Below are 104,172 nucleotides of genomic sequence, written 5' to 3'. Positions count from 1 at the left end.
GCACAATGCGCTTGTCTGGTACTTCTCATCTCATATTGCCCCAAACCAAAAACTTAAGAACTTCCTCACCCCAGGTTTTTTTTTCATTCCTTCTTTACAAAGTCTGGTAATTTGTAAAAAGCATTTTCATAACATCATCTCTCTATTGTTCAGTGACTCTCCTGTAAACCAACTCATAGAAGGTGGCCTATCAGATTACTTGTAATTAACGCAACAACAGTCTCTCCTCACATTCTCCAGGGCTAGATGTTCCTATCAGCAATGAGTTGAATAAGAATCTGCTATTTTACCTACAACCTGTTCAATCTTTATCTGTTGCAACACTTCACTGTGGCTGAACGGAAGGTCTGGGGATCAGCACTGGGCACCTAAAAGCAGAGCAGAACTATTTCCCTGGAAGGCAGAACACTAAATTCTGATAAAATATTTTTGCAGCACAGCCTATGTAGGCAGCAGAAAATAAAATTTTCTTGCCAGAGCAGGATGTGGGGATAGGCCGTTTTTTCTTTCAGATCTCCATACTTTTTAAGTCACTCTCTCTTCCATTTAGAAACAAGGCTTTGCATGACAATAGAGAACTGTGGGCTTTTCAATTTGGTTTTAAATGAATTCCAAATAGCCTGGATCTGGCATTCAGTGCATTACCCCCTCTGGCTTCTGTGAAAGGTCTTCCCAAAAAAGGTCTTCATCCCAGCAGAGAGGACTGTCCTACATGGAGTGCACCCATATCCATTCTTGTTACCACCACTGCTGTAATTTAAAACAAAAAAACCCCCTTTTCCCTGCACTGCTGCAAAGTGACAGTTATCTGACACCTGCATAATATTACTGAGTGCAGTAAGAAATCTGGTTTAGATTCTACAAAGAACTGACACTGAAGTAATTTTCCTATTTCATACATGTTTGTAAAGCATTTTATGTGTAAAATGTTCCGCACAGGGCTGACAATGATAGACTGGGCAGACACATACTCTCAGTCCACATTTCCCAGAGCAACAGTCCCCCCTGTGATGAGCCATTCCTCCTCACCAGGAGGGTTACAGAGATCATGTAAGGGCACATGGCTGTGCGGGGGCTTGGTGGGGCAGGGAGGGCAACATTATTTAGGTTATGGTATCAGATACTACTTGGCAGCAAACACGCAGCTCAAGACCTTGCTTGAATCCGCATTACAAGACTGTTCTAGAGGGAAAGCTCAGGAGGAGCTGCGGTGACCCTGTAGGAAGGAAAACAGGTTACATCTTGCAATACAACTTCTTTGGGATGTGAGGACAAACCAACCCCAAATATGGGAACACCTGTAAAGTGCACCCTGCAAGAAATTTCTTATTAATAATTACATTTTACTGTTTCCTAATCTTTTTCTGCAGAAAAGTATTTCTAGTTAAGCTGTCTCCCCTAGCCTTTCACCGACAGACCCTTGTCACACAGCAGTGACACTGGCATCTGCAAGACTTGAACCTGACGACATAGACCACTGCTACTTTACTAATACATTTGCTAGTACTCTATGTCGGACCAGATCAGGAACAGAGCATGAAACAGTTTTTAAAAACACAGTTCTACCCTGGTAAGTAATAGCAATTTGTTACTCATAAGGCTTTTGGTTTCTGTGTTTTGAGGTTTTTCTTTTATTTTATAGTCTATTGTATTTTTTCTTTACTAATGAAAGTCTATCTTTTGAGTCCTCTTGCTGTAGCACAAACCATAGCCATATGAAAAAGTATAATCAGTTTTAACTAATACGAAAACAGATTATTAAATTCCAATTGTAGAATCTCTGCTGTTGCCATTAAGTCTAAAAAATTTCTTAATAGCTTTTTGCCCCCAAAATCTCGATATTTTTAGGGCTGGCAAACCAACTGCACGTTTCATTTGGAAAGCAGCCAAGCATGCAATGCTTTACAATGATACAAGGATTACTTCTAGTTAACATCAACATAATCCTATTTCTGCAGATGGAAAATAATGGAAGCGGAAATACTCTACTGGCAGAAAAACCTGCAACATCTCATCTTTGTAAGAGGGGCTTACTGCACTTTTTCTTTCAATACCGAGCTGTTCTACAGATGCAGGATAAAACGTGCGTTAGAGCCCCGTGCGGTAGCTCTGCAGGCCAGGTGCATCACAGCTTCCTGAGACCTTGGGTCACGCGGTAGGAGAGATTATCAGTCAGCCTTTTAAAAGCTTACAGTCACTCTCTGAATTCAAGTACAGTAGTAAGTTTTCATCCTCAAACAGTTTATGGACTCCCAACTCTTTCTCTATTGGAGATGCAAATCTTAGAAACATTACATTGACAGATGATCACAGTGACTTCTTTCTATTTTGCCAGGCTTTGTGGATCCCTTGGAAGTAATTCAGGGACCACAAAGAGGGCTACAGACTTCAGATTGAAAAACGCTCTACTTAAGTGACTACTAGTCACTTAATACCATCTAGTGGTATTGACATTTTAAATGGATTTTAGAAGGAATAAAAAAAAAAACTGAAACAGAATTACCAGTATCTATACCTTCGTGCATTTTAATATCCCCATTGATTTTACTATGCCATATTGCCCCTGATTTATGCTGTTCTCTCAAAAAATGTATCTCCCTGAGATACATGCTAACATACAAACTTGATGGAATTTTCTGGCCAGAGCCTTCTCAGGGTTGTTTTTGCTTTTCCCCCCCAAAGATGTAATCACTCTGCCATCACAGGAAGCAGGAAGGAAAATATATAAAATATATTTAGCAAAACCAGTAAAATTAAAGTGAAACAGAAATGCAGTCAAGTAGCAAACATTATGTACAGCAGCAGATTTTACAGTTTTTCCTACACATACCTCTACACTTATTTCACACACTCTTTTTAAGGAGGAGGAAGAAAATAGAAATAAGCTAGTGTTAAGAAAGAAAACATTTTTTTTCCTGAACAGTAAATGGGGTTTATCAGTTTTTTGCTTTTGAAACTCCAATTCAGACTATATATACCTCTACGAAAAATAAGAGAAGGACACAATTTTCTCAGTGAAATTATACAGTCCTCCTTTTACAGACTATACTGGTATCTTCAATAGTTACACTCACAGGATCTAGACATTATCTGGCCATCTTACGGGATGTAGGTAACAAACATTTTAACCAAGATACAAAACAGGTATCTGATTTTTCCAGCTTTCCTGAGGCTGAGTGAATTGTTTAAATACATGTGCGCTTATCAAAATCCATGTTACAGTACATTTTTAACAGTAGTTTATTAAGAAATCATGAAAGTGCATAACAGCCTAAAAGCAGGCAAAAAGTACTTCAGAAGAACAGTCTCTCCTTAAAGTGGCAGAAGAATGTTAAGCCTTCCCCAAAGTAGTGTTGATCTTGTGTGAGGACATCAGTGATCTTCCTAAAGACTCCACAGTGTGGTGGTGGGGTTTTGGCTTTGGGATTTTTTTTGAGTTACAATAATCATTTGAATGAACAAAAGACCATTAGCAGTATTGGTGCAGTTCTAAAATTAAAGCAAATGTCCTGACAACTTAGAAACCAAGTTATGAATGAGGCTTTCAAATCAATACTTGTGTTGGAGTCTAGTGATGACTTTCATTCAGTAAACAAACACAGAGATTGGAAGCAGTTTGAATATGCCACAAACCCAGACTGCATCATCCAAAACAATAAGTTAAAGCAAATCAAACATACGTGCCTTCACAACCATGAACAGTAGGCCAGATACAGAGGGGAAGAAAAAGGGAAGTACACCACACCCTAAGCTCTGCCTTACTCTACCTTGCAAAGGCAACACAGTGTCAGAAAAATCAAATCTGATGACATCTGATGTTAAGGTGAAAACAGTTGTTCCATGAGATTCAAATATAGATGGGAGAAAAAACAGTAATAAGTTACACATCAGTCACAGTGGGTAACTGCAGTGTTCTCTTCAGAGATGTAGATTTGTCTGGAATGTTTCCCAAAATAAAGAAGATTTTATTATTTAATTAACAAGACTCACACCAGTTGTATCGCATTTCATACTATTCCAAAATAGCGCTTTCTCTTTTCCCCCAAAATGTGTTGATGAAATGGCAGGCTTTTACTTATCCTTGTCAGGATGACACGGGTTACCAAGTTATGGGATAACTCCTGCATTATGAATTTCTTTTTCTTCTTACACATCAGCTTTATTTATTTTTTTCTCCACATAAGGTTGCTAACTTTTTACTATCTTCTCCTCCTCCTCTCCTTCCAGTTCATGTATGACCTCCTCCTTAGCTGACCTGCCAGACAACCTCCTTAGTTGACCTGCCAGACAAATTCCACTTGGAAGCTGGAGCTTTCCTACCTTTCTGCTGATACATGGCAAATCAGTGAAGGAAAAAAACCACCACCAACTCCACCACTCGCGACTGAAGCAAATGTAAGTTTCATAAAGGCAAAATTGATGGGTTTTGCGTACACTTACACAAACAAGTGTGAATAAAGGCTTTGTAGCCAAATCATTCAAGTTTATTCCAGACCTCATATTTAAGGTAAAGCAGAATAGTTCAATTTTCTACATGAAAGGCTCTTGGATACGCTGCTGCTGTTAATCTTACCGGCTGCTTTCAGGGATTTACTCAAAATTACCTTAAATGTTTCTGTCCTTCACCAAAACGCTCACTGAACTAAACCAGGCCAATATAAATATATAATTACAATAATTTTGCTTCTGAAACCAGTAAAATTCTAGTGATACATACAGCCAAGATGTATAGCAAGCTGTCCCCACCATAGTTGTCGCGTAGTTTTACTTTCAGGATTTGTGAAGCTTTTTTTTTTTTAAAGATGTGAGTGCATGAAAGTAAGAGGGGAACAATAGAAAATAGCTGTAGTTTATCCAAATGTCATTGTATTATAGCACATTAGGAACTGCTGCCTTTAACTGAACTTTTCTGATATACGTGAAGTAACACACTGTTGGATGCCCCTTACATGGGAATGGATTACAAGCTTGGAGAACATTTCTGTGCCAGATATCATCAGAAACTGTTTAGATTAAATCTACCCCCAAAAAATTTCAAGACCCAGAAACCAATGTTCCTTCTGGGTAGACAAACACCACCAATAACAGTGACCCGAAAAGTCACCATTACACTTTTCTTTGGAGGACAGGGGAAAAGATTAATTTGAGTATGTATTCACAGCCACTTCTGGTAGTCCAGTGAGAGATACTCGGGTCACACACCTAAACACATTTTTTTTCCTGTTGATGGACAAACTCATGCCTTAAGTGCTGATGTAAATTAAAGTTACCCCATCAACTTTAACTGAATTACTGTGCATTTACAGTAGCCAAAGAGCACAACATGTAGCCTGAGGTTTCATAACATTCCTATTTTTGTTTCTACTGTAAGGAGGTATAACAAATGCTATTTCAGGGATTCAACACAGGTGAGATTTTAGAAAAATATTAAACAAGAATACACACAAATCACACACTGCCAAAACAAAATAATAAAAGTCTTTAGTGGAAAACAATTTTATCCTCCTCCTGCTTATGGATCTTAAAAATACAGAAAGTGTTCATTTCAAAATTGAAAATTCAGTTGTGATAAGGCTTGATTACACAGCCATTTCCCAAGTCTTATTGCAACAAATTGTGAAATATTTCTATGCAACTTCATATCTTCAACTGTACAGGTAAAACAATACTTGAAATCAACTAGCACTTCAATCCCTGCGTTTTTAATATATAAACTCAACATAGTACTGAATTATACATTTAAAATATTTACACACTTGACCAACAGCAGTACTAGCATTTATTGCCTTAAAACTGCATGTTCACTGCATGGAGGTTCCTTATTTTGCACAAAGGGAACAAATAAAAGAGGATAATATTTTTTTTCCTAATTATAAACTCTAGAATGGTTCAATGGGAGATTGAAATGTGCTGGGGAATGCTATCAGAAAGGATTTTATCAATTTCAAGTATCAAGCTGTTAAGAGATTGGAAAAATCACACAGGTGGTAATTTTCCCTTGAGATTGGAAGGGTCTTCCAAATCTTTTATAAGAACAGCTTAAAAGGACAGGAGAAGCAGGATAGGGAAAGGGAAGAAAAGGAAAAGCAGAATCTACTTGAATTCACTGAGGAGAAGGGAAAGGCAGTGATATCTTATTTCTCAGTTGCTAGGGCCCCAAGAAATCTCATATTGAAAAAAGGGTTTTGTAAGACAGCCGAGAGCTTAAGGCTCTAGAGCAAATTACACATCATGATTTGCTTCATGATTAGTGCTAGAAAGCATTCATCTCATTTACTGCAAAGAGGGCACAATCTACTCATATTAAAAGCAAATTTAGGGGGGCGGGGGATGGGTGGGTGGGGGCAGGGCTGGCTCTTTAAATTTTAATTGATATTATTAGGCTTTGGTTATACTGAGTAACAGAAGAGATATGGGAGAAATAAGTGGTGTTTGTTCCTTGCAGAAAACTGTAAAAAACCCAAACCAAATTGAACAAAAACCCCTACCACCACAAGTGGCACTTGTCACAAGTAGAGGCACCAAAGCCTGAATAACTAGCAACTGTCCTCTCACTATTTAGACCAGAACCGAGGCACACTGGTGGGGAATCTTATCTTATTTAAGAAGCAGCCACCATTTCAATTGGCTGCAACTGAAATAACTACAATTTACAGCAAGCATTACTGTACTGCAGTAGACCAGTCTTGGGGAATACTGCACCACTGCTGCCTCTACTGGGCTTTATAATTATGAAAATCTTCTGTTTGCATTACAGTAAATCTTACACCTCACAAAACTAAAATTAAAATATTTAATATTTACATAGCATCTCAGATCCTCAATGCATAAGCTAATCCTCACAACATCCCTGTGAGGTAGGTAGGTATTATCGCTATTTTAACAACACAGTTCTAGCGACTTGCCAATGGCCACAGAGGATCCAGTGGAAAAACTGATACAAAATTAGAGGAGCCTGGCTCCTACTCCTGCGCTTATATTCATCAAGCTACTTCCATAAAAAACACCACTTCTTATGTAATTATTTAACCAAAACTGAAATTACTTGAAGTGTTTTACAAGAGAAATGCTGCAATTTGTATTTTTGAATAGTTTTACAGATCACAAATTAGAATTTCCTTTACCTGTTAAAGAATTAGATTTTAAATGAACAACTGACTGCTCTGAGCAAGCTTATTTTCTAGAACTACATGGCTTAGATATAAAGGGATTTGCCCAGGTAAACACTGGGGCTTTAGTGAGTGCTATGCACTAACAAAGAGATGACTCTCATTCAAACCCCTGTCTTTCAACTAGTAGGATTTGGACACGCTGAGAAAACAAGTTTCTCATTCCTGAGGAAAACAGTGAGCCCTTTATCACTAAACAGTGAAACACAAACCTCTGGGCAATAAGTAGCAGATTCCAGCAGTAATTCAGTGAAGATAATTAAGGCATAAATGCACATGTGGAAGTTTCATGTAGTAGTAGTCCACTTCTCCCTGTCCATGTGTATCTGTGCTTTCAAGAAGGTCTTGAATTTCATGACCCAACTCAATGGTCATGCTTGCCAGCATCAAAAATTATAGGTTGAACAACAGAAAATTATTATGCCAGCATTAGAACTAGCTATTATAATGGGGAAGGAGCTGGCAAAATGGGAAAGAAGCTACTTGATTTCTAGTCTGAGAATGAAAACACTGGAGCAATAATCCTTTTTAGCAAAAAAACTCTAGACAAATATATTTGTTACAATTTTATCATGCAGCATTTATAATTCAGTTTGGGTTGCCTTTTTTTTTCCTTCAAAAACAGGTGCATCTTTAGGACCATTATTCACTTTGCACAGCGAATGGAAAATCAATGCAGTGATGCTATAAAAATTTCGGAACACTTATGTGGAGCCAACTCTCAATGTTCACTAAAAACAGTCTACAAGTCTTTCCTATGGACTTGAATGAGCTTTTGCATCTAGATTTACAGCAACTGGATGTGTAGAAGATCACTGAAGGGTTTTTTTTTTTTCCCCTCCTTTTTTTTGGAAGGGATATAGAAGCCAAATAGTTAGGTAGAAACAGCCACCTAGCCAGCAGGAGTATGAGTTAATAAAACTTATTCCCAGAATCTTTTGCAACAATTTCATGGATGTCACTAAGCAGAGACAACTTAGCATTTGCTCTAAAAGAAACAAAATGGCATGGAAAAATCCCTGTTGAATATACAAGAATGGAAGAAAAATTAAGCAGCAAGAAAGGAAAATGTTGTCTAGCATAACATCAAGCAGGAAAATTACAAAAAACCTTACTAGGACAGTTTCCCTTTAACATATAATATTAATTTTAAACAAAGGGCAAAGGAAAGTTTTAAGCAACCTTCAAAACTAGTCTTTGAAAGAAAGCGTTCATACTTTAGCAAATCTTGATAGTCAGAAGGTGCTGTGCGTCTCTGCTTGTTACAACACAATGGGCCTGATCAGAAAAGTAATGGGTATGCACATTACTTTGTCCTGAACACTAACTCAATTTGTGCTCCCATTCATCAATCACAATATGCAAGAGGATTTCAAAATTTTAAAGTTAATAAATATTTTTAAATAGTGAGCCAGCTTTAGAATTAAAAAAAATGATAGTGACAGAGCTAGTTATAAAAGAAATGATGACTTAGAATATCAGTTATTCAGTCAGATCCAAAAAAAACCCTTGAAGGTATTTGCTATGATCTCTCTGAAGACTTTGGCCTAGATATTTGACATCGAGCACATTGTGACAAACTAGCAGCTCCTACTGCCTCTTACGTTCCCAGGCTTTAATGCCCTTCATCTGAAAAAAGTGAGGTTTCAGAACTGCTGCTCTATCCAATGTACAAACTCAGACAAGCTCCAGAAGCAGTTTCAAAAACATAGCAAAACCCAGACAAATTTAAAAAATCAGCCATCAGAACAGTTCAAAAACAGAAGGATCTGCCAGGATCGTTACCTTTTGTGCAAGTGCACAGTCAAGAAATCTTTTAAAGAAAAGCACTAGAGTTTCAGGAAAAAATTGAAAGCAATACCCCTGTTCTAAAATACTATGCAAATTATCTTAGAAATAAAATACTAGCAGGGAAGGTATGTTATCCAAGAAGTTTTATGGTCACTTTTTAATGTGTAAATCTGCCCTAGCCCAGTTTTCACATAAATTAAAAGAGAAAAGTATAATGAAGAGATGGCATTTTTGGCCTTGTGGATCCATGCTTGAGACAGGTATGGATTTAACTAAAAAATAAAAAAGCCTTAGATCACTTATAGCACAGTATTACACATTTATGTCTTAAAAATTCTGGCTATTGTGACTAATTTTGAGATGAATAGCTGAAGAATGGCACAGAGTTGCAAACATGATGCTATAACATCGCCATGTAAAGGTGTATACTGTACATTTTATATAAATTTTAAAAACACATGGGAAATATTCAACAGCATAATCCAGCAGAGGTCTTAAACAAAAGGACCCACTTCTGCCTCCATGTATTTCCACAAAAATCAATTTTACTAGACATGCAGCATTTGTGTTTGCTTCAGTTTTCTCTGGCTCATGACTTGAGACAAAGCAGGCCTTACTTTTGAATTCGTGTGCTGCTCTCCCTTGTTGGTCCACTATACTCAGGGCACTATATTCTGCTGTCGTAATAGCTAAAGTGCTGATATAAAAAACTGAGCAAGAGCAGAGCCGCTGTGAGGGCTCTGCAGAAGCGGAGCTAGATTCAGCAAAACCAAAAATCCCCCACAGCACTACACATCCCAATTACCTGTCTTGACTTGAGTCAAACAAATATGGCCCTTGAATAAAAGGGTTTGATGCCCCTGTTCTAGCATAATTGTTTTAGCTAATGCCCCGACTTTAAAAAGTTTGCCAGTAATTTACACCTTTTGAGTTGTTATTGCTTAAGCAAACAGTTCAGTGTAGAAATACATTGCAGTTGCATGCAACCCGGGTATGAATCAAAACAGATACTGAAAGTAAAACTACACATGAACCTTGCATTAGACACTCATTCCAAAATGACACATCAACACGAAGGGCTGCAACAGGTACACAGCAGCTTAATGCCAACATCCTAAACCAACTCTGAAGAGTCAAATCTTGCCTTAAATTTCTTATCTAAAGTATATGAGCTTTTTTTTTTTCCTTTTAAATTAAGGCAATGAAATGGCTACAGTTCCTAAAGTTCATTTTAGGGGAACAAAAATATACACCTTTTTTCTTCTGAACTTTAGGCAGCAGAACATAATGTAAAAACCTGCATTGCATTAAACATGTAATGTCAGGTTGATGTAGAAAACCAGAACTAAACACAAGTTAAAATACCATTTGGTTTTTCTTCCCCATTGGAACACAAACTCAAACTTTAAGAGAGGAAAAATAAAGCTTAAAATCAGCTAAACTGTTTAGAGCTTTGTATGTATCTGCATCACACTCTAACATGATTTTGGGTAGAAAAGAACTCTGTATGTTTATCTGGCCACGCATATTTTAAACCAGTGGGGGGGAAAAGGCACTGAATTTATTTTTCATTGTGCCCATATCTGTTTGCACATATATGGAAAAAATTTAAATTCAAATTTTCTGTTCATTCTCTCCCACACACAAGTATGACAGATTGCGGCTAACATGTAATAGCAGAAGCTGATTCAAAGTTGACCTCTCCTATTCCATTGTGTTATGTTCAAACTTCCAGGCTCTCTAGAATCTGAGATGGCTGCAAAGAACCCAGAGACAGGTACAAGATTTAGTCAGCATTCAGCATTTCTCAGTGCATTTTGCAGAAAGGGTCTAAATTAGGCATAGAGTTTTGTTGTTTATTTTACACAGAGAAGTCCACCAACATTTGCCATAAATTCTTCTAAACTCTTTAAGAAGGCCATCTTCTGCTTACGGTCCAGTGTAGGAGGAGTGCTGCTTGCAGTAAGCTTGTTGAAGGCATCTGCTAACCGCTGGTAAATTACTGGATCTTGTTGAGTTGATAGCAATGTTTCAACTAGCTCTGAATATTCAGCCTGTTAAATAAACAAGAATCTTATTAACTTAAAAAAAAAGATACAATATATAAAACTTCTCTCATCAGGACAAAATCCAGAATCAAGGCTGTGACATTAAACTATCAGTACCTCTCCACCTGTTATCCAGTTTCACTGACTAGGGTACCAGAAGCGACTATGGACCTGCAGCCTTTCACCTACCCCTAAACCAGATAAAGCCCTTCAATCAGACCAGGTTTTTCAGTAAGGCTAAAGAAGCCTTTAGAGCCAAGTACAGTGCTTTGCAGTGCAGAGTAAGAAGAAAACTTTAAGGCACACCCTTCAAAGTGCCTTCTGGCTCTTACTTAGCGTAGGCTTACTTCTACAAACTGCACTTCTCTTTCTTCACGCCTGCCCCACATTCGGCATGTCGTACCAACCATCTCCTCCCACAGGCTTCCCCTTCTCTAGATTCCCTTCCCTGGGATAAAGAGCTTAGATTCCTTTCTAAGAGTTTCCCACTTATTCTCATGCTTACTTGGACAGAAACAGAAGACAAAGAAACACGTTAAACATGACTAAAAGGACAGCAAAAGAACCATTGAGAGTTTTGAGAAAAGCAGCAAACTGACTGTAACAGGCACCTGGCTCAGCTGCTGGGGGGAACAACTGGCTACCTGGTACGCAGCAGCACAGCTCCTGGAGGGCACTTAGCAGATGCTGACCATGGAAGCTTCTGCAGCAGGGGATGAGACATGGACCTAAAAACTCTGCTGGGGGCCAGGATCTGGGCTGTTATTATGGACAGACTGCTGAGGATCATCCTCGGCCCTCAGTCTATCACTGCTTGTTGTTCAGCCACATGGCCACCAATGACACTGCCAAGGGGCACCTGGAGCAAGGTCTAGAGTGACTACCGAGCTCTGGGAGCAAGTGTGAAGGACACAGGAGCCAGAATGGCAGTCCTCTCAATTCTACTGGTGAAGGGCTTGGGTGGGGATAGACACAGCATGAAGTTGCCACCTGTGGCTGGTGTCAGGGTCTTTTTGTCTTACATGATCATGAGTCCCTCTGAGAGATGAGGGCCGCTAACAAGAAAGAGGATCCATATGACAAAATGGCTTAGGAACATCTTTGCCAAAGGCTTGCCAACCTGGCAGGAAGGGCTTTAAAAGGCACGTTGGGGGATGGTGGTAACAGCTTGTAGATAGGAGACAGAGACCACGAGTAGGAAGAACGCAAGGAAGTGTGATGGGTTTGAGTGCTCATCAGGAAGGATGAAACAGGTTGAAAGGAGGCTAGCCTCCAATGCCTGTGCAGAAATGCATTCAGCTTTGGAAACAAACAGGAAGAGCTAGAGCTCCCTGTGCAGATGCAGAACTGCAACATCACTGCAGGCACTGAGATGTGGTGGGACAGGTAGCATGACTGGAGTGCTCCAATGGGCAGCTCTTTTTAGGGAAGCTCTTTAGGGAAGAAGAGCACAGGAGATTGCCATTTATGTGAAAGGGCAGCTCAAATTAAGAATGCTTTTCTATGGACTGGGAAACAATCTGGTTGAGCGCTTATGGGCCATGATCAGAGGAGAGGTGGTAAAGATGACATTATGGTGAGAGCTTGTTACAAATCACCAAAACACGGTGAGTAGTGGACCAAGTCATCTTCAAGCAACTTGAGGAAGTTTCCAGATCAGACTTAGGAGAGATTATCTCCCTGACATTTGCTTGAATGCCAGATGGGCCACCCAGGTGTGACTTTGCATGTGCTCCTCACAGCTAGGAAGAGCTGGTCAGGGGTGTGGTAATTAATGGCAGCCTTGGCTACAGTGATCATGAAATAGTGGAGTTCAGGATCCTTAGGAGAGCAAGGAAAGAGGGCAGCCAAGTACAGACCCTGGACATCACAAGAGCAGATTCAGCTTATTCAGGCGACTGGTGGGAGGGATCCTGCAGGAGAGAGCTCTGAAGACGAAAGGAGCTCAGGAGAGCTGACAGGTCTTTAAGGACAACCTCTTCCAAGTACAAGAATGGCCTGTCCAGATACTGAGGAAAATAATATAAACACATCAGGACACCAACACAGCTAAGCAGGGAGTTCATGACTGAACTCTAGTGCAAGGAGGACACGTGCAGGAGACAGAAGCAGGGACAGCTACAAAGGAGGAAGAGAAACATGGTCTGGACAAGAACAATGACAGAAAAGCGAAGTTCAGCTAAAGCTGAATTTGGCAAGGGACATCAGGGACAACAAGAGCAGCTTCTACCAGTACATTAACAGTAAAAGAAGGAACAGGGAACATGTGGGTCCTGCTGCTGAATGGAGCAGGTGATTTAGTGATGACAAAAGATAAGGCTGAAATACTCAATGCTTGCTTTGCCTTGGTCTTCACTGACAGGTATTCCCAGACCTTTATGACTAGAGACAGGGTTCAAGAAGAGAGGAACTACCAGTAGTAAAGAGGATCAACTCAGGGATCTCTTGAGAAATCTTGATGCATTAGAGCTCATGAGACCTGACAGAATCCATCCAAGAGTTCAGAAAGCTGGCTCATGTCATTACAAGGCTGCTCTCTGTCATCTTTGAACGACTAAGAAAATAATGAAGCAAGTACTCCTGGAAGCTATCTCTGGGCACATGAAAGAGAAGGGGATTGAGAACAGCCAGCATGGATTTACCAAGGGTAAATCATGCTTTACCAACCTGTCTTCTGTGGTGAAATGACTACATCTGTGGATGACAGGACAGCAGTGGATGCCTTAGCAAGCCTTTAGCTGTCTTGCACAGCATCCTTGTAACCAAGCTGGGATTTCATTGCCTAGATGGGTGGACTACTGCATGGGTGAAAACACACCTGTATCATCAGCCTCTAAAGGATTGTGGTTAATGGGTCATATTTTACCTGGGAGCTGGTTACAAGTGGCACTGAGAGCTCTCATATGGGCCTTGTCCTGTTAAATATTTTAGTCAGTGACCTGGAGGAGGAGAGGAAATGCACTCTCCTCAAGTCTGTGGATGAAACCAAACTGGGGAGTGCAGCCAGTGCATTCAAGGGCAGGACTGACATTCAGAGACACCTAGTCAGGCTGGAGGAATGAACTGACAGAAACCTCATGAAATTAAAAGACAAATGCAAAGTCCTGCAGCTGAAACAGACTAACCCTGTGCAATTATACAGACTGGGAACTAACAGGCTGGGGAGCAGTTCTGCTGAATAAAGGACCTGAAGGTCCTGGTGGACAGCAGGCTAAGCAAGTCAGCAGTGTGCCTTGTCAGCAATGAACACTAGCAGCACACTGGGCTGTATTTATTATTTGTCTTTACACAGCACTTGTTAGATTAGATGTGGAATACCATGTCCAGTTTTGGACTCCTTAACACACAAAGGATATTGATGAACTTGTATGAGTCCAGTGATGGGCCACCAAGACTGTCTGGCAGGTGCTGAAAGCACATGAATTATAAGGATAATAGAACACTCAACAGGCCGCTCAGAGATGCTTTGGAATATCCATCTTGGAGGTTTTCAAGACACAGTTGGAAAAAGTCCTGAGCAACCTGATCTGACTTCCGTGTTGACCCCACTTTGAGCAAGAGGTTGGACTACAGACCTCCTGAGGGTCCCTTCCAACCTGAACGATTCTGTGATTTGCCAAATGCACAGGAACTAACCACTCTCCTTTAACAAATGACTGGTTTTCAGGATGTAAGTGTCTAAATGGCATACCTGATGCAAACACACTAATGTGTAGAATGCTTCACCTGCTGCAGTTGTCATTTCTGTATTGTGCTTCTGAAGTACCAGCATATCAAAGACCATCTGAAATCACAAAACAGAAGTAGTTATGGAAGTGTAAACTTAACTTTCTACTTTACCAACATTTGCTGCTGAACCTCATCTTCACTTCTGATAATAATAATGAAAATAATAATGAACATGTATTTTAAAACATCCAAGGTTCGTTGTTTGTTTGGGTTTTTTTGTTTTTGGGTTTTTTTTTGGTTTTTTTTTTAGATTTAGGTATCAGTAATGGGAAAGCCAAGTTCTTTTAGAAGTCGAGTCTTGGCTTAACAGCACAAATTCGCATCTCAAAGCACGGAAACCTGTTGTCGATTTATATGTGTTCTTCAGAGAGAAATGGCATCTCCTGTATTTTTCTTCAAAAGCTGCAGATATGCCAGAGAAATAATGAAAAAAGCCTTTGCTCTTCCAGAATAAAACACAGAATTTCTTCCTCAAGTTTTGGAGACTCCTACAGCTCACAGAAAGCCAAACAGGGAACAGATGAGTAAGAACAGTATTATAATTTTAAGTGGAAATTTAGAGAAAAGGCAGAAAGCCATGGTAACTTAGAAGACGACAAATAAAATTATTTAAGGTGTTTCTCAGCTTGGCTGATGCATGCTTTTAATGAGCAATCCCCAGAAGTTTGAATCTCAGTTTGGTAAGAAAAGATGTCTTAAGGAAAACCGAAATCTTTACAAAATCAGAAGCACACAAGTTCCCCAATTACTTTGTTCCCAGTTAGCAGGAACCTGGTTGCTACCATGTCACTCAAATTCGATGAGATAGAGTGGATGGTCCTAAAAGGAAAGTACTAAATATGATACTGGATTAAGAAAACGCATAATTCATTGGATACATTGAATAAATTACAGTGCTGTTTTAGTACTCTACCCAGCCTCCAGTTCACACAATTCTGGAAGCTTTCTATTCCACAGTAAACATAACTGCTAAAATTGTCAATCAGGTTCATTCTAGAGCTCGTGTGCAGAGCATGGATAAATATAAATTGTATTCTGAGAGGCTCATGTCTTTTTTTTTTGACTGGCAATAAGTAATTTCCTCCCTCTATGCCTCCATCCTCCTTTGTATTCTAGTCCAGTGTCTCCGGTCCTTCATGCTCTCTTTCTTCTTAAACTGCCAGTTTTTTAGGTAACAGGCTGTTTCTTGCTATATGTGTGATCCTGATTAACCCGGTCAGAAATGATCACTGTTTGGCCTCTTGATGCTACCTGTATGCAAAAAAACAAAGTAACACAAAACACAGGTGCCTTACCTTAAGAAAGTGCCTTGTTGCTAGAAAAAGGGTTGAATCTGTTTCTTGTGCTTTTGCACACTGTTCTGCCAATGGTGTTACAGCCTCCAGACAGAGCTGGCAAACTTCTGAACTCATTCTGATAACGGGCATTAAAGAATCAAAGTCAGATTTCAATTAAATTGTGGTAAAACTTCCCAGTGGTGTCACTAGAAAATATTTCAAATGCTTGTATGTTTCAAGATTTCTTTTTAATATAAAGCTGTTAATAAAAAAATTAAATTAAAAAAATAGAAAAAGGGAAAAAAAGAATTCCAACTTTGTTGCGTTTTATTAGCTACATGCCCTAAGGTAACATAACCCTCTCTGACATAACATTTTCAGAAAGAGTCCCTTATGGTCAAGCTCATCTGTTTCTGACACGTGCCACAGATTACTGAAAATGGTACTCCATTAAGAGAGGGAGAGCCCATTGGCACCCTGACAGGAAATGCTCTGGAGCCAGCCCAGTAGAACAGCAGCAGTGTTTTGTATTACCAGCTGAGAAACTAATTCAGGAATGGCTTTGGGATACCAGCTGAAGGCTTATGAAGTTACACACTCTGAAGTGAAGTAATGGAGGAGGCAGGAATGGCTGCCAGAAAAAACTTACATACTAAACCACTTAAAGGCTGCATTCAAGCAACATGAGTCAGAGGAAATTCAGCTAATACTAGAATCTCAATAGACACTACAGTGAAACTCTCAATCACCAGAGAGTAAGAGTGATTAAGGATGTATAATTATAGATACAGAGATTGACAGAAAAGGAAAAAAATGCAAAGAAAAATTAAATCAGATTTTTAACAGGTCCTTATAAAAGCAACTCAGATTTTTAAACACTCCCAGGCTCTATAAAGGATACGATGACATCCCTAACTCCAGTGAGTACATTAGGCTCTTAAAGAGGTCCTCTGGAAGTTGTGGAATTTTCTCAGGGAATATCTCACAGATGAAAGTGATTAATTTGTAATATTGATTACACAGGGATGGAAACTGTGAAAAGAAAAACATGGTAATTTTAGAATCAATCACATAACTTTATTCTGACATAATTTCCATCTGTACAAAGAGACAGGACCGATGCTTTCCACTGAAGAAAAGAATTATAGTAGACAACTTCAGAGTCCTTAGAATGGCTACAACTTTATTAGCAAACACTGTGGTACAATAAAAAAATTGCTAAAGCTTAACAGCTGATGGTGGGAGTTTGGTATCTGGTCTGTACAAATTCAAGGAGTTTTACTTCAGACATGAGCAAGTCTAGTCCTGTGGGGTAAGCCTTAGACACAATAGAGGAGCTCCTAGGGTACATCCTTTGACTCAGTTTCATCTAAAATGGATGCAGCTCTCATGCTCAGCAAGCGCTACCAGATGAGAAGGCATGTTAAGAGGGGACAACTGAGATATGCTTCAAGCGTTCCCCTGATTCAAAGTAAAACATTAACACAGTGCAACCCAATGAAACTGCTATTCCATTGTTTCATATTTTACTGTTCTACTGACAAGCTGCTGATGTCTATATGAAAGCCAGCTGTATTGTGAAAATAATTAAAGAGTTATTACTTACTCCCAGATTTTATTTTATTTTTTTTTTAAACTAATATCACTGTTTGTGTTTCCTATCACATTTCTGACACTATCAGAAAAAGGATTCCACAAGCCATATTTCAGGTTCGGCTAATTGTTGACCTGCACAGACTCACTTTCAGAAGAAAAAGGTTTTGTTTAGGCCCTTCAAATATACCTTTTCTCAGCTTACAATATTTCTTTTGAAACAGTATCTTGAACTACGGAACAGTTATTTGCATTTTTAAAAGCCTAGAAACTCAACTTATGGAGGTGGAATGCATATAGGAATGAATTCTGGGAATTCATTACTATAAAGCTTCCATATTCTAGCAACTATGTGTAAAAATAGACTTACCTTCAGCAGATCCTGGGACATTAGAGGCAGAACTAGATTAACCCCATATAAGACAACATCTGCTGCTGATACAGACCTATTTGTAGCTTGCCCAGGCTCATGTCCTCTAAATACTTCATCTGTAGAAAAGACAAAAAATGTTTTGTATAAAGGGAGGATTAAACATATTGAAGGAAGTGTCCCATTTCTTTATAATAAAGACACTTTTAAAAATAGGACTATTCCCCTCTCCCCAAACAAAAACATGAGGCACTGTATTAAAATAGAAACTTAGTGAGTGGAGGCTGCTACATCACTCTATATTTATATTCATTAGGACTAAGCATTTCATAATCAAGTGTACCAGATGGCATGCTAAAACTGAACACTTCAGATACTCTGAGGGCTCCCTTTCATCACAGAACATTGCATTTGTTTCTGGTGATAGCTGCTTCATGCCTGCACACATAAACAGATAGCGAACACAATATTACTGCATTTTTATACTTTATATATATACTTACATATGTTTATATATATATTATAAACGCAAGGAGGAAAAAAAAATGGGAGAGTTAATGCAGAAAATTCTGTAGTTTAGACATTGCCAAGTTTTCTCGAGTTACAGGTAAGATCTACGTTTCCCATCAACTCGCAGTGACCTTACTTTTATAATTCCTGCATTGAGTCAGCAACAGTATGCAGACAACTTTCAATACATTTGATCTCTGGGCATTACATTTAGGTAGCATTCACAGTCCTTGTTTCATGGTAAGTATTTTACAGTGTTTTCCATGCAACTAACTTCCAATGTCTGACCTCAAAGACAGTATGTTACATGGCGTTGAGTTGTCCATTCAGTGGACAAAGTCAAAATCTGGTTCTGTATTTGTGTTGTGCATGCATGACAAAAAACTAGACTGATGCACTGAATTTTGGAGTACAAGGTTCCCTCTTTCAAGATGTACCTCAGAAAAGCAATGAACAACATCAAAACAACCTAGGCAGATTTGTTTTGTTACTGAGCATGTTTTCTGTGCAAACTGTATAGGACATGGTAAGATCTGAATCATGCAAATGTGTTTCAACTTACTGAAAAGCAATGCAGCACAGCTAAGCTAGAACTGGCAGATGATATTCAGGACTACTGCAGTTTTAAGTGGCAAATATATGGAAGAAAGTAAAAGGCTGGGATACAAAAAAGAACCCTTAACTACACCCACATACCATAAAGCATGTTCTGTGAATGAGGAATATAGAAAACCCTCAAACGTGATGGAATTTTAATGAGCTCAGCATTTCACAAAAGTTGGATCTTGCACTAAGATGATAATCCATCTGCCCTCTTGTGGTAATTTACCATTCTGATTTCTCTATGGGTTTTTTGTTATAAAACTGCTGCTACTACATGTTCAGACTTGCAACATTCAGATTTCAAGCTATTTCATACATGCCCTATTCATTTTATGAGAGCAATAATAATTTCAGATGCTAGAATACTGTGACAAGTCCTTCCTTTGCTACTGGCACATTCAATAGTAACTTCCACATCCTGATCTAATCAAGCCTAAACTTCAGCTTTCACTTTATCTGGATTGAACACATGCCCCACAATGGTTTTTACAGTTTAGAACACAAGTTATGGTTCAGCAATTACCAATTCCTTCATACCTGTATCACTGAAATCTATGAATTCTTTTGATAGAAGATTAGTGAGAAGCTCCATAATAAGAAGGAGATCCTGGTACTGGTCTTCTTCTGCTGTAACATCTATCCGCTGTCGACCTAGATTATTCTTGGAATACACCTGGAGCAGAGTTAGGCAGGCCTCATACAAGTTCATGGCTTTGGCCTATAAAACAATGTTAGATAATAAGAAAAGTTCCATATGCTAAAAGTGACACACTTTGTTTTACAATGGCATTACTTGGTTGATGATACCTCAAGATTTCAATTTCAGTTATATAACCACTTTTTGTAACAACTGTGCAGAAAATCATCAAGGAAACAGCCACCTTAAACAACAAGAACACTTACAGCCATATATTGATGTGCCACCCATTGAATCAGCAGAACATTACTTTTATCAATTCCCCCATTTATTTTTTTTTTTGTGAAGAGTGGCTTGGGACAGGCTGACACATCTCACTAATCTCACAAACTAGATTGCCAACAAAATCCCTTGGGGACTCACTTCAGGTGAAGTTTGGAGCTGTAATACACTGTTTGTGCATACCCAGTTTGGAATAGGCAGGATGCCTTCTAGATGCAAAACCAAAATTAGCCAACAGTGCAAAGATGTAAGTGTACTGCACTGACTAGTTTTACCAGGTGCTATCTTGGTATCCATTATGCCTTGTTTAGAACCAAGGCAGTGTCTCTGTGGTATGCATTTATCACATAACAGTGCTACAGTTCTCCTAGACAAGCCTTCAGAGAAGTTTGATATGGTTAAAAAATGTACTCAACATGGTCTGCACTCTTTTGCCACCCATGCATAGAGTTAGATTAGTGATGAATTATGGTTAAGTCTATTGGTATAAGAACAGTCTAGATGTCTTGCTTTTAATTTTTGCAAGCGTATGTTTTTAAACAAAGGAATTCCTCTGATAGATGTGACCACATAGCATTTCTTTTTCTATAGAGTCTAAAAATCAGTATCCTTCATTTTGTTTAAAGGGTAGCACTGTATACACACGTACACGCATGCACACAGACACACTCTTCCCATCCTTCCCCTTTTGGTTGTATTTACCTCTCCAAGATAGCAAATTTGTTTATGTGCAACTTCAACAAAGACTTCTATTATGAGATTAACAGTCTCTGGTGTGTTTTTGTATACTTCCATCAATCCAATGCAATTATTAAGGAAGTCCATTAGGAAATTGAAGAGAATTGCTACGTTATCAATCTGGGTAGCCTCAGCAATGCCACAGAGTGCTTCTAATGTAGCAGTGATTTCCTGTTTCACTTCCTCCTCCTGACAGATCTGCTGAAAGTTTTCTTGGTTTATCACATTCAAGAATCGCTGCTGAAGTGGCTGAAGAACCTTAAAATTTTTTAGAGAAGTCACAATAAGATAAGAATATTATTACATGAGATGCAAGGTATAAGTGATTTAGCAAACTCATGGGTTGGTTGCTTTTGGCACGGCAGTACAAGAATCAATCACTTCCAGTTTCCACCGGCTCAATTACTTTATTATCTGTCACATTATTGTAAGCTGAAGTGGTAGTGATTAGTGATTCTCATCCCTCATCACCTACAGGCTGGCTTCAAAACGAGCACCTCCATAAATATTTTATGTTATTTTGTAATCTTTAACAAATGACAATGACTTTCTCTGGCTCACAGTAAGTCATTCTCTTCCAAATTCAGTATTAGGGGAAAAAATTGTTACAGTTCATCAATGAAAGCATTAATTAAGATTCATGTTCACAATTATCTTTGTCATATTATGATTCTCAATAGTGCAATCTCTTTTGTAATTAGCTGTGTGGAACCAATTTAGAAACTTCCATAAAAATAGTTAAATGTTTGTCCCAATTACTTCCAGTGCATTACAGTCTTACCTTTAATCACTAATTTCATAGCTTTGCTAATAAAAGCAAGTGTCTTTCAGAAGGCCAATGCTTTACAAACTCCTGCGGTGCTCACTGATCACATTTCAGCTACTTTTTAGCACCAATCTTTCTGGTATTAAATATCTGAACTTCAATGGAGCCAAGGCACAAAAAGCTGGTCAAGGCTCTTCATTATGTTACACATTAGCTTTTTACTTACTGTCATTATCATTAAGTGAATAACTGAATAATTCATAACACCACTGAATTAAAATAAAAGGAAGAAATCACACAGTTCCAAGGGAAATTCTTAACTTTTTATAGTAGTCTCTTTCAAGTGTACTGCTATACTGGCTGTTTCACGAATCCTCCAGGTAATTATTAGTTGTTTCTGTTTAGGCTGTGATGTTTTAGATATAATTTTTGGCAGCTCCTGGGTGCCATACAACTATTGACCTTCAAAGAGAGAATAATTTTAAAAATTATCAATATTAGATGTTCAAAATTGAAAGATTCTGTACGAGTTCTGTCATGATAAAATTCCCTAAACTATTTGTACTACTTGCTAAAATGAAGGTAACACAAGCATCAAAATAGCTTACCTCTGTCCAGTATTGTTGCTTTGTTTCTGTATCCATATGAGCAAAACCTCCTAAAACTAAAGCTTTCATTAGTGTTCTCTGCACAGAGCTGGACAAATAGTGAAGAGGAGGGCTTCGCCTTGCAAATTGTTTAGCTAAATTCCACCAGTTTTCACATTGAATAACTAAGTTTGCCCTAAAGAGGGAAAAAACAGTTTAATTAAAGAAAAGACTTCACAAAATTGTATGAACAGAGCGCATCAGGTTGCTAGCAGTTGTCAGAAGATTTTTTTTTTTTTTTAAATTCCTTTATTCTAGGGCTAAATTGCCTTTTGACTTTCATCTTATTAATGCCTCACCTCTAAGATTTCTAAAGTATATACTCTGAAAATAGTTCATTTCATATGGGAGAAAAGCAGGGAAGCGCTTTAGTTTTACACACATACACACACAGAGTTAATGGACATATTGCATGGATTAAAAGCTTAGTCTCATTATGTCATGATAAAATAAGCAGTTTATTCCAAAACTAGCTCCTGTGGGTTTTAATTTTTTTCAAAAAGGAAAATTCCTGAAGCGTTTAACTCCTTAAACTTCAGAACAGTCTTTCAGCAGACTGTTAATGTGTGATTGCATGTATAATTGCATGTCAATTCACAAAAGTAAAACATTCAAGAATTTCCTGCTTCGCAGTTTGTAATACCAAAGAACACTTTGAAATTTGTCTGAATCCACCAAATCCTGGATTTTTTTACAATTTTTTAAATACGTTTACAAAACACATTTTTTACTGACTTAGCCAGTATCTGAACTCTTAATCTGGAAGAACTTGTTGAACAAAAATAAACAACACAAAAATCCTTGCAATAAGAGTGGAGACCAGGAGAGTTTTCCTTTCTCACTGTTTAAGAGTGAGGCACAAAGGTAGGGGAAGGAGAGTGCACTTCTAAACAATAATAAAAAATTAGATTATGTTTTGTCAAATCTAGGTCTCACTCCTCACTTTGTCAGACATTTTTTTTTCCATTTATAGTATGTTACTAAAGTAATTTGACTTACAGAAACATGAAGTGCTGTATATCTGGATTACTTTGGCCAAAAAAATTTAAAGGAAGCAAAAGAAATGTTTTGACTTCCAGAGGTATAGCAACTTACCGCTCTCTCCTTTCCACTAATGTTACTAGCAGTTGTACAGTATCATTTGCAAGGTCCTGCTCTGAACTCCACACTGCCAGGTTACTGATCACTTTTTCTAAAAGGTAACCCACAATCCACTGGGAACCCTCTGTATCAGCACCAAATGCTGTACTAAATGGCAGACTTATCTATAAGAAAAGCATTAAAATGAGTGAGTTTTACAGAAGCCAGAACCCCAAAGTGTATGGTAATAATTGTCAGCAAATTCTTTTCAGGCTGTCACTTCTTCCCTGCTTAAAATACACAAATGTTACATAGACAAAGGCAAAGAATACCTGTAATAGAAAAATCTTTGCCAAATTTATCTTGCAATTTTAAGCACAACACCCAAAACAAAGAAAAGTTTCAACCTCATTACAAAACCAGGTTTGAGTATTTCTAGCTTTTAATGCCAAAGAAAGTTCAAAAGATTTAAAAATTAAAAGAAAGATCCCAAAATAATCTCCCAAAAGTGTTTCCATGAATTTATGATGAAATTCTTCAAAATTCAGTGATAAAAATTATTAGAAATAAACTTAGCTGTTGATCTAGATCTAATCTTGTAAAAACTTATTTTCATTGCAATTTTTCTGCACCTGCTTTCTGCAGATTCTTCCTTCATTCTATACATCTTTTAGGAAACATGTCACGTTCTGGTCCTGGCATATTAAAATATGCTTCCTTGAAATTGCCTGTTCTCCTATCTTTAAAAAAAGCTTCTCAAGAGTGAAATCCAAGGATTTTGTAATAATTGTACAGGGGCCTCCTATCAGCACATGACTAACATTTCTAACTTTAAAACTCATAATATATACGTGACTGAGCGTAAGTTTTAAACAGAAGTTTCAATCACTTTCACATGTCAACACAAACTAAACACGTGCATTTCCTACTCTCTCTTCACATTGTTTCTCATGTGGATCTCCTTCTTACATGCTCTCCAATTCTTCCCCAGCTGGTACCTTTACAAATTCTTAGCTCTGCTGTAAGTACAAGCTGAATAATACGATTCCAAGTATTTACAAGTCTTTGGTATACCTATTTTTGTTAAGGGAGGGGCCTCCTGAAGCGTTAGTATTCTTAGTTGCTTCAGTAGTGGAAATAAAGGGGATGAGGAGGAGGCTTCCTTCTCAAAAGTTACAGCCAATACGACCTCCTCAGGATGAGTGGCCTCCATCAGCTGGCTGGATTACAGTTAGTTCCATAAGCAAAACCAGGATCAAGGTCTAATAATGATTAGTGCCGTCCAAACATGATAAGAAGTTGCCCTTACAAAGAACGCACCATTGAAATAATGATATATACAATGAGAACATATGAGAATGGGGAGAGGAGATAAAGCAGCATGACATTGGCTAATGTATACTACCTTGTGATTGTGTTAAATATTTAATTCAGAATCATGACCAGGTTACTCACTAAATAATCCATCAAGGGCAACCACTGTATTAGAGATTAACTGTAAGATCTGATGGAGGGTAGGAAGTAGCTTATAAAATTGTCAGTGAGTTTCACCCACTATGCAGCTTAAGAACACGCTATGCTATTCTGCTATGGCAATGGCCACCAAAAAAAAAAAAGAAAAAAAAAAGAAAAAATCACATTTGCACCCAAAATGTGCAAGAACGGTCCTCTAACTACTTATATTTCTAATTAAAAAAACCTGAAGAACACATCAACTTTCAAACAAATTCCAAAATAAACCACAACCCATTTAACATTAAAAATGCTTTATCATTGCACTTTAAAATAGCTACACTGACATCTGCATTCACAGGATATTATTATTGCTAATACTCACCAATTAATTCATAAAAGTTATATCCTTACCTGATCATACAGCTTTTCATCTACTAGGAGGTAAGTCTTTGCCCAACGCTTGAGGAACCATACAATATCTTTGCCCATCTGGGGGCTCAGGAGGTGCGTGAGATTTGCTCTTATTGCTCTAGATTCTACTTCTGACACTCTTAAAATAGCAGATAACAACCTGCAGATTTAAAATACATTGAGGATGCTGAGGGTGGTTTTTGGAGAAGCAATGCGACTACCAAACACATTTATTTTTCATGAAATATGACAGAAGGAACAGGATAACATGAAATAGTTCATCTCTAATGAAGCAAAAAGCACCTGAATTTATTGTTTCTTTAAATCCAAGGAGAGACAGGACAGACTGGCAAATATCCTCCAAAGTCGGAATATGCATTAAAAGATAGGGTGGTTATCTTTGACATCAAAATTACTGCAACAAAGAATCTTCACAAGCATTCTGACATCAAGGGAACGAAGACAAACGGACTACTTGGAGTGCTTTAAAAGCTTTTTTGAAAAACTGATTCTCCCTTCCTTGCATTGTCAAGCTTAGTGACCAAGCGGGGCCTAATTGTGCAGCTTTTGCAGTGTGATGCATACTAAAGAGTATGCATTACTGCAGAGAAAGTCTGAAATAGCAGATCACCAGGTGACTGCATTAATACAATCAGTCCATAAAACTACATTAAATATTAGCTTTTGTAGTATATCAATTAAATTTGGTAAGAATGTGAGAGTGCACAAGGAATTTAGAAGTTGACAGTGGTCTATTTCTTGAAGACGTTTCAAAGCTACTGCCAGAGAGCCTCAAATCTCTCCTTATTTAGATCTGATTTTATTCCCATCACCACTAAGACTGCATCAAGAACTCCTGTTTGTTGGACACTTCTTGAAGCTGCCAACAGTATCAGTGAGCAGTATTCAAACTTCTTAACATTAGGCAAATCATTGCCAATGAAGATCCATTTTTCTAGCCTCTTCCAGAAGAAAATGTTAAGTACACAAAACAACTAATCTTGGGTGAAGAATCTCCATGTCAATTAAAACTGGAATGCAGTCTTCTAAAGTGTGAGGATTCAAATTGAGGAGTCCTTTGTGGGCATCAGCCTTCTTGCAAAAAGAGAACAGAAATCCCCTCTCCTGCTCCTTTTATAGGCTAATAGTGGTATATGTACATAAGTGACAATTCCTCCTGCACAGAGGACCAATTGAGCTGCTACTGCCAAGCTGAGGCAGTAACTCATGTTCAAAGTAGACAAGCTCAATGACGATCTGGAAAGCATTTGCTTAAGCTGTACATGTGCTGAATGAATTCTAGAGCATATAGTGTATTATCTAAAGATTTTGATCTACCAACTTTTTAGTAATTCCAGTCATTTTAAGGACTTTCTGTAACAAACAGATCAAAGATGGGTTTTCAGTAGAGATAAAAAAACATTTCTGTTTATTACCAAGACTTTGGCTCATGTCCTCTGTTAAGACTATCAGGCCACCAATCTAGTCATTTCAGCCTTCCCATCTTGACTCAGTTTTATCTGTTTTGGTGCCTTACTCTGATTTTTCTTCCCAGTCCTCCCTTGGATCACCTCAACTTGAAATATCATCTGTATTTATCCACCTTTCTTTACCCTAAAAAAAAAAATCACTTCATCTTTTCCGTCTTTTCTTAATCTCTTTTACAGCATTGCCTTAATATGTCTGTTATAAAACCATTCTTATAAATTATTTGCCCTTACTTTAATACTAGTTAAAAGGGACATTTCTAATGTTCAGTGTTTACATACTGCTTTTTTACTTTTCAAATTCACAGAAGTCCACTCACATTCTCACTTTTTTCCTCTGAAAAAGCATTTAACATAATAGCATGAGACACACCCTTACCTAATTACAGAATCAGTTCTGTTGTACCCTGGGATGGAAGAGGCCTTTTCTCCCGGAGATCCTAGAATCTGAAGTGTTGTATTGATGTCAACCTCAGCTGAATGTTTAATGGAATATTCCATTACTTCTGGAGGTATTAGCGGAGTCTCTCCCTGAGTATCATTAGCCAAGAGGTAGCCTTACATTAAAAAAAGAGAGAGTGATCACAACTTTCTACCCTAGGTTAACTTGCAGCTTTTTGATTAGAGAATCCACTGGCTTAACTGCACACATCACACCAGAATCAAATGTTTGTTCAAACCCTGACTAACACTGTTTAAATAAGTAAAAGTTAACTTTTGAATCCTTAAAGCCATTCAGTAGACAAGAACCTAAAGTGACAAGAAACCAAGACTGGAAAAGAAACGACCAAATTAAAAAACAAATAAAAAAGAGAAATAAGCTTTGCTTCATATAAAAGTATTACAGTCAATTCAACGGGGGGGGAGGGGGTGGCAGAACAAAAGCAACATTTTGTTGTCACTTTTTTTTCCTTCTGTTATGTGATAAAAAGTGCCTTGATTTTACAGCTTCCCCACTGAGTCCATCTCATTTGGCACTTCTGTTCTGCTAACATTTCTGGTCTGTCAGAGGCTTTCAGACACCAAGCACAGGTGCTATAATAAAGTTTTCCTTGCATAGCAACTGCAGATCAGGTGAAGCATGGGTTTTTATACAATACTCTGGTGTCCAGATAATTAGCGGTTTTCAACATCTGATCTCAAATCAGGTGTTTCAAATTGTAGTTTTCAACATCTGATCTCATAACCACCTGTGAGCTATAAACTCCATCCCACAGTGATACAAAAATATTATAAACATATTCATGTCAATATCTGAGAGCGACTAAAACATCAGATGTTCAAAAAGATCCCACAAAGTATTTCATAAAGTATACATTTCTCCTAACAAAGTACAGACACTGTCTTAGTTGTTACTGTGTTTTTCAAACAGATGTAAGATAGTTCCATCTAAAAATCAAAACCAAAAAGGTTCTAAATTCAAGTTCCCTGAAACATAAAAAGCCAGGACATGGATCATCAGCACTGAGATATTCTGGAACTTACTTGATTCTTTGCCACCGCTGAGTAATACTGTTACCCTGATCTCATGTTGATTCCCTTATAAAGTCACATGCCCCCAGACAATACAACTGATATAATGAACAGACTAATTTATTGAACAGGTTGACTGATAACACATCTCAAAAAATCTATAGCAAAATTAGTTGCAGGAATTTCCAAAGGACATACCTCATGTAAAGATCTCATAAATCTTTTAAAGATAATGTTCATGTTACTCAAAGCAGATGGAAGTAAAACAAAGACTTTGCAAGTAGCGTATGTAAGATGAAAGCATAAGGGACAAAATTTATAGTCAATTAAGAGTAGTTGATATACAGGGATTTTATTTTTTTCCTGAGGTGTTCCAGCTGCAATAAGAATACCAGAGCAAGTATTATTTAAAGCTGTTCACTAACCTGTGACTAAAATAAGCCAATGAATATCCTCATACAGGTCATCAAGCACTTTATTGTCAATTGAGCCTGATGCTGGTGAGGCAAGTAACTGCTGCTGATGTCTTTGCAACTGACCATGGAGCCTTGTCACTCGGTCTTCTAATAAACTGTGGACAAATAACAATAAAATAACTTCACTGTTTTTAAATTGTTTTGGCAAAGTCAGGCTTTTAATATTTGATGGCTTTATTGATTTGCATTCATGACTATTTTTTTTATACCTTGTAAGAAGAGGTATACAGTGTTCTGCAGCAATTCTCCCCAGCATGCCTACACTGGCCAACTGGTCACAGAACTGGTCTCTGTCATCTTCCTGCAGTTCACTTATTTCTTCTTCTTCCCGAGAGGCCACACCATTGGCAGTCTTTAGTTATTTCAACAAAATTAGAAGCAACCAGTTAGTGTTATACTTGTTAAACTTTACCATCACCACAATTTTCCACATTATTTTGGCTTTTTCCTTTCAAGGTGTTTTGCATGGATGAACAACAGACTCATACTAAATTAGACACAGAAGAGTTAAACAGAGGAGTAAACATGGCTTTGTATTGTTTTGAAATCAGCATTTCACAAACTCATTAGCAAAATGCCACATTCAGTTAATTGTGTATTTATCACCGTTTCCAACAGCGCTCTCAAGTCAGAAGATTCACTGTTTGTGAAAAGAGTCAAGGATAAGAGTTATGAAAATTGATACTTGTTATTAGTAGGATAAGATCATGCTGGACAATAGCGAAACAGCTTCTTTACACCACAGGGTATATAAATCAGCCCTGTTGAGCATCCACTGCTAGAGGTGCGATATAAGGTACTGAATGACTCTGGCTCACAGAGATGGTCTGCAAACCCAGTGGTCATAAGGTTGCTGAAGTACATTTGCATTTCAAATACATATATAGCAGACCAAGAACCATTTTAAACCCTGGAACTTCCATGCTTTCCCCTATTCATTAGTCAAAGACATTTTTCTCAGTTGTCTGAGATCTTACATAAATCACAGTATAGGTAGTATTTTTCATGATGAAATAAAATAATCTCTTTCATTAAAGGTTTTCCCATAACCCATTGTTCGAGGGGAAAAAGCTTTAAAAAGTAAATGCTATAACCTCAGGAAAACAGAAGACTGATAATTATCATCATCATCTCAGTTTTATTTCTTGCTGATGCAGAAGTTGCACTGTTTGATTTCTCAAAGCTTATCTTGGCTGCATTATAAAACTACATAAATAATAATCAGACCTTATTCCTTGAAGAGATGCACCATTATATGTAGAAACTAAGTATGAATGTTAAAATGTTAAAAAAAAAAATCTCTTAAAGAATCATAAAATTTACACAACTAACAAAGTAAAATACAAGTGACAGAGAAAGTTATCAGTCTACTTTGTTTCTGTAAAGGCTCTGGAAAACTGAATCCACACACAACTCCTTATCCAAAGTGCTTTTAACCCATCTCTTCTTTATGTAACCCAGCAAATCATTCTCTTTTGGCAACTTCAAAGTTGCAGCTGTTTACTTAAGAGTGAGCCTCTACTCTCAAAGCAGAGGCTGAAAGTTCCTGTTACTGCTTTGATATTGAACAAGAAGCATTCTAAAATGCCAGCTGTGGCTTTTAAAAGGTTACCCATGGGATAAATGACTTATCTCACAGAATGACATGAATTAACCTGTGTATACAAGTTATGTCAAGACCGCCTGATATGAATTCAAAGTTCCCTTGTGAAATACTTCTCTCTGTTTTGGCACTGTTATTACCATCTGTTACATATTGAGATAGCAGAATTAAGTTTTATATGGTGCTTTTCAGAAGGAGGTATCTTGGAGATCTTTGCACAGCATCAAATTAAAGAGATATTTTATACAGTATTGAATTGAATCTATGAAATAATTAATTCATCCAACATCTACATCCAGCTTTCCATATGAGAATCTCTTTTAGCAAGATCCAGAATCCTGGCAAAGAGACTAATCTGCTTTCTTTCTCAATGGTTCAAAAGATACTTGAAGTACTTTTAGGTTTTCTCTAGAACAGTCACCTCAAAAATTCAATTGGGAATTCATGTACCATTTTATCCAAAAGAACCACATAATATTGCAAGTTTCTTCTAGTCTGAGCATACTCACTCTACGTTTTTTAAGATATTTATGCATGTCAATCATATTTCAAAAGTATACTTTGAAGATAATGTATGGGAAGTAACAAACATAAAAGGCTTCCAACTTCATTGGGGATTTTAACTAGGACCCTAGTCCAGGGAAGGATGGTCAAAAGTTTAGTCATTGCATCTGTAGGAAAAACAGTAAGATGCATGTTGATTTGAGTACCAGATTTACTTTTTTCTTTTTTTTTTTTTTTTTAAAGTGATTTCCAACTTTGTATTCCTTTATTTCCTCTTCAGAATGAGAGAAACAGACTGGAAAATTACCACTGAACAACAAATTCAGCAAATTTTTCATTTCCAAAGTCACAAATAGTAATTCTATACTAGCTCCCTTGAGCTACATAATGTAGTACACACCAAAAGACATGGGCTAGTTACTATATATCATCATCAAGAACTACTAGAATGAGGGCTTACCAAATTCCTTGTACCATCAGGAGCAGCTAGATGGCACTGAATGTAGGAATTAAAGACCTGAACAGCATGTTGGGTAAAGAAACCTTTATGGAAATGTTTGTCATCTTGTACCAAAGTAAGCCAAGATTCCAGCAACTTATCATATGCTTCCATATATACCATGTCATCTTTGTCAAGCTGTAAGAGATGAAAGAAACAAAACAAAAATCTTATTCCTAAACTAAACCAGAGGAACACACTTATATTCATTACTATTTAACAGATCTTCTTCTAATGTTGAAACAATTTAAAAAAAAAACCAAACCACAAAAAAACCAGTCACAAAACACATCTAAGGATAGCCAAGAAAAATATCAGAATGAACTGAAGCAATATATCGAAAAGGTCAGTGCAGCTTTCATGCTTGCTAGGCTTTAAAAAACTGTCAAAGTGTTTAGTTATTTCTCTTCATCTGATGTTCAAAACCCAAAACCAAAATAGTCTTAAATTGCCTTTAATGCATAATTACCTAAATACAGGAGCTACTGAGCTTTTACCCCAAAGACATCAAGCAGCTCAGCTCTTATTAGTAACAATAAAGAACGGAGCCATTTCTTTTTAATTAAATAGACAAATATAGAACATGTGTATATAGATTTATATGTATTCCACTATTTTTGAAATAAAGAGAGATAAAAGATTACAATTCTCTGTTCCAGAGAAAATCATTGTAAGAGTGCATGTGTTCAAGAAACCCTACTACAGGTAGCCAGTTTTGATGATGATGCACAACAACTCATTCTATGAACAAACAAAAAAAGGCAGAATTCCACAGAGTAAGTCTGCACCTCCAATTGCTTAGTGCATTGTAACTGATGCTTCAAGGTTTTAGTTATTCATATGTGTTTCTACATGGTACATAAGTTGCAAAAGGAAATAAAATACCTGAAAAACAAAGTCCTGAGTTACAGGCAAACTGAAGAACCCAGATAACAAAGAGGCCATTTATTTTTAAAAGTATTTTTAATGTACCTATCAACTTGTTGATTTAATGCAAAAATTGAACTTTAGTAAATATATCCAACTTCAAGTAACTTAAGTGTGACTGTACAGATAAACATGCTGCTAAAGCAGGACATTTCTTTCCTCTAAGAAGTCTTCTCAAGTTTTAACCAACAGGATCGCTGACAAAAGTTACTTTGAGAAAGCAGAGCTTAGTAAAATGATTCCTTGATGAAATAAAGATATATTACGGCCTTAATCATGCTCCAGACAGAAGAATTCCTGACTTTCAGTGAAGTTACAAACACGGCTGGATGAACAGGCAAGGAAAAGAAAACATTGGCTGGATGACTGATTAAGAGGGAAAACTGATATCACGTTGGAAGCATTTCAAGATAGCTTCACAGCATCATTTTATCACTGCAAAGTGGTCATATTTACAGAAGGTAAAATATGGGACACACTGATACAAGTGTGGAAACAAAAGCTGGAGATGACAAGGAGAGAGGCAAAATTGTATTCAACACTAACATAAGCCTCAAATTTAGGATGGACACCACAACATGTCATTTTAAAACTTGGCTAAAGGACACACAAATTCATAGACAGTCATTCAATCCTGAAATATTTTGACGTGTGTGTATATAATATATTTACATATATAACTTACATATAACTTTTAAGGATTTATAAGAATCCAGAGCATAAACCAATAAACAGACATGTCTTTTTATGAACAACAAAAGAACTCAAATCTATCCAATTCATTTATCTGAGAAGGTAACACAGAAGGTAATGCCATGAAAAAAATGTTTTTAACACTTTATGGTATTCTCATAAGGAAGCTAGGATTAATAAACGCCTCCATAAAGTACATGCCCACATAGTAGAAAGTTTATCCATATTGAACAAATTCGGTCACAAAGGAACCTTACTAAAAATTCCCAATCCTTATTTCAGATTAGCTACAGCTGGGCTACCAAAGATGTCATACAGGTAAACTAAGTGACATGCTGAAGACTGGGGAGCTGAATCATTCTGATGGATCCAGCAGAAGCAATGGCAGAGCCCAGTTCAGAACTCAAGATCTTCAAGAGAGGCAAAATACAACCAGTAAAGTCAAAGCAAAGATGCTTAATTTCTCTAGTATGGGAAAGGAAAATAAAATTGTTGGTACTTTCTTCACAGTCTGTTGACCCTTTGAAGAAAGAACACTTCTAAAATTTGTCAAGCAGCAACAAGCTAGAAATAGTTGGAAGCACAGCAGAGGACCAAGTTCAGTATTATCTCTCCCATCACATGATATTTTAAAAAATATCATGAAACAGGAACAGTGCATTAAGATTCATTTTGAGAAAAAGCAGCTTTTGATATAATTTCTATTTCTATTTGACTTTTCATCCAACATCCTGTTCATACTCTTCACTAATTCAGATGGACTATTTGATTTCTACTTCCACATAAGCACTAAGGTGAAGCATAGCTGTGGACAAGCATCTTCTCTCAGACCCAGTGCTATTAAAGGAAGACATTACTGGTCCAACTCGCACCATAAACTAACCCCCAGCATTGCTGAAGTTTACTGCCCTCCACCAGTGTAGCTGTTCAGGCAAATGCTTCAGCTTCCTTCAGCCAATCTCCCCAACCCCAATAGGCAGGTTAACGTAAACCAGCATTTGAACACGATGTTTGGATTGTGGGTTTTTCGCCTTGGTTGAAAATCAGTATTAGCTGCTTTGAAGTGGCTTGCAACCTCAGGACCTCCCAATTTTGACAGTTTCCACAACAGGTCTTCAGCTAAGTAGAATCCTTGTGCCTGATGGGGTTTCTGCAATGCTCACACGAGCTGTTCTGCTGGCATATGAAGTGGCAGAAATATGGGGAAAACAGCTTTTCCAACCAGCAAAGCTTATGGAGTATGCCTGCCTGCATTCTGCTGCACTACAGATTTCTGAAAAGTTCCAGGAATATTATCTCAGGACTCTACTGAGCCCAGTGCACACGGTATTTCATCTTTTATCAAAAACTCTTAATTACAGACAGCACATGAGCTCACAGAAGGTGTCACTACAAGCAATCTATAAGCATGAAGTTCAGGGAACACATTAACCATGGCTGGGACATTCCTAAGTCAAAAGACTGCTTTCAGGGATGCAAAATAGTATTTTTTCAGCCCACAGTATCATTACATCATTGAGATTAAGTCAGCATTAGCTTGAAAGTCTTGGTAGCATGCCTTATTGCTGACACACTGCTAAGATATAGGATTTTTATTTTTTTTTTAAGGCTCATCACCACAGAATTCTGTATCATCCTGGAAATCAGAGAAACAGCATGAAGTTGAGATATATACTATACATCTGTAAGACCTATGACAATGGAAGTGGCAAAAGTATAACGTTTCTTTTTCCATAGAATGATTTAAAGATTCAAGGACAGTGAGCAAATTCTCTCTCAAAAGAAAAAAGTCTTGTATTCTCTCTTTCTGATGTTGCTGAATCTGAGAACATTTAAGTTTAATACTGAAAAGACTTTCTTCAGGAAAAACTATGGGATTATGTAAGCACAGGCAGCCTCAGTTTACTAGGCATAACTGGCCAGTCATTGCCAAAACAAACTCTTTTTACCAGATAGTGGTACAAGCTTTTACTGAGAGATGAAGTGTTTTGAATGGCATTATGTTGAGCACTCCTTTCATTAAACATGGTTGCATGCTCCAGCTCTCAAGTAACAAGAGGCTAATTGAGGAAACAACATCACTTTAGTCCCTTTAATTAGATGATGATAGATGCCTATGATTTTGCTGAATCTTTTCTATAAAGGCTTCAGGAGCATTCCTAAATGTGTCGGTGAGCACCAGAACATCTGTTCAATGTTCTACTAAATGATCTCAAAAGCAGGGCAAGGTTTGACCAATAAGGTTTGGAAAGTAGCTGTATTTTAGATTCTAAATTTAATAATCAATTTCTTGATTAAGACATGAACACCCTCGAAAGCTTAAGTGAGCACCGGGCCAAACGCAATACATTTTAACCTTGCAGCAAAGGCATAATCTAATGCTCTGCAATGAATGCTAATTAACACACCTGTAATCTCTGGTAAAGAAACATATCCATCAACTTTATAACTAAATACTTCTATAATTATTTTCAAATTCAGGTAATTAAACTCAGTCAATATAGCAAAACTGGTAAAAATTCATACTTTTTAATGATAATGGGGAAATATTGGCTAATATCTTGATAGTCTCATTTTAAATCAATAGCTACTGCGCATAAATAGCTCAAGCGCAAGATTATTCACCTTAATTCTTAGGGGCTTTTTTCCTTAAATTAGGTCTCCTTAGAAGTTTTTATTTTTAATGCAATTTTTAGAAGCAGAAAACTTAAGACTATCCCAACTGCTCTTTAATGTTACAACCAAAGTTTGAAAGAAGTAAACAAACAGAAAAAAATCCTCTGAATTCCTGTGCTAGATTTGTACACAGAATCACCATTTGAACTGTGCCAGCCATGAAGGGATGATTTGAACAGTTTAGAAGTATGGGATTTACAACAGATTTTAACAGCTACATTCACTTAAAACAGAAGTTCCTGACTCACAACTCCCGACAGCAGTTAAGTTTCAGTCTGTCCATATGTTCATGTAGTCATTTTAAGCTTTCAGGACTGTAACTTGTTCATTATCTACAACAGTTTTCAAAGAAGTCCTACAAGAGCGAGTCAGCAGTACTTAAAGACTTAATATTTTTAAATTAATCCATTCTTTTAAAAATGAAAATATGAGACAGGTGCTTTAAATCCAAAGTCTGAAAGATGCACACAGTGTGTAATTACGTTCATTATGTTGTCTGAAACAAAAAGAAAAATCCTCTCAGATGTGATTTCAGAAATATCTAGAACAAAACCACTGAATTCACAACAGTGATTAATAAGCCAGCCAAATTCTCCTGTCACTTATGCTTATCACAAATAGAGAGAAACAAAAAAAAGACTACCTACTATTTGAGAGTGAATACTTACCACTTCTTCCAAGGCAGCACTTCTTCCAAAAGAGCAAGTGAGGTGTGCGAGGCAGTTAACAAATGAAGAGAAAAGTTCATTTGGAATAGCAGTTAAAATATTGCGAGGAAATACGGTTATCAGGTTGCTGATAATACTGGAAATCCCCACTGCTTCAGAGTCTTCTATTTCAATTCTATAGATAGAAATAGCAGTTAGATTTTTGCCATTAAGAAAAATGCTAAAAGTAAATTGATTTTGTTGATACATTTTCAATCAATAAATCTATTTCACATTACTTAAGAAGCACCTACTTCAAAATGCCTTTTCTTAATTTCAGTAATCCAACAGTAAACACAAATTATACCCAGAATTAAGCAAGCCATACCAGTTCTCCACACAGATAGGCTACACTCCAAACTAAAGATTAAAAGATGCCATCTAAATTTAGAGAGCAGGCATACATACCCATTGATAGTATTCAGTAATCCCTCAATGAAGTGTGCCAGGTAATCAACTTGTGAACCTTCATCAGGAAAGACTGGCCCATGCAAAGATGCCAGCTGTGCCAGACACTGTAACGAATCTTGGGCCATATCTGTATCTTCTCTGATTTTTCGATGTACCTTTCAGGAAGTGAGATAGTTAATAATACACGGAAAATAGGGTGTTCTTACACCAGTCACATGGCTCTCAATCCAAAAGAGCACACACCAAAAAAAGCTTACTATAACTTCCATTCGGTCTGAAATGCAAGGGCTTCTACAACTCTCTAAACCATAGTAAATGTCAAGATCATGACTCAGCTCACAAAATCGCAAGCCTTGAATTAACTCACTGAAACTAACATTTAGTTAAGTCGTACCTACATGTTGGAAATTGAACTGTCTACTGAATGTTATGTCTTAAAGAGAGAAACAGATGCCAGCCAGTCAGACATACTGCTCCTTCTAAAAACAGCAATAATGACAGTCATCTCTATTATGCTAACTATGCCTAGGCTACGGAGTCTTGCTAAAGTTAGTCAACAAGTTCAATCAAGATTATATAGATGTTTCTTTAGCAGAGGTAAACACTGAAGACATATACAAAAATGAATGCATCACTTCCTTGGCAACACCCTTACATTATACAAGGCCAACAGTAATCTTCCTGCATTTCTGTGAACTGTTATGTCATTACTTTTGCTGGTGAGACTTCCTAGATTTAAATCTTAACATTTCAGTAATTATATTCTCCCATACTTATTTTAATTGTCAAGTATGGATTTAAAGAATTTTATTAGGCTCATGCCTCCTGTTTTTTCAGGTAAGGTTTACTGAATAAATAAATATAGGGTAGCTTTTTCACCCGAAAGCAAATTTAGTTAAAGTATTCCAGCAATATTATACACAGAAGTACAGTTAAAACACTAACCATTTCTCTGTGACATTATAGTTGCAACTTCACCCAACTCACAACTAGTTGGATTAGCTGCACAGTTAATCTCTGAAAGATCAAATGAGCAGGAGAAACAAACCCCGCAACAGAAATACCCCTCCTAATAGACATCCCACACTAGGCTGAGATTAGAAGTGAAGGCTCTCTCTTTAACATGGCAGTCCTGCCAACTTTTGCAAGGTTATTAAAATTTCTCAGATCAGATAAGTGAATATAAATTGCTACCATTCACTTACATTACTTTGAATAGCAAACTAATATTACAAGCCTGAACCATTGCAAATCAGGAATCTAAAACCAAAACTCACAGCATACTGCCCTGGCTAGCATGCATTCAAAAATAATCAAACACAGGCAGGTTTTGGTTACTATTAAGTAAAATGCAAATGTATTAAAACAATTCTGCATGTAATTCAAAACATTATTCTTATCATGAATAAGTAATTGTAAACCAACCAAAGAAACAAATATCTAACTCTGAGAACTTCATACTATTAAATGAGGAAGGGTTAATATGCAAGCCAAAAAGTTATTTGCATGTGGAGGTTCACAGCTGACAGTAGCAACTGTCTGGATAGTCTAGACAGCTGTTCTGATTGTGCGTAGCTGCTAAGAGTTCTGCCAGTGATTTTTTCACCTTTTCAAAACTGCTGGAACAGATAAACTTGCAGTAAAAAAAAAAAAAAAAAGAACTATCAAAAAATTCTATAAAGTAAGGACATGTATCCAAGCACGTATCAGATAACTCTCAAGCAGCGCTGGAGAGTTATTTACTTTGTCGAATAACAACTTTGTCCAAGTTTTGAGCACATTATTTCTCTGCTTTGCAAAAATTAAAATAGCCTGAGAATGCTGAATTCTCAGGTCCCTAGAGACGTAACATAAGATAAAATAGCATAGTAAACGAATTTATAAGCCAATATATGTTGCTGCTGCAGTAACTCCTAGCTGAGCAAAGACTACAAACTTCTCTCCCCAACAGCGGTAGAAAGAAAACAACACTAATTTTATCCATTTTAATATCATGGTTTTTTTAAACTACAGAAGTTGAATATTACATTCCCCTATCCCACCTCTATCTCTTCCCCATACCTCCTAACTTCATCTATTTTAACTTGTTTGAGTTTACTTTGTGCTGAAGAAAGAGATGCAGAATTCTGTATGCTGAAACTGGCTAGAAAACTGCACTTACATTACTTATTTTCAGCTGTTCCATTGAGCAAATGCTTTAAGATCAGCAAACACATACTGTTCATTTGATCTTTTTTGAGAGCTGTTACACCTTATCTGAAAGACATACTCTACTACTGCTCACCAGGTTTGGTTTCGTTTGATGAATACATGTCCAAAAGTATTAAAAGTTTAGATAACTATACACCTTTTTCTTTTGTTAATGGTCATCAATTTAAGGCAGTTTATAGGCAAAATACATACTCAGTAACCTAGGAAAAATACAGTACTTCTGTTTGCTTTGATAAGCAAACTGAAGTTAACAGAATCAGTCCTACCTGATGCAAAAGGAAGAGTCCAACAATACAGTTTTAGACCAGGAAGGAGCTGCTTTCCCTGTGGTCTGGACAATGAAAGCTGAAGAAAGAAACTTACTGTAAAGAAAAGCTCCATAACTCTGCTGTCCAGGAGGGTCTCGCGCCAGGATTCTGTTGGCTTTAGCATCACATTTTGTGAGGATTCAAACATAGCTATATAATGTCTGCCCAGTTATCTGGTGTCAAGGTCAACAATAACATTCCTACTTGGCTTTAAAAAAATCCTAGATACAACAGGATCCATTCAGAAAGAATGTAATGGAAACAAACTTTAAGCCTCTTCACATACACAGCATAATTCATGCATGAGGCCAAGGAATAAAAGGTATTAAGTATTGAAAAAAAGAATGCTCCAGGAATGTTAGATAACAGTTTGATCATAATTATGAGGCATACCATAGTGATACGATCACTTTGATAACCAGGGTGTCTAATGTGACACAGCGAGAAGGGAAAAAAGCAACCGCAATTAACAGGTGTTAAAATTTATGCAAAATGGGAAATCATTTTCTAAAAAATTTTCCTGGCAGCTTTTAAAAAGGCCTTATGATAGCTAAAGATAGCTCATTGAAATCTATATCCTATTTTTCTAAATAGCCAAATATGCGTCACAGAATGCAGATATGTTAGCCCTGCATTAATCTACATTTTTTAATCACACTGTGAAGAACAAAAGCATAAGGCACCACAAGGCATCGTCACGTTAAACATGTTTGTAAGAGATGTGCATGAAAACCGCGCACACCGTGAAGCCATGATTTTGCTGCACTCATTTCAGTTCTTACCATGTGTTTTGGCATAACTTAATTTACAAAATTCTGCAAATGCTCTAATACAGAAAACAGACATGAGCAAAAACATATAAACAAGCAGGTTACATACTTGTCAGTCTGATCACGCGGAAGAGTGTTTATCAAAGATTTTTGCAAGTACTTCCTTCTGTGACACCTCCTAATCCAAACAGTAGTAAAACTGCTTTAACTCAGCAACTTACGTTTTTATTTGTCTTTTTTAAACCCTTCATTATCCTTTCTGATCCCTTTCTAACACAACCATCAGAATAAGTAACAGTATGCTCAGCTGCATGTAATTTACTTATTGATAACGAACTGTATTAACTTTTGTACTGTAAGTCATCAGGTATTATAAAAAAAGTGTATCAAAAATATTTATATGTCTAGAAGAAAATAAATTTCACAATGGTATCATTCAAGAAAGCAGACCTCTTAACTTTTGATGCGTTTTATTTAAGAGAATATATAAAGCAAACATCTAGCTTAATATGAAGGATTGTGGCACAAGGCAGGATGCACAATTTTAGTTTATTTACACTTGTCTTCTGAGTTCTGCCAAAACCACAAATTCCTAACAACACTGTGCAGAACCACATTCCAAAAAAGCAACTTTTTCCAGGGCACAGTACCACAGGACCTCCACTGGTGGTATGTGTCCAGAACTGTTGTCAACACATTATAATGCATAACAACCACCAAAGATTTTCACATTAGTGCAAAACAAAACCAGTTTCACCATTTTCAAATTTATCAATCTGCATTGAACCATACCAGATCTGTATTATTTCAGATGGGGAAAAAACTAAAAATCACAGAATTGTCTATTTTACTTCCACCTGAAATACAGATGCCATTTAAGTGATCAAAAATGCTTCAGTTCTCCCAGATGGGGCGGGGAGGGGGGAAGAACATGAAATTATCACATGCAAACATCTTTCACCAGGAGTAATATTATAAATTAAAACTAATTTTATCTGGCAAATTAAGCTATGCTTTTTTTCCCTTTTCATTTGGAGTATTTTAGAAAAAACAGTATTTTAAAAGTGTTTATTGACAAGAGTGTCCTTGCTGTAACTCTCCCATAAACAATTGGCTTGGAAATACATCAAAATCAGAAGGTCGTCATAGATATATTATCAATCTCTGAAAATCAGTTTGCTCTTCACTAGGTTGAGTCTACAGAGGGGACCAGCTACATAACACTTTTCATGTGGAATGAAAGAAGGGCCAGTTTGCTGTCACTATTTTAACAAGCCTCAGTATTTAGCAGGCCTATCCTGTTATTTTTAGTACTGTTTCTCATGCTAATGGACTGATGACACATCTGACAATAGCAGATTTGTGGGTAAAATATCTGTTCACTGAACAATACAAATTATGCCTACACCTATCATGGAGATCTTACACCCATTTTCCATCACATACTAGAGGTACACAAACAGTAACGTAAGCTGGCTATGCAGATGCTTCCTACCGTGAAATACCTTAACTTATTCTGTGCTATGGTTCAGCCTTATTAGCTGCAGCCCAGTTATGCCAAACCTGAAAAAAAAGGCACTAAATTACCTAGTACATGGGTGTACACAGGACAAATGCAGTCTTCATCATCAAAAATTAATTTAATTCTCAATACTTATGAGGAAACAAAAAGTACAGAACACTTTTTTGAACACTAGCACAACACTTTTTTGGAAGCACTCAAGCTATAACATAGATTTACGATAAGCATAGATCAGTCTACTATGACATCCTAGAAGGTTTGGGCAGGGTTTTTGCTTATTTTTTAAATGAAAAACAATTGTAAACCACTTCTGGTAATAAATACAGATGTTTGTAACACTCCCAATTCTACTGAAGAATTAGTAACTCTCATTACAGTTCACTTTGAATGACACGGAAATCCAAGCTAAGAAACAGCTACCAGAAGCACAGCAACGTTTTACCTAGTTCACAAAACTTACTGCACCAATTCCTACAGAGACTAGAAACGTCTGCTTGAATCGGAACAGATTATTCAATAGCATGTACCAAGCTCTACTGAAAAGAGTAAGAATATAACTAGATGCCTTCATGTATGATAAGGCTCATATGCTCACTAATTAGTGCCTAGAGAGGAAGAGAAGACCATAATGTGCAAGACAGATTTTCTTTTATCTTTGCCTAAGTTTATGTACGTAGCCATTAGCTCTATGCTTGGTTTTGTTTCATGAGCTGGAGAAATAAGAGTAATCTTTTTATAATTATAAGTTTGTTATTTTAAAACTGTAATTTGTAAAAAAAAAAAAGATAAATTTGAAGTCTTATATGCTTCTTGGAAGAATACAGAAAAAAAGAAAACAAAAGATAAACAGATGTGTAGTTTTCCTCCCACTCTTCGCCTCTGTCCCAGGAAGGGACTGATGGGTGAAGATGAGTATCAAAATATTTCATATCCTAAGGCAGCCATGAGGGATTATAATGTTTCACTTCAGGACTTCCCACAAATTCCAGTATCTGTCTTCTTCCTAAAAGAGGCAAGGCTTGCCCTTCCACAAAGCAGTAAATTAGGAACTCAAAAATCAAAGCTGAGATTTCTTCTGCCAGACCCCCATTCCCAAATTTGTCCACAGGAGTGAAGAACAACTCAGAAATGGAGAGGAAAATCCTGGAGTGCTAAGGCCTGAATATCTTTCTTAAAAGTTACTTTAAGCACTTTACCATTGTTGTTTGGAACATTTCTGGAGAGCTTTGTGTCAGTCTTATATTTTACAAATAAAAAACTGCACTAGAAAGGTAACTGCTCAGAAATCTGCCACCCAGTGTTATAATGCTAACATACTGATTATATTTGGATTTTTAAGACCTTCTCTGGCTTGCTAGCTAATCAGCCATGCACATGGGATGAATCTAGGAGCAACTGTTTAAAACTGATGCAGCGGCTTGCTGCCCCCTATGGAGAAATGCTTCACAAACCTTAATATAACTTACACTCTCAGCAAACATATCCAGCATTCAGGAGAAGGAACGTATGCTGAAGTATTTAATTATTAAACACAAGTATTCTTAACTGTCATGAGAATGAAACAACTACTTTGTGTTGGAGACACTGGATTCAGATTGCATCTGTGCAGCAACAGGCATTAGGAAGTGTAGGAAGATCCAAGCTAATTTTAAAACTGGCCAATTCCGGAGCAGCTAGCAGTGTAGCCATGCCAGTACCAAGTCTCACATTGACTGCCCAAGTGGATTCTGGAGCTCCTGCTACATTTTGCTGCTATGGTTATACAGCTAATAGTATGCAAGCTAATCACTTTAAGCCTAGCTTACACTTAAAGCACCTATGCAAAAGTGACTGCCATGCAGATGCAGCTCAAGAGTCACACCTTTCCACTGATACACTGGCTGCCATCTAAGAAGCTGATGACAAAGCACTGCAAAACTGGAAACTTAAAACCACTGGGGCAAGAGAGCAGAAGAGGGGGAAAAAAAAAAAAGTATTTTATCAGTTCCCCTTCATAAAAAGGGTCATTACTAGCCTCTTTTCCTCTTCTGATATTAATGCTTTTAAGATGCTCTTTCATTGCAAACTGATTTCAGAATTAATTCAGGAAAACCCAAATGATGAAACACTAATTGTTAAAAAGTTCAATATCAATACAAACATGTTTAGTGCAATTATGACCAAATTCAGGGGATCTGTCAATCTTCTTGGTTTTGCCCAACTTTGTCTTAAAAAGTTGCTAGAAAGGATTGTCAAGAAAACACATAGTACCCTAGAAATAATTTCTAAACATCAGGGATCTCAAAGTCAGGTCAGTTTTCACCTAGGAGTGATAAGTCTGGTAAAAGTAAAATGCAGCTCTCTCTTGCACTTTCTTAAATACAGTTTAGTTACATTGAATTTTTCTTTATATCCCAAACCATAGCCAGAATAGTATCCCAACCCTTCATCTTTCAGATAAGGACAGACTGCTGTAGTAAATTCAGGATAATCCCAGGCTGCTAACAAACACAAGACCTAAGGAAAGCAGCCCAGCTGCTGAAGGAAATCTGTGTCGTCACTCCTTGGTACAGGTTCAGTCATTTCTGTAGCTGTGCAACAAATCAGACTGGGGACCTCAACCTCCTAAAAAAAGTTTTCAGCCAGGTGGTTCCCTGCTCAGTATCATGCTCACGGGAGGTGCTAGGGCAGGATGCTTTTTCAGCAGCAATACTAACTTGAATCATTCCTGAAAACAAACCTCAAGTTTTCTGGAGCATTCCATGTGTTTTTCATGCACTTCCATTACACATAACAGATGCTACCAATCTGGGTTGGACCGAGTTCAAATCCTGAAAGTCTGCAGAGCTATATGGTTCACAGGATCTCCCAGAAAGGTGTCTCATTCTGGCTTGAGGTATAAAAGATGTTTTCAGAACAGAGATATGAAGAGCTTGTTCCTTTAACTGTGTGGCTGAGGAACACACATTTTTTTTTTTTAAAAAAAAAAGGTGTTCAGACAAAAGCCTCAGTCAGTTCATACAATTACCATCGCACCATTAAATTCAATGGAACAGCAATGATGCACATTAGTGGAGTGCATCCCATTAGGTTTACGTATCCTGTATTTTAAATCCAATCCCCTATTCTACATTCACTTGAAAATTTGCCAGCTTGCCTCCAAGCAAGTAGAGGCACCAAATCCAAAACAAGAACTAAAGCTCAGTTTCCTCTTTATTCACGTACTATTAGCACTCTTTACAAAAAGCTGTAAAAATCCATACCTTAATGAATAAAGGATAAGTAGTTCTATGACAGCTCCTAATGACAGATAATAAACACCCTTCTGTAGATGGGAGACAGCTGGACAAAATCTTCTGTTCTGTTTAAGAACTTTTGCATTTGAGGACATTCATCCCAAGTCCATTAGAATATGGCTGCCAAGAACAGGTAAATTCCAAAGTCAAGAAGAAGTGAGAAACAACCCTGGACATAAAATAATATAAATAATTACATCCTGATTCCACAGGACATATCATGTCCACGTCAAGGTGCATTAAAGCCCAGCAACGTTCAGCTCCTTAACTGCAGACTTTGGACACTGATACTGTATTAGGAATGGGATCCTTGAAAGCACTCTTGTAAAGGAGAGGGCTATACCTCTTAGTACTGATCACCTGTACTTCCTTAATTAGTCAAAACATTCATTTAAGAAAAGATGCAGTTAAAACTAGTTCCACCTGAGTAAACAATATTTAACAGTGCTGTAACAGCACTGAAAAAAGAAACTCTACAGAAGCCAACATGCCACAACAGACTGCCATACATTCTTAGTGCAAAACAGGAATCCTATGTTATTGTCATTTGCAACAGTACTGCCAAAAACCTCTGAAGCATCCGCAAACACCAGGTGAACTAATACCTTGAGGAAGCAGATAAAAATAACAATAGATGATTGCCTGTGTGTTAGAAAATGAAAGGGAAGAAACTGCACATGACTGAAAGGAGGCCTCCTAGGTCATCATGCCCTGCCCTTCCTACTGCAGGCACTACATCCTAAGACACTCAAAAATTACTGACTTCCAACTTAAAAGTAGTTAGGCCCCAGCCTGTCTTTTCATTGCTCCAATGAGATGGCTATTCCAGAACGCACCTTCCATGCCAGCTCTTCTTGCTAGCGATAGACAATACAGACTTTACTACAAGTCTTCTGTTATAACTGGTGCCAGCACTGTCCATTTAACAATGTAACACATACTAAGTTATCCTGTAACATCACAAGAACTCTTGAGAAATTATATGTTTTGATGTAATTCTCGCAACTTAGTGATTTAAATAATGTGCTTCTTGGCGATGGTCACTGTAGAGTTAATGCACATTTATGCTACTTCCTTTTTTTGGAGATACAAGAATCCTGCTAAAGATTATATACAAATACTGCAGATTACTGTTATGCTGTAGGGAATACTGAGAATCAATACTATCTTGCCAGGGGAAATACCAGCTAAAGGAAAAAAGATGTATCTGTGGATACAATGGATCATTTTACTCCATGCTTTGAGTATTAAATTTATGCCCATTGCTTTGGCATATGTACTGTCAAGATTTGGAAAGAGGATACCAAAAGGATACCAACTGATCAATCAACACAGCAATTCTTACGTTCTTATGTAATGTGCTACCTATTTAGAAACCGCAGTCAAGTTAAGTTTCACTGTCCATGAGCTATCAATCAACAGTTACTTTTAAACCAGTGGTCTTAAGGAAGAGAGATTTATGTCACAATATAATCGACATGGTGCTGTAAAGCCCAACAGTTATTGAATCTTCGTCAGCTAAGACCCACATTTCTCAAGGATTCTTAAAGCCATTCCAACTTCTGTGAAAACAGGTTGCTACACAGAGGAGGGAGACCCAAGCTGGTGCTGTAATTCTTACAGCAAAATGAAATGTCCAATGGTAGAAAACAAAAAGATGGTATCAAGCAGAGCAGAAGTTATGGAAAGATTTGAAATGGAGCCATGTAAGAACACTTGTGGTGGTTCAGACTAAAGGTCCATCCGATCTCCAGAAGTGGCCAGCATTTGTTTAACAGCTGTAGTATCTCAGGTAGGCCAAGTAGCAGAAAACACTGTTAACCTTAAGCAGCAGTATGGCTTGCTTAGCTATTTCAATTAACACCTATTTACTAGCACCTATAGACTAAATCACTTCATATTATATAGAGTTATAAATGAAAGCTGGAACTCCCAAGACTTCACATCTTGCTTGTACATACCTAGCTCCACCACTCCAAACCTTAGCCTAGGATAAAGTGCTCATGAAGAACTAGAGCCTTCTTTTTCTAACTGTAACATCATCAGTATTTGGGACTACATCAGAGGTTTGCATGGAGCAAGACTAAAATTCAGAGGGAACCATGTCTACCCACCACTGCACAACACAAGAGCATTTCCTTTCTATTTAAGATTACAGCTTAGGAAAAAAAAGTGTTCACACATCATTTAAATTCTTACAAGTCCCAAATCCTCTTCTGAAAACTTTTATAAGATGCCATAATTTAACTCCAGTCTCAGTCTTGTAGGCACATGCACTAAATTCCTCTCTGGACCCCTGCCAAATCACTTCAGTGATTAATAGGAGTGGGATATTTACTTTTAATCCATGGCACCTTCCATAAAGACAATATAACTGGTATTCTGCTCTACAGATGTGAAACAAGGAATATCCAGTTTCAAATAAATTTCACTTTTGCTGCCCACTGCATAATGAACAGAATCAAAGACAACAGAAACACACAGGTATCACCTTCTGACGGTCAAACCAGGAAAGCAAATAAAATCCTTTACAGTGGATTTGAAGGCAACATCCAGACTCCTGCAGTATATATAACTTAGTAGTAATTTCAAAAGGTTTTAAGAAAAAAGCTTATAAACCAGCTTAAAAATTTGGCTCTTGGAAAGTTTGCTGAGCATTGTAAAGACAGTCTAGCTATTAAAAGAGGCATTGTAATGTTTTACTGCAAGTGCTGTCTTAACTCTCTATTAAATAGAGAATGTGATTATTTCTACAATATTCGTCTAGCCCATTTTTTGGGCTGAGCATTTTTGCATCTTTTTTTCTTCTCTTCCTCACTAAAATTCATTTCTGATTCCCATTTCCTCTTCTACTTTCCATCTCCACCTTTCTCTGGACTTTCATAATCAGCACACATCACAAATATGTCAAAATGGAAGCAATGGCACCTCTGTATTGCCAAAAAAAGGAGACGCCATTTCTTCTCTCAGCTAGCAAATACTTTTTCTTCAGACCACAGAGAACCTATTACATGTTCTAGTATATGACCATGTTCTTTCATGGAGAATCAGTTGAGCTGCTGCTGATGACATTCCTAGATGATGGGGTATTTACCTGCCCCCTCCTCTTCTCTGAGGGAGAAAAGTAGGACAGATCAGATCTTCACATAAAAATTCAACAGAGCTTAGACCTCTTCACCATTTGGTTCTGCACTAAAGCAGCATATTACACTTTTCCTCTCCCCTGCATCAACCATATAGACCATCAACCTGTAACTAGGGGCTGCTCTGCTGAACTAATTTTGCCTTTTATATAAAACACTTTACAACTTTAATGAAGAGCAACAGTAGCTTCTGTATGTAACCATCTGTTAGCAAGCATGGGGGTGACCAAGAGCACTAATGGAAGAAAACATAAATCAAGGACTAAATACAAGGCTTATAACTTTTACATTTTTCTCTCCTCACAAAGACTTTACTTATCACCTGGTAGAAGTGACCCAAGTCAGCTGAAGTAAAGGGCCTGACATTAAAAGGATATAATTTGGAGGAAGGAAGTTCCAGCTTAAGACCTGATTGGCTAGTGCAAGATAACGCTGAAACACTGAAGACATCTGAGCATTGAGGTTTTCACGTCTGCTGAATTCCTGAAGTACCTCTACTGTGAGCATGAAGATCTGCCGCAGATCGTCCTCCTATAGTCAGGACGAACACAATATATTAATAGAGTCTCTCAGTCATTAATTAAAATGTTGATTAAAAAGAAATACTTTTCTAAAGAGAAACAAATTTTCTGTTTTCACCCTATTTTTCATTAAAATACAGAAAATATTCTGAAGTTCTCAGTCAGAATCCCCCCACTCTTTTGCCAAATTTAATAGATTGTGTTTGTAAAGAATAAGAAAAAAAATCTTCTCATAAATACTAGTCATTAAAAGAAAAACTTAACTTGTTAAGTTTTTAACAACTGGTGGAGTAGAAGGTTGGTCTTTGGCATGAAAAAAAGTCAGTAAGTTGTTCCACAACAGTCAGTTTAAAGCAATGCCTTCACAAAAACATTTCTGCCTCGCCAAACAATACATCTGAGACAACCAGACTACACCATCTGCAATAATATTTTTAAATACATAGCTCTCCTTGGCTTTAAACCAAAGCTATATTTAAGACTATCATTGTTCCACAGAGTGTTCGTTTTGTTTGCAATTGGTAGCCAAGGAATTAAAGAGTCCAACCACATAAAGATCTGTATCTCTACATTCATAAAATGGGCAAAAAGGGATTGCACCTTTTTGATAAAAGTTTTTTAAAAAATACATTATCAACTTTCCTGAAGTAGCCAGTATCTGCATTTATAATATAATATTTGTCCTATTAAATGCTGTTAGGCACACACTGTACCTGAATGCACCTGGCACAAGAAAGTACTTCTGCTTCTCAATGTTTAAATTTTAGAAAGACAGGTAGCATATATTGATACAGAACTAGTTTACCTGAAATATACGTTTACAGTTACCATGGAACTCCATGCTTAGTCCAATGTTGCTGGTTTTACTTGAACTTGAGAACTCGCTCAACAACGCCGTTAAAATGGAACAGGCCAAAGTTTGCTATAAAAAAAAGGGGGGAATAATATAACTAAAAGATGTCCAATAATGTAATACCACCTACATTGTCCTTATTTTATTAGCATATTTCTACAACTGTTACTTCAGTTTCTTCTAACACAAACTAGAACAACTCAAACTTTCAGGAGTATAGATCCTTGGGTGAACCACCTCTGGGATCATCCAGGCTCCATTCTTACAAAAGAAATACAAGTATTTGAGCAATATAAAAGCTAGCACCTGTGCAATCATCACTACAAAATGGAATCAAACTTATTGCAATCCATTTCCCAGCCTTGCTGTTTACTTTCTCTCCCTGTGCACAGGGCTTTACAGGTCTTAGTTTCCGGGAAGATTCAGGTTCCACTTATTTCTATTGATCTAATAGTTCAGGTCACTCTGAAGTTTGTTTTGGCCCTTCTTTGCATTTGCTACACTTACCGTGTTGGTATTTGATCATGATTAAATTTATACCACCGAAAGTGATAAAAGCTACTCAAAAACACCACCTGCAATACACCATCTACTACATCTTCTCCCTCTCCCCCCCCAAAAAAAGAAAAAAAGTAATACACAGAAAGCCCTGATGCTTGAAAGCTTTTGGATACTTTTGTCCAAAGCACAACATCCACAAGCCTCAGAAAGAACTGTTAAAACTACTCTATTAGAACGATGTCTCTGAAGCGATATAAAAATTGTGAGAAAAAGGCACGTTAATTTTGGAAAAACAGCTCCATGAAGACTGAAGGTTTAAGTATAATTTTCATTCTCAAAATTTAAGGTAAGGTAAATCAAATGCTTATCCTAAAACACAACTTAAAAGCCAACTTTCCTTTATGAAACACACTGCTCCAGCCTTTGTTGCTGTTTTTTGAAACAAAAAAAAGCTTTTTTTCCTAATGCCAAAGTCCAGTAACCATCAACACCAGTTTTAATATATTTTTTAAACTCATCAACACATTCAAAGGGGAGGAAATATTGTACAGTGGAGATGCAAGAAATACTTCAGAAGTGTGCCATACACTACTGTAACAAGCACAATAGAAACTGTATACCAAAGAAATGAAAACACTTTCTGTTAAAGAGACGTTCTTAACAAAAAACTTCAAAATTACTGGCTATCCTCCCAGACTGTTTGGAGCCAAGGTGCCAGGGATGGACAGAGGGATAGGAATTGTTAAAGGGTCATGCATGCCAGCAAGTGTCCAGGGGTTAAACAGAAATATGCACACTACCTCTGAACACCCGAAAGATTAAAGTGGAGATGATACTATTTATGCAAGCTCATACAACAGCTGAGACCAGTGCCATCCACCCACCAACTGCAACATCTTTGTTCAGAAATGCCTCTGAAGTCAGTACCTTGACCCCCCAGACAACTAGTTATCTTAGCCAGTATACACTAAATTAACATTCTTACTTGCTAAATAAGTCCCAGACGATCAAACGTAGTGGCTTTGTGATAATACATGGGTTTTCTCTTCTACTATATAGTGAAGCTGTACAGCAGACCAGCATACTGCTGATCAGTTGCTAAATACAAGCTTTCCCATTTTAAAGAAATAACTATTGATTTCAAGTGGACTATTTCTCATCTACAGTCACCACCATCACACATCATGTATGATAAAAGCAACATTTAGCCAGTGAAAAACAACATCACCCTTTGAACTCCAGCAAAATGCAATTTTGCCAGTTCTATACTAAACTTAGAAATATTTCTAATTAGCTCAAACATATTAGTATTTTATTTCCAAATTTCTGCATAAGCTATTTACACAATAAGTATTTTTTATTTAGAGGAAATCCAGATTTGATCCAATATAAAAAAATTAGTGTAGGCTAACACTGAGTTTTAAATCCAACATTAAAAGTTCTATATGAAAATAATTAATCTGGGGGGGGGGGGAAACACCAAACCAAACCAACCAAAAAAAAAAACCAAACCCCACCCCAAACAAAACACCCCCACCCCCCCCCCAAGTTTGGCTCTAGAACAATGCTTCAGATAAGAATACATGTTTTTAAAGGAATAATGCAAAGTTGCCAGAGAACACTGCCCAATTTAATTATGTGCCAGGAGATGCAGAAGTCTCACAAGGCTCTCTAAATACTTTAAAATGTAGGCTTTTATTTTATGCTTGAATTACTGACACACTGATACTTTTTGGCTCAGAGAAGCCATGATGTAAGGACTTCATTAGTTGCAATTATAAATCTGTACAGTTTGATGCTCTATAACATACTATGATTATCATGTAGTTTTAATGATTACAATAGTACAACAGCCTGGCTAAAGCTAAGCTGCTTCTGCTTTATCATGCAAAGATCTTCACACCAAGCCACCATCCAGATCACCACAGGACAAGCAAGGCAGTGATACAGACTACCCATCACTTGCAGTCAGTTGCCAATTATTGGAAAATCAATCAGTAAGTTCGAATGACAGGTAAGGAGCTATAGGAAGAAAAAGTTTGTTCCCACCTTAATTACAAATGGTTAATATTAGCTGAAATAATAGACATTTTCTCCTTCCATCTTCTCCAGTTTGCTTATATGGTATATAATAATTTATCCTTTCTGTTTGGATAGTAATGTGCTATTGCATGATAAAAGTGTGTTCCAGACTTTTTTGTGTGTTTTTCTCCTGATTTCAAGGAGAAATTCAAAAGGAAGGTTAAATTTTATGATTGATGGTACAGAAATCTCTTCAAAGATGTAAACAGCAATGGATGCAGCTAGGCTGACTGAATCTGCTAAGAGCCTGATAAAGCAGCTTGAGCAGCGACCTGCCCCCCAGATTTCAGTAAGAGCTATTTCAGGTAGTTCTGGCATCAGTACCTGCTTTGAGCGTGAAAGGAGAAGAAGTGTGACGTTAGTAGATATTTACACACTTTATTCCCTCCAGCAGCCTAGCGCACAGCAAACACCAGGGCACACTGCATCCCTCCACTCTCCTCCCTCCCACTGAATTCCCAGCATCCTGCCAACACCTTCACCTTGGTATTTTGATACCTGGGGTGCAAATCCTGCCCCATTCCCTCACCATCCCACGGGCACTGTGTGTACTACAGGCACATCCATGTCACACTGCATCTGCGCTTACCCCTTGCATCCATGAGGAATTGTAAGTAGACCCGTATATCCAGGTCATCAGAGCAGGAGAAGACCCAAGATAAGATATTGGCCAGTAATTTAGAACTTACTGCAACAACAGGCTGAGAGGAGATTGCTTGAGATTGGTTTCCTTGAAGGTAGGTGCCAACCCCCAGGAGTTTAGCTTACAGACAAGAGCAAAGGAACAGATCAAGACCTGTCCTTTCAATGTCAAGCATTTGCATACAGCTGCATACAAAACCACCACTGCTTCCCAGAACTGCCATAAGACTACAGGAATTTATATAGATTGTTGTGCACAGCAGCAAGATTGACATTTTCATATGAATGTTAACAAAATAATTAGCATAAAAGAACATGTGCCCTGCCATCTCTTGAACTCTTCTGAATACACAGTATTATCTCAGAAACTCTGAATAAAGCTTAAGTAAACTTTACTAAAAGTAAAATTTTACTTTCTGAAAAGTAACTTTACTGAAAGTTACTACTAATATGTTGAAACACATCTTTTAAATTTACTTGTATGTTTGGTATGAAGTACCTCAACACAATGCAGGCTATTAGAAGAAAGACTTCAAAAATCTGAAAAACAACATAATTTCAGATAAACCAATACAGTTGTGCTCTGTGAAATAAAATTACTTCCTTCTACACATAACAGAATTGAATGCACTTAATACATGTAAAGTTCTAGGGTGGAGGGGTTTTTTTGTTCTTTTGTAGTGTGCTTTTTTTTTTTTAAGGTTTTTGCCATGCCACAGAAGAGATTAACAATCCGATTTAATAATACCATACAGTAATAAGTAGAAAATGCACGTGATTCTGGGCATCATATTAAAAGTCAGATCTGAATGTCTATTGTGCAGTAATGCCATTAGCTTCATACCAGTAAGAGTACACCTCTGAACCTAGTTTGACTCACTTGCTAGCAATTTCACTAGTTCTGCCACAAGTACATACCCAAACAATAACCCCATCTAACAAAATAAAATACTTCTCTTGTTGAGAGCGGACTGCCTCTGAGAATAGCTTGGCACTCACCCCAGTTAGCTTTATTACCAGGAATAAACTTCATGAAAGATCGCTATACATAAAATAGACTCTCAGCTGCTCAAACAGAAGATCAATGGGACTTGTGATAAGAGATTAACTTGGCAATCAGACACCCAGTAGTAACATCGTTTTAGTGGTTTTCTTTTTAAATTACTCTAATAAAACACAGACACTACAGAAATACCATGCACCATTTTAACAGTAAACAACATTTATATAAAATTCATAAAACTCAGATTCAGAAGGTAAATGCAACTTATTCCTCCAAATGGAATGTCCCCTATAACAAAAGTTAAAGCCATAATGTTTGAAGGGATTTCACACTTGTGCCTGGACTGCCCATGGAATAAGTGAACTGCTTCATTTGAGGGTAGTTAGGTTACAAAGCATCTGAAAGGAAGAAGAGTTCAAATACAGCTTAGGAAAAAATGGACATGTGGTACACCAGCTCCAAGGCAGAAAAGCCAACAGACGAAGCAGAATGAACTATAACACCAAAAGTGTTTCCTCTGTTCTGAAATTCAGAGCAGAGATACAGCTAGGTTGTCAGAGACTTTATTAAATAATTTATTTTACTACAAAACCTAAACTATCAAGCAACCCCCCTGCCTTCTGCAAGTGTAATTTATACCTACAGAAAAATTAGTAAGTATATTAAAAAGAATAAAGGTCTCACCTGAATAGAGCAAATCATAACATCTACCCTGTTACGTCAGATCACTGCCAGCCTGAATACGCATTTAGAGGACTTTTTGTCTCCATCTGCATAATGTAAACTCTGTTACTGAAACCAAAGGGAAGCCTCAAGAAGCATTTAATAATATCCCTAAACCAGCTAATTTTAACTTGCACAAGAGCAGGAAAAATGAAAGAGTAAATCTATCAGAGGTGGAATTTGCTGTGCTGCTCCTAGGTGATAAAACTCTGTAGTGAGAATGTGTCAAAAGTAATTTTATCAAATAAATTGTTTAAAGCAAGGCTTCCTTTTATAAAGGTGGTAATATACTTCTTCCCTAACCTCCTTGAATAAGCACAGTTGTATTTGCTAACATTTTCAGAGTATCTAAATCCCCAGAATGTAAGCTGCAACTCCAAGTGGAAAGGTTAACAGGATGGTCACGGGACCAAAATAAATACCATTATGTACACAGAGTAACTGGGGCCACTCCAGCTTTTCAACTTGTGAGTATTGCAATGGGGTGCAGGGAGGGAACCCAGGAGCTGAAGTAGTAGTTCCCAACCAAAGAAAACCAGAATATATTCTGAAGAAATATAAGCAAGCACCAGGAAGAATCCACTGGATTTTATCTGTTTGTTCCTTCCCAAATGAGCCAACTGGTGGAAAAAAGCTGTAGAGCAGGGACAGGATGATAGGAATAGGACCCACAGCTGCAGTTTTGTGCTGTCAGCAGTAAGGGACTGGCTAGGCAGCGCACCCCTTTCCTCCCATTCCCCCTCTGCCACCGTGCAAAGACAGACGAGCAGCACCAGGTTAACACACCACACCTACAGCAGCACAACAGGCAAGACCCTGCTTCCCTTCCTTGGGGGAACCAGGCAAACCAAGGAAGGGAAACCCCCAAGGCTGAGCTGAGAAGAGAAAACCAATTCCTCTGCGAATCACTGGGGGCCACAGGAAGATGATCTTGTGGCATGTGAAGCATGCAGGCTTTGGCCAAAGAGAGAAGGGAAGTAGCAGCCTCTACTAATAATGGAAGAGGTCCAGGCAGAGTTTGCTGGAGCTTAGGGTGCAAAACATGCTTTTCTTTGTTTCTCTAGGGACAGGAGAAGTTGTGATGCAGAAATCGGGAGGAGGAAAACAAGTAATCTCATAAAAAAGAGTGAAGGTCTGAAAACCATTTATCTAGAGGTAACATATCCTTCTCCAGGTTCTTGTCTGAAAGGCACCAGTTGAATCTTCACTCCTACAGTAGCTACGTGAATGAATCCAAAACTTTCAATTAAATTCAAAATGATGAATAGTAAGACTAGCCATGCAGCTCGCCATCAGTATCACCCAGCTTTAAATATACATCATCCTGGCAAGTGCTCTTTGGTGGTCAGGTGTCCCCTCTCCCCACACTTTTCCCAGTACTCATTCCAGGTCCTTCTTGCCTGCCTCTGCCTGCCATACTGCCAAATGAGCTGCATTACATGGCTGTGCTCCACAGCAGATCTGCTTAAAGGAAAAAAAAAAAAAAGGTTAGGAGGGAGAAGCCTGTTTTTAAGTAGATTCCCACACAGATCCAGTTTATTACTGAACATATATATTCAGAAGGGTAGTACCTCTGAGAGGAAGAGGGACTAAAGATCAAGCAGCTACGGTCAATAAAATTCTTAAAGAGGCTTTTCCCCTGAAGCCTGTTTATTTGTGTGTTACCACAGTAATAAAAGAAATACAGGTTTGACACACAGAAAGGCACCATTTCTTCCTTCCCAGTGAGTCTCTGAGGTCTACAGGTGAGGGCCTCCACACCTGTACATCTCATTAGATGGCAGAATTGAGGAAGAGTCCTGGATGCCGTACATAGAACAGGGGGCACACATCTCTCCCCTGGATCACGTCTCCTCACTTCCCAGTTCTGCCTTTGAAACTGTAGCTCTATTGTAAATGACAATACTGGGAGCTATCAATTTCTAATATTAAAATTATTAAGCAACTAAGCTGGAGTCTTGCTGTACTGCATCTCCAGTAAAGTAGGCTCTCTTTCAAAAGAAAAATCTGAAAGCTTTAAAAGTCACCCTGGTTAATACAACTACTAAAACAATACTTATGTTTTAAAGTTCTCTTACATTTCTATTACTGAGTTTTAACCTCATATTTGGAGTAATTTCTGGATCCCTAAAATTCCCAAACCAATCTTGTAACACACTAACTTAGGCCTTTATAGAGCACTCGTCAGCATGAAGGAAACAGCTTAAATATCCTGGTTTACCATCTGTTTTTTATACTTAACATGTCTCAAGGGCAGTAAGGTCCATAGGTCACGGTAATAATTTTATTAGACCAGAAGATACAGCTGAGGGTAGAGGGGGGAAAATAATATATACGTGTTTATCAAAATGTAAAAGTCATGAGAGCCTCTCCAACTCCTACCTTTCCACATGAGACAGCAACAGCTAGACAGGGATCCAGAAGTAAAATTCCTCTTAAAGAACAGAAATAAGAACCATAAATGCTAAATAAATGTAACTAGTTATCTATGCAGCCATTACTATTGTTAGATTAATTTCAATGAAGATGAATGCCTAGAGTTCTGCTTATTAATATTTCCCACTGTTCAAATGAGATCCATCCACAGAACATTCCTCAGCAGTTTTAGGTAACCTGAAGCATCTGAATCTCCTCTCTAACCCAACCATGAACATTGGGAAACAGACCAACAGATTTACAGATTTTAAGAGAGAAGGAACTGTTAGGATCCCAGAGCTCTTTCAGTAAGTCTTGACAAGTCTTCTTGCATATACAGAAAAATTTAGGCTTCAGGTATGGAGCTTTATATTAGAATACATTCTACTTGTATGTGTTGTAGATCTTTTAAAAAAACACAGCTTCTGTTGCTTCCCAGTCCCATGTCAGGTCTACAGCAGTTGGACCCCTCTGCATCTGCCTACCCATATTCTGGAAGAAATCAAGGTGTGACCCATATCCTAGCCCAGTTTTAAACAAAGTCCATCTGATTGTGTTCACATGCAGACCAGTTCCTCCTCCTGGGAATCAGTCACCTTAGCTGCCAGGATTCCTGTCCTTCTGGCAGGGATGAAGGACAAACGAAATCCCTCAGCTGTGCAAAAGCAGAATATTCTAACACAAAAAGAAAAGGCCAAGAAATTGAAGGCATTTATAGTTGAGAAGAACTCGGCCCCCAGAATTCTCCAAAATCTTGAAATCAGTGATAGAAAACATGTATTTAGTATTTTAAGAGTGGCCCATGACACTGTGTCCACTGCCAGAGGCTCTGTCCCCCAGAGATGAAGATTTTGAAAAGAAATCCTGAAATTGCTATTGGGGGGAGATTACAGACTCTCCTTCATGAGCAGGAGGATGGCTTGTACCGATGTTACAGGAGGAGCCAGGAAAAACAAAACCAGGAACTGAAAAGCTAATCCTTGTCCTCCCAAAGGATTACTACCTAAACTCATTTATAAATTAATACGCAGCCAGACCCTCTATAGTTTGCCTTCCATTCTCAGACAGAGGTTTCTTCCACGAGATCCATAAAGGTCCATATGGCAGAGAAGTGGCAGCAGGAGCCAACACTCCAGGTTCAAACCCTGGTTCTAAACATGCATCCTTCCCATCCCTGTAGTATTACCTCTCCTTAGTGCCCTGTTATTTCCTTAACATGTACACTGTGTTCCACTATTAAGAGATTACTCAATACTAAACCCATCTTTTTCATCTCCTGCCCACTTTCTTCCTCTCATCACTATTCCTCCCCTTTTCTTCCTTCTAATCTCCTTTTCATTTTTTCATTCTCAACAGTTCATCGATCAGTCTTGCTCCTCAGTTTGCCACAGCATTACTCAACATACATTCAAGTTCCATCCTCAAAATACATCAATTTCTAAAGATATTTTTAACTAATACTCAAGAAGTTAAGATATTAAGCATATAAAATCCTGCAAAAGGACACATGCAAAAGACTTAGTACCATCTACATTCGCTGTTCTCCTCATTACACCAACCTTCAGGACTTGACCCTGACAACATGTTACTGAAAAGTCCCAAAGATTTTAATAAGCATGAGTGTAACACACACAAAACTAGTACAGATGTCTGACAGGAATGTCTGACAGCAGAGAGGAGAAAGAAAGTGGAAAGCAGGCAAGAGACCACTTTGCTTTTTTAAAAAGAACTTTCTCTCAAACTGCTGTAGGAAGTCATTATCAACAGCTAAGAGCCATGTCTGAGAGCTTTAAACATTTTTAAACATGAAGTGACTTGCTGCTGACTCCATATGTTATTTCTCAGCTGCTGGAGTGAACCTCAGGTAGCAAGACACAAATGGGTGGGCAGTAGGCCAGAGGAAACATGGAGCAGAAGTCTGGGAAGGATACAGAAAGGAACCGAGAGACTCCATAGAGAATTGGGAGTCACAAAGGTGTGACAGACTCCTGAAACTTTAGTGTACAAGGCTGGAGGCAAGAGTGCACATCACATAACGGGAAAGATGTGTTAAAAAAGTGGAAGGAGTCAGGGAGGCACAGAGGGCTGGAAAACATCTGCTGATCTCTACCAACACCCATATCCTAGCCTCCTCCTTGACTTGGGTGGAGGCATGTTTTTATAAATAACTAATATAAATACCTCTCCAGTGAAGTGCAGAAGCACCTGTGACACTGCATGGCACTGTCCTGACAGCACAACTTGGGTCTTGAAAGCTGTACCACTCCCTTAGCTTCATACTGTACCCTGAAGCACCCTTTGCTGAGACTCCACATGGCAGCAAGGCAGCAGCACCACTGTGGTTCCACATGGCCTGATGGGCATGGCTGAAGACCACGGACACTAGTAAAAACACCCACCCATATTTGAAAAGATAAGTAGATAATTCCTTGTATGAATTATTTCATACAACCTTTCAGAGTTATTATACAAGCCCTGAACCCACTCAGAGCTCAGTTGTGGCCATTACTGTGCTAACACACAATTTTATGACTGCTTATTATTGTGTATGCCCAGTCCTGGGTCACATCAAGCTGTGCCAGTACCAGAGTTTCTCTTGCAGCAAAGTCTCAGAAGATTACAAGAACATTATTATGAATGAGAACTATTTTATAATATAAAACCTCATACATACATGGGAGCATGTGTTTATAACCAGCCTGCCAAAGACTAACAAAGATATACTGCGCCTTACAAAAAAAGATGTTCCAGCAGCATGATGTGTCATTTTTTACTAGTACATTGTATTAGCATACCAGAATAGAAAGCATCTTTATCTACTAAAGATGTTTTAAATACCCTTCTTAAAACCTGAGCACAAATACTTTGGAAAAACTATGGAGAAAGTAATGCTTGTGAAGAGGGGTAGATAAAGGGAAATGAAAAGCTGAGCCAAACTTGGTCTCTGTATGGTAGCAGTGAGTGAAACTTGGTGGAGAGTGAAATATCGTCCCTTCCCCCAGCCAGAGCTCCTCTGCAATGTGCTCTGTTCTGCAGCAAGCCCAGGGTGATATACTTACAGCTGGCAGTCCTAGCTTGCTGTACACTGTGTTCAGTGTAGCGTGTCTGTGTATTAGTGTATGCACAGAATACAACCGCAGAAGTTGGACTGTGCAAGAGTTAGTTCAGAGAGGACTTCTCTGTCAACATCCAGGTTTCTATTTACTCCACTTTTTTATCTTTATGGAAAGATCATATAAACTACACAAGCATACACATCAGCATGGAAAAAACTTGAAAATTTCAGTTGTAACTCAATTTTAATAAGACGGCTATGTTCCCTGGAAAAAAGCATGAACTTAACGTTGTTCTCCTAAAGAAATACCAATTTCTATTCAAATTATGCCCAACCAAAAAGGCTGAAATGTTCTCCTTAGGCTAAATAACAATGAAATTAAGGTTTAGAAGTGTGAAATTAAGGTTTAGAAGCGTAACCGAAATTTCCATACCCTGGGGGGGCATATCACTTATGCTCAGAGGTGACACACTATTTTTAGGACCATGACATGAGCTGCATTACTTCTGGTACATTTTGATCGAATTTTCAGAGTTAAACATTCGCTGCTCACATCTAGTACAACTGCTGGTCTAAATGCTCAGCAATGTTAGGAGTCCGTTCCCTCAAGCTTTGTTTTGTTTGAAAAAAAGCTTCAGTTAAAAGTTTCAGCATGGAATCCACATAATCTTTGATTTGCATTTGGTAGGAGAAAAATCACCTCTCTTTAATCTCTAGTTACATGCCTCTATTATGACCTATTCTAAACTTATCTCCTGGCATAGCAAACGGAATTTCGCTAAATGCATAGATAGATATTGGACACCTTGTTTCCACTTTGAGCTCAGTATGGAAGGTAACACTTACCCCTAGTAGTATGACATTAAATCTAGAGTAAGTTTTGTATTTCCATTCCACGTTTTACTTCCTCACACCCCTTTCTCTCCACCTACCCGTCTCCCAGAGAACAGCAGAGGCCTATGCCTCTTGCTGGTAGCCTATTCCGACAGCTGAGCCACAGGAGTGTGCAGCACTGCACAGATGGAAGGGGAACAGAGTGTGTAGAGAACCTGCCAGCTAATGGAAAATCCATTTTGGATCATGCTGTTTTATTAAGGAAACCCAGAGAAACAGGAAAAAAAAAACCAACCTGTCCCATCAGTGACAGTTAAAGCAGCTATTGAGAGAAACCTATTCCCTAAGAAATATGGTGTAATTGTGTATCAAAGAACTACACATACTACTACTAGTCCCAAAACATTCTTACTCAAAAATCTCCAACTTGGTAAATGATTGCTTGAATAGGTATCAACTTAATTACTTATTTTTATTTTTAGATAAGAGAAGTATACAAGATTTTATAGTCACTAAGTATATACCTTATGCTGCTGATACAGATTGCTTAAATTTTGAAGCAGAAAATAACAAATGCTTACCACAGTGGGGTTACCGCTGCTGATCAGCTGGCTGACTTCATGAAAAATGCTTTTGCAGTCGATTGATTTGTCTAGTGATCCCCGTTTCACTATCACCGCTACTGCTAATAGAATCTGCTCCCGAACGTACTTTTGAAGGCTGTAAACAACATTGCAAAAATATGTTTGCAAATCATTTTGAGCATCAATGTTCAATTAAAATTTTAAACTCATTTATTTTTCAAACATTTTGTGTGAATTCAACTAAGTGTTAAGAATGGAAAACAAATTATTGTTGAAACGTCTTCCACTGCTACCCTTGGAAACAAAAGGATAACCCAGACTTTATGCAGAATCCTACATGTTCATAGGTATTTCTTCTGTACTTACTTAGGCCTTTGTAAGACATAGGTTAGAAGGAATGTTCGCAGTGACTCGATGCTAGTTTTTTCCAAGAGAATCCATTCCCTTACAACTGCTTCCATTATCGCTGTAGCAGCTTGAAAAAGGACATAGTCCACTTTACTAGTTTCTGTGGGGAAAAACAAAGGCAATTTAAGTATCAGAAGACATACATGTATTTAGCTTGTACGTATTTCTAACAAAAAAAAATGGAATTTACTATTAGTTAATTTATTAAATGGAATTTTGTTGCTATGAAATCAGACAAAGAATTTACACCTCAAAAGGGAGCAGAAACCAATAACCCAATTATCAAATTGTCCAATATTATTTGAGTCAGAGACTCAGGGGAAGAAAAGTTGGCTGCATGAGGAGACTGGCCAAAAATCAAGAATAAGAATGCTAACACAACTGTGGAACAAAATAAAAAAAAAATGACAGATTTAATGACAATACATTAAGATATGATTAAATTATCAGGCATGCCAGAACAGAAGATTCTTCTATCATTTGTGTGCTTGCCTTTGGAACCAACATTGCATAAAGCTACATGTATTTTATGGATGGTAATGAGAAGCAAGTCCACTTACACATAAAGATAACATTTGTGTTTAATTATTACAACACAAGTTTTACCAACTACTGCATTTAAGGTTTTCTGCATTATGTTCATGCTTCTCTATTTATCTTGAGGTAATAAAAATATAACTTTCTAACAAAGTGTAGGAGTCACTAGCCCTTATTTGAATATCTGATTGCTTTGTACATAGATGCACTAAGGAAACTAGAAAGAGATGTAATGGAAAAAGGTGACCGTTTGTGTGATGCCAAAATATAATTTATGGAAAACCCCCAGAATTTGAATTTAATTTATACGATGATAGAAAGCTACAGAGAATTTTTTTTTTGTTCCTTTGCTTTTAAAAATTTTAACTTAGAAATAGTAGGTAGTATCTCAGTAGCCAATTTCAAAACATTCTGAGCTCTGTAGGAAACATAGAAAGCATTTGGAAAAGGTGTAGCCACAGGGTGGCAAAAGCATAAAATATGAAATGGTGAAATAAAATTCCTGAACAGGAAGCTGAGTTTGAGCTATAGTGGGTGGATGTCCTGGTCTATGCCAGGACTAGAAAAACTCGGTTTATTTGAGAAAGCCTCAGTCAGTGGATGATGGGCTTTAAATAACTACAAAACAAACTTTCTTTCCCTGATTATATACACAGGAGCTCATAATATATATATTTTTAATATGCAAGTTCTATAACCAAGATAGCAGCCAATTTGCTAAAATGTTTTTAAGTAATTTAATCTGGCTCCAAACCTAAACCCTACACAGGTAAACATGCTTAAATCAAAACAAACCACCTTTACATCTACTTAGCTTAATTTGGAGACACTTAATTAAAAGATTAATGTGTATGTGTAACACACACATAGAAATGAGCCAGATTATTCCTGCATGGGTATTTTAATTCTGGCATTTTCTACCTTCTGGGTCTTTGGCTTTTCAAACTGTACAAAGCTCACACAAAAAGAGAATGCTATCAAAAAAAAAAGAAAAAAGAGGATGGAATTTCTCGTTTGCGTCAAGTGCAGATGCACAACTGCAATCATTAACAGCACAGACGTCCAGCACTCGGTGTAAACTTATAACTAGTCAGAACACCATTATCCTCTACATGAAGTTACTAAAGAAAGACAGGACAAGTTTTGCCAGTACATTTAAGAGCTATAAGCTTACAGCAGAAGAACGTAGAGCCTCATGCTTCCTGAGTTCAACTCCAGGTTTCTAAAGCAACTATATGGTAGTGGCTGTTCCCCTTTTCCTTATGCTCATCATCTCTATTGCTCTCCCTGTATCGCTTGTCCACTCTTCTTTCCACAAACGCCATCAACATTCTTGTTATCTCTCTACCTCCATCCCAATTCCTGTCTTGACCCTTTTTTTTTTCTGTTTCTTTTTAAACTCATCTGCTCTGATCCTCTGGTTCCTACCCATTCGCACCTGCACGTATACTTTACACCTTTACGTATACACCTTCAGTATACTTTAACTCTTTTATTCATCATGAACAGCTTGTTTCCCTTCCCAGTTCCTGATTTCATAATCCCTGCCTCTCCCTTCTCACCTCCCAAGTGTTAACCAGCTGTTCTTTCTGTCCAGACTGTACAAACACTTACTCATGAAGCACAAAGTTTTGGGAAAAGTCTCTCATTTCCAGGTCTCAGCATCACAACTGCCTACTGGAGAAGCCACTGCCAGGGAAAACCTGTCCCATGTGGAAACACGCTGGTTTCTCAATGGTGATAGCACATGAGCAGTTTAAGGATGCAACATTTCTAGACATCCAAGAGGTGTTAAAAACAGGATCATATTCCTTCCAATCAGCCACATTTCAGAAGAAAAAAAATGAAAAATGTCTGCAGTGATATTTCATTATTAATGCTAAACTGTATTCCCTTCTTTGAGAACAAGATGCAGTGATGTATCCCTTAGCACAGACAGTATTACTAGGTATTTATTTCATAAATTTCCATTTACTTCTGAGTAGTGAAAAGTAAATCACTTACGAGACACCAAAATGTTCTGCAAAGTTACTTATGTTTTTTTTTTCCCCACTTAAAATTCTCTAAAAATCAATGTGAAAATAAAAAGCATAAATTTTGCAGACCCATAAAGCAGAAAGTTTGGTTACAGTCTTCAGGACCAGATGAAGTACTAATATAATATACTACAAGAAACTCATTTGTAGAAAAAAATTTTGGTTGGGGAGTGGGCGTAGGAAAGGAACCACAGCCTGCTCTATATATCAGAGTATAATTTAACAACACAGTAGTAGGCCTGCAATATTGACATCACAATATTCATGACTTGTACATCTCTAATCCAGTAAATTTAGAAGTAACTATTAAAAAAATTACTGTGGAATTAATTAAGTATGAAAATAATAATATTTTAAACATAATTCTAATATTTTTCTGTTCATTCTGGTAAATTATTTGAAAGAAAAGTTGCTTTTTGTGGTTTCGGCGTGTGTTCTTATCCACAAATTTCCATGTTTTCCTCACCAGGTTTTGGAGTCAGCTTTCACTGAAACTTCCCCCTTGCCTCCCCCCAGCACTCACATCTGGTAAGTACAGTGGTGCTGAGCAGGAATCTTAAATGCTTACTGCTCCTGCAATTTTCAGATTATTTAGCTGCCAAACTCTAATAAGTCTCTATAGCGCCTGTAAAAACAGATTTGTTTTTAAAGACTTGTAACACAACCACATTTACAGCATTTCCATTAAAACCCAAGAAATTTCTGATAAACGGTGATACCTACCTATCTCTTTCCTTTCTCCACAGGTATAATCCCACAAAACTTTGAATCAATACTCTATTGCTTCTACCAGGTGGACAGACACTTTTCTAACTTTTTTTTTTTTTAAACACAACAGTTGGGCTGTTAGCAGCAACTTACTGAGACATTCAACCTGAAATAAATTCTCACCATGAAAAAAGTTCAGCACCAGTGCAAAATCTGGAGAAAGTATATAAAATTCCATCATTGGTTGATTCAATGGGAAGCATCAAGCCAAGCAATCACACTACAGGCAGTTCTACAAGCTCCACAGATTAGACAGTATTATAACAATCATGTAGCAGAGGAAACCTGAATCTATTAAATCAGTTTAGGAACTTAGCTACATGAAGTTGCACATTGCAGACTTTAAGGCTGCCGGAAACAAAACCAAAGGGAAGCAATAGGCTTCATGCTCCATCAAAAAGTGTCAAAACTAATGTTTGTATTCCCACCTGCAGAAGAACAGCACAGTTACAGTTATAAAAATAGGTACATGCTTAACTTATTAAAACTTACCCAAAATGTGTTTGCAAACAGCAAATGGTGATTTTGATTTTCTAAATGATAAGAATATGTGCTCGGCATGTTGGCGTTGTTCATTATTGACCATGGAAGGTGGTGCCTGAAAGAAAAGAGGAAAAAACCCACAGTTATTCAAGTACTAAAACCCCACCCCAATTGTAAATACATATGAGCAATGTCATGAACTTATAAATATTTGCCTTGTTAAACATCAAAACCAAGTTTCTCTTGGTTAAACTGCCTGTTCTTTCTCAGTCATGGCCTCTTATATACCACTGTGTATTTACATTGTGTACATCTTAAGTGTGAATATTGAGACATCAGGCAGACAGTGAATGATTCCAAGTATTGTGTTCCTAATGACGCTCCTGAAGAAAGATAAGTCAGATCTATATTCAACCCAATGCTTTTTCTACTCAAACCAAAAAATTCAAGGGATTAAAAAATCATGACTATGGATATGTTCTAAAATAAAGTATTGGCAGTAACATACTACCCTCTAGTGTTTCACATTAAAGTTGACATCTTAAAGACTGAGTGAGGGCTTGAATTTGAGAGAGGGATCAGCTTGTTTGGGGATGGCTACAGCGGTTCCCCAGCTGCCTACGCCCATCCTCTTACATACCCATCCCCTTACATCTTGGGTACCTTAAACTGCTCAGGAAGCACCTGCTGCCCCACTACTGCTGAAAGCCAGCTCCACGGTGGTTTCTGCCTGAAAATCAACTATAGGTAAAGCATGAAACTAAGCATTAACCTGGATCATTGTGAGGTGAGATATCACCTACGGAGCACAGATGAGAGCTAACTGCCTGTATTGCAGCCTCACCTCACCGAGCAACCCTGAGATCCCCCCCGCTGTCCCACAAGGTGGAAACAAGCCTGCAGAAAACATCGGCTGTTCACAACACCACGCTGCTCTCCACTTTTGCCATTAATATTCTCCAATTTCTGCTATTTGGGATTTATCTGAACAAGCACGAAGTACTCTTACAGGGGACTGATACCACAAAGCAGCGTAAGCTGAACTGATGCGCCTTTGAGAAAGGAACATGCACGCGTAGAAAGATTGCATTAAAACTACAGAGCTGAGTTAAGGTGACAGAGTGGGTTATTGAACTGCAGCTGAACTTCCAAACTCGACTCCTGTCCCTGTCAATCTGAGGAGAACATATGTGCCACGTATCTTTTGGTTTTGTTTTGTACCTGCTGCTTTGGGAATAAAAGCACGAAGACCTTGACACAAAACCCAAGGTTTTTAACCTAAGAGAAATATTTTCCAGTAAGTAAAACATATCAAGTCTGATTTAATTCTTTCACCCTTGACAAAGCACAGACAACAGAAGATTCAAATAAAAGCTAACACCACAGATTAAAGCTGCTGCTCCTCAATCATTTCTTCAGTAATCTGACTAAATGAAGCAAAGGAAAGCAGATTGCTGATCCTCGGATCAAGGGGGTCCTAATGAACAGCTGTGCTCCTTCTTACACAGCAAATTTCTGACTCTCACAACTTTTCCAGTGCAGATATTATGACTGCCTTAGGAAGGGAGAAAAAAAAAAAGAAGTGGAAGAAGGCGGCTGCAGAAAAGCCTCATGGATGCAGAATAAATGCTCTGTCACTTCACAAACCTGCTCTGCTACAGCCAGTTCGGGGCAGGACCTCCCTAGATAGTGATTTGAACATATACAGGACAGCTCAACCTTACCAGCTCTGGTGACAAATCAGTGTTTGTCCATGCCCCCTTCTGGGTAGGCGGCAGTACATGTTAGGTCGTGCACACATGTAGATGGCAGCATGCCTTCAGTTCAAGTCTGTCTTCCATGTGCTCAGAGCAGCATCTCAGGGTCTAAGTCAGCAGGCTGACACAGATGCACACACAGAAAAGCTTTCGGATATTTGGGGCATTACGCACTGATGAACAACTGACACAGAAGTAAGCTCCATGGCAGTACTCGAATCCTTCCAGGACACTGAGCTTCAGCGAACTCCAACCCAAAGCAGAAACCCAAACTTTTAGTAACTTTTAAAGCAAATTTAAACTTATAAAGAAGCAGCCTCACCGAACTGGGGCACATGACACTTCTGTGATAAAAACTCAACTCTCCTGCATGCCATCAGCATCAGCAGGAGCTGTTGCCAACCACCCATGCTTTCTGCAGTCTGAAGGACAGTACTTCTCTGTGTGGACTCTAGCTATATTCACTGCAACACAGCCAGCTCTACTGAATGCCAGAAGAATATTTGGAATGGGTTATCAAAAGCACAGGAATGACCTATACAGGAACAGCTTGACATGCACTTCAGTCAGTGCTATTGCAAATAAACCAAACCAACCAAACAAAAAAGCAGTCCACACTTTTTTCCCCATTCTATGGGTAAGCATTTCTGCAAATGCGCAAAGAACCAGACTGGGGAAGCGATCACGAAAAAGCATCCCACCAAAGGCAGGTTATTTTCATCTGGATCAGTCCCCTAGCCTGGTTCACTATAAGCCAGCAAAGAAGCCTGTGCCAGCACAGTATAGGACATTATGGCTGGTGACAGGCTGCGTTTTCAGCACCAGTTACCATTTAAAGTGCATTTAATCCACAGCCTGTTGTTGTGCAATGCCACGGGAATACTCTGAAGTCTTAAGAAACAGCAGCTTCGGTCAATAAAGTTTCCTGAGAACTAAGAATCAAATTTCTTGAGACAAGTGACTTATTTTAATAACTCTCTGCTACCAAAAGGCGAGGTCCCACTCCTCTCTTGCTCTCACCTGCATGGTCTTGTCACCTCCTTGCATTATCCCTTCTATCAACTAGGCAACAACAACAACAACAAAAACCAGAAAAGGGGGGGAGGGAGGGAATGAACACTCTTTTGTTACTTTAATAAGCATCAAGAAGTCAGCCAAGTGCCAGAGCCCGTGCAACAATGGGGAGAGAAGGAATGGCATGACATTGCCCTTTCAGCAGTACTGACCTTGCAGCTCACAGCTCTGCAGTCTCATGAAGTCTCACTAATTACAGCCAAGTTAGAAGGAATCCTTTGGGTGCAAGTGACAAAGCACAATATTTTGCAAGTCTGGGGTCACTTACATTCACATTCTTAGAGCAAGAGCAGCAAATCAGGGCTACCTGATCTTGAACTGATTTTGCATTTACAAAGCATATGTGAGTTTGTCATATAGAAGTCACATCTATTTTCAGTGTTCTGTAATACTTACGAGCACTTTCAGGGACATCAGCAGCAAATTATGGCACCATTAAAAAGAGACAGAATTAAAGCTTTATGGGAAATACCCTCTTTATGCTTACAATAACTAGAAAAGAGACCTCTACCTTTACGTTATTTTAACTCTTCTACTTCTCTGAAGTCTGATTACAGAAGACCTTTGGCACCGTGGAAAGGCATACAGCACATCATATTCCTGTATTAATTTTAAAAATCACAATAATTTAATAATACATTATGCACTTAGGCTCTCAAAACTGTCCAGAACAGACCAGTGCAACAGGTAAGCTTTAAACTGTACTATATAGCCACCAGAGGGAGCTTAAAGCTCACAGTCTACTGGCTTCACTGCATTCAAACAGTAGTTATCTGTGCACTGAAAGTAAAGTCCAGCTAACTTAAGGCTTTAAAGGAAAGCCCAGCATATGCATATTCTGTGTACAAATTTCACATTACAAGAACACTGGCTTAGGTGAGCTCGAGAGCCCTAGAAGCCAGTACCCAGCACCCCCTTGGTACAATAGGGTTAGAAACGTATGCCAAGTACCCATCGTGCTTGGAAGGTCCCCCAAAATACCTACACATTCACTGTTTCTTTCTAATTGTTTCCTTCAAACTCTTCTCTACCATCCAGCTCACAGGGAATTAAAAAAACAGTGTGATGATCAGGCTCTTTTGGCATATTGAAACTACTTCCAGCTATACCGCTTTCCTTTCTGTACTGTCTGATGTTACCGCTAACACTCATCTGCTCTCTCTTTTGTCTTACAAGTTACCTATAAAAAGTTCTACAGGACAATGGTCATCTTTCTGGTTTTAGCATAGCAAGATACTGCCCCATAAGAATAGAGTTCCTATATAACACAGTATTATAAATAAAATTACATCCTTTCAGCTACCAAGGTTGTCTGGATACAGAACAGGAACAGCAACAGCAGTGCCTACTGATCGGATCCAGCAAGACTACTGACTGAAATGGCGATTATTCACAAAAGGGAAAGAGAAACTGGATAAAGACAAGACTAGATACACTCTGGCAGACTAGCACTAATACTTTCAGGACCACTAAGCTTATCTGAAAGCTTGGACAACTAATAAGAAAGTAATGTAACCCCTCCTCTTATGTCAACCAGTATATAAAAAAAAAGAAACATAGTTTGTTCTGCTTCATTATGTCCTGCTATCACTAGTCTGAACAAAAACAAAAAAAAAAAGAGGGGGAGAGAACAATTAAGGTAAGGTATTTGATGACAAAATTGTAACAAAGCAAATAAGCATATGTTAGAAGATCTAAATCCTGCATGTGCTTACAGAAATGCCATACTTGCTTTGTGTGGTTGCTTTGTGTGAAAAACTTTTACTGTGGTTTTTCTGCTCAAGGGAAAAGCATGAGAAAGCCAAGGTCTTTGCTGCCCTTCTCAATCTCCTTCTTAGAAGAGCACAAATAATTGTGATGATTCTCCTCAAGCCATCAACAGTAAATGAGCCAGTGGGAAAAAAATCTTTTTGAAAAGAGCAGAAACACTAAACTTCAGGAGAAAATAGTCTGTGAAGTCAAAAGTAGAAAACACCTTTAACACCTCACAGTCAGAAAAGAGGACCGAGTTAAAAAAAAGAAAAGAGCTGGAGATTGAGGTTCTCCATATTATGGTAAATACAGGACTGAGTCCTCAGCAGTCACCATCTTTCTAATATTTTGGGATACAGGCAGGCAGATGAAGTTTGAAGGAATGTGTCGGCACAGGTCAGCCAAACAGAAAAGCTGTCCAAATCATAGGTACAAACACATTTTTCTGGTGTAGTGTAAGCATGCTCCAGCTTTCCTTACAACAACTGAATGCACAGGGAATGACTATAGCTCCTTCTGCACATAAAGATCAGTTCTGCCAAGAGCAAGTCCCTCAGTCTGCATCTCAGATGCAGGCAAGCCTTTCAAAAGTTGGGCAGTGATCTTCAATGGCAGGAAGAGAGAGAGATTAGGCTCTTACATCCTTGATTAGAGTCTTAATAGCTTCCTTTCACAGACTCACATATCACCCTACATTTGATTTTTCACTTTTTATACATTAAAACACCCAATAAAATAAGTCCACTCTCAGGAGATAACCTATCTCGGCTTACATGGGTGTTACAGCAATGAGACAATTATTTTGGAAGGACAGGAACTATCGTGTAAAACTAATCCCAAGTCAGGTTTTGCCTTCCTTGACTATGAGACCAGATACTTTACAAAAATCTAAACCTAACTTCCATGCAATTACCTTTTCTTTCCAGTGTGGAACCTGATAAAAACAAAACTGGATTCAGCTTTTCATCAGAAATAGAAGTTCCTCCTCAATGAATTCGAGGTCAGCACACCCCCTTTAAATCCTCCTTCTCCCCTTTCTTACCCCTATGAGAATGTTATGAGAAACGGTACCACAGACAAAGCTCCATCGCCCTCCCTACTAACTCCATAGCTCACTCCATAGCTCTCCCTACTAACAAAACAGGAGGTGCGCCAACATTGTTCATAACAACTGTTTACCTCTGGCAACCTTAGTATAAGCAATCCGCTGATCTGAAAAATGCCCAAGTCACAAATGCAACAAATTAACAATATTAAACCTTCCAAACAGCACGGGTTCCTCAACAGACACAAGAGTACTGGTAGTTTTTTAACCAGCTTTCTCATTCTTACTGCCTGCAACCATCCTTTTGTACCATGGGAAGATAAAGAAGAGCACTTGATACAGCAGCACCATTTAATTCCGTAAGTTTATATATCGTCACTTACTTTTTTCCTCTCCAAAATAACCCATCTTTGTCTCTTCCTTATATAACACAGATTTATCTTTGATCATCTTTTTTTCAGCTCCTCCCTTGATGGTACACCATCGATTTACATTATATCATATTATTCACTGATGCTACAAGAAAGGACAGCACAACTGGGAATGATTAAAAAGGCTAAAAAATTGGCATACATTACCTAAGCAGAAACTGATTAACACAAAGAGATATCACAAATAATTTAAAATATTAATTCATAGTGACACTCAGAACATGAAAGAAGTAGATGTGAGAAAGGGTTAGACCAACTGTCATTTGGAAAATACACACATGACTAGGAAACATCTGGTGAAGGTACATGTGGAAAAAATAAGGGGCAAAAATAAAAGGGGCTTGGGGGTTTGGTTTTGTTTTAAATAGAAGAAGTAGATGCAGACAGAGGATCTGAAGCTACACATAAGTATTCAGAAGCACATGCTTAGGACAAGCATTTCCTACCTCAGTAACATACCTTTAAAAAAATATATATATAATTATGACTTGTCAGGATGAAGAGTGCCAAGCAATGAAGGTAATAGAGACCAGCAATGAAGGTAATAGAGAAAGATAGCAAATGGGTTGCAAACATCAGATGCTCTCTTCGTAAGACTAAAGTTGAAGTCACCATGTATTTGCCAATAACAGGCTGAAGAAGTAACACCACATCCACATTTGAAGTGGTGTCTGCTTTTTTAGCTTCTTCCCCTTATTTCTGAAAACACCTTTTGCTTTTAAAAAATAAGTATCAAATTCTTCCCCAAGTGATTCTGTTCAGGCAGTTTCATGTTGACCATCATAGACATACAAAATACAACATTTTTTGATCATATATTAGAAGTGACATTATTTTCTTAATGATTTTAGATGCCAGAGAATATTACTTATTGGTCACTTGTGGACAGTGACAGTATCTTAAAATTAACAACTTCTAACATTCAATTGACAACATTATTATTAAAATCAATTATGGAATAGTTTTTTATTTAAGTATGATTTAGTTAACCAGTTTGTACTGTTATCTCTGCATCATACTTTTGCTAAGAAAAATCCTGCCCATGATTGTGTATAAACATAATTAAGGATGGGATGAACAGCATTCATTCTTTGCAGACAGAAAACTGGTAGAGAAAAATTCTGATTTTTCACAGACTTTTGCTATGGCAAGACAGCACTGAATACAACGGAATTCAGCATCTTTCTACAATTACACTGGGGAAATCTGCAAATTAGCATGTCACAAAGAACAGTCACGCACTCCTCCAGATTTTGCTGCTTAAGAGAACACAGAGAGAGTGCACTGGAGTGTTTTAAGCTGACACCCACAGTATTCTCACCTACAAAAAAGGTCCCCTATGAACAGTACAGCCTAAACACTAGTAGGATTATGGAAAGGCAAACATGCCTACTAAGAGAATTTTCTTGGGCTTAAAAAAAAAAAAAAAAGATCAAATTGCTTGTACCTGCTACAGCTAAAGCCGAGAAGGAACTTTCTTGCCAAAGGCAATGTTTATGTCTGCAAGTAAAGCATGTTACAAACTTGACAAGGGTAGAAATAAAAATCTGAGATTTCTACTGAAGTGTGACTTCAGAAAATTCACCACAAACTCTCCAAACTGAGCTTCCCCAAATATGTAGGGGAATCTTGCCTTCCCTGCAGTCAAGACGTAAAATAAAACTGTTCCTGACCTCTGGTCTGTGGGCCATTATCGGCTTATGAAAAACCAATTAAACACATTAGCTGTTCTTCAGAATGATGTCTAGACTCTGTGCTGCAGAGAGCCTGGAAGCCTAACAGAGACAAGAATAAGAAACTGAATCTCCATCAATATACAGGGATAAGCAAAAGCCACCACAGATGGCAATGGCACCACTGGGTCTGGACCTTGCTGACAGCCACCATCAGGCAAGACATCCTCAGAGAAGCGAGGAATAAAGGAAACCCAGATGGCTCGCCAACATGTCCCAGCAGGCAGGGAAGCCAAGTAACAGTGAGGCATATGCAAAGGAGAAAGATCATGAGCAAAATTGAGAAGCATGTGCAGGGGAACACCATGTGATAGTGATAACATAGCTGAGGAGTATGGGCAAAAATAGAAGGAGAAAGAGGAAAAAAGGAGAAAAACATATTTCAAACCCCCTGGAGGGTTGGTGGAAACAAACAAAGCAATAATTTTTAACTAGTGCACATACCGCATTTAGGACAGACAAATATATTACTCTATCCATGTAAGCAATTGTTATAGCTGCAACATACCTAAATAATCAAAAGTCATTACATTTTAACTTACTGTGCTCTTCTACTAAGATGCTCAAAACCCCCTAAAACCAGATTTCTGTATCTTAAATAACAAAAAACACCTTAAAAGAATTACTCCCCAGCACAGTTCTGCTATATAGGCAAGTTACACAAAAGAATCAGATTCTCAGAATAAGGAGACTCCAAGCTTAACTCTACCAAAGTCATGTCAAGCAACACGCCCCAAGACTGCATTACCCTGACTTCTGTGGAGTCAAGCCATAACGAGTTTCCATCCCAGTTTTACCAGTAACACTTTTCAAGTGTTTTAAATATGCTTTTTCCCACAGCATATCACGGCACATTCAATAACTGTTGCTTGCCTTATTAAGATAGCTAATAAAAGAGAACAAATACAGGGGTAAGACACAGAGAACTGGATGATTAGACACACTTCTGTTCTCAGCTATTCACCCCACTTCTCTAGCAGATGCTGATACCCAACAATGCAGGGATGTCTGATCCACTCATGAAGCAGATGCCACCGGCCAACAATTAAGGCTACATGAAGACGCTCAGCTCTACAGCGTTCAGCAACTGCTTCACAAGTGGATCAGACGTTCCTGCCTCGGGCACCAGGCCAGAAGGCAGTTTAGACAACTGGTATCAATAGCAGCTTCTGCTGTCCAATTCAGATCTGTCGTGAAGCGACTTCCAGAGCCTTGAGTTACTACAGAAAACCTAGCTAGCATAATAAACAACTTCAACTATGTTCCAATTACTTCCTTTGCACTTGCTTTTTGAAATAACCATTTAAATTACAGCAGTAATTCATCTTCCAATTTAAACGATACTCAAGATTATTTTTGAAGATTGGTAAGAAAGATTCAATAGATGGCTTCCAACAAGACCTGCAATAGAGACAATGTGGTAGAGATTTAAGACTTTCCGAACGAAAACTTTGTTTGATTTTAAAAAAAAGTTCTTTTCCAAAAGTAATTATGATTTGAATTATTTAAACCTCAGAGTGCCCAGTATTTTTCGGTATATATTTGGAACAAATGCGTGACTGCTGGAGGAATCACCTCCTACACATCTACTCACTCATGTCTTGCTTTCATGCAGAGACTTAACAATAGGGGAAAAAAAGACTTTTTTTTCTTCATATCAGATTTTGCTTTCTATTTTGGAGCTGAAGTACTTTATTAAGTCTTTTGCAAGTAAAACAGGAGATAAATGTGGTTAGTGATAAAATCTAGTCTCAGTTTTGAAATGGTCTTATATAAGATACTATATATATATATACACACACACATTAATTGACTAGAGAGCCGAAGTAAATTATTACCATCAATATCAAAATGTTTTCTGAGATAAGACTTCCTCTCCAAGATAAGCAACAAAAACTACAGAGATTTTACTTCTCTACTAACAATTTGACCCTCAAATATAGACTATTACAGGTTCTCCACTGAAATTACCATTCATTTATGCGCACAATACACTTCAGATACATAATTCATGGTAATCAGTCTGCAGAGGAACTGTCCTCACTGCATGAGGACACCGTTTCCACTGTTCATGTCTGCTTCTCAGTGTCAAAACAGGTACCCAAGACCTGCTGGTTGAAGAAAAGCAGGTAGGACTTGAAAGGCAAAAGCAAGGAAGGTGGAGCGGAGTCTTCATTCAAGGAAGCAGGACCATAGAGGAGCAAGAGAAAAGAATCAAGGATGATGAAGGCATAGCCCTCAGCTAGCTGTGATAGGACACTGACAAACGGACGTCTGCAGCTGGTCTATGTATCTATGTGAGCTGTTAATCCACTATCAGCTCTGACTGTTGTCAGTCTCCTCACAGGATTCATTTAGAGCTTTCTCTTTTCTGACCACTGTGCACATTGCTCAACAAGAAAATCCACAAATTCAACTAAACTAACAGTACATTGACTCCTGACAACCTTCTGGAAGTGTTAGGTGAACAGGATCAGCCCAGACGCCATCCACCCCATGGAGGATTGCTCCTGCAGAATTTGGGAAAATGACTGAATTCTGCATGGGAAATTCTGCATATCCCAAGAGTTACAAGATTAAACTTGACAGTGCTAGACCAAACTCACAGACCCCCATATAAAGTAATCACAAAAGCAGCACATATAATTATCACAGACCTTACATACACTATGATCAAGATCTGGTTTTCTTTTTAAATCTTAATGCTTTCTTTATAATCGCAGGGTCAAGAAAATGTTTCAAATTGGTTCCAAGAAAATTCAGTGTAAGCTTTAATAGTCTTTCACTTCTGTAGGTTTAGGCAATGAAAACCAGGACACAGTATAACACAGCAGTCAAAATGCTTTAGAAAGTTATGTGTGCGCTTTATACCTATTTGTTACTGTTTCCACCGTAACTGCAGTTAGGACACCGGTTTAAGCACATTGGCAACAGATAAATCTGAGAAATGTCCTATAATGGATATTTAGCTTATGGTAGTCTAGCTGTGGACAGCTAGAGGATGAATGCTGGACACGAGGTTACCATTCAGATCCTTAAATAAAACGTTATTTCCTAATCACCACATTCACTGTTCTCCTGTTTCAAAGCACAAGCAAGGTCCGACAGGCAGTTCTGTTTAGCAAAGTAATTTCTGTAAAATGCCTGGCTGACAGTGATGGGCAAATCCATGCACAGTTCCTTGAAGCCAGTAAGATCCTACAAAGCAACAAGAATTCAACCCATGCAGACCAGAAAAACGTCAGTCAAGACAGAACAATTGAAACTCAATACAGAAGAGAAGGACAAAGATAAGAAAAACATCATAACTACACAGAACAGTTATGGAAAACTTCACTGTTTTCCATACTCTACCCTGCTCTGGTGAGACCCCACCTGGAGTACTGCATCCAGCTCTGGAGCCCTCAGCACAAGAAGGACATGGAGCTGTTGGAGCAGGTCCAGAGGAGGGCCATGAAAATGATCCGAGGGCTGGAGCACCTCTCCTACGAGGACAGGCTGAGAGAGTTGGGATTGTTCAGCCTGGAGAAGAGAAGGCTGCGGGGAGACCTTATTGCAGCCTTCCAGTACTTAAAGAGGGCCTATAGGAAAGATGGGAACAGACTTTTTAGCAAGGCCTGTTGTGACAGGACAAGGAGCAATGGCTTTAAACTAAGGGAGGGCAGATTTAGACTGGATTTAAGAAATAAATTTTTTACAATGAGGGTGGTGAGGCACTGGAACATGTTGCCCAGAGAGGTAGTGGAGGCCCCATCCCTGGAAACATTGAAGGTCAGGTTGGACTGGGCTCTGAGCAACCTGATCTAGTTAAAGATGTCCCTGCTCTTGCAGGGGGGTTAGACTAGATGACCTGTAAAGGCCCCTTCCAATCCAAAGCATTCTATGATTCCATGATTCTGCGATTGTTCCAAATATTTTTAAACCATTTAATGTTAACAAATAAAATCAGCTTGCTTTGACTTCAGCAGGAATGTGACATCACTACTGCAGTAGCACAGGAATCCTAAAAATATACATTACTAAAGGATACAAAAAGTCCTAAAGTGCCCTTACAACTGCACTTGCACTAGCCTCTAGTCCTGCTCTCCTGCTTCCTTCCTCTGACCGTTCTCTTGGAGCCAGAATGAACTTGGCCTCCTCATCCTGCAGCAAGGAGGAGGAGGGCTGGTGGAAACAAACAAACTTTTCCCTCAGCTCCTACCAACTACGGGTGCTTCTCTCTTTCCCCCACAAGGAGGCATGGAAGATAAATGGGTCCCAAGTTCAGGCCCAGAGTCTGTTATCCTAGAGGGTGAGAAGGATAGGAGTCTCAGCATCAACACACACTGCAGCCTCCACTGCAGGGTGGACTATCCCCATGACAGGTCCTGGTTCTCCAGCAAGAGATAGGACCCTAGCCCATCCACAGCCCCTGAAATCAGAATCGCAATTCGATCACAAGATTCAAGTAGCTGATCTCCATATTGTCCAGTTCTGTACCTATGAGACAGTATAGGCATGGCTTAACAAAAAAAGCCAGGACTGTGACAATGAATTTCAAGACAAAGTTTTAAGTCAAGAAAGAAGCATTGTGACCCCTCTTCTACTAGGCAGCAGATCATAATAATGCTGGTAGGGGCCATACTCATTTTCCAAAGCTCACAAGTTGAGACCTAGGTGATATGCAATCTATTTATCAGGCTCACTATACATCAAATATTGTCAGCAACTGCTCTCCTACTGCAAGAGAAACTTTAATATTATCCCTATGTGAAGAAATACCTTGTAGTATCTATTTTTTCCAGTTGCCCATTTTCAAATTAAACTTGCTGAAACTACAGCTATAACCACCCATTGTTGCAGGGGTCACATTGTTTTTACTTACAGGTAGCCTTCTACAGTAAGCACGTGCAGATGGAGCGGGACATCACAGGGGTAGCCCCCCCATCAGCCTCACACCCCACCCCCCCCCCCCCCCAAACACAGAAGTTGAAAGTCATCACTTCATGAAAGATTTAAACTGAGATAATGATGCATTTTAGTTTCTGAGAGTTTTAGGCTTTGCCTCCTATCACAAAAGCATTTACTCTCACCAATCTAATGAAGAAAGGCAGTCACACAGGGCAGCCAGCTTCCCTGCCAAAATTCAGGTTTTAGCACTTCCTCCTCCATCAATCTTGCTAAAATTTCAAAACCATTTTGTCCCAGCATAGTTATTTGGAAGGAGTTGATTAACAGCGAGATAAGGATTTTTTAAAAGTCTTCAAAGACTATCTAAATTTGACAAGGAAAACTCCTTTGGCTTAGTGTACTTCCAAAATGGCATGGCCTAAAACACCTACCTTCATTAACAGCTTTTGGCTGTTAGCACATTAATGGAAACTTACAGACAGATACAAGTAAAATACACACAAAACACAATACCTGAATCATGTAAGCAAACAGAAATGTAACTACAGGGAACACTAAACCAAGATTTAGCAAAAAAAGAGCAACAGAATAGAGGCCAGAGGAGGAAGCTTATCACCTAAGTCAGCCTGCAGGACAAGGAAGCCAAGAGGAGTTGCAAAAGTGAAAATGATTTTGTAAAGTGAATAACTTCTCTCACTCAAAACCAGGAAAAATTCTGGACTTTCACTGAACACCTAGAAAGAGCTCCTTTCCCTAGCATTTTGCCCATTACTGGGAAATGGCAAAAATATATCTAGAATTGTACATACTTCAGAAGGTAGGATGTAATTTACTTTTACCTTGTTTCACACCTTGTTCGACTCTTGCAGATACAGCCTGAACCATGTTACCAAAGAAGTTACATCTCTGTATTCATCCTCCAATATAAGAAGGAACAGACACACGATACGTATTTTCAGATATCCTCTTCTAAAAAGCATTTCTTTTATGAATAAAACTAATTTTTATTCCACATACACATATTTTGGGGTTTTGTTTAGAAGAGGCAATTTTTAAGACTCCCTTAACTTTAAAGTGCCCAAGTTCACTCTAAGAACCTGCATAAATTACCTAAGTCTCAAGCTCTGAACAGTCACAGGGCTCCACATACTTACTGAAAAATGACTGTGAAGAAATGTGGTCATAATTATATATTTTATTCTTAGCACTGTTAGAGGGAATGTTATTGTAACATGAAGAGGAGAATAGCTCCAGAAACAATATTGTCATTTCTCTTGATATTAGAATTTAATATTTATATATTCCCCACTAAACAATTCATTAACCCGAAGCTACCCAACATCTGTTCTTAATCCCAACCTCACAAAAGAAAGGCTTTGCAGCTAAGCTTCCCTAATTCTCTCAAGAAGAAGCATGTTTGGTTTTTGGGTTGGGCTTCTGTTTTTGTTGTTGGCAGGTAAGGAAAGCGCTATTCATGTTTTCTTCATCAGAGAGGAGTGTACGTGTTTTGTAAACCTATCTGCACATTTTCTCAATAACGATGCAAGACTTCAGCCATCTGGGAAGCTACCAAAAAAGCATGGTTGATAGAAAAGTCAAACAGCAGCAACATTATTAGCAAAGCAAATAGTAGAAGTCAGTGACTGAAGAGACGATAGAGTTAAGCTAAATGTGAATGGTTAAGACCTTAATGAAAAAAAATGCAAAACTATGGTCAGTGCGGAAAACACCCAAAGCTCTGTTTGCACATAAGATCAGTGACATTTTAAAGCAATGCTTTTCAGCCACTGCTTTAAAACCACACACACTCAGCTTTAAGGCACCTAATATCACACCAGCATCTGTAGCTACAAGGGGGAACATATTTTTTTCCCCCAGGGCTGCAGTCCCGTTGCAACAGAGATACAGATCCAGTCTCCCATTTGGGGATCTCCAGTTACCGTATACACATATATACATGTAGATGCTGTGGAGGACTCCTCATGAAATCTACCTGTGACAAGTGTGTAAAATGTAGCTTTAAGACGAGGGGTGTAACATAAGAGGAAACAAACTGAGCTGTAAGGTGAAACACACAGCAGGCAGGCAGGGTCTGCTAGTGCCAATGATGCCTGGGTAAAGTCATGGCAAGACAAACGAGGAACTGACTGAAGGGCCCATGCGATGCCAAGACCACTGATACAAGCCCAACCTGTGGCACATCAAGTTTGGGGAAGTTCATTCCAAAACCTTGAAGACTATCTATTTGCAGAGCCAGACAAAATCAGCAAAAAGATGAGAGGACCCTGCCTTCCCTGCATACCCAAGGCAGAGAAGCTACACATGTAGATCCTGGTCCAGAGAGGACCCCAGATTGATGACTCTTGCCCCCACATCACCAGCGTGGGAACCGTCCCCCATCCCCAGCCAGGCGGTGCATGGAAGTATTGACTTCTCTTGTGCTGCCACGTGACAGAAAGGTGCCAGTTCTGCAGTAACTCATCAACGAGTGTGTAAATGAGCCAGTGTGGTTTGTGTTTGCACAATTGTTTCTCCTGTTGTGTTAGCTTTGATACTGTTTGCGTATCATCACTAATGCCACAATTAACAATAGCTGGAATATTGCTTTATAATAATAAAGGATGGTACAACTCAATGTTGGTTGTCACCCAATTGCACTGTTGATCTCTGTACAAATCGATGCTTAAGTCCCAGAGCCAGAGATGCCCTGTGCCACAGGCCAACGCACCAGCCTCTGGAGTACACCCAACTACTGGATTTTCAGACTCTGTGTTAATGATGCTGCAGCCTGTTTTGTGAATTCTACGAACTGCCTCTGCCCTCCTTCACCTGTTGCTGGAGCAAAAACCTCAGCAGCCAGGATATTTACTTGTGATGTGAAAGAGTCAAATTCAAGGTCCTTCCAAAGCAGCCTGAAGAACTGATTGAAACATGGCTCAACCACCTCTTGGTGTCTTAAAAGCTATCAAGTTACCCATTTCTGAAAAACTGGAAATAGAAAGTCAAGGAATATACCACCCACTCCAGTACAGCCTTAATGCCATACTACAGCAACCCCCCAAAACACCAGCGCTCTAAGCATTACAGTCCACTCTTACCAGGAAAACAGAATACTTCAGTAAAGTACACAAAAAGACCAATATCATGTAGCTTTTCTGCAGCTCTTCCCATGAAGAGATTGCGAAACACATTCGTGAAGGATGCTGATATTATTCTTTTCCTTTGTCACAACAGGATCCTGGTCTAAGTTCACAGTAGTGAACAGGGGCTGCCTCTCCAGAACTCCAAGGCTGTAGTTCCCAGAGAGGCAATGCAGTGACGGAGATCTTCCTCCTCTCCTTCCAGCCATGCAAATTCCTCTCCACTCCTAGACGCACATTATTAACATTATCGTGTGCTAGCTTTGGCAACTGGCAGGTCCTTCCGTAAGCCAGTCCAGCTCACTAAACTAGCAGATAATCAATCCAGCAAAAAGACAAGTAATGGTTTTCCTCAGTCACTCACTGTTAGGCTGGTTTAGGCTTCTGTGAAAACATAGCCTACATCCGCGTCATGCTTACAAGCCTGGGACTGCAGATGTTCGTGACCTTGGCCAAGGCTTTTGAAATCCCAGGGACCGCCATCATAAACAGTAAAATCCCATGGCAAAACACCTTTATGCACTTTATTGATTTCACAGCCACAAATTAATTATACAAAGCTTTCAAGAGACCCTGGCATAAGGCTTATTTTCAACACCACTACAGCTGTGCCTCTACCATTTTGCACAGCTGCACCTAATACAGCTGGACTGCATGAGGATAAATACTGAAATTCATAATTTCAGCACAAACCATGACATATCTTTAGCCTTTCTTCATATTCACTCTTATAGTTATGTAAATTTTTAATTTGGTAGGAACCACTAAACCAACTCATCTGACTTCTAGAGTAACAAAAGCAATAAAACTTCATTCACTTGCTCCTATATTAATTCAAATAACTTTAAGTGTATTTTTCATAAAAAAAATTAAATCAGTCTTGATCTGAAGATAAAGACAATTATATCTGCTACTTCCTAAGTGGTTTAACAGCATAATTTGACCAAAGTTTCTTTTAGGAGCATAGGCAAGCTTTTTCATCTCACTCAAGGTAGCAAAATTGTTCATAACGCAACATAGTAAAACTTACCAGAATTAAAAAAAAAACCAAACTTTTCCTCTTGCATCCACTTCCCAAGCCAGTTCACCATGCAGTCACTCAGGTGGGTGCAATACCACTCTATGTTTCAGTAGAGCCAAAGGCAGCACTGTACTGCTGCCACTCATCATTAAGTCTCAGAAGCAGGAAAGTCTGGGGTCTTCCTTTTTGGGAGGCAGGGAAGGGAAAGAATAGGGACTATTTAAAATATATCCTCCTGCCCGCTTTTTCCCACTTCTTAAACTCCCTGTTCGAACAACTACTCCCTATTCAACAGAATGTTTTAGACAGACTTTAAAGGGATGAAAAAGAACTGAAGACCTGCATCAATGTCTCCTACAGCTCAGATCTGACACCCTCCCTTCTGTGCCGCATCTCCCAGGACATATGTGGTTTTATGCCACTCATACACCCCCACTATGCTCCAAATGTTACTGCATTCCCTTTACCAGGTCACTGCCCCAACACAGGCATCAGTTTCACTTCGTTTTGTTCTGGGGAAGCCAGGGAAACCTGGAAAGCAGGAAAGGAGATAGATGCAAAGAACGTGTTTTCCCCTGGTAAAACGGAAAAGCACATGATCATCAAAATCCAGAATTCCACCCCTACATCAAGCCAGGACACATAAGTGGAGATCTTATGTATGCCTAATCCAGACAGACTTTTTAGTATCCAAACAGTGTCAGAAATTTATGAAAAGGAATATATTACTTAGCTGCTTGTAACAGCATCAGCTCAACTTAATAATCAAGATGATTTCCTCCACCTTTCCATATGGAAAGCTGTTAATTAACTAATGAACAGAGATTAGCATAACAACAGTAAGACTCTTAGGAAGCAGGTTAAAGGAAGACAGCAGTAGGTAATGCCTGAAGAAGAATTATCCAGATGGAGTTACAGACTAATGAAGCTCCCCAGCAGACAGCAGAATCTAGGAGCAGACACAGAGTATTTTCATTGATAACTCAGAACAAAATATAGAAATATGCCAATGCAACAGTGACATGTCAAATGAGCGTGCAACATCATCTTGATTCAAAGATGAATACTCCCTCTGTGAAACAATCAGGGGAAATAAATCCTAAGCATGAAGAATCCCCTTTCACTAGATTTTCATTTCATCAGATACTACGTTTGCTTTTCAAAGATACCAGAATCTGCATAAATCTTCATATTCCTATTCTCAACTCCTCACCCTTAGTACGGTGTGCTTTCAGGTATGCTCCATGCACATTTGTTCTCAGCTCCCAGTTAAGTTTCATTAGCATGCCGCGCACTGCATGTACTGATCTCCCAAGCTGTAATCTGAACCGTATGCCTGTAGAATGCACCAACCATACCAGTTCTTAAGCAAAAGGAGGAAATGCTATACATACACATGATGGACTCTAAGTAACTTAGTACTGCTCCAGAAAAAGATCCGGACTGCTTGGGCATAGTCCTCTGAAAACATCTCCTTGCTGCTCTGAAGTAACAGAGAAAAGCACAGTGTTAAGTACTATTATGAAAGGAATACAGGAGAATACCAAAAGTATACAACCATCTAAAATCCTCACGGACCCACATCACAAAAGAATGCAGTACTGGTTAGTCCATCTCAAAATCAGTATCATAAATCTAAACAGCTACAGAGGAATACAAGGATGATTAGATGTATGGGGAAATCTCCCACATGAAAAACTGACAAGACCCTTCAGCTTAGCTAACAGATGACTGGAGGATGCAATATGATAGACAGCTATAAAAATCACAAAGGATACCGTAAAAGAAAAATCAGAACAATGATTGGGTATTTCTCATAACTCAAGAATGAATGAAATTATCAAACAGCAGGCTTCTCTCAAATAACATAATGGTCTTTTTTTTCCAAAAACACCTGTGAAACTCACTACTACCAGACAAGTATAATATAAAAACTAAGAAAATTAAAAATATAAATGCATTCCAGAAACAACTGGACACATTCGTGGAAGAAAAGTTGATCAACAATCATTAAATGCAACGATGCTACCTCGAGCTCTTGAAATTGCTAATTCAAATAAGGTAAAGCGTATACTAGTGAAAGGATTATCCTTATTTTTTAGATCCTTTCTCTAAAGCAGCAGCTAGAGGCCATCACTGGAAACAGAACTCATCTGGACAGATGTTTGGTCTAATCCAGCTGTAATATAGCACACATCCAGCTTGTTTTGCTGGGTGATGACTTGGAGGACTTCAGCAAGTCTTCTCAGCATTGGAATGATTCATTTGTCTGACTTCTTCCAACAGGTAACCTGCCATAACAAAATCAGAGCTAGTCCATCTCTTCCTTTCACCTTTACTATTAGTCATGCTTCACAGTTGGAAAAACTGCCCCGCAAAGAAGACTGGCTGCAATGAGAAATTGAACTTCCTCATGGAAGGAGGACTGTCATGGTCCTGAACTCCAAGAAAGGCAGGTCGAAAAAAAAGCCAAGCATACAAATTGTCAGAGTAGATTATATAAACAATTTGTTCTTGGATTTTAAGGATACTAATGTGCTCCCTTATGCTCTTATTCTATAAGCTTATTTCAACATCTGAAACAGAAGTTTGTATGACCAGTGTCAGACTACCCAACTTTAGTCTGAAACCTCCCCGAGAAGGGCAGGATAAGCCACAAACTAAATAGTACCCTGAGAACATAGTAATGTGTGAATCCTCCACCACAGCTCAAAACAGACCACAGTGAAACAAGAACGTTTACAAACATTTAAAGGGAATTCTTCTGCAAAAGCCTTTGCTCAACTGTTCTTGAACCTGTTAATGCTACCCAGACCCATACCACATAGAATAGCTTAGGATGACAGGGACCTCTGGACTTCATGTCGTTCAATCCCCTGCCAAAAGAGAACTCTTTTCAAAGTTAGATCAGGTTGTTCAGGGCCTTGTTCAGTCAAGTTTTAAATATCTCCAAAGATGGGAAGTCCCATAGCCTCTCCAGGTAGTGTGCTCCACTGCCTTCCCCAACCACACTCCTGTGATCTTTTTTTTGCCTTCTCTCCAGCTGAAATTTCCCTTTCTGAAACTTTTAACCTCTTGTCTTTTCACTGCACACCTCTGAGAAAAGTCTGGTGTCTCTAATATCAAGACAGTCTGACTTAGCAAGTAAATTGTACAGTGAAGGTATACGATACACTTGAGCCAACCTGACATCTCACCACTGCTAATAGGGGCAGACCAGCCCTGCACATGTCCAACAATCTAATTTCAGCCCCGTCATGCTAGGTCTGCAACTTAAATGGCTGCACAGATTGCCAGTTCATCTTGCTAACTTGACAGAAATCCATTCCTTTGTTTAATTCCTATGTCAACTCAGCAATATTAATACGTTCAGCACAGGGTCACAAGGGAGAAAGTGGAGCTGCAGGTAGGAACAGAGCACCCCTTTTTTAGGGCGGGGGGGGTGCGGAAGGAACAAGCTATAACCTGTGAATTTAGATGTAGGTGTCACAGAACATCATATGCTAAAAAATTTCAACCTGCTTTATTAAAGTCCCAGCAATAACTAAACAGTCTTCTGCATGCTTCCTACTTCATCCTCTCACCTATGGGATGACATTTACATTTCTTTCCTTAATAATACAACCTATGTCTTCTCTCATCCACGAAGACAGTTATTAGAACAGTGCTTAACTGATACCAATTATATTCAGCATTAATCACCACCTGAGCTAAACAGAACATAATAGATAGGAACCATATACATTTGGTTAGGGGATGCCATGCCAGTCGGAGATAGAGGAGCAGTAAATTCATTTGGTTCATACAGATGCTGGTGTATGGTCCTCACCAACCCAAGTCACACAGGCCAAAGGTGTACATCAGCCTATGGCACTGAATGACCGCACAGCATTTTATGTTTTAAGTTACAAGGCACTATGGGGACCTTACCTCAAGTAAACACCATTACATTTGTTGGAAAGGAATGAAGTACTCAAAAAGCCCATAGTTTTTAATATAGCAAATACTCTTACACACACCAAAGAAAACTGTCACAGGGCCAGCATACAAAGTCATATTTGGCAGCTAATGACAACTCAAGCTTCATCTTTTATAACAACTCTTCAACTTATACCAAATTTCAGTAATTTTCCAAACTAAGCCTTTTGAACATGGGCTACCTAGAACCTGTTGAAAGGCGTTATTGGTAACAAAGGAAAAGCATTTCTATACAGCTGTAGAGGAGCTTGATGAGAGAACAGACTGAATCTTTCCAGTTTTCATGCACCGCATGCCATGGTTTGCAAAGTCCATAAGGATCAGCAATTTATGAGATCAGAACACTAATGTATCTCTTATCTGACATATAAAAAGTAGTTTTACAGAGGAAAACTCAACTGATCCAGAGAAATTAAAAAAAAAAAAAAAAAAACCTATGAAAATACTTATCAAAGATTGAAAGAGCTCACAGTAATCCATATTTACCCTTAAGGAAAGTTAATTTAAAACATTCAGGTTTTTTATTAGCATGTCTGAATTCCTCTAGTCCATTATTCTCCCCCAAGGCTCAGTATTTCAGTTTGAAATCAAGACAAGTATCACATAAACCAGCACTGCTCCCTGCTCCATCCTCAGATGTGTTGCACCCCCTTTGATGCCTCCCTAGCCAACTGTATTTTGCATGGATTGCTACTGTCTCAGCTGCCACAAGAAAACCTTGCTGAATCCCTCCACCACTCCCTGCCCAGTTAAAACTTGCTGCCATCTGTTGTCAGCCCATTCACAGCTCTGCCCTTTCCCATCACTTCAGGTATGGCTCCACTGCAAGGTGCCAGCTCTACTCATGACCTCCATTACTCGCACCAGGTTCACCACCCTCCCCCAGGTCCTCAGATTTTTACATAAATACCTAAGTGATCTCACTGGTTTGCTTGGTCGGTTCACACCTCCCAACTGCCACACACAGTTACTTCTTGCCCTCATCCCCAAGTAGACATTTTACCAGATTTTACCAAACAGTGTAGTCCTCTGGCTAAATTAAATTTAGATCATCACTGTCCAGGTGCAGTTCTGAAACACCATTCAGCCCTTGTTTTTCCACAGTTGCTGGTGAGAAAGAACAGGAGCAGAGCGCATAACCCTTTCAGTCTCTGGGGTCTCACATCCACCTTTGTAAAGCAACACACACAGCGAGCTGCACTCCTCCTCTCCTTTGTGACTCCAAAGTCCTGATGATTTTTGAGAAGAAGAAACACAGAGCAATAACCCCAAGCAGTTCTCACAGCTCTTCTAGAGCCAAACCAGCTTAAAGCCTGATTCTGGGTCCTTAGCCTCATGGATAGCTTTAGTAAATATCTCTGGTTTTTGCGGCTTCCTCAGGAAGAGCCATCTAACTAATTCTTGTCAGTTCAGTGCTGTCTATGAGACTTCCAAGAGCAGCTGTGGAAAGAAGAACAAGAAAAAGCTAATGACCACAACTAGTCAGCTTTCATACTGTCAGAGGCTGGAGGGAGAGAGGAAGCTAGAAATTCAACAAGGATCCAACAACCATGTGCTTACAGACTTGAGACTTAGTTTTACCAGCAAGTTTAGCACCTATTCTTCAACAGCAGCACAAACATTACCATAAAAGGCTTGCATCTCTTCACTGTATTAACATTTTTATTTACTTAAAACTCGACATTAAGTTGCATTTCCCTCTCTATGGCAGCAGGGCTAGGCTAGGGAAACCACGCCAACACGAGTAACATGAAGTTTTCTAGCACAGATGCAAAACTTTGGACATGTCACTCCATGTGCTATCAGTTTGATACTGAAAACTACCTTACCGCCAGCTTCCTTCCACACACGTGTTCTGTCTCATAATAATACTTATTACGTATTTCCCCTACGCAGTCAAGCACTTCTGGTAATTACAGCAACTGAGTTATTTTTAAAACTGAGATACACAGACATTATGAGAACGTCCAGTAATTTACGCAGTTATGTTTTTGCAAAGGCATGCATGAATCAAAGGCAACTCAAAGCTTAAAACGGATCACTGTTTGCATGCTTTGAGAAGTTTTTTTTCTAATGGGATTAGTGCTTGTTGCTAGGCTATCCGCCCTTACTTTCCTGTTTGAAAACATAGTCAACGTTTTTCAGGCTTTGATTTCATAAGGAGTAGCATCCAAGTCTTTTGATGAGTTGGGCCGCTTTGGCTAGACATTAAACTCGCAATCATCTGGGCTCTGGTCATTGATCAACTATTGACACCAGGCAAACTTTCCTACTATTTGCTTGGTTCTTTTGAAATCCCTCTAATGCTGACAACTTACAAACTTTATTTCTGTTGGAATCACATTTTGGTAAGATAAATCTTGTGGGGAAGGCTTCAAGCTATCCATTTTTATAAGATCTGCAAGTAAGACCTGTAAAGGACACAGACCAATATACAGCTCTTCATTCAAAGGAACAAAAATCTTTTACAAGGATGCGCGACTAAGATGTTTTAACACCAGCAGTCACTATAGCCATTTAGCTCCATGGCAATTCTGATCTTTGCCGTGTAGACTTTCTTTTCCATGCGATCACGGAAAATAACACACAACACATTCACAGTCAGCACGAACAGCCACTGGTAATAAAAAGACCAGGGCGCGAAGCACCCCTAAGCGCTTTGCTTCACCGCAGCAGCATGGTGAGCCTCTGCCTGCTCGGTGCTCCTCCACTGAAAGGAAAACTCTGGAAACGAGCGGCGCTCAGCCCGCGGGTCGCGGCACTTCCGAGTCGCCCCCACGCTGCCGACGGTGCCTCATTGCCCCCGCTGGGCCGCGGACCGGGCACAACCCCCCACCGCCCCGCCGGAGGCGCCTGGGGGCCCCGGCCCCCGCTGCCGGGAGGGAAGAGTCGCTCACCGGCAACTTCGGCAGGGGTTTCCGCGGCGGACAATGGCAGTGCGGGGGCTCGGGGCGTGGGGGAGAGGGGACGGGGCCCCCCGCCGGGGCGGGGAGCTCGAGGCGCGGGCAGCCTGCCCGCGGCGGAGGAGAGCGGGTAGCACATGGAGGACCGGCGCGCCGTGCGCGGCGGGGGCCGAGCCCGGCTGCGGGGTGACAGGGGCGAGCCGGCGCGGCGGCGGCCGCCCGCGGAGGGGGAGGCCGGCTGGGGAGCGGGAGGAGGCGGGGAGGGGGGCGGCGGAGGCGCCGCGCCCCGGCGGGCTGCGCCCCGAGCCCCGCGCCTGAGGGGCGAGGGCGGCGGGAGGCTCCGCGGGCGGCGGGAGCGGAGGCGGGGAGGGGGGGAGGGGGCCGGCGCGGGCGCCCCCGCCACGAGGCGCCGCTCCGGGCGCGGCGCGTGCCGCCGCCCGCCTCACCATCAGCACTTTGGCCGCGTTCTCCAGCTGGGCGATCACCTCGGGGGCCCCCCCCCCCGCCGCGGCCGCCGCCATCATGGTCTCTCTTCAATGACGCGCCATGCGCTGCATTCTGGGACGAGGCGGCCGCGCAGCCAATCCCGGGCGCGGCGCGGCCCGGCCCCGGCGCGGAGGCGAAGCGGCGGCGCCGCCGCAGCGTGACCGCCGGCCGCCAGCCAGGGGGGCCGCGCGGTGCCGCCGGAGACAACCCCCACCCCTGCGCGCCGCGCACCTTCCTTCCCTTCCCTTCCTTTTCCTTCCCTCCCCTCCCCTCCCCGCCGACCGACCGACCGCCTCCGGGGCGGGCCCGGCGCGCGCGGCGGGACCTGCGGAGCCCCGGGGCGGGGCCCGCCGCCGCCCGCCGCCGGTTCGAGGCCGCCGCACCTGCCGGGGCCCGTATGTGGGCGGAGGAGCGCTGCAAGGCCTCCCGGGCCGGGTCAGGGAAAGCTGGCGGAGGTGGTAGCGTCGGGAGGGCAGGGCGAGACCGGAGCCTGAGCCTGAGCCTTGTTTGGGCGCTGCCCGGTTCAGCCGCGTTTCCTAGTGCGTGCCGGTGAACTCGGGTGTTAGTGAGACCGCGGCGTTAGCTGCATGCTGTTCCTTGCCTTTAGCGGTGCTTGCAGATTTTTAGCGGCGTGAGAAGGACTGTTTTTTAAAATACAGCTTAGAAAGTGGTGGGGAGTGGAGAATGTGCCAGCGTCTTTCTAATGGAACTGCTTTATGACAGACAAAAAAACAGCCAAGGTTCAAAACTGATCGAAAATGCATTTTTTTCCACGAACTCCATCTGGAGCTTGCTTCACGTTATTGGATGCGAGTTACAAGATAGCATCACCTCTGAAAAATATGCTGAAGAGAACATTGTTGCACACCTGTAGGAGCGAAAGGACTCACTGGCGTTTGCCTTTTAAATAAATCTGATGGTTTCCACTTCATTTTGCACACTGGAGTAGACTTGGAGCTTTGATACCTTCAGATGAAACTAAATTGGAAGATCTGCAACTGCCAAGGAGTATCCAGTGTATAGGACCAGGCTAGATCCCCTTCAGAGTAAGTCAGTCCCTCACAGTGCGGAGCAGCTGAGCAGCATCAGCTGTTTTGTTCCCCAGATCCTGCTAGACCACTCTACCCTTAACAGCAGTCAGGTGTTTCCAACCATATATCTCCCATCCTCCCAACCTTGAGAAGATGTTAGCTGACCTCTAGTGCTGAACTTATGCAAAGTTTGGAACATACCAGCTAACCGAGCAGGCTGATAGGAGTCTTGAATGCTCACAGACTGTTCACATAAATGGAGTGTAAATGTGCGATGTTTCCATGCAGGTGATACAATGTAATAGCCAAAGGCAGAAGAAAGGATCAAGGAAATGGGATGACAGCAAGAAATACAACTTTCCTATTCAAAAGCAGAATGCAAGTATTTTTCTCCCAAGAAATGTCAGCTTTCAATGCTGAAAGGGGCATGGCAGTGCTCACTGGTAGACAGGATTAGAAGTAGCAATAGAACCATGTAAAAGATTGATTTTGTGGTTTACCTAGGAGGTAATGTAATTCATGTGAGAACATTAAATGTATTTCAGGGTAACATTCAGCTTCACAGTTGAAGAACGTGGGGAGATCAGCAGGGCTGCACTGAAAAGTGAGAAGAGTATAAGGAAAATTGAACTAACAGTCAGAAATGGAGGAGTTGGAAGGTGGCGAAAGTGTGACAACACACTTAAGTCCTGAAGTGTGTTTATTGGACAAACAGTGCAATGTACAATGAGTCTTACTCTAAGGAACAGCAAAACAAGAGCTAAAGACTCGGAATTTTTTGTACAAAGAGGTAATGTCAAAAAAACCTGAAGAGTATAAAAAAAGCTATTTTAAAGAACTCTGTGTTCAGTAAAGGACTACTTCAGTTGAGTATTTCTGTACTTGTAGCTTGTATTCAAAATGAGATTCTTCAACAACTCCTTCAGCATGCTGAAAGGTCCTTCATTCCCCTGTGGACTTGTGTGTTCAGCAGCACACTTGAATAGGCATGGAAGCAATAGAAATAGAATAGTATTGTTCAGGCTGGGGGGCTCAGGAGGTCTCTAGACCAACCTTTTACTTCTTCAACCTTCTGACCAAGTTGCTTAGGGCTTTGTCCAGCAGGGTCTTGAAAACTTCCAAGAATGGAGAGTGCACAACTTATCTGGGCAACCTGTGCCAATACTTGATTGTTGTCACAGTAAAGTTTTTTCCCCTTAAATCAGAACCTCCCCATGTGACTATTGCCTCTCATCCTGCTGCCATGCACCTCAGTAAAGAGTTTTGCTCCATTTTCTCGATAATCCCAGGTACTGGAAGGAAGCTCTTGGGTTCCCCTTCAAGCCTTGTGACTGAATGCAGTTCCCTCAGCCTCTCCTCACAGGGCATGTGCTCCCACGTCCTCACCATCTTGATTACCCTCAGCTGCACTCACTGCAATTTGTCAACTTTTTTCTCATACCAGGGGGCCTAAAGTGTGATGTCATTTTCCAGATGTGATCTAACAAGTGCTGAGCAAAGAAGACTAATAATTCTCTTGATCTACTGGCTTCATGCCTGTAAAAACAACATAATATGTCTATAAAGGTAGCCTTGCTCACTGCTGTGGCATTCTGCTCACTTATGTTTAGCTTGGTATGTGTCAGGGCCAAGTAAAGTGCACGACTGGGCCTTAATTGCCCTGACACCCTCTCCTGGGACTTTAGCATGTGCAGTACTCTAGGTTTACCTGTGCCAAGTCCTGTCTCCTGTTGTCTTGGCTTACCAGTTGGCCTTCCTGGATGGACCTATGTAATATATATAGCCTTATCTCCAACCCTTTCTCCTGCATGGACCTTGTCTCTGACTCTGTCTTCTGCTGTTCCTGGCTGGACTCTGGACCTGACTCATTATCTTGTCTTGAACTCTCAAGAAGACCTGTTACCAACCCAGCCCTTGGTGAGGGCGCTGCCCTGCCTGTCCTGTGGTCAGCCTCGGTTCCCAGCTTATCCGCCCTCGTGGAGTGGCCCTGCTCTTGTTGTCCGTGACATGGTCCACCAGGACCCCCAGATTCCTTTGTTGGTCAGTCCTCAGTCTATACTGCTGTGGTGGTTACTCCATCTCAGGTAAGGTATGACACTTTAGGATCCACCCATCAGTTCCCCAAATAGGCATAGCGGTTTGATCAACCTGTACCTTTCCCTTCTCCCCCTGAAGTTGTCTCTATTTGAGCATACTTCCAAAGTAGCATGTTCATTAAATCCACTCTTTTTTCACAAATGTATACAATATGTGCAGACAAAATCTTGCATTTTACCATGTCATCATCAGGTGCATCTTGCTCTCATTTCCAGTGGAAGGACTACTGAGTGGAGTAATCTGCAGTAAAAATGAACACGTTCAAGCAGTCACATTTTCTCTCAGCTATATTACAATCTTAATGTTCTCTTGGCTAGTCTTAGAAAAGCTGATTGTTCATTTATCTTGTCAGAGTGAATGCTGAAGCTATTTCTGCTGTTGGCTAAAAAAGATGCATCACATTCTTCCTTAACGCTTCCCTCTTTTGTGGTGTTAATACTCTTAAAATAGTTCAAAGCTTTTGGACTCGCTGCCAGAAAGAATGTTGTTGGTAGTGGAGCCTGTGCTTCCTGCTCTAGCAGTCCTTCTCTAGCTTGCTTGCTCCACAGCTGAAAACATCCAACTAGTGCTAGTTTTGGCTAAAGATTAAAATGTTAAGGAAAATAAGCCAACAGTTGGTAGTAAAACAGTCATGAATTAGATTTTTTTGTTTGTTTTGTTTTAACTATGTGTTAATCAGACAGTCCTAATCAGTCCTATGCACGCACACAATAACACTAGGAAAGATCTCTTGTAGTCAGGAGCATCTGATGAAGTCTAAAGTAAGGAAATAGAAGTGACTGAGCACTAAATTAGATGAGATAAGGAAATCAAAGTCAGTAGGGAAGTGGATCACTAGAATGAAAGCGCAATGACAATTGCAAGCTTGCAAGTGGCAAACTTGGGAGGAATTAATCTTCCATCATTGGTTAGGTAGAAGCTTTCGAAACCATCTTCTCCTATCGGGACGTGCATCTTGATTTATTTCCTATTCTTGATTTGCTGGTGTTCTTAAGACTGTTTCCCTCCTGTTTCCCAAAAGTGTTCAAGAGATCTCTTCCCACATAGCCTGCATTTATTTTGTCAGTCGACCTCATTTTTCTGGCCAGGACATCCAGTTTGCTTCCTTTCCCAGGCCCCTTTTTCCTGACATCTACCTTCACTGGCTGGATTTCTGCAACAAATCCTGCAATAAATTCTGCAAATAAATTGCAAATAAATTCTGCAATAAATTCCTGCAATACTTTCTGATTTATTGCTGGCTTTTCCCCAGCGCCTAGCAGAAGTCTGTTCAGAGTAGTGGCTCCAGTACTAGGTGTTCCAGTTGTGGTAGTCTGTGACGCTCACCTCCAGTGACACAGGAGATGTCCCACCAGTGTGAACTACTTGACAGGGTCACTTCAAACAATTTTGCTTAATTCCTTCAGACACCCTGGCTAGATTGCCATACAAATGGCCTCAGTCAAGTTACATAGGCACATAAGTCACTGTTCCCCTCTTGAGGAAAAGCTGCTGCCAAAATTATGGGCAGTAGCACTGCCCAGTGCTGATGGTCAGTACTTCCTATTATGAACCCAGTTCCCCATTGCCTTTGAAGTTGGATAAAGTTTAAAATTTTTGGAATAGAGGTTTCTGTGCAAGGTATCTGTTACAAGCTTAGAGAATATGTACACTTGGGCTAAAATGGTAGTTGCTTCTGAGAACAAAGCTAGGGAAACAAAGTTGAAAGATTGAATTGAGGCTTTTGCAGAAAGACGCTTTTTTTTGGAAGATAGGTTTAAAGTTTGAGAAAGAGCAAAATTTTGATTGGAAAGTGTCTCTTCCCATACCCGATAATCAGTTTGGTTTTAGCCACATTTGAACTAATAAACGGAGAAGGCTTATACATACTTAATTTGATAAAGCAAATGTAGCCTGCAGATTTCCCTTCGCAATGACAATTCATCTTAATGTTCACGGAAGATCTCAGAACAATCCTTTCCCTCACAGCTCTCATGCGTGACTGGACTGCACGTCTCATCCTGCAGAGCATGCCCTGGCCCCTCACAGCTTTGGCTTCTGGCCGAAGTCTCTGCAATCACCATCCATTTCTCCCTTACTCCTGCTTTCCTTCAGGATACAGAGAATGGTACTCTTCCTGTTATTCCTCAAAGTCTTTTTTGTGAATAAATTAAGATCCAACTCTAAATCCGAGGTCTGTGAGAGAAGCTGCTTGTCTGTAGTAGGAACCTTACCTTTCTTGTTGAGAAGTGAATGAAAATGATTAAGCAGATTCTAGGAATTCTGGGAGAGTACCTGTCTTTGCCTGCCCGTTCTTGCATTGCTCTGGTGAGGGGCTTAAACCAGGCTTCATATTTTTGCTGTGCATGTTATTTTATGGGTCTTGACATGATTTCTGGAATCTATTTGTTGCAGCACTGAAGGTCTACAACTGCAAGTAAAGACAATGGGAGCTTCATTGGAGTAATTAAAAACAAACTTTTTTGGTATCTGAAGAAGAGTTCCTTCAGGTTGTTCACGCTCTGAAGTAGACATTTGCTCTTCAGTTTATTTCTTGCAAAGCAACAGTACACAATGCTGCAAAGCTAGATTAGTCATTCAAGTAATTAATTTCAAGTTCTCAGTTTTGTTAAGAATGGAGTTTGACTAGGAATGGAATGTGTCGTAAGTGAAGTTAACTGGGAAGAGGTAAAATATTAGGTATTTAAGTGAACAACCTCCGCATTGTAAGACTGAGTCTTACTGGAAGGAAGGTACAAACCATATTAACCAGTGGTACACAGACAGAGATACAGGGGATAAGAATGAGGTTATAGAGAATTGGTGTGTTGTGTAGTTGTGTGTGTGCAGTACCTGTGATGCTGTCAGAGCAGTGAAGAGTGACAGTGTCCGGGAGCAGCCACGGCACACCCAGAGTAGCGGTCAAGTTGCCACAACAGCAGCCTGCAGAAGGGGAATTCAGGAGGATGTCAGACATGCAGGTGACTGAGTCACACTCAGTATTTATTAAACTAATATTCCACCCAAGAGTTGAGGCACATACCTCTCACTTAACCTGGCTTTTCACAAGCAAGGCATTACATTGGGGTAGATACAATTGACAACAGGAGGCAAAATGTCAGTAGAAAAAAATGTAGACTCAGTGGACAGTGTTACTTGATATAGAGTTTTGGCATCTTGCGACGCTTATTCCTGTATTTGAAGTTGTAATAGTAAGAGCTTAAGCATTGTTTAAAACAAGTAAGTGAATGAATTGTTTTACAGGAAACCTGCTGTATTTGTTTTTGTATCTGCTTATGTTCCGTTTCTTCCTGGCTCTGCTTGTCTAGCAACCGCCATGTCAGTTAGCACTTCAGTGTACCGAGAAAGGGGGAGCTGAACATAACAGTCACTAAGTTTAGCTATTTTGACCTTCAAAGTTATCTTTAGGTTTTATGACTGGTTGACCAGAACATGTTTCTTATGATTCTCACTTGGAAGTTTATCAGCAATAACATACACTAAGTATTTGGAAAACATGTATGCTTTCCTTCATACAGCCTCTGTGCTGCCTCTACCATGGTCTTCTGGGGTATTTGGGAATACTTTACTGGTACACTAAATGGTAGGATGATAGCTTAAGCTAGCCTGTTTCATCTTGTCTGTAACAAACACTTAAAAATCTTCGTGCAGCAGATATCTATGTTCAAGCACACAAAATGCCAACTCAGATTGCCAGCTTACTGCCTCTTTCATCTCAAGACTGTTGTGAAGGCAAACTTGCCAACCCAAAAGGGATCAATGCAGCACCAGTGTATTTTAGGCTACTGTCCCTAGACACTTACTTGTTTCATATACGTGTCATTCACTCAAGATTAAGTCATTCTTTTGATTAGCATAGGCTACAGTACTGATGCTTTAGTCTATCCTCTGAAATCATTCTGTTCTGACCGTGCTCTAAAGATGCCTGCAAAGGGCTTCCTACTCCTAATAGTTTATTCCCAAGGCCATTTGCTTAGGAGGTGGCTTTTCCTTCCTCTCAGTAGCTTACAAGTCACAGGCAAGTTCTTACTGGTCCTGCATAAAAAGCGAGGACCTAAGCAGAAGTCCTCAGCAAGACCCTTAGGTAAGACTTACGGTCTTCGTGCTAGGGGAATTCATGGGCCTAATCTGGATGTCTGTGTCTGACTCACCCTGTGTGTTATATAGGTACAAAAGAGTGGGGTTTGGAGAAGCTGACAGGTGACACATCTGTGCTAGCTCACAGAAGAAGGTGCCAAGGAAGCCTTTGCAGCTTAAAACACACATGCATGCATGCGCTTACTTGTAGAATTTGGGAACGCTGCTATACTGGAGGTTTTCCTTGCTATATTGCTGTATATATTTCCTTGCTATATTTTCCTTTGCTATATTGGAGGTTTTCCCTTAAGCAGCTCTGACACAAGCTGAGAACTTTTGCCTGAAAGTTTTCCTCCTGGCTGCAGAAATACCGTGGAGTACTCACAAGATGGTTCATCATCTATCCATTTCCTATTTTGAAGGCAGTCAGGGGAAAGCAAGCTAATAATTCAGCTGACCTGTCCTCTGTACAGTTGCCATAGGCGTGTGCCATGTAAAGAAATCAATTGCAATAGAGAAAGAAAGGTCCAGTAGTTAGTTGGACATAGGCTATCTAAAGGTGGTTAACTTCTGAAGTCACAGCTGAAATATGCAACAGGACTCATCATTTAGTTTCTCTGTATTTCTGCTCCATATACAGAAGAGGCAAGCTGTAGAAAGCAACTTCCCTGCCAGGTACTGGGTAACTCTAATAGCTGGGGGTACACAGACAGAATGGTCATTACATAGAACCAATCTGCTGCTTCAGCTTGGGTCTATAGCTTGCACAAGCTCCCTGAAAACCAAATGAAAGAGTACAGTGCTTATCTGAGCTTATCCTAAGGATGAGGAGATTTTTCAGCTTTGGCAGTTCCGGAATAAACCAGGATTTTCAAAGGATTTCTTTCTCCCTTTCCTTGAGTTGTATGGGTGGAACATAACAGTGTGTCTTAGAAGGAGATTCCTGGGTGATGGGTTAGTATGGACTGTGGGCATCACTCTTACCTGCCGTGTTTCCAGGGTGGATAACCACTGTCACTGTGGTTTTGAACCAATGGAAGTCTTGCCTCTGTTTTGCACCTCCATACTGGCTCCTGTAACACACTGCAGCGCTGCACTGTTAGAAATTAACTCTTATGTTAGTCTGAGGTGGATTTGACTGTTTTATTGAAAAAAAAAGTATTAATTTTCCTGGTGTGTTGAGACATGAGAAAGATCCTTTAGCAGCTCCAGTTATATCAGATAGTCCAAACGTTTGCTAGCCTTATCAGACATTAGTATTGTCCATCTGGATAGTTGGTATGACCAGATCTATGACAGCCTAATTAAGTCAACCAGGAAAAAAAAGTATATCCTCTACGAGACGACCATGATAAATCAGAAGTGCCTTATAGTTCTAAGTTTAAGCTTCTCACGTAGCAAAGTCATGTGCAGCCGTGCATAAGCTAAATGTCTAAGGCAAGTTAAGTTTCTTGTCCTTATATCTCTTATTGAAGAGCTATTCCAGAGTTTGACTTGTCAGAGTTGTAAATCCTTCTGACTTCCAGCTTATTTACTTTCACTCTATTTGCTGCTAGCTTGCTGGCACAGGAGTAGATATTGTTCTTTATCCCAATTACATTTTCTTCCTTCCTCATGTTTATTCTAGGTATATTTAGAAAGTTATGTTGCCCTTATTCTTAATTTTGTGAGTTCATATAGAATTAGAAGAGTTTTCTTCCCATAAATAAGTTCCTTCCCATAAATAGTGCTTCTCCCGTTCTAACACGAGTTGATCTCAAAAAATGACCACCAGAATGGTGATACTCCAGACTACATTTTACAAGGGCATTGCTTTTTCTGTAGCTCTGTTTGAAATGCATAGACTGAGGTTGTAAAATTGCCTCCACTAGTTTCACATCTGCATCATTTTAGTGGCTTAGTCATCCCAAAATCACCTGATACACATACATACATTACAGCAGGAATTTTAGGGTCTTAATCCCAGAAATCTTACAGTAAAAAACTTCATGCCATTTCTATTATTCCATGCATCAAAGTAATTTAGTTTTTTCCTTTTACAGTACTTTTAATAATCTTTTACTGAATGTGCCTGAATACTATTTGCAAATTTCATTAACGTGCTCCACTTTTTGTTCTCAAGCCATTTGTAAAAGTATTAAAATTGGATCTATTTATAGGCTTTCCACCCCTCGACATGCCCCTTTGCAATGCGGCCTATGTAGCAGAAATACCATCTCTATTTTTCATCATCAGCCCCTCAGGGACTTCACTGCAGATTGTCTTAGTGCTAGAATCAGCTCTGTGTAGGGCGATTCATATAAACAACTATAGAGAAGTTCCTAATCCTTCCAATAAATTTGGAACAGGAATTCCATTTTTCTCCATCTTGCAGGAGGGCCTTGGAAGTCTCAAGCAGCTGTATAAAAAAATTTAGATTAACCACTCTTTCCAAAGTTATACCCCCATCCCGTTTATGTACCCAACTCCCATTTATTTACCCAGCCCTTCCTAGTGGGAGCTCTCCGAGACCCCCCGGCCGGCCCCTCCATCAGCAGTTGAGAGCCCTGATCTTGCTTTGCTTTCTCTGGTTTGACGTCTGGCAGGGTAGCAAGTAGGTACCTTGGTGGCCAACTCTGTGACTTTAGCTGAAGAAACTGGTCAGCAAATCCTTTTACTGCCACTCTACCTCTGGTATGTCAGCATGGTGGAACTAGGGGATAGATCTTTCAAGCTGTTTTTCCTAGGTTAGGTTTTTCTTTGGTCCCCCAGACTTGGTGTTCTAGCTCTGGGAGGTGGATGGACAAGTCTCTCAGCTTCTCTCTGGTGTTCCAGGGGGGTATTGCAAGATCACAGGTCTACCCATAGATATCTCACCTTATTCCAGGCAGGGGTTTTCCCCGGAAGTTGCCAAACAATCCTGGGTGACTGCTACTGCTTGCTTGCCATTTATATGTTTCAGGTGCTGTCCACCCTTTTGATCGGTCCAGCTAGGGCACGCTTACTCCACTGCTGAGACGCTAGACCTCCTTCATGGCTACTGTAAGCTGCCACTGACAAGAAAATGGGAGGAAAGTTATTAATGGATTGCTCTTTATGGCACTAGAAGCTTTCAATCAAGATCTTCTCCTCCCATTTTCTTTCCAATACAATCCATTCTAGTTTTCTCCATGATCGTTTCCATTCTAACAATCTTAAGCATCTCTAGTTTAACTAATAATTTTCTGTGGGACAATGGAACAACTTTTTTTGAACTCCAGAAAATTTAATCTGGAATAAAATAATGGTTTGACTCTGTAGTTTTTTTGATTCTTCAAAATAAATGCATAGGTACATAAGCATCCCTATTCTGGATTAGACCTTATATAGATCTAATACTATACCTTATGTCTAGAGGTGATGGGAATGAAATGCTGAAGAGGAAGGTGGAAGCAGATGAACAGCTGGCAGATACGGATTCGTATGTCCTCAGTGTGTGCCATCCACATCTTTAATGGTTGAAGATAGACCTGGAATAAGCAATCCTTTCCAAAGACAGAAGACATTTTAGTATTAACTTTTGGGTATAGAAATATACAACAGCACTTGTGAACTTTTACTATCCTTGCACATAGTTAATCCTTTTGTGTTTCTTAAATTTTTGTCCTCAGAAACTTGCTTAGAGTTGTGCTACATCATACTCTGTGTGCAAATACGTTTCCTGTTATTAGTGTAGCGTGTAGACTCCCTCAAAAGTGCCCCCTCTCATTTTGCTCTCTTCACCTCCATCAAAAATGAAAAATTTGAGAGAGGATATGGAACTGGATGAAAGGTGCCACGTGGAGATATTCCACAGATTTGTTTAATATTATCATATATTCCCTGACCATTGTAACATTTTACATGCTTTCATGGCTATGCAGCATGTTTACCAGAGGTATTCAATAAGCTGCCTATGTTCATGCAGAGGTGTTTTTCTTGAGCTGATCAAATTAATTTAGACCCTTTGAAGGTGTATGGATAGTTTACTTTTTTGTCTCCAGTGTTTATTATATTGTATTTGTCACTACTGAATTTTCATTTGATATCATGTTGTCTATTCATATATTCTTATTAAATCTCTCTTAAGTACCATAGTCTGCGCCTGTTTTTTTTTTAGTAATTAATTTGCTTGAACAATTTGCAGGTTTTTTATCTAATATTCCCCCTTCCAGGTGGTAATATCTTGAATGATAATGGAATTATTACATAACCTTGAAGCACCTGTTCTTAATTTTTATCAGTTACAGCATAAATCTTTTTTAGGTTTTTGTATTTTTAACCAGTTCTTTTTTATTATATTATTTGAATTCTCATTTCAGGGCCACTTAATTTCTTAAACAGTCTCCTGAAAGACCAAATTAATATAAATTACCTCTCCCTTTTCCATAATTTTATCACAATTTTTAAGTGACGCTGTGAGATTGCTGGAACATGATTGTCTTGTACAGAAAGCATGCTAGTTAAACATCAGCATAGCATCTCATGATTTTCTAAACATTTTTGCATTCTCTCTTTAAGTATTGCTTCAACAAATTTGTCAGATACATATAAAAGTTTTATTGATCTATGCTTTTCAAGATCCAACCTGGGGATATTTTATAAAGCAGGTACAATCGTGGCCAACCTCTTAACCCTTTAGTGCTACAGCTGATTTAGGAGATAACATTCACATAATGGCTGGGGTTAAAGATGAGTCCTTGTGCAGTATGGATATGAAGATTTTATGAGGCAATGCACCATCAGAATATGCTTTACCTCCTCGGGGCCGTGACAGCTTTCTCATGTCATGACTTCCCTGTCTTCTCTCCCAGTTAGCAGAGTATTAAAGGAATGCATATTAAAAAGTATTTCAACAGTGGTTTTGTTATTAGTTGTCCACGTATAATGTTGTCAGTGAAGTTACATTCATATGATTATTCAGATAAATTCAGATGAATTAAGTTGCATTCATTTGTTTCTTCAGGTAAAGGCTTTGATTTATTTAATCAGAGAGTAGTTTTATTTTGTGATTACATTTGTATTGACTAGAAAAGCAAATACATAATAATTTGGTTAGCCAGTCAGAAATTGAAATATTACGCTATGACATAAGGCATCATATCTCTTAGACTGGCAGCCTTGAGTATTAACTTCTCAAAGGAATATTTGTAGTAAACAGCTGAAATTTGCTGCGAACACAGCTTCCCAAACTAGGTCTGTTAAAATTGTGGTTTGCTTGCAAACATTTTGTGAATAAAGAAAACCATAACGTTTAATTTGTGAAACAATCTTTTTTCTTGGTGAGCCACTGGCCTCATATGCGCAAAACTTCAGGACCTATTCCAGGCGTAATTCCCACGGAAGCCTGTGAGCAGGGTAGGATCAGAGATGAAAGCTGATGACCTGAAATCAACGTGTGATCTATTCCAAAAGAAAAAAAGTAACGCGGAGAATGATGACTCATGACAGGCCAGACTGTACTCATCAATTTTCCTGCGGTGACAGAGCTAGTCTCATTACGGTTACACCGATGTTTTTCAGCAAGAGGGACACTGCAGGCAGTCCCCACCCTGCCCATCCTACCCCGGCCTTCCAGCCCCCCCCCAGTTCCCTGTGCTCCTTCACTGTGCTGGCACGACTGTCCATGTCACCATGCACTGGAGTGGTTCAGAAAAATCAATCCAGCTAAAATTAGCAGCTGCTGTTTAATTGGGTTCTTTTTTGGCCAAACTCTCTGCTCTAAGTTTGCTGCCCAGTTGCACAATTACACCAGCACAATCAAGGAGGCATTGCAGGGGCGGCGGGGAGCAGCAGCACTGTCAAGCTCAGCTTCAGCGGGCTTGCCATTAGCTGTGTAATCCTCACCTACAGAAATCCAACAAGCAACATTTTGATCCTGTCATTGCTTCTCTGCTGCCTCCTGCACTGTTCTGGCACAAACATTTATGAGGCTGCGCAGTGACCCGTGCTGAGCAGCTTTCCTAACTGAAAAAATAATCTAGCATTTCTCCTGGTTTATTTTTCAGCAAGATTAATTCCCCTATCCAGAAAGTACCATGGTCACACAAATACCTGTCCTGGGAAGAGGGTGATATGGGGCTGAAAAGTCAATGCAGTGAGGAAAGAGAGCGAGCACCTAGCACGTATTCAGCTAGTACAGTTGCTGAATGTCAAATCACAGCTTTGGTAGCCCAGCAGCCTGATTAGTAGCCTAGTCTGCCCCCCAAAATCCTACCCGTTGAGGAAAGAACAATAACAATCTTATAATGGAGATATGTTTTGTATGTTACACATTTTGAAAATTTGCTTCCCAAATACCATGGGATTGACAGAATCACTCTTACTCCTCAGGGGTCGGATTGGGTTTGGTTTGGGAATTTGGGGGGCATTACCCTTAAAAACATGCTTGATTATGAATTTACTATATGAATTTAATATATAAAAAAATTACAAGTTTAAAGCCAGCTTAACCCTTAATAAAAAGAAACTTGGTGAGCAAACAACCAATGTCAAATTTAAATATTGAGAGTAATTGTCCTATACAATCAAAAATAGTAGGTAAGGTCCTGCTTTGGAGAAATGAAGGCAGCAATCCTAATTTATAATCACAGAATCATAGAAACATAGAATTGTTTAGGTTGGAAAAGACCTTTAAGATCATGAAGTCCAACTGTTAGCCTAGCACTGCCAAGTCCACCACTAAACCATGTCTCTAAGCACCACATCTACATGTCTTTTAAATACCTCCAGGGATGGTGACTCTGCCACTTCCCTGGGCAGCCTGTTCCAATGCTTGACAACCCTTTTGGTGAAGAAATTTTTCCTAATACCGAATCTAAACATCCCCTGGCACAACTTGAAGCCATTTCCTCTTGTCCTATCACTTGTTACCTGGGAGAAGAGACCGACCCTCACCTCTCTACAACCTCCTTTCAGGTAGCTGTAGAGAGTGATAAGGTCTCCCCTCAGCCTCCTTTTCTCCAGACTAAACAACCCCAGTTCCCTCAGCCGCTCCTCACAAGACTTCTGCTCTAGACCCTTCACCAGCTTTGTTGCCCTTCTCTGGACACACTCCAGCACCTCAATGTCTCTGTTGTAGTGAGGGGCCCAAAACTGAACACAGGATTTGAGGTGCGGCCTCACCAGTGCCGAGTACAGGGGCACGATCACTTCCCTACTCCTGCTGGCCACGCTATTTCTCATACAAGCCTGGATGCTGTTGGCCTTCTTGGCGTTGCATGGGGTTGTTGTGACCCAAGTGCAGGACCCAGCCCTTAGCCTCCTTGAACCTCAAATCAGTCTCTACACATTGTTTGTAAATGCTCTGACAGTTTATTTTAAAACTTTTAATTTAAAAAGCAAATCAATAACTTATTGATAATTTGCCATCAAGAAAATATTCCCAGTTAGGATTTTAACTTAAGAAAACAAGGTTATTTGTTGGATTACTCATCTTCATAAGTAGAAATTTTCCCTGTGCAAATCACCTGACTGCTTCACATTATTCTTAGCTGTAGCATCTGCCAGCACATTTTTCAGTAA

The 104,172-nt window shown here is 39.3% G+C and overlaps 1 protein-coding gene and 1 long non-coding RNA gene across 2 annotated transcripts; one reads left to right on the top strand and one right to left on the bottom strand.

Moving 5' to 3' along the window:
• Positions 1-5,459: 5,459 nt before the first annotated feature.
• XPO4 (exportin 4) lies at positions 5,460-89,653 on the bottom strand. Its single transcript, XM_072850515.1, has 23 exons — positions 89,407-89,653; positions 65,246-65,351; positions 61,371-61,512; positions 61,002-61,140; positions 49,118-49,234; positions 48,169-48,322; positions 39,137-39,249; positions 36,560-36,717; positions 36,113-36,287; positions 31,110-31,286; positions 28,752-28,894; positions 28,492-28,637; positions 26,973-27,150; positions 25,107-25,266; positions 23,256-23,425; positions 22,122-22,296; positions 20,712-21,005; positions 19,628-19,808; positions 17,978-18,096; positions 16,916-17,046; positions 16,033-16,150; positions 14,700-14,792; positions 5,460-11,014 (listed from the first exon to the last, which is right to left on the bottom strand). The coding sequence occupies exons 1-23, from the start codon at positions 89,482-89,484 to the stop codon at positions 10,817-10,819; spliced, it is 3,465 nt and encodes a 1,154-aa protein (XP_072706616.1). The 5' UTR covers positions 89,485-89,653; the 3' UTR covers positions 5,460-10,816.
• Positions 89,654-89,675: 22 nt separating this feature from the next.
• Positions 89,676-100,645, top strand: LOC140646497 (uncharacterized). The gene is made up of 4 exons (XR_012040467.1): positions 89,676-90,492; positions 90,766-90,855; positions 91,023-92,561; positions 99,593-100,645. It is a non-coding gene; the product is annotated as an uncharacterized lncRNA (long non-coding RNA).
• The last annotated feature ends 3,527 nt before the right edge of the window (positions 100,646-104,172 follow it).

The sequence above is a fragment of the Ciconia boyciana genome, chromosome 1, assembly GCF_034638445.1.
Source record: "Ciconia boyciana chromosome 1, ASM3463844v1, whole genome shotgun sequence".
NCBI lineage: Eukaryota > Metazoa > Chordata > Aves > Ciconiiformes > Ciconiidae > Ciconia > Ciconia boyciana.
The sequence above is the reverse complement of the archived record's forward strand: the minus strand, read 5'-3'. Positions and strand labels throughout refer to the sequence as shown.

Bases quoted from the DNA above. Each gene is read 5' to 3' on its own strand.
- XPO4 (XM_072850515.1), bottom strand. From the start codon at position 89,484: ATGATGGCGGCGGCCGCGGCGGGGGGGGGGGCCCCCGAGGTGATCGCC. The intron at 61,513-65,245 runs GTAAGTTTTAAT...TTTTCCCCACAG, and splicing joins TGTTTGCAAACACATTTTGG to AAACTAGTAAAGTGGACTAT. The intron at 39,250-48,168 runs ATATCCTTTTAA...ACACCAGATAAC, and splicing joins GAACTTCCTTCCTCCAAATT to TGGGCAGACATTATATAGCT.